This window comes from Poromitra crassiceps (assembly GCF_964638095.1).
Source record: "Poromitra crassiceps genome assembly, chromosome: 17".
Lineage (NCBI taxonomy): Eukaryota > Metazoa > Chordata > Actinopteri > Beryciformes > Melamphaidae > Poromitra > Poromitra crassiceps.
Genome location: NC_139635.1, coordinates 1,618,615 through 1,762,793, shown reverse-complemented (window position 1 = coordinate 1,762,793; position 144,179 = coordinate 1,618,615). Strand labels below are relative to the sequence as shown.

Sequence of the window (144,179 nt, the reverse complement as noted above, 5' to 3'; positions counted from 1 at the left end):
TGATGGTCAAATGCATTATTTTTAGTAAAATAACATGTCAAATTTTTCGGGCGGCCGGCCTTTGGCCGGCCACCCGAGTGGGACCGGCCTGCGGCCGGGCATCTGCACCCCCTCCTATCTGGGATGCACCCCTAGTCATCTTGTTCTGGAACCGGCCCTGGGTACAGTAAGAACATGGCAATACCATGGAAACAAACAATGCTTCCCTTTACAGTTTAAGCTTACTTACTGGGTAACTTGTGAGATTTTACTTGATAACTTTTTGGAATGTACATGGTACAAGTGTATAATTACTGGGTAAATACTAGGTAATTACCAAGTAAATACCTGGTAGTTATCGGGTTAATACCTGGTAAATACCGGGTAATTACCTGGCCATTGTCGAGTAAATACCTGGTAATTACCTGGTAAATATCTGAGTTATTATCACCGTAACACGGTCACATTTACACAAATTGATGGGTAATAGTGGCACTTATAATCTATAATCTATAGATCTATAATCTATAATTACTAGGTAAATACTAGGTCATTACCGGGTAAATACCAGGTCATTACCGGGTAAATACCTGGTAGTTGTCAGGAAAATATCTTGTAAATACCGGGTAACTACCTGGTATTTACTACCCGGTAAATACCCAGTAAATACTGTTATGCCTCGGGCACAAGGGAAGCCAAGACATGACATGAGGTGCCCCGACTCTTCCCAATCCCAAAGACAAGACAGCTGGACCAGGATCTGCAGTTCTCAGTGTAGCAGTTTTTATTTTTTTAACTTCAGAGTAGAGCAATACCCGCAATACCCGAAACAATAAACAAAACCATACTAAACCCACCCCTCACTTCCCTAACCAAACAAAAGGGGATAAATAAAATACAATAATCTTACCTACCTCCTACAACAAAAACAGGAAATAAAGTATAAAGAAAAGGGGTTTCTCCCTCCTACGGGACTGCTACATGAGGTAAAGATTTGTATACAAATGGTAACAGAAGGGCTACAATTTTACCCATAATAATTTAACAACACGGCCCCTATCGTTGCACGGCGCTATCGTTTGCGCTGCGTTTGCGCGCCTCTTATTGCTATCTTCCCAGATATCTGCCTCCACCGTCCAGTTTTGCGCTGGGATGACACAGGTGTAGGCGTGGCCCAGGCGTGATGGTGGGCCTCTAGCCTATCATGTGTCTTGCGCAAGTGTTATTTAGCGCTGTGGGGAAGATACCGTCGGTATGTGGCGAGCGCAAAGAGAGGTTTGGGAGTTGCCCGTTCCACAATAGGCGTTCCAGCGCAAAGTGTTAGAAAAAATCGCCTTGGGTGCTCTAAATTTTAACGCCAGCAATTAGCTGGTCTTAGCGCAAACAACCCACTACGCCAGGCCTGAGCGCAGACAGTATTCTCCGGTGCAGTGCAGGAAATCCTCGCTTGGATAGGTCCATTACGCACGGCTCGTGCTCGGACACACAATTCCCTCCTCAGAATGCCACGTTGATTTTCAACTAACCTACACTGCAGAAAAAAACACACCTTGATTTAACAATGAGAATTTGTTTGTCATGGCTTCAAACAGCCCAAATTGGGCTTCAAACGGCCCAAATTGGGCTTCAAATCGGCCCAAATCGGGCTTCAAACGACCCAAATCGGGCTTCAAACGGCCCAAATTGGGCTTCAAACAGCCCAAATCTGGCTTCAAACGGCCCAAATTGGGCTTCAAACGGCCCAGATTTTTCGCTCCCGCCCGCATCAGCCCGTATCGGCCTGGCCTGCTTGGTATCTAATGCCCGGCCTGAATTATGATCCCAGTCCGCCCCTGTCCGAAGAGTTTCCACATGTTCAGGCCAAGTGGATGAATATGCCACTATATCATCCAGATAAACCGCACAGTTTGGTACCCCACACAACACCTTATTCATTAGCCGCTGAAAGGTTGCGGGCGCATTTCTCAAACCAAACGGCATAACAGTGTACTGCAAAAAACACTCCGGGGTCACGAAAGCACTGATCTCGGACGCACGGGGTGTTATCGGAACTTGCCAATAACCTTTAAGGTCTAGCTTTGTGACAAATTTGGCTGAACCACCACAATCCACCAAATCATCCATGAGTGGGAGTGGGAACGAATCTGGTTTTGTGACTCCATTCACCTTCCGAAAATCACTACAAAAACGTGCCGTCTGGTCAGGTTTTGGCACCAGTATAGAAGGTGAACTCCAGGGGCTGCAACTTGGAATTGCAAAACCATGTTCAAGTAGATAATTTACCTCCTTCTGCATCACAACACGTTTTGCTGGATGGACGCGATAAGCCTGCTGCTTTATGGGTTTGTGATCTCCCACATCAATATCATGACACAATACATTCGTTTGGGAAGGTATATCACCGAACAGTGTTGGATGGTCTTTTATAAGTCCGCTAATCTCCCGCCTTTCACACTCAGACAAATGTGCCAAATGTGCCTCCAAATTTGACAATATCTCAGAATTCCGGAGGCGAGCGCACAAAACAGCCTCCCCCCTATCCTCCAACCCGTCCTCCTTGGGACTGTAAGCAGGGTTGGCAACCACCACAGAGGCAACCGGCACCAATACAGGAGGACTACACCCATCCCTCTCCATGTACCGTTTAATCATATTAATATGACACACACAACTTTTCTTTCTACGATCGGGAGTTTTTATCACATAATTTGTTTCACTTAACTTGCGATCCACAACGTAAGGCCCAGAAAACTTGGCATGCAGTGCATCCCCCAGAGGCAACACCAATACATGCTCCCCTTGTCGAAATGTGCATGCCACAGATTTCTCATCATACTGTTTCTTCATTTTGGACTGTGTCACACTGAGAGACTCACGGGCCAAATCACAGGCACGGTGTAGTCTCTCCCAAAATGAACTTACATAGTCCAAAACGTTCTCCTTCACATCGGATTTCACAGAGAGCCATTTTTCCCTTAACAAGCGCAGGGGACCGCGCACGGTGTGACCGAAAACCAAATCGGCTGGACAAAACCCCACTGACTCCTGTACAGTTTCCCTCGCCGCAAACAGCACCAGGGGCAACCCTCCATCCCATTCATGATTTGACTCTGTACAGAACTTGCGAAGCATGGCTTTCAAAGTTTGGTGAAATCTCTCCAACGCACCCTGGCTCTCTGGATGATAAGTGCTGGACGTATGGTGTGTAGTGGCTTCTTGTCCTTGATTCAAAAGTTCCTTAGCCACAGTGGGCAGTGACTGGCAATAATCCAAACGCACACAAAAGATCAATGTCCAAAAGATTGTTTTCTTGTCAAAATGAATGGGTATTTATTTTTCCTTTTACAGCTCCATTCTTCTGTCATCAATACAAAACTTAGATACTTTAAATAAACTTTAAACAAACTAAGAAAGATGATAAACCTTAATTGGCATGAACAAAGGGAAAACCATGATCTTCAGCATGGTCAAAGACTGTTTGCCCTGCCGGCCACTCCCCTCACCTGCCAGGCTTACCTGAGGCCTTTATGTTTTTCCTCCTGCCAGCAGGTGGGGTAATTCACAGTAACATTAACAAATTATAAATTGTCCTCAGTTTTTGGCTCATACATACCGGCCCCTAATTGTAAGGGCAGGCAACAATACAATTAATCAACTTAAGAAATGAGCCAACACTAAATTCATTAATCAATGCATTCATTCATTATAATGCAAAAGTACTTTATGGTTATGTCCTAATCAGAGGCGTCTAGAAGCAGGCATAACTTTGTGATAGGTCTCTCTAGAATACTGGTCTTAGTCTTGAGCTTGACAGACCGGAGACCGCACATGTCCTTTTGAGTCTGCTGTAGTCTCAAGTACTTTGCCAAGAATCCATGCTCCTCTTGGGGCTGTGGAATCCACCACCATTACAACATCTCCCACATGGCCACACCGCCACTGTTGTCAAAAAGGCCCAACAGCGACTACACGGACTCAGCGGTGCATGACTCCATTGGCCAGTGGCGCTGCTCTTGAGGCAAGAGGAGGGCATCTGCATAGGCTAGGAGATAGGAGATCCCCCCCCCATGGGGGATCAGGAGTCAAGACTCGTTGGTGGCGGACTGGGGAGGTGGGTGGGGCAAAACAACGCTTCGGAGGACGGCTTCAGGGGAGATGGACTGCCGTAAAGCTAGCTGCAGCTATGATCGGCCAGAGAGAGAGAGGTGATGTAGAACCCTTGCTATATATATGAGAATGAACTGACGTCATATCTGACATCATTGCAGACATCATACTTGGACTTTGACTGACCACAACATAGCTGACATCATACTAGAACTTGACTGATGTCACGGGGTGATCAGGTTATGCATGTGTGGCCTTCTGCTTGAAATTTGGTCTGGAGACCTCACTTCAATCATGAGAGGCCAGTTGGTAGGATTTAACAAACTTTATTTAGCAATCGGCATACATGGCAAATACTTTGGCACATGACTCAATTGGCCAGTGGCGCTCCTCTTGAGGCGAGAGGAGGGCATCTGCATAGGCTAGGATAGGGGATCCCCCAAAAGGGCCGATTAGGAATCCCTTAGATAATTATTTGGCGAGAAGTTGGGAGACTACTTTGGGTTCCTTGAGGGCGGATTGGAATTTTTTTGATATGTGGGGGGCCAGGGGGGGGGGGACTACACCTACCCTGAACCCCTGGGAGAGGCCGGACAATAAGTAGTCGACGAATGGGCGGTTGGGGTGACGGGACAGCTCCTGTGTTAGAGCTGGGACGTCGATGGGGGTGGAAGGGTGGAGTTTTATTATCCTCGAAAGCCCATTCTCTCCTTCTTGGGGGGCAGCTTTGGGGGGCGGGTCCTTCGCGGACAGACGGAGCGGGGGTGGGCGTCCCCGCAGGTGCTACATGCGTGCAGGAAAATACAGTTAGGGTACGTGCACACGTTCTTATTAAAATATTTGCAGATCGTGTTGGGGCCATAGCTACTCACCTGGTTGCCTGCCTGGGAGGACCCGCTGGGGCCGGGCGCCCAGGAGGGGGCGGGGGTGGGGGCGGCGCTGGACTGAAAGGCCGCCTTTGGGTAGAATTGTGCCGAGTGCCCCGGTTCACCACACAAGTAGCAGGTGTTCGCCGGCCGCCCGCTAACCAGCGACGTGAAAATCTGCATGTCCATGATGGACCAGTTTAGCCGCGTATTAGCCTGAGTGATCATCAGGGCGGCTTTAGTGGAAAATGCTTTATGATATTGGTAGAACAATTTGCCGTGGTTGGTGTGGAGGTCACCTATTAGCGCCAGATACCTGTCTAGCTCAGGGCGGTGCTCTGGGTACACGTCGCAAATCACGTCGCAATAGATGCCAAACGTGTTCAGGAAGTCGCCTAAGGAAAGGTCTTTGGGCCAGGCCCGGTTCTACGGGGGTGCAAAAGCATGCATTGCACCCTTATTTTAATTGTCTGCATGCTCAGTTGAAAAGTAAAAAAAAAAAAAAAAAAAAAAAAAAAATTTTTTTAATAAATGCTACAGCTGCACACTTACTGTTTAAACTTGAATTATAGTTGTTGTTTTTCTTTGTTCTTTGATGTGATTTTATGGCTTTTTGGCACCTATATGTAACCTTTTAAGGTTGCGATAATTGTATTATCATTATATGGTCCAAATATTTCAGTAAAACACTTGAAACACTTGAAATATTCTTGCTTGGGTGGTATCATTCTACTTGAAATGATGGTCAAATGCATTATTTTTAGTAAAATAACATGTCAAATTTTTCCCGGCCTTAGGCCGGGCATCTGCACCCCTTCCTAGCTAGGATGCACCCCTAGTCATCTTGTTCTGGAACCGGCCCTGCTTTGGGCAGGCGGCGGTCGGATGACTTTAAATAGACGGGGGCGTCTGGGTCACCCGTAACCTTCCTTTTACACTCGGGGGATGGCAGGAGTATGCTAACTAAATTAATGTCTCTGCCCTGCAAAATCCCAGCCTGGGAGAAACATTGGCACAAGGAGAAACAAAAGGCATACCAAATGGGATGGCGGGTGTGGCAGACGCCACGGTATTCATCTGGGCGGGTTGGGTGGTGGTGGGGAACACGTCAGCTTGCTGCGTGGGCGGGGGCGGGTGAGGGATCGGCTGCTGAGCCAGCTGGGCTGAGGCGAAGGTGGGGGAAATGGGGGGGGGGGGGGGTGTTTCCAGAGCCCTCAGACGAGCCTCTACTGATCTGCTAGCATCTAGCAGGGACAGCAGAATGGCTCTTGACGATCCCTGTCGGCTCGGCGGAGCTGCGAAGGGGGCCGTTTCCGCTTCCGGGGTGGCAGCCTGGAGGTCAGTGCGACCAGGGAGATTATGGCGTCTCACAGCGGCCCCGCGGCCTGCTTTTCCTCTGCGCCTCCCGGCTCTCGGGGCAGCTTCCTCTTCTAGTCTTCGTCCGCGGCCTCTCCCTCCAGGCTCGCTCGCACGCGTTCTTGGGCGTCCACGAGCGCACGGCCCTTTCTCTTCTGCTCTCCTCCCACGGGCCATCGCAGTGGCGCGCACCGTGCTACAGGAGCGCGCACCGGGCCTTCTCATCGTGGCTTCGTTGGACTGGCCGGCCTGTGGCACGGCCGCTCCGCCAGTGTCGTCAGACGTCTCTGAAGGCAAATAGGCTCCGTGGCCGATCCGGAACAGGGTATCGTCATTTAAGCTCTCGTCACTGTCCATGGACTGCTCTGGCTCGGAATCTGACATACCGGGAGTGGAGTGGGGAGCGTTGAGAGATCCACGGGGATTATCCACGGGTAAAGAGGACTTGGGGATGCTGATTCGGTCTGCAGATATGGTGCAAAACAACGCTTCGGAGGACGGCTTCAGGGGAGATGGACTGCCGTGAAGCTAGCTGCTGCTATGATCGGCCAGAGAGAGAGAGGTGACGTAGAACCCTTGCTATATATATGAGAATGAACTGACGTCATATCTGACGTCATTGCAGACGTCATACTTGGACTTTGACTGACCACGCCATACTAGAACTTGACTGACGTCAGGGGGTGATCAGGTTATGCATGTGTGGCCTTCTGCTTGAAATTTGGTCTGGAGACCTTCTCTTGTTTTCCTGCACCTATATGTCCTGTTATTTTGCACTATGTTGTAACGGAGTCTACAGCACAAGAATTTCACACGTGATACTTGTACTACGGAGTGACAATAAAAATCTTGAATCTTGAATCTTGAACATCCAAGTTTCCCCTTTCTTTGAACCATTTTAAACCACTATAGTCGGACATTTTAGAGAGGTGATCTTGCAAGAATATGTGCTGGCACAACAACATTGTCCATCTTGCTTCTTCGGTCGCTATTCTCTCTCATGAAGATTTGTTTGCAGACAGGGAGAAAGCCCCACGTGATAGCCACCCGTCAATCTCTCTCTCTCTCTCTCTCTCTCTCTTGCTCAACACTGTTGTAGTAACTCCATTTTATTTTGAAATTCAGTTGACTTTGCCATTTCCCACGGATATTGTCGCGTTTTTCTTTCATGGCTTGACAGAAGAAGCCTGCCTGCACGCGCCTAGTCGGCTTGGCTTCCGATTGTTAATTGTTAATCCGAACAGTATAATTACAATATTGATGCATCACATCTTACCTAATAGTAGCTGAGACCAAAGCTGTGTGAATCGGAGATTGCTCTGTTGATGATTATAGAGTATGTATCTGTCTAACCTCGCGTCACCAGGGGGCTCTCTCTATCTGTCTACCGGCGGCCGGATAAACCCGGAAGTGAAACGAAACGGTTCACGGCAGCTCCCTGCCTTCCGCCGTTTCGCTCTGCCTAGCAACAGACCATAAACAAGGAACATGCCATGCAGGGGCTCGCTACTCTCGCGAACATCTCTCGTTATATTCTAACAGGTTTTTTGGAAGTTATTTTGTGGCTGCTGCAAACCGTTTCATTTCCCTTCCTGATCTGCCCTGGCCGATTCACTCGGGGTTCAAGCGAGACTACTCTGCGTTGGTCTCGTCTACTATTAGAGGTAAGATGTGATGCATTGATATTAAATTTAGACTGTTTAATAACAATCGAAAATCTTGCTCGTAGCTGCTTTAAAACTAAACTCCTCACCACACTGTGTCCTGGAAAATCACCCCTTGAAAAAAAGCTAAGGATCGCCTCACCTATCTTGGCCTAACCATACCCAGGGATCCTGAACTAATATTTAAGTTGATTTTCTGTGATTTTGTTTCGAGACTTAAAGAATGAAAGCTGGAAATAAAGCTTTGAAATGTCTCTGCGACATTTGTAAGATGAGCGTATCGACATTTTCCACTGCTTGGCAGTTGTCTTAGCGCATCTCGTAACGTTTGTATAAGGGACTGTGGAGGAGAAGTCGATACAGTTCTGAAAGGGGCTAACAACAAGCTGAAGTATTTCATTTGATTTTCCCTTCATGTAGTGTATTGTCAGAAGCCATTGTATCACCTCAGAGTCAAAAGAAGATATTTTTGCTAACATGTTTTCAACTGCCTCCAAAAGGCCCTAACCCTAACCCTAACCCGTCCTAAAACCAGACAAACATCCAATTAGGAAAAACATCAGTTTTAACTATTAAAATCAAAAGCAGTTGATCATATCTGCTTTACAAATGATTCCTGAAATGTGTTTTCTGTTCTAGAAGAACCAAATCTGACCTACGCCCAGGTGCACCTCCCAACCAAAGCGTAACAAAGGTAAGCAGTGCTTAAAATTCACTTTGCAAACTGGGGGGCGGGAATTCCCCCCTTATGTTCTTCAGATAGGGGGGATTTATAGATTTTGGGGGGGATCTATAGACTTTGGGGGGTATTTTTTCAGCCGATACTATAACCGACAAATATCTGCTTCTCATGTCCGATAAGCGATAATTTCACATTTTTGTATTTAAAAAAGGAAGTTCTTAACCTGTAGTTTAAGCACACCCGAGTCTAAATTACTATGGCTTTTGTCAATGTGTTTTATCTGCAGACTAGGAGCCATAGGCTTTTGGTTCTATCAAAGCCTTTATTTTTTGTATTGAGTGATACACTTTAATAAAACACTCATCATATTATATCAGAAGTTGTTTGTTTTGTGTTCACAATAGTGATGTCAGTTAGATTTGGTTAGGTCTGAGCTCTGGAATATTAGTTAAATCATCCATCTTTGCTCACTATATCTGCCTTTCTTATTGTCATGTTACTGGCAAAGCTGTAACAAATTTAGCATTGGGGAGAGTTCTATTGAAGTGAATGGGCAGGCATGGGAAGTCTGTCCCACTATAAACCATTAGGCTATCTGTCTGTGTGTTTCCACCTGATTAAAGAAAATACATTATGTGTTGTTGACTGATGTTTTATGTATTACATAAAATATTACGTTTTCTTTAAACAGGTGGAAGCATTTCAATCAAAGGTGAAATGACACAGATATTATGGTTTATAGAGGGACTTATCCCACACGCAATTTAACGTTAGCTCCGCAATTCTCGCAATCCCGCGCCAAGTTTTAAGCTCTGGTAAGCAAAGCCTATATCCACCTGCAGGCAGCAAGCTACCGTACAGTACAAGTTGGGTAAGAGATGGAGATAGACTATATATATATATACATACTACATACTATATACATATTATATGCCTGGTGCCCCATATCTATTCACTGAATGGATAGCTCACTTGGTAGATCGTGGTGGCCTGAATGTGGGAGATTGGTGGTTTGAATCCCATGTGAGGTGGTACATTTTCAAATTAAGATCCTTGTTCAATCATTAGTGGGTGAAAAAATGTTCACTTTTGAACCTGTCTTGATCACTTTTTTCAACGGTGACCCTAACCATTTTTTAAATGTCTTTTCAATGGAAAAATGCTAGCTGGGCTTGAGCTGCCCATCTCACCTTGGAACCGGGATATCTTTTTAATTTGTAAGACGACGCAAACAGAATTGATTCGGTTTTACCAAGGTGGAGGGAAAAACTGTCATCGGAAAGCCAGTGACTGACCTTTAGTAACTCTGTGCTTAGAGTCCTTTCTATCACTGATTTGTCTTTGTGAGAGACCATCAATGCGGAGTCATCAGCATAGAGAAAGAGATCACAAGAGCATGCAGACAGTGATGGGCTAGTGATGGGCAATAAAACCATAATAAATAAAAGACAGTGATGGAAACAATAAAAATAAAATAAACACCAAAATATATACTATATATTGGAGACTTTTCAGTACAGGATAAACTGCTGTTAAACTTTTAATTCAACTCAAACCACAGTAGCAAAATGACAATGACCTGGGGCCAAAGAAAAAGTGCAATGATAGTGGTCATCAATAAAATCCTTCCCAGTATGGTGACGGCATGACCCGCCCTATTCTGCCTCTGATTGGCCTACTGGTGATGTTTTGCCCTAATCTTACCCAATCGTCAGTCTTCATGCCTAAACCAACCAATCATCACTCCTCATTCCTAAACCCAACCCAATCAGAGGCAGAGTAGTGTGGGTCTTGCTGCAAAGATAATAACAAAAAGGATGAGACAACACTTCACTTGTTGTCCATAGTCCTTTATCGGCTACACAGGCACACTTGATAATATGACATTGTCTTCTCCTGTTTTATTCTGAACCGCACCAGAAATCTCCAGTCCTCTCCTGTGTGATTTTCTCATGGATTTTCTCTGGGGAGTAGCGTGTTTGTTGGATGCTACGTTGCTACTTGGTCTATAAATAGCTTAATTACTGAAAATAAATGAGAAATGTAGGTAAGCTATATAGCTTCACTACTTGTAGCAAGCTGCCCAACGCTGCATGCAGATTGCACATTGTTAATGTAGAGCAGGAATAAAAGGGGGCCAAGCACACTCCCCTGGGCAACCCCACATTCCATGACCTTGTGTTGGGATGCTGTCCCCCCACTACCACCAGTTGTTTCCTTCCCCTCAAGTAGTAGCCGACCCAGCTAGCCGACCCAGCTAATGGCCATATCATTGAAGCCTATTGCTTTCAACTTCATTAGAAGAATGGAATGGTCCACGGTGTCAAACGCCTTCTGGAAATCTAGCAATACCATGCCACATAATTTGCCACAATCTATCTATTTTTTTTAATGTGATCAATTAAAAACAGTAGGCAAGTAGAATCGGTGGAATGTGATTTTCTAAAACCAGATTGAAATGCATATATCAAATCATATGCGTTGTTTGTTGTTTATTGCTACTGTGTTGATGCTGACTGTCAGTTAAGGTCAGTTATGTCAGATGTTATTGACAAGTTGTGAATGTCTCAGCTGTTGTGTGCCAATCACTTGTGTTTGTGTGTTTAGACCTCCTGTAGTTGGTTGAGGGGACCGAGGAGGCGTGTCAAGGAAGGAGGAAGTCTGGCCTGTTGTTGCCGAGAGACTGAGCGAGAGCTAGGAGCTAAGAGCTATAGGGTGCAGTGGTGAATGGTGTGGTTACAGCTGACAGTAGCCGATGTTCAGTAATAAATGCACTGAATGGCAAGACAACTTCTCTCTCTTGTTATTTCCTCACCCCGGGCCTGGAGGGGATGAACAGTATCAGGTCTTAGAATTCGGCACAGGATTGCGGGAATCCCGCACATTTTCACGAATTCCCGCATATTTTCAATTTATAAAGGGAGAGTAATCCCGCAATGGTTTGCGCAGATCGATCTATGTTTGTGCGGAACGGTGCTTAATGCATTCAAATCACTGGCTGGACAGGTTACACGGGCGGACCAAAATTTCACTTCCATGGCCAGTTAACAACAAACATTAGCATGCTCGCTCTGTCCCACAGTCCTCTCGACATCAACGCTCCTCTGCTGATTTCTCGGTGGATACAGACAGCTGCTTGCAAACATGATAGATCAAAGATCAAGTCGAACAACAAGGCACTTCTAGCTGTAACATCAACGTAACACCGAGTAACGTCAGTGTCAGTGATGTTTAGCGTTACGTTATTGACGATGAAGAATCTGATATCGATAATGACGTTAACACATTCACTGCCAGCTGTTTTTTTTTTACTGTAGGTAGCTTCTGCCAGAGGGGTTTTTTGAGGATTCTGGCTCATCTTTCAAGACCTGAGGATTCTTTTCTGCTAAGATTTTGTGAACACAAAATATCTAAAAATAACTAATAGAATGTGTGCTTTCTCTGTCTAAAAGAGTTAGTTTGTAGAGTTAGTAGTTATGTAGGCATTAGCACTTGAATACAGCATGGTTTCAGCGTCTGAAAATTTAAGCTGAGATAAATAGCTTTTTGTGAAATTCGATAGAACAGTCACTTTAACCATTCATTTTTGGCATCAGTAAGACGTCAGACATCTAAACAATAGTTTTGAACAGTAATTTCCTCCATAACAGCAGGAAACACCCCTCTCCTTCAAACTCCTCCCTCCGTGTGTGTTCTTCTTGGCTGCAGCGGGCGTGTCACAAGCTCGTTTCTGCTGCTGCTGTAACCTCGCGTCACCAGGCTCACTGCTTTGTTGCTGCTGTGCCTGTCTGCTGGCGGCCGCTGGGCAAGTCTGGATGGGCTCGCTCGTTTCTTGGAGTTTCGGTTGAGAGCTTTGATGAAGCTTTTGCGATTCTGGTCTTATTTATGCTGCGTGTTTCAAAGTGTGTTCCACCCGTAATCTATTATGCAAATTTGCAATCCCTCACCGCCAGCAATCAGCGCGAAAGCGAAAGCGTTTTCGCCAATCCATTCTACAGTATGAGAATGGTTTCATCGCGCATTCCCCTGCAGTTTTGGCTCTGCTTTTTCTAGTGTGGGAGAGCACTGTCGCCACTTAGTGGGTCGGTGGAATGGGTTGTACACGTTCGGTGGCTCCAATATTTATATAAGAGATGTAAAAGGGTTAGATGCACATCCCACGGTCAAAAAAAAAATCATTTTTTTGACGTATTAACACGTTGAGTGCCAATGACGAGATATCTCGGCTTACAGGATCCAACCGTTGAGTGCCAAAGACGAGATATCTCGGCTTACATTAAAAAAAAAAAAAATTGACGGTGGGACATCGATCAACCCCTTTTACGTCTCCTATACCAATATTGGAGGAAGAGAATGTGTATAATCTATTTTACCGACCAGCTAAGTGGCGACAGTGCTCTCCAGACAGAGAGAAAGCAGAGCAAAAACAGCCGCGGGTCCGCGGGAGAAAGCCATTCTCAAGGAAATAGCTGGGCGAAAACGCTTTCGATTTCACACACACACACACACACACACACACACACACACACACACACACACACGCGCGCGCACACACACACACTCGAGTACCTTTGAGCATAAATAAGACCAGAATCGCAAAAGCTTCTTCAAAGCTCTCAGCCGACACCTCAAGAAACGAACAAGCCCGTTTTACAGTAATCCAGACTGCCCGAGAGCGGCCGCGGAGCCAGCAGCAGCAGCACAGACGGAGGGAGGAGTTTGGAGACACACACACACACACACACACACACACACACACACACACACACACACACACACACACACACACACACACACACAATACAGTATACAGATTTGCCCAAGGGCACCCATAATCACAGGCACGTGAGGTGGTTCTAAAAATCCATTTATCTCAAAACTCTCTGAAAATCTCTGAAACCATGCTGTACTCAACGGCTAATATCTACATAACTACTAACTCTACAAACTAACTCTTTTAGACAGAGAAAGCACACATTCTATTAGTTCTTTTTAGATGATTGGTGTTCACGAAGTCTTAACAGAAAAGAATCCTCGGCTCTTGTAAAATGAGCCAGAATCCTAAAAAAAAAACCTGGCAGAACCTACCTACAGCATTGAAAAAAGGGCTGGCAGTCAATGTGTTAACACGTCATTGGCAGTCAACCGTTGGAATTTTTTTTTACGTATTAACACGTCATTGGCAGTGAGCGTGTTAATAATAACGTTAATCCTCCTTATGCCGAGTGCCAGTGATGTCAACGTTGTTGTCGCCACTCAAATGGCGTTTCTCATAAAGCAGCCGTGAAAATCTGGTGGAAGCATTTTCAATAAAAAGTGAAACGACACACAGATGGTTTATAGTCACTTCAATAGAACTCTCCCCAATGCAAAATTCTAACAGGTTTAGTTGCCAGTAATTACAGTAAGAAATGCAGATATGCACGCGTTGTGGGTTTATGCGCATCAATTTAAAATATTGAATTAATGTTTTGCGTCCACAGAATTATCAACTCCTGCTGAAATTGAGGTCAAAGCAGGAACAACACTTGATAATATAAAAACATTTACTGGATCATACTCATAGTTAATGCTACCATATCATACATATTTTGCCTTTTTTATGCTACATTATACAGATAATTAAATTGATTACAATTGAATGTAAAATGTCAGACAGTACCCATACAGCTTCAATAACAGTAGGCTATTGCTCTGTGGTTGGGTTTTTAAGTTTTGGTTGGTGTGTTTTTGTTCCAGATCCATAAAGAGAAGTGCGTCACGCAACCAGAGAGAGAGACAGCAAAAGAGAGAGAGAGAGAGAGAAAGAGAGAGAGAGAGACATGGTACGACAAAGAAAATCTGCAAAGAAAAATACATTCTTACTTACCTGACAGTGTATCATTTATACAACCACAGAGAGGTAACTGCAGATTCACACATCCAAATTCAAGAGCAAACCTGAATCACCTTTCTGAGCATAAATAATATTTGTGATCTGTCGAAGCATTCTATGTATCACATGTATGCGGACGATAATTTTTTATGCCTCCGTCGGCGATAGCCAGCCCGGAGGCATTATGGATCCGGGTTGTCTGTCTGTACGTACGTACGTACGTACGTATGTCCATACGTATGTCCGTCCGTACGTCCGTCCGATGTTCGTTAACACGATATCTGAGGAACGCCTTGATGGAATTTCATCAAATTTGCCTTAAACATCCACTTAGACTCAAGGATGATCTGATTAGATTTTGGTGGTCAAAGGTCAAGGTCACTGTGACCTCTCGAATGCCATTTTCAAGCTTGTTAACGCGATATTTCAGGAATGCCTTGACGGAATTTCATCAAATTTGCCTCAAACATCGACTTGGACTCAAGGATGAAGTGATTAGATTTTTGGTGGTTAAAAGTCAAAGTTCAAGGTCACTGTGACCTCACACACCCAATTTCCAAGCTCTGTAACCCAACATCTCAGGAGTGCCTTGACGGAATTTCTTCCAATTTGCCTCAAATGGTGATTTGGACTCAAGAATGAACTAATGGCGGAGGCATAAATCCACGGTGCGGTTGTGTATTCCTGTGCACCTTCTGTTGATGCTGCAGCTACAAATCTACAGTCTGATTTTATCTCTCTGCAGCATGTTCTTATTGACTCAAAATTGCTGCTCAATGCTAAAAAGGCTCAAGCAATGCTGTTTGCCCCTAACAAGTCTGTGGTCTCTTCCCGGCTCTTGATGGTACTTTAATTGAATTTGTTGTTACTTATAAATACCTTGGCATCTGGCTGGACAAAAATCTAAATTTTAAGCATCATATTGAACTGCTTGCCAAGAAACTCAAGTATACGGTGAGTTTCTTTTATAGACTAAAAACTTGTTTCTCTCCTTCTCGTAAACGCCTGGTGACAAGTATTTTCTTGTCACAGCTCGATTATGGTGATACTGTGTAGAGATTTGCTTGTCCCACAGCCTTGGTTAGACTTGACCCGCTTTATCATGCTGCACTGAGATATGTCACAAAGTCAGTTTTTAGGACCCATCACTGCACACTGTACACATTAGTTGTCCTCACTTGTGGTCCTCACTTGCTACGCGCAGGTTGCAGCATTGGTATGTCTTAATTTACAAGGCTATGCTTGGCAGGTTTCCTTTGTACATTTGTTCTAAGTTGGAATTGATTGAAAACACTCTCAATCTCAGATCCAACACGTGGTTGTGTCTTAAAGTACCTCAGGTGCGGACTGAGACAGGTAAAATGAATCTATCTTAATTTAGCCCTTGGTCTTCAGTCCAGTCTTAAACTGGCCTCTTTGATTTCTGTTCCGGTTTTCAAACAAAAAGTAGCCACATTCCTTATAACTACCTGCTCTTGCTTTGATGTTTAATAATTTAACTTTAGTATTATTGTCCTTTTCTGATTACATATTGTTTTGATTTAGCTGATTTAGTCATGTTCTATAGCATGTCCTCTGTAATCTGAGGAACTTGTATTTTGATCTGTAAGCTTTTTATTGTATTTCATATGGTGTGGTGCTGCACACGTTTTGTACTCTCCTATTGTGAGTAGTTGGTAGTCTGTTTTTGTTTTTTACATGCAACCATGTACTATTGACATGTAACTTCTCCGCATTCTTGGCCAGTTCTCTTGTAAAAGAGTCTCCGGTCTTAATGGGATTTCTAACTGGTTAAATAAAGGTTAAATAAAAAATAAATGAATAAAACCTTTCTGAGCATCTACAAGTTTACACCATCTCCACCCTTGTATAGTTTGTATGGGGCATGCTTTGATTGTACGCAATTCAGATATCACACATGTACACTATGTTGTACAGATTATTTTGATAGCATTTCATTATTACAGAAAGCTGATGTAGTTGAATGAAGTTTGTTGTTCCCAGCATAAACTGCAGACCCACTGAGATATTTTGTCATTTGAAGAGTTTGCGCACATCTTTTACAAGCGGACAATGAAAGGGGTTCTTACTGTAGCCTTTTCTGAAGGTACTGATGTTGTAAAAAAGGTTTCAGTGGTTCTTAGGATACGATCCAAATATACCCCTTGATCAGTGTTGGGCAAGTTACTCAGGAAGTGTTACTTATTACTGATTACTCATTTAAAAAGCAATACAATTACTTTACTTATTACTTGGTTTCAAATGTAATTTGTTACATTTCTCGTTACTTTACTATATTACTTTCGCTACGCCAGTTCCGAAAAGGTGACATACTTAACACATTGACTGCCAGCCGTTTTTTTCTTGCTGTAGGTAGCTTCTGCCAAGCCGTTTTTTGAGGATTGTGGCTCATTTTACAAGAGCCGAGGATTATTTTCTGCTTGGAGTTTGTGAACATACAATATCTCAAAAGTACTAATAGAATGTGTACTTTCTCTGTCTAAAAGAGTTAGTTTGTAGAGTTAGTAGTTATGTAAGCATTAGCAGTTGAATACAGCATGGTTTTAGCGTCAGAAAAAATATTCAGAGATAAACGGCTTTTTGTGAAATTCGATAGAACTGTCACTTTAACCATTCATTTTTGGCTCTCTCTCTCTCTCCCTCCCCCTCTCGCTCTCTCTCTCTCTCTCTCTCTCCCTTCCCCTCGCTCTCCCTCCCTCTCTCTCTCTCTCTCTCTCTCTCTCCCTCCCTCTCGCTCTCCCTCCCTCTCTCTCTCTCTCCCTCCCTCTCGGGAGGGAGACGCACTAGGTTTAATCCTAGTGAGAGGGGGAGAGGGAGAGAGAGAGAGAGAGAGAGAGAGGGAGGGAGGGAGAGAGAGAGAGCGAGAGAGAGAGAGAGAGAGAGAGAGATAGAGAGTTGCTTCAACTCCTCCCTCTTCTTGGCTGCAGCGGCCGTCACAGTCTCAGTGCTTTTGCTGCTGTCCTGTGCCTGTCTGCACGGCCGCTGTTTGAGGAAGTCGGCATGGACTCGCTCGCTTCTTGGAGTTTTGGTTGAGAGAAGCTTTTGCGATTCTGGTCATATTTATGCTGCGTGTTTCAAAGTGTGTTCCACCTATAATGTATTATGTAAATTTGCAATCCCGCATCGCCAGCAATCAGCGCGAAAACGAGAGCGTTTTCCCCCATCCATTTTCATGAGAATGTAATACTGTAAAATCGCCTCGCCATTTCCTTGAATGGCTTGCTCCCTTTTTCTTTGATTTCGCTCGTCTGGGGGAGCACTGTCAACACTTAGTGGGTCGGTAAAATAGATTATACACATTCAATACCTCCAATAATTGTATAGGAGACGTAAAAGGGATTGATCAACGCCCCACCGTCAAAAAAAAAAAAACGATTTTTTTGACGTATCAATACGTCGCTGGCAGTCAACGGTTGGATTCTGCTTGACGTATCAATACGTCGTTGGCAATGAACGTGTTAAAGGGGGAGTGACCCACCCAGATTTCTTGCAAAACGGTATTCTACTTGATTTGAAAACTCTGCAGGCAAGATGGCCGCCTATACTCCCTTCTGTAACCTGGTAGAATTCCTATCCCATAAACTAACATAACTTGGCCAATAAGTATGTAACATACAAAATAAAACAAATAGTAATGTCTTTATTTGTTGTAGAATACAGAGAACATGTAACTGTTTAGTTAAACTTGCATTCCAGGAATATTGTATTTACTGCACTGCTCCAAAGATAACGTAGTTGGCTCGAGCCTGTTTCGTCCTGGAGCCCACTCGCTTTGCGCCAGAACACAAGCGATTTGGGGGTGGACCACGCCAGGATTGGCCAACGCTAACGCCAGTGCCCAGAACTGTCAAAACAAATCATTGATAGAGACGCTATGGCCCGCCCCCCAGTATTTTCAGTGTATCAGAGATAGATAGATAGAGAACGTGATAAATATAGCCATGTTATAAACAACAAACTAACGCTGGTGATCCGTATGGAAACAGTGTTATTCGAAATGGTTAACAGTTATATCAATTTTGTCATTCAGTTGCGTTTTACTGCCATGTAACATAACTAGCTAGCCGCTAACATTAGCCACAGTAGGCGATTACACATGATGCACTGCTCTTAAAGGGCTCGCGCGGCGTGAACTGCAGTAATAATGACATGGGGGAAAAAAAAAAATCACATTAGTGGGGCACGCGCAAATACCACCGTGACGTAACGATGTACCAAATCGGCCATTCATTTGAGGGCACAAAAAAAGCAGGTTTGAACCCATAGAGGGCACTTATGCTGCTGAAATGATAGGGGGTTGTAAAATTGTAACAGTTTGGTCTCAAATCCTTCACATACCACCCCAAAAGCCATATATATTGGTTAAAAGCTGAAAAAAAGTGTTTTGGGGTAAGTTACACTTTAACCTGTTTAACCAGCTCCTTTTACAACTGAATCCACTTTATTGGAACAGTAATTAACTTTACAGCAGGAGTCAACATTCAGCTAAACTGCATACTTAATTATTAATTTGCCTAGTACAAAAAAATTAATTGCCTTCTGGCAACGCTGCAGAAGCCTCACATAGCCAGACCACTGCGTTTTAGCACTGTGCCAATGCTGGAGAATGTAATGCAGTAACTTGGATTAGTAACTGTAATATAATTACTTTTTGAAAATTGTAGTCCCTTACATTATTAGTTACTGGTAAAAGTAATAAATTACAGTAACTAAGTTACATCTGCTAAGTGTCACGATCATTGAAAAAAGAAATGGGTGTACTGAGTGGAATTGTTCATGGTATTGGAGAAGTTTGGGTTTGGGTCAAACTTTCTTGATTGGATTAAGATACTGTACCAGAATCCCACAGCCTCAGTACATGCCGATGGTCTCATATCTGACTCCTTCACCCTTCATAGAGGGACCCGGCAAGGTTGTTGTCTCTTGCCATATTTGTTCGATATCGCTATCGCCATCCGGTCTCATCAAGGGATTGAAAGGGTTGAACACATTCATAAATAGCTGTTGTATGCGGATGACTTGCTCCTCTTTATTGCAGATCCAGTTAACGGTATACCACACCTCCTGGATTTATTACAGGTTTTTGGAACACACAAGTCTCCACAAGCCAAGTTGACTTGAAAATATATCATTTACACCCTGTTTTTAGCTGAAATCTTAACTGTAGCAAGGTTGTACCCTAGTTGTTGTACTTTCAGCCGCTAACTCCAGTGCAGATTTCAGCTAAAAACAGGGTGTAAATGACATATTTTCAAGTCAACTTGGCATCTCAAGGCGTGTGGAGACTTTGATTACGCCAGGTGAGCAGTATCGAAGCATTTTATGAATTTTCTCTGTTGTCACACTCAAACACACACACACACACACACACACACACACACACACACACACACACACACACACACACACACACACATTTAAATTATTTATTTATGTCCACATAGATACAGAGTACAAAGGACATACACACTAGTAATGCAATCAGATGTTGGGAGTTGGTCAGATACAAGAGTGCCTAATTGGCGACCACAATAATGCATACAAAGAAGATATAATACCGCACAGGGTGATGACAAAGGCAGTTATACTGTAATACAAGATAAGGGACAGTATCCAATTTCATGGGTACAAAAAGCAGCGCCTTCTCCATATTGAGCGACTGCCAATAATAGCAGATACTGAACAATACCTTGCTAACTGTTTGGCCCTTCTCTTAGGTAGACCAGCCATCTGAAGGCCTCTCACAACCAGCTTATGGACATGACCCAGGCTACCAAATATGAAAACTATAAGTTTACACCTGTAGCCCAGCTGTGAAATGGTCTGCTCCAGCTGTTGATATTTTAACATCTTGGTTATAAAGGCCTCCTCTAGGCTGTGGTCAAAGGTACAGCCAACCTCAAGAACAAACACCTCTCTGAGATTTTCATTCACGACAACAACATCAGGAGTGTTAGCTGGAATATTAGAGAACACATCAGAGTCGTCACTACACAGACTGAACATGCTCGGCTTCACGGTGGAATGCTTATAGAGTGAAATAGAAGATCTAAAAATAGAGGAGATATCTTTTGATATCAAATCCACACACACACACACACACACACACAGAGAGAGAGGGTAGCCATCCATTAACGAGTTGTCGGTCATTTCAGAATGCCACAATGCTGCAATGATCTTCAAATAGCCTGACATTGCAGACCAAAAATGAGAATTTGTTTGTTCTGATTGTATTCCATATATAGTGTGACAGATCTGGTTCTCAAAATAGGATCAAGCTCGTGTCTAGTCAATCCAAACCTCGCCACAACACCGACAGAACCAGCCAAACAAATAGGTTGTCATTTAGGAAGGTATCAAAAGGGTAAGTGGACTCACCCAGCGCCGCTCGGCCACAAACAGCAGGTCGAGCTGTGCAGATCAACGTCACTTGGCCAGCTCAGGCTGAGGTCTAGAGGCGAGTCAGGGTTCGCCTCCATCTATTGGTTTTGATGCTTAACCAAAAATATCTCCAAAAACAAGGGGATTAAGAGAAAGGGGGAAAACAAGTCCGACAGAGAGAATATGGCTTCCGTGATCACACTGGTAGTCGAAAAATGGCAGAGGGATCCACTACTTCCTGCCACGTCATATCCTGCTCGAACCCACTCCCACTTCCTAAATGACAACCCTACGTCATACCAATCAATCAGGGATCCACATTAAATGACCTGTAACAATAGCCTTTATTCCCACTTATGTGGATATGTGGATATATTAACAGTAGATTACTTTGAGAAAGTTGTGTCGGCTGGTGATCATTGAATTGGGAATTGCAGGGGATCTAATGAGGGAGCTACTTAACACAGCCTCCGCTGTGTTAAGTAGTGCCGTCTGTCTATTTTCCTTCAAAGACACCGCTACGTGCATTTTGGATTGATATTTCATCGTGAGGTGACTCCCCGAAGCACAACATGTATTTTAACGCCGTGAGATGTGTGTTTTAGCGGATTTTTAACAGCGATACCATTGGCCTCCATTCTATGACGAAAATTACTAACTTGTAGATGTAGCTCACTGTATAGTGCATGGACAATGCCGGTAAAGGCAGGGGGTTTCTTGGCTATGTGGGGGGATGTGGGAAATGAGCTAAACTTCAAAAAAAGTGGTGTATCCCTTTAAGGGTTTGGATAACCTGTGATGGAACAACGTTAGTTAAGTATGTAGGCTATAATATTCTTACATGTTTTATTGATACTGGATTGATGCTATTGCCGTTGTTCCTTAAACAACATTTTCAAAAATCTGCAGTTTGATTATCTGTGCGGATATGTCAGTGCCTTTGAAATGTTTATTTCTTTCAGACATGAGGGCATGGCAATGGGCCAAGCGAGCTGGAGAGACCTTGGGGACCTACCTCAGCCAGACATTTGCGTGAGCTGGTTTGGCAAAGGTGGACTGCGGTGGGATGCCCTTCTCCCCCTCTTTAATTATGCCTTTGAAGGAAGAGCAGCAGCACCACCACCGGATCTCCTCATCATCCACTGTGGCGGCAACGACATCGGGCGGTGATGTCGAGATAGAGATATGGATTTTTGGTAGATCTCACCCGGCCCTAGCTGTGGTGTTCAGTAACCTCCAAAATAGTCTTCAACCATTTCTAACCACTATTACATTTTGTAGGGTTGCACAATATATCGGCATCAGTCTGATGTTGCAATGTTCATATCGGTTATAGGGATGTTGTGCTCGTTATTTGGGTGAATTTAGTTAGGTAAAATAAAATATTAATAATCCGAAAATTATTAATGTTTCATAAAATTATTAAAATCAAATATGTAATCCTTGATAAGGATTAACCTAGGGGCACCACTGGCTTAATCACCGGACCTAATCTGAATCACCTTCAGTCTAATCTGAAAGGGGAGAGTTCTTACACCTTAGACAATAGTTTACCACAATTCCACAAAATCACTCTGAAACAGTTGAATTCTAATAAAAGTTGACAATATTTATTATATATAAAATAAAAGAGAGGGATTGGCAATACAGTCAGTGAATTCAAGTTGTAACTGAGTTACATTCTAAACATTTCAATGCATGGTCGATAAATGTGAGGTAGGGGTATTTATCTGCATCAAAAGTGTAAAGCACCGGATGAACACTAGAGGGAGGCAGAGTGTGTGTGTGTGTGGGTGTGTGTGTGTGAGTGAGGGGTCTCTCCTCAAAATGGCCGACCCGGAAGGACCGACTAGACACAAAATGGAGGATACGGGGGTGTGCTTTCGGGCCAAAATGGCGATCGGCCCAAGATGGAGACTAAGGGAATGTGTTCTCGGCACAAAATGGCGGTTAGCCGACTAGTAGCTATGTGTGTGAGTATTTAGCGAGGAAGGGTCCGGTCACGCGCTTGCGCACGTGCCCGTGAGTGAGAAATAACACCGTCTAGATGAAAACAGGGCCGCGAGGCTCTTACTTCGCCACGATTAGTTAATCGACTTTGAATTGGCGAAACAAGTTACTCTCGGCTCGTTGGCTATATTAGATCCACTCCGTGGATCGGTGAAGAAGTAACTGGCTAGCGTCTAAACACTCGGATTCAGTAATGCATGTATAACCCACAGTCACAGTCAGACATAAACAGTCACAGATTCATTCACAGTATCATATCAGTCAATCATGTATATCTAAAGATATATATATCATCTAACTCTAACAATTCTAAGCCCGGACTTGAGTGATCAATTCAGTCTGCTTACTTGGCTTGTTCGTTCAGCTCTGCAAACGCGGATGCAGGTTTGTTGCGGTCGGACTCGCAAGGTTCCTCCAGCGGGGAGGAGGGGTGCTCGTGGAGCGGGCGGCCGCTTGTCCCGAAGAGGAAGAAGTGGAGGAAGGAGCGGGGGTTTGAGAATAGGCAGTCGATCTCAGCTGGCCACGCTGGGTTCTTGCATCTGCTGTCGTCTCAGTGGAGGAAAGGGGGAACCTCACAGCTCGCTTCTTCGGGTTGAGGGCACTCAGGCGATGCGGGTCGGTTTCAGGATATCAGAGCTGGCTTAGCCCTGATGTGGAGGTCGTCGGCCTGGTTGCGGCCTTGGCTGCTCGGGTTCGGGCAGGGGGGAAGGGCGGTTTGTCTCGGGATACAAACGCACGTCCTGTCGCGACGATTAGTCACTTAGAACTTCTCAGAGGAGGACCTGTCTGCAGCTAGGCTGCTTAGGAACTGAAGTTTTCAGGCTTCAAACCTGTATATGTTTTGGGGTGCAGGGCGTGTCTTTGCTGTGGTTTGACACTCTGATTGGCTCACCTTATCTCACTTACAGACCGCAGAGTTGGCTCTCCCTTTGTCAGTCTTCGATAACAAAGGAATGGCTCGCTTCCCTGTGGTTTTTATCACGGGTGTGGTATTCAAATTGGCCCAAATGGCCAGGTATGTGGGGGTTGTGTGCTCCCACTGTTTCCACAAGGACCAGCCAGTATTCAAACAACATGTCTCTCATTCAATGTCAGTGTTCGTTCAACATGTCTTTCATTCAATATCACTGTTAATTCAATATCAATGTTAATTCAATATCAATACTCCTTCAATATGTCTGGCCCAACATCCCCCCGATGGTTGAAAGAGTGTGTTCTGGCACAGTCTTTAAAGCATCTCCAGGGCCATGCGGCCTGCGGGTGGCAACCCATTGGTTGCCTAGTCCGTGAGGCTGAAAGGAGCAAGTTCGTTAGGTCCTACGCTATGTGGTCCTATGTGGGCTCAAGTCCGGGCAGATCACCTGTGTCCGGGCAGGACTTTTCTCAAGCTATTCTATCATTCTATATCACACAAACAATACATTCAGATTGTCATCCTATACTATATCACACAAACAATACATTCCGATTGTCATACTAGTCTACATCACACGAAGCAATACATTCAGATTGTCATACTTCAAGTTTCTTAGGCAGGGCCTGGGCCCGGTTCTCTGTCTTGGTCACTTAGCTCTTCGTTTTTACACGATTTGCATGAGGGGAAGGGAGAGAAGGAGTGTGAGGTAGTGTGATGACCTGGTTACATGTTTGGTGAATGGGGCTCCAGTTGCCTTGGGGCTGAACTAGACTAGTTTGGTCCCTCGGGGGACCGTGTAGAACACGGTCTGATTCATAGGCTCAGTTTAGTGACCATGTCATAGCGGTTGTGTGACAGTGTTTTAGCCTACATGTTCTGCGGTTCAATGATTAGTAGGTTGACAAGGAATCCTATTTCTAGATGCGGTGGATCTATGAAAATTGGGATTGCACTGCCAAGACTATATGCCAAGTGTACCTGAGAGGGCTAGGCCACGGTGGTCGTGGCGGATTTTAAGATTTGTTCAACCAGAGATAGGGAGACTAGGTAGGGGGGTATGTTACCCCCACTCAGACTGGTGACTGAGGAGGATATCTCCCTGTAGGGTCTTGTGTCAAGTCTCTGGTCGCGTGCACATAGGTCTTGTCCTCTCATACTATGCTGGTTAGAGTCGGTAAGGCATGGAGGTTGAGTCTGAGTTACTGGCAGTAGGGCTCTATGTAGCCTAGGTTGGTGGTTAGTGCATACTGGCGGAGTGAGTGGACATGCACCTATCCTGGCTACCCTACTAAGTCTCGTTCACTACCTCTGTGGTGGGGCTTGCCCCCCCCCCCCCTTTGGAGGTGTGTACGAGCTGTTAACTGACACTCCCAGTGGCTGCCGCATCAGCGCTGGGTCAGGTGCATGCGTCGGGTTCTGCACCAGAGTGTTGGTTGAACGATTGTCCAACTTAAAGAAAGGAGTGCCGCGCATCGTCATGTTTTGTTCTCTGTGCCGGGGCAACGGCTGGGAGCATGCCTGCCTGCCAGGCAGTTTCTGTCCTGGGCTGATGGCCAGGCGTATGGGAACATTCGCGGTTCGAGCGGGAACTGACGTGCGGGTTTCGTTTGCGGAGAATGCGGGGAGCAGCCGCTCCTGTTTGCACAGGCGGCGGTGCAGCTCGGGGCTAGCGGTGGAAACGTTGCGTGCCGGCAGCGATGTGCCAGCTTCCTTGATGACAGCGACTTGTCTGTCTGTGCTAGGCTGGCGGCCAGGTGACGCCCATGGCTTTGGCGTTTGAACCTGAGCCCAAATGCGATTGCTGGAGCAGTCGATGATTGGGACTAGCCGGTCCAGGAGATCCTGGCCAATGAGAAGCGGTTCGGTATCGAGAGGGCTGAAGTGAATGGGGTGGCGTATAGTCATCCCCTGGAAGGTGATGTCCAGCAGAGCACGCTCAGCAATGGGGGTTCGGTCTTGCGTGTAGCTGGTGATGCTAACATCACAAGGCTCGATCCGAAGTGGCCTATTGGTGGTGTGCATGGCTTTGCAGACCTTCTCGAAGGTGTTGGCACTCATCAAGCTGATGGAGGCTCCTGTGTCCACTAAGGCGAGGGTGCGAGTGCACCCCCCTACCACCACTGGGGTGTAGATGTGATGGGCGTTGCCCTTGCGGACAAGGTTGCCCATGAAAGTTAGAGTAGGACGGTTTGGTGAAGCCTGAGAAGGAGACTTAGGAAGGGATCTGGTTCTTCGGGGTCCCCTCCGCCTGTTGACAAAGCGAACTTTGGCAGGTGGCGGAGGTTCCCCCCCGAGTCATGCGACCGGGGTTTTGTCTGGCTCCGGCGGGGAGCCAGCTGGTTTGTCTTTATCAAAGAGCATTTTTACTGTGTCAGCTAAAGCGTTCAGCGCGTCTCGGGTCGACTGGTCTTCCGCGGTTGTTCGCCTGTCCCTACCGTCTGTGCCACTCCCTGACTTCTTCTTCTTCTTGGGTTTACGTGGTTTCTTCCATGGCTTTTCCTGGGTTTGGCCTTGGAAGTTACCTGACGGGCGTGGGTCCTGGTCTTGGCTCTGCCAGGACCGTCCCTGACTTGGATGGTAGCAGCTACCATGAGGATTTCGGGCCGGCTCCTGGTTCTGCCAGGGCCGTCCCTGGGGGTTTTCTCCCCCTTTGCCCCCGCCCCTGGAGCTTACCGGCCTGTCGGGCTGGTGGCTGGGTGCGTGGGGCCACGGTGGCCGGGGAACAGCTGGTGCTCTGACTTGGGGCACTTTGTCGCCCTCTAGGGCTAGACTGTCAGCTACTGGGTTCTCTACTCGGTAGACTTCCCTCCCCTGGGCCTCCTCCTCATCCGAGTCGGGCTCTACCCCGTAAACTTGGGAGCCCTCTGTGTGTTTCTTGGCTACCCGGGGGCGTGCTTCCCATGCCAGCTGTGCATACTGTCGCGTATAGCTCAGCGTGGCTTGGTGGTGCCTACAGTGTGTCTCCACATTGGATCTTATGCTCTCGTGCAGGTTAGACATGTACGTGCGGATGAACTCCTCATCTCCCTCCCCACCGCCGGTGGGGGGGCCTCTACCCTGAAAGTAGGCTGCTGACAGGCGCCTGTGGTACTCTCTGGGGTCCTCGTCTACTCTCTGCTTGATAGCTTCAGCGGCCCGTCTCGCGAGCATCGGGCAGGAATACTGACGGTACTCCTGTCGGAGGGCCTGGCAGACGAGTCGGTAGCTCTTTTGAGTCCGACTGGGAAGTATGTCTATGAAATCGCGGGCTGTGCTCGTGGTGGTCTTCCAGACCAGCCAGAGCTTCTCGCGTGTAGTGGGTCGCTCCAGATTGGTGAGAGAGCGATTGACCTCCCGTATGTAACGGTCGACGTTAGAGGCACGGTTAGTCGGGTCAAAGCGTTCTATGTCCTTAGCGAAGGACTCGATCCGTCGGTCGCGGACGTCCCTTTCCCGCGTGGTGAGCAGATCCTCAGAGTCGGATGACGGTGAGTCACTGAGGTCGTCCTGCTCCGGGCCGCGCCCCCCCCAATCCAGAAAGGGGTGGGCGTCGCCTCGACCATGGCAACGTCCTTCCTCCCATCCCGGGGGAGGGAAGGAGTCGATGTAGCGATCATCGCGGTGCTGCCCCCCATCGCGCTCGAGCGCCGATGAGGGGTCGCGGTGATGGCGGTCATCATGGCGTGGCGGCGGCGTGTTGTCACGATTGTGATCATCGCGGCGGCGCCCCCCCTCGCGCGTGCGTGGTGGGGAGTCGTCGCGGTAGTCACGCTCGCTTCTCCTAGTCTCCTGGTGATCGTCCCAGCGGTCGTCTCCCCCCCACCCCAAAGGTGGGGGGCAGTCGTCGCGGCGACGGTCATCTTGGCGACATGGCGGAGAGTAGGCACGACGGCGGTCAACATAGCGATGTCCCCCCTCGCTCTTGCGTTGCGGGGGGTCATCTTGGCGACATGGCGGAGAGTAGGCACGACGGCGGTCAACATAGCGATGTCCCCCCTCGCTCTTGCGTTGCGGGGGGTCATCTTGGCGACATGGCGGAGAGTAGGCACGACGGCGGTCAACATAGCGATGTCCCCCCTCGCTCTTGCGTTGTGGGGGGTCATAGCGGTCGTCGTAGCGTCGTGGCGGAGAATAGTCACGATGGCGTTCACCATAGTGGGGCTCCTCCCTGCGCCTTGATGGCGGGGAAAAGTCGTCACGACGGCGACCGCCATGGTGTTGTGGCGGGGAATAGTCGCGGTGGCGTTCACCATAGTGAGGCTCCTCCCTGCGCCTTGACGGCGGGGGAAAATCGTCACGGCGGTGGCCGCCATGGCGTTGTGGCGGAGAATAGTCGCGATGGCGTTCCGTGTGGCGTTCGTTGCCCCAGCGGTCGTCTGCCCGCCGCCCTGTGGGCGGGGGGCAGTCGTCCGGGCGTGGGGGCGGGGAATAGTCGCGATGGCGGTGTGGGGAAGCATGGTCGCGGCGGTGGCCTTCGCGGCGAGGCTCCTCCCCCCGCCGTGGCGGCGGGGAGAGGTCCTCACAGCGGCGGCTCTCCCAGCGGCGGCCATCGCCTCTCAGCCACGGGGGAGCGCGGTCGCTCCTGTGTCTATTCCCCCCCTCCTCTTGTGGAGGGGAGACTTCGGTCCTACTGTACTCGAACCATGGTTGTTCAAAGGTGGCCTTTTTGTGGCCCCTCTCACGGGTTAGCGAGCCCCCTCGCTCGTCCCTATGCGATTGCCTTAAGGACGTGGACTCGAACGGGGGATTGGGTCCCCTGGCCTCACTGGGCTGGGACCCGAGTACGACGGGCGTGTCGATGTCGTATGGCGAGGGTTCGGCTCCACTACCGAGCCCGTTACGCAGTGCAGCCGGCGTCTGGACGCCGTGCGATGAGGACGCTTGTGGAGGCAGACTTACCTGCCTCTCTTCTCCTGGGACCTGGTGGGGGGTGGACGAGAACGGAGGCTTGTCGGTTTCACGCTTACCGTCATTGCCTCCCTCTCCATCACCCTCTTCCTCAGAATCTGCTTGGGCTGCTCGCAGTTTCCTTTCCAAGTCATGGATTGTCCTCTCTTGGTCTTCGTTTGAGACCTCCAGGCACGCATTTTGCCTGTCCAACTCAGTTGCTCGGTTATGCAGCTGTGTGTTGGTTTTTCTGTGAAAGGTTTCTCTGTGGAGAACGAGATAAAGCAGCTCTGACAGCATGGTGCAGTTTACCGTATCTGCACTTTTCATGGCGGCTGCTTTTCCTTCCAACATTTTCTCACATTCTTCTTCTGTGAGCTTCCGCAGATGTTCGATCTGTCCTCTCTCAGGAGCAACCGCGTTCATGAGCGCTTCATGTAACAGCTGGTCGGGCGAGGCCGAGTGCTCTGCAGCAGCACTCTGGCCGTTGTGCTGTGACATCTTACCTGCTAGTCAGTGCACTTCTTAAGCTTAGGTGGAGCTCGTACCTGTAGCTTGAATGTCAAATAGCTTGTATTTGAGAGGCAAACGTAAAATAGGCTTGTAGTCAAACTGTGTTTGCGAAAGTCCTATGGTTGAATTTTAAATATAAGCAGGTTTTAATTCAACTGTCGTTGCCTAATGTTAGGAGTTAGTCGCTATGCAAGCTTGAAATAAGGGGTTCTTAAATCAAAACGATTGAACTGTGTTAGATTGTCTGTGTCAGTCTGAATCTGTGTCAGTCTGAGCGGTGGTAGCTCTGTCTGCCTCCGCTCGTTCTGGCTGGAAGCTGTTTGGGAGGTTATTAGCATTCAGTGCTTGGCATGCGCTTCAGTGGTTACACAATGCAATTTAGGTAATTCAGTGTTTCAGTCAAAATTGTGATATTTGTGGTAAACTCTGCCTGAAAGATGCCTCAGGCGGGGCTCCAAATGTTGTGCTCGTTATTTGGGTGAATTTAGTTAGGTAAAATAAAATATTAATAATCCGAAAATTATTAATGTTTCATAAAATTATTAAAATCAAATATGTAATCCTTGATAAGGATTAACCTAGGGGCACCACCGGCTTAATCACCGGACCTAATCTGAATCACCTTCAGTCTAATCTGAAAGGGGAGAGTTCTTACACCTTAGACAATAGTTTACCACAATTCCACAAAATCACTCTGAAACAGTTGAATTCTAATAAAAGTTGACAATATTTATTATATATAAAATAAAAGAGAGGGATTGGCAATACAGTCAGTGAATTCAAGTTGTAACTGAGTTACATTCTAAACATTTCAATGCATGGTCGATAAATGTGAGGTAGGGGTATTTATCTGCATCAAAAGTGTAAAGCACCGGATGAACACTAGAGGGAGGCAGAGTGTGTGTGTGTGTGGGTGTGTGTGTGTGAGTGAGGGGTCTCTCCTCAAAATGGCCGACCCGGAAGGACCGACTAGACACAAAATGGAGGATACGGGGGTGTGCTTTCGGGCCAAAATGGCGATCGGCCCAAGATGGAGACTAAGGGAATGTGTTCTCGGCACAAAATGGCGGTTAGCCGACTAGTAGCTATGTGTGTGAGTATTTAGCGAGGAAGGGTCCGGTCACGCGCTTGCGCACGTGCCCGTGAGTGAGAAATAACACCGTCTAGATGAAAACAGGGCCGCGAGGCTCTTACTTCGCCACGATTAGTTAATCGACTTTGAATTGGCGAAACAAGTTACTCTCGGCTCGTTGGCTATATTAGATCCACTCCGTGGATCGGTGAAGAAGTAACTGGCTAGCGTCTAAACACTCGGATTCAGTAATGCATGTATAACCCACAGTCACAGTCAGACATAAACAGTCACAGATTCATTCACAGTATCATATCAGTCAATCATGTATATCTAAAGATATATATATCATCTAACTCTAACAATTCTAAGCCCGGACTTGAGTGATCAATTCAGTCTGCTTACTTGGCTTGTTCGTTCAGCTCTGCAAACGCGGATGCAGGTTTGTTGCGGTCGGACTTGCAAGGTTCCTCCAGCGGGGAGGAGGGGTGCTCGTGGAGCGGGCGGCCGCTTGTCCCGAAGAGGAAGAAGTGGAGGAAGGAGCGGGGGTTTGAGAATAGGCAGTCGATCTCAGCTGGCCACGCTGGGTTCTTGCATCTGCTGTCGTCTCAGTGGAGGAAAGGGGGAACCTCACAGCTCGCTTCTTCGGGTTGAGGGCACTCAGGCGATGCGGGTCGGTTTCAGGATATCAGAGCTGGCTTAGCCCTGATGTGGAGGTCGTCGGCCTGGTTGCGGCCTTGGCTGCTCGGGTTCGGGCAGGGGGGAAGGGCGGTTTGTCTCGGGATACAAACGCACGTCCTGTCGCGACGATTAGTCACTTAGAACTTCTCAGAGGAGGACCTGTCTGCAGCTAGGCTGCTTAGGAACTGAAGTTTTCAGGCTTCAAACCTGTATATGTTTTGGGGTGCAGGGCGTGTCTTTGCTGTGGTTTGACACTCTGATTGGCTCACCTTATCTCACTTACAGACCGCAGAGTTGGCTCTCCCTTTGTCAGTCTTCGATAACAAAGGAATGGCTCGCTTCCCTGTGGTTTTTATCACGGGTGTGGTATTCAAATTGGCCCAAATGGCCAGGTATGTGGGGGTTGTGTGCTCCCACTGTTTCCACAAGGACCAGCCAGTATTCAAACAACATGTCTCTCATTCAATGTCAGTGTTCGTTCAACATGTCTTTCATTCAATATCACTGTTAATTCAATATCAATGTTAATTCAATATCAATACTCCTTCAATATGTCTGGCCCAACATCCCCCCGATGGTTGAAAGAGTGTGTTCTGGCACAGTCTTTAAAGCATCTCCAGGGCCATGCGGCCTGCGGGTGGCAACCCATTGGTTGCCTAGTCCGTGAGGCTGAAAGGAGCAAGTTCGTTAGGTCCTACGCTATGTGGTCCTATGTGGGCTCAAGTCCGGGCAGATCACCTGTGTCCGGGCAGGACTTTTCTCAAGCTATTCTATCATTCTATATCACACAAACAATACATTCAGATTGTCATCCTATACTATATCACACAAACAATACATTCCGATTGTCATACTAGTCTACATCACACGAAGCAATACATTCAGATTGTCATACTTCAAGTTTCTTAGGCAGGGCCTGGGCCCGGTTCTCTGTCTTGGTCACTTAGCTCTTCGTTTTTACACGATTTGCATGAGGGGAAGGGAGAGAAGGAGTGTGAGGTAGTGTGATGACCTGGTTACATGTTTGGTGAATGGGGCTCCAGTTGCCTTGGGGCTGAACTAGACTAGTTTGGTCCCTCGGGGGACCGTGTAGAACACGGTCTGATTCATAGGCTCAGTTTAGTGACCATGTCATAGCGGTTGTGTGACAGTGTTTTAGCCTACATGTTCTGCGGTTCAATGATTAGTAGGTTGACAAGGAATCCTATTTCTAGATGCGGTGGATCTATGAAAATTGGGATTGCACTGCCAAGACTATATGCCAAGTGTACCTGAGAGGGCTAGGCCACGGTGGTCGTGGCGGATTTTAAGATTTGTTCAACCAGAGATAGGGAGACTAGGTAGGGGGGTATGTTACCCCCACTCAGACTGGTGACTGAGGAGGATATCTCCCTGTAGGGTCTTGTGTCAAGTCTCTGGTCGCGTGCACATAGGTCTTGTCCTCTCATACTATGCTGGTTAGAGTCGGTAAGGCATGGAGGTTGAGTCTGAGTTACTGGCAGTAGGGCTCTATGTAGCCTAGGTTGGTGGTTAGTGCATACTGGCGGAGTGAGTGGACATGCACCTATCCTGGCTACCCTACTAAGTCTCGTTCACTACCTCTGTGGTGGGGCTTGCCCCCCCCCCCCCTTTGGAGGTGTGTACGAGCTGTTAACTGACACTCCCAGTGGCTGCCGCATCAGCGCTGGGTCAGGTGCATGCGTCGGGTTCTGCACCAGAGTGTTGGTTGAACGATTGTCCAACTTAAAGAAAGGAGTGCCGCGCATCGTCATGTTTTGTTCTCTGTGCCGGGGCAACGGCTGGGAGCATGCCTGCCTGCCAGGCAGTTTCTGTCCTGGGCTGATGGCCAGGCGTATGGGAACATTCGCGGTTCGAGCGGGAACTGACGTGCGGGTTTCGTTTGCGGAGAATGCGGGGAGCAGCCGCTCCTGTTTGCACAGGCGGCGGTGCAGCTCGGGGCTAGCGGTGGAAACGTTGCGTGCCGGCAGCGATGTGCCAGCTTCCTTGATGACAGCGACTTGTCTGTCTGTGCTAGGCTGGCGGCCAGGTGACGCCCATGGCTTTGGCGTTTGAACCTGAGCCCAAATGCGATTGCTGGAGCAGTCGATGATTGGGACTAGCCGGTCCAGGAGATCCTGGCCAATGAGAAGCGGTTCGGTATCGAGAGGGCTGAAGTGAATGGGGTGGCGTATAGTCATCCCCTGGAAGGTGATGTCCAGCAGAGCACGCTCAGCAATGGGGGTTCGGTCTTGCGTGTAGCTGGTGATGCTAACATCACAAGGCTCGATCCGAAGTGGCCTATTGGTGGTGTGCATGGCTTTGCAGACCTTCTCGAAGGTGTTGGCACTCATCAAGCTGATGGAGGCTCCTGTGTCCACTAAGGCGAGGGTGCGAGTGCACCCCCCTACCACCACTGGGGTGTAGATGTGATGGGCGTTGCCCTTGCGGACAAGGTTGCCCATGAAAGTTAGAGTAGGACGGTTTGGTGAAGCCTGAGAAGGAGACTTAGGAAGGGATCTGGTTCTTCGGGGTCCCCTCCGCCTGTTGACAAAGCGAACTTTGGCAGGTGGCGGAGGTTCCCCCCCGAGTCATGCGACCGGGGTTTTGTCTGGCTCCGGCGGGGAGCCAGCTGGTTTGTCTTTATCAAAGAGCATTTTTACTGTGTCAGCTAAAGCGTTCAGCGCGTCTCGGGTCGACTGGTCTTCCGCGGTTGTTCGCCTGTCCCTACCGTCTGTGCCACTCCCTGACTTCTTCTTCTTCTTGGGTTTACGTGGTTTCTTCCATGGCTTTTCCTGGGTTTGGCCTTGGAAGTTACCTGACGGGCGTGGGTCCTGGTCTTGGCTCTGCCAGGACCGTCCCTGACTTGGATGGTAGCAGCTACCATGAGGATTTCGGGCCGGCTCCTGGTTCTGCCAGGGCCGTCCCTGGGGGTTTTCTCCCCCTTTGCCCCCGCCCCTGGAGCTTACCGGCCTGTCGGGCTGGTGGCTGGGTGCGTGGGGCCACGGTGGCCGGGGAACAGCTGGTGCTCTGACTTGGGGCACTTTGTCGCCCTCTAGGGCTAGACTGTCAGCTACTGGGTTCTCTACTCGGTAGACTTCCCTCCCCTGGGCCTCCTCCTCATCCGAGTCGGGCTCTACCCCGTAAACTTGGGAGCCCTCTGTGTGTTTCTTGGCTACCCGGGGGCGTGCTTCCCATGCCAGCTGTGCATACTGTCGCGTATAGCTCAGCGTGGCTTGGTGGTGCCTACAGTGTGTCTCCACATTGGATCTTATGCTCTCGTGCAGGTTAGACATGTACGTGCGGATGAACTCCTCATCTCCCTCCCCACCGCCGGTGGGGGGGCCTCTACCCTGAAAGTAGGCTGCTGACAGGCGCCTGTGGTACTCTCTGGGGTCCTCGTCTACTCTCTGCTTGATAGCTTCAGCGGCCCGTCTCGCGAGCATCGGGCAGGAATACTGACGGTACTCCTGTCGGAGGGCCTGGCAGACGAGTCGGTAGCTCTTTTGAGTCCGACTGGGAAGTATGTCTATGAAATCGCGGGCTGTGCTCGTGGTGGTCTTCCAGACCAGCCAGAGCTTCTCGCGTGTAGTGGGTCGCTCCAGATTGGTGAGAGAGCGATTGACCTCCCGTATGTAACGGTCGACGTTAGAGGCACGGTTAGTCGGGTCAAAGCGTTCTATGTCCTTAGCGAAGGACTCGATCCGTCGGTCGCGGACGTCCCTTTCCCGCGTGGTGAGCAGATCCTCAGAGTCGGATGACGGTGAGTCACTGAGGTCGTCCTGCTCCGGGCCGCGCCCCCCCCAATCCAGAAAGGGGTGGGCGTCGCCTCGACCATGGCAACGTCCTTCCTCCCATCCCGGGGGAGGGAAGGAGTCGATGTAGCGATCATCGCGGTGCTGCCCCCCATCGCGCTCGAGCGCCGATGAGGGGTCGCGGTGATGGCGGTCATCATGGCGTGGCGGCGGCGTGTTGTCACGATTGTGATCATCGCGGCGGCGCCCCCCCTCGCGCGTGCGTGGTGGGGAGTCGTCGCGGTAGTCACGCTCGCTTCTCCTAGTCTCCTGGTGATCGTCCCAGCGGTCGTCTCCCCCCCACCCCAAAGGCGGCGACGGTCATCTTGGCGACATGGCGGAGAGTAGGCACGACGGCGGTCAACATAGCGATGTCCCCCCTCGCTCTTGCGTTGCGGGGGGTCATCTTGGCGACATGGCGGAGAGTAGGCACGACGGCGGTCAACATAGCGATGTCCCCCCTCGCTCTTGCGTTGCGGGGGGTCATCTTGGCGACATGGCGGAGAGTAGGCACGACGGCGGTCAACATAGCGATGTCCCCCCTCGCTCTTGCGTTGTGGGGGGTCATAGCGGTCGTCGTAGCGTCGTGGCGGAGAATAGTCACGATGGCGTTCACCATAGTGGGGCTCCTCCCTGCGCCTTGATGGCGGGGAAAAGTCGTCACGACGGCGACCGCCATGGTGTTGTGGCGGGGAATAGTCGCGGTGGCGTTCACCATAGTGAGGCTCCTCCCTGCGCCTTGACGGCGGGGGAAAATCGTCACGGCGGTGGCCGCCATGGCGTTGTGGCGGAGAATAGTCGCGATGGCGTTCCGTGTGGCGTTCGTTGCCCCAGCGGTCGTCTGCCCGCCGCCCTGTGGGCGGGGGGCAGTCGTCCGGGCGTGGGGGCGGGGAATAGTCGCGATGGCGGTGTGGGGAAGCATGGTCGCGGCGGTGGCCTTCGCGGCGAGGCTCCTCCCCCCGCCGTGGCGGCGGGGAGAGGTCCTCACAGCGGCGGCTCTCCCAGCGGCGGCCATCGCCTCTCAGCCACGGGGGAGCGCGGTCGCTCCTGTGTCTATTCCCCCCCTCCTCTTGTGGAGGGGAGACTTCGGTCCTACTGTACTCGAACCATGGTTGTTCAAAGGTGGCCTTTTTGTGGCCCCTCTCACGGGTTAGCGAGCCCCCTCGCTCGTCCCTATGCGATTGCCTTAAGGACGTGGACTCGAACGGGGGATTGGGTCCCCTGGCCTCACTGGGCTGGGACCCGAGTACGACGGGCGTGTCGATGTCGTATGGCGAGGGTTCGGCTCCACTACCGAGCCCGTTACGCAGTGCAGCCGGCGTCTGGACGCCGTGCGATGAGGACGCTTGTGGAGGCAGACTTACCTGCCTCTCTTCTCCTGGGACCTGGTGGGGGGTGGACGAGAACGGAGGCTTGTCGGTTTCACGCTTACCGTCATTGCCTCCCTCTCCATCACCCTCTTCCTCAGAATCTGCTTGGGCTGCTCGCAGTTTCCTTTCCAAGTCATGGATTGTCCTCTCTTGGTCTTCGTTTGAGACCTCCAGGCACGCATTTTGCCTGTCCAACTCAGTTGCTCGGTTATGCAGCTGTGTGTTGGTTTTTCTGTGAAAGGTTTCTCTGTGGAGAACGAGATAAAGCAGCTCTGACAGCATGGTGCAGTTTACCGTATCTGCACTTTTCATGGCGGCTGCTTTTCCTTCCAACATTTTCTCACATTCTTCTTCTGTGAGCTTCCGCAGATGTTCGATCTGTCCTCTCTCAGGAGCAACCGCGTTCATGAGCGCTTCATGTAACAGCTGGTCGGGCGAGGCCGAGTGCTCTGCAGCAGCACTCTGGCCGTTGTGCTGTGACATCTTACCTGCTAGTCAGTGCACTTCTTAAGCTTAGGTGGAGCTCGTACCTGTAGCTTGAATGTCAAATAGCTTGTATTTGAGAGGCAAACGTAAAATAGGCTTGTAGTCAAACTGTGTTTGCGAAAGTCCTATGGTTGAATTTTAAATATAAGCAGGTTTTAATTCAACTGTCGTTGCCTAATGTTAGGAGTTAGTCGCTATGCAAGCTTGAAATAAGGGGTTCTTAAATCAAAACGATTGAACTGTGTTAGATTGTCTGTGTCAGTCTGAATCTGTGTCAGTCTGAGCGGTGGTAGCTCTGTCTGCCTCCGCTCGTTCTGGCTGGAAGCTGTTTGGGAGGTTATTAGCATTCAGTGCTTGGCATGCGCTTCAGTGGTTACACAATGCAATTTAGGTAATTCAGTGTTTCAGTCAAAATTGTGATATTTGTGGTAAACTCTGCCTGAAAGATGCCTCAGGCGGGGCTCCAAATGTTGTGCTCGTTATTTGGGTGAATTTAGTTAGGTAAAATAAAATATTAATAATCCGAAAATTATTAATGTTTCATAAAATTATTAAAATCAAATATGTAATCCTTGATAAGGATTAACCTAGGGGCACCACCGGCTTAATCACCGGACCTAATCTGAATCACCTTCAGTCTAATCTGAAAGGGGAGAGTTCTTACACCTTAGACAATAGTTTACCACAATTCCACAAAATCACTCTGAAACAGTTGAATTCTAATAAAAGTTGACAATATTTATTATATATAAAATAAAAGAGAGGGATTGGCAATACAGTCAGTGAATTCAAGTTGTAACTGAGTTACATTCTAAACATTTCAATGCATGGTCGATAAATGTGAGGTAGGGGTATTTATCTGCATCAAAAGTGTAAAGCACCGGATGAACACTAGAGGGAGGCAGAGTGTGTGTGTGTGTGGGTGTGTGTGTGTGAGTGAGGGGTCTCTCCTCAAAATGGCCGACCCGGAAGGACCGACTAGACACAAAATGGAGGATACGGGGGTGTGCTTTCGGGCCAAAATGGCGATCGGCCCAAGATGGAGACTAAGGGAATGTGTTCTCGGCACAAAATGGCGGTTAGCCGACTAGTAGCTATGTGTGTGAGTATTTAGCGAGGAAGGGTCCGGTCACGCGCTTGCGCACGTGCCCGTGAGTGAGAAATAACACCGTCTAGATGAAAACAGGGCCGCGAGGCTCTTACTTCGCCACGATTAGTTAATCGACTTTGAATTGGCGAAACAAGTTACTCTCGGCTCGTTGGCTATATTAGATCCACTCCGTGGATCGGTGAAGAAGTAACTGGCTAGCGTCTAAACACTCGGATTCAGTAATGCATGTATAACCCACAGTCACAGTCAGACATAAACAGTCACAGATTCATTCACAGTATCATATCAGTCAATCATGTATATCTAAAGATATATATATCATCTAACTCTAACAATTCTAAGCCCGGACTTGAGTGATCAATTCAGTCTGCTTACTTGGCTTGTTCGTTCAGCTCTGCAAACGCGGATGCAGGTTTGTTGCGGTCGGACTCGCAAGGTTCCTCCAGCGGGGAGGAGGGGTGCTCGTGGAGCGGGCGGCCGCTTGTCCCGAAGAGGAAGAAGTGGAGGAAGGAGCGGGGGTTTGAGAATAGGCAGTCGATCTCAGCTGGCCACGCTGGGTTCTTGCATCTGCTGTCGTCTCAGTGGAGGAAAGGGGGAACCTCACAGCTCGCTTCTTCGGGTTGAGGGCACTCAGGCGATGCGGGTCGGTTTCAGGATATCAGAGCTGGCTTAGCCCTGATGTGGAGGTCGTCGGCCTGGTTGCGGCCTTGGCTGCTCGGGTTCGGGCAGGGGGGAAGGGCGGTTTGTCTCGGGATACAAACGCACGTCCTGTCGCGACGATTAGTCACTTAGAACTTCTCAGAGGAGGACCTGTCTGCAGCTAGGCTGCTTAGGAACTGAAGTTTTCAGGCTTCAAACCTGTATATGTTTTGGGGTGCAGGGCGTGTCTTTGCTGTGGTTTGACACTCTGATTGGCTCACCTTATCTCACTTACAGACCGCAGAGTTGGCTCTCCCTTTGTCAGTCTTCGATAACAAAGGAATGGCTCGCTTCCCTGTGGTTTTTATCACGGGTGTGGTATTCAAATTGGCCCAAATGGCCAGGTATGTGGGGGTTGTGTGCTCCCACTGTTTCCACAAGGACCAGCCAGTATTCAAACAACATGTCTCTCATTCAATGTCAGTGTTCGTTCAACATGTCTTTCATTCAATATCACTGTTAATTCAATATCAATGTTAATTCAATATCAATACTGCTTCAATATGTCTGGCCCAACAGGGATCACCAAAAAATTTCACATTGAGAGTAAATGTATGATTTATGGGCTTTTAAAAAAGATTCTAGGAAATAAAAAAATTCATTACTTTCTCCAAATTCAGTGTTTACATGTGTTTTCAGTATAGATTACCATAGAAATGTGATGTTTTATACAGAATATATGAACCGGTAAATACCAGTTATCGGCCATAACACCAATGTTAATATCGGTTATCGGCATCCCTAATATTTTGTCAAAAGTTTAGATCACCACTATTTCCAATTAACATGGTAAACTGATGAATGACAGCTTTTAAGAATGTACTTTTACTGTAAATGTTACGATTATTTTCATGGACCCAAATGCAAACCCAGCAATGATGGATGCAGACGGAAAAGCTGTTATTGTAAGGCAAATGGTAGATTTGGGAATGGAACAGAGAGATGGGTTGAGTCAGAAGGAAGAGCGGTGTGACCAATCCGAGTAAAGCTGGCACTGAGGAGCGGGCACCAGGAATCCTGAACACAGGAGGAACATCATTAGCAGACAGGCACGGCACAAAGAAACATAGGAATTAACTCAGGTAGACTTGATACTGAGGGAGATATGCTGGTAGTTGGGTCCATATATATTTGGACATAATCTTCATCAGTTTGGCTCTGTACACCAACACAATGGATTTGAAAACAATCCAGATGTGCTTCCATTGCAGAATTCCATCTTTATTTTGAGGGTATTAACATCTAAATCTGGTGAACAGTGTACGAATTACATTACATGTTAAGGCACCAACATTACATTTTAAGGGACCATAAGTAATTGGACAAAGTAACAATCATCCAATGAGTTCTGAAGCATTTGAAGTTGAATATGAGCAGATAATATTGCCAGAAACACATCAGAATTCATCCTGCTGCTGCTGTCAGTAGTCACATCATCAATAAATGCAAGGGAATCAGTTCTATGAACAGTCATACATGCCCACGTGTGGACATGTATGACTGTCAGTTCCATTTCCATTGACAGCTATACATGCCCACGGAACTGGTTCCATTGTATTTATTGATGATGCAACTGCTGACAACAGCAGCAGAGTGTTTCGGACATTATTATCTGCTCATATTCAGTCAAGTGCTTCAGAACCCATTGGACGATTGCATGATGATAAAACATAAAACACTGTCGTTGTAATTGGCATACCACGAAATGTGGTTTCGTACTTTAGTTCCATAGCCTCGAGGCTGGTACTTTCCTATTATTTACAGTCAATGGTACTTTCAGTGCACCTAAGAGTAAAACCTGTAGCTAGCTGTAACGTTAATGTGTACGTTAACGTTACTTCTGGAACCATGCTGCAATTTGAGAGTTTGAGACTTATTGCTAACGTTAGTTAGCAATAAGCTAACGTTAAGGTCTATGGTCAAATTGCATTGTCGAACGTATGATGTAATGCAATAAAAAATAAAAAAATATTTTACGTTTTATCATCGGTGTATGTCGGTTTAACGTAAGCTCTGAAAAGGGAAAGGCTTAGCGTTACCATTGTTAGCACAGCTGGGTATGCACTAGGCAATGACGTTAATTAAAATCACGTTAAAATCATTAGAATACGCTTCTAGCACACACTCACCGAAAAAAGTTTAGACCAGAATCCTTGCATGGCCTGTTAGTACAATCAATTGCTGAGCAAGAAGGCATATTTGTCCGATATTAGCTTTAGATGATCAAAAAGACCGCAACACTAAACTAACGAGACCGGGAGCTCAACTCGAATTAGGCTAAGGATTAGCTTAGCCGAGCGGAGCGGCTAGGTAGCCATCATTCATACAGTCATGACCGGGACACGCCTTAATTATGCATAACTTTAAACCCTTATCAAATGTAAACGGGCGAGTTATACAATATATTCCCCACAGATGTTATGAAAAGGTGAAATTAGCTATATAGACCAAACCCGTGTTGCGGGCCAGGCTGTAAATATGTTTAATTACACTTAGAAAGTTGGGCATTTTAACAGGAACAACGGGACTCCTGAATCCTGCCTCAAGTGACCAATTGAGGAATTACAGCTTAAACAAACACTTCCGCAGCTTCAGGGGAAAGTGGGAGGGGTTGGGGCTTGATTTTATAGTGGCCATTTTGAAAATCCAAAATGGCGGCCATGCAGGTAGGTGTCTATGCAAATGCCAACATTAGTTTTCGGGCTCTCCATGCTCTGACGATTCTGAAAATGTATAGTTTTGCAAATCTAAAAAAAAAAAAAAAAAAACATTGAACCTGACTAAAATGCAGAAATGATACATCGTTTAATTTTTCAGATGGTTTGGTTTCACACCAGGTAAAAAGCGAGCAGACCAGATAGCCCTGTGCCAACCCTCCCGCATATATATTTTTTTGACTGCTGAAATTATAAGCCTACTCTGTTTGTTTGTTTGTTTGTTTGTTTGTTTATTTATTTATTTATTTATTTATTTATTTATTTATTTATTTATTGTAATGGCGTATTATTTATTTGCATTGCGTAATGGTGACTGTGTGTGTGTGTGTGTGTGTGTGTGTGTGTGTGTGAGAGAGAGAGAGAGCGAGCGTGTGCTGTGCCACAGCAGTGAACCTCTCCATTATTACCTGCTCTTGAATCCACAAATCTGAACTGATTTCTGTCCTTCAACTTGCTCTGTATTCACAAAGTCCCCAATGACATTTCCCTGTGCCAATGTTTCTATTTCCTGCCAATCAAAGACCGCAACCAAGATGCAAGTGTCGGCTGATATGTGTCATTAACGAGCAGTAATTTGGCTCCGGTAATTTCATTTGGTAAAATAAAACGAAACCGTTGCAACTTCTGCCTATTATGCTATCATGGAGACTATGACCACTGCTGATGACTGCAGTCATGCAAAAAAATCCTTCCTGGCATCGTACATTTGGTTCGGATCGAGCTCGGATCACGTTCTCACCACAAACGAATCGTACCAGAGTTCTTCTGGAACCACACTGTGCGCTTGTTTGGTCCGCTTTAGGTGCGCACCAGAGTTCGATTGCTGCGTTCACACCGGCCCAAACGAATCACACCAAGGGGAAAACAAACTAGTGTGATTCAACCGAACCAAACGAGGTAGGTCTAAGTGTGAATACACCCAAAAAAGTAGCCAGGTTGGCAACACTGACTGTTGTGTTGTCCAGGGTGGTAGTGGTGGCTAAACGCACGTAAATGCCGTTTAGGTACCTTTTTCAATGCTCTGCAGCATTTAGGCACCTTTTAAGATAGTTTACTAACATTTTTTAATCGTTTATGCACTTATTATTGCACAAGTTTTAAAAAGTTCGACTAAACTGTTGATGCAGAGATCACGCCAAGCACGTCACACACCAAAAGAAAAGAAACTAGAACGACCGCAATGCTGACTTATGCCTCCGCCATTAGTTCATTCTACAGTCCAAATTGCCATTTGAGGCAAATTGGAAGAAATTCCATCAAGGCGCTCGTGAGATGTTGCGTTACTGAGCTTGAAAATTGGGTGTGCGAGGTCACAGTGACCTTGAACTTTGACCACCAAAATGTCCTTGAGTCCAAGTGGACGTTTGAGGCAAATTCGAAGAAATTCAATCAATACATTCCTGAGATATCGCGTTAACAAGCTTGAAAATGGCATTCGAGAGGTCACAGTGACCTTGACCTTTGACCTTTGATAACCAAAATAGAATCAGTTTGTCCTTGCGTCCAAGTCGATGTTTGAGCCAAATCAGAAGAAATTATATCAAGCCGTTCTTGAGATATTACGTTAACGAACTTGGGAATGGCGTTCATGAGGTCATAGTGACCTTGAAGTTTGACCACCAAAATGTAATCAGTTCATCCTTGAGTCCAAGTCGATGTTTGAGACAAATTTGATGAAATTCCGTCAAGGCATTCCTGAGATATCGCTTTAACAAGCTTGAAAATGGCGTTCGAGAGGTCACAGTGACCTTGACCTTTGACCACCAAAATCTAATCAGTTCATGCCGGAAGACAACAGGCCGTTGTAGCCAGCGACATCAAATCTAGCTCCCTGTGTATTGACAAGGGCGTGCCACAAAGATCCATTTTTGGTCCAGTATTATTTACTATTTATATTAATAACATTTTCTTTCCCTCCGGGCTTAACAAAGTCCATTATTATGCCGACGACACGGTCCTATACTGCTTTGGCTCCACTCCGGCTCAGGCAGTTGGGGGTCTTCAGACAGCTTTCAACTCCTTCCAACAGTCCCTGACTGAGCTCAAATTAGTCCTGAATCCGAAGAAAACCAAATGGATGCTGTTTTCTAGAACACTTAGTGTCACCAACAATTTTAGCATTTGCACTTTTCAAGGAGAAAATATTGAATCGGTAATGTCCTATAAATATCTTGGTATCTGGCTGGACACCAAACTCTCCTTTCAATCACACATTGACCACCTCACAAAGAAATTGAGAAGAATTATCGGGTTCCTATACAGGAATAAAGCTTGTTTTTAATTTCATTCGAGGAAAGCTATTGTTCAATCATTGATACTGTCTGTTCTCGATTATGGTGACATTGTTTAACAGGTGATGGTTTTCTCACGCATCACTGTACTTTGTATGAAAAGGTAGGCTGGCCCTCCCTGACAACACGCAGAGAACTACATTGTCTGACTTTCATTTATAAAGCACTACTCAGGGAGCTCCCATCATATCTATCTTCACTCATTTCTCTCAATAACATAAATTACCAAACACGTTCACAGTCCCACATCCAAGGAAACACTGCATTTTCTTTCTATGCCCCCAGTAAATGGAATATGCTCCAGAACAATCTGAAACTGGATCATCTAATCTCTCTCGAGTCATTTAACTCATTGAGTGCCAGCCACTTTTGGAAAACGGATGCTCCCAGTGCCAGCCCTTTCAGAGCGTTTTCAGTGATAACTCAAGACCCACAGAATATTGTGTGATATTACTATGTAAACACCGAACACGCCCAAAGAACGATGAGACTCTCTTGTATCATCAGCAAAAAAAAGTTTATTGATATCATTTTCCGTTCTTTAGTTATCAGCCGGAGAAGATAGGTTGATTTCACCAAAAACAGACGTTTCAAACTAGAAGCTGAGATAATGAGCCTTTTGTGAAATGAAGCATTTCAAGCAAATCACTGACTCTGAAGCTAATATTTTCTGACCTGAAACATCTGAACAGTAATTTCCTTCAATAAAACAGCACCCCCACCCCCCTCAACTGCAAACTCCTCCTCCGTGGGAGTGTCTCTGGTGGCTCTGCTCGCTCTGCTGCGTGTGTCAGGCGAGTCTCTGCTGCCTGCGGATCCACGTTCGGATGGCGGCCGCTCGTCGGGGGAGTCTGGATCGGGCTCGCTGAGTTCGTCTGCGTTTCTGGGGTTTCAGTTGTGAGCTGGGATGAAGCTGCGTCCGATTCTGGGCTTTCTGCTGCGCCTTTCAAAGTGCCCTGCACCCAGTCTATTTTCGGAGCGCTCCGCCTTGTGCGCCGGCTCCCAGCGCGACACCGAAAAGCCAAACCATTCTCATGAGAATGGTTTGGCTTTGGTTTTCTTTTCTGGCGGCTAATCGTGTGGAGAAACTATCGCAGCAGAGACAGAGGGGCTCAGTTGTGGGAGCGGATTGGCTGCTGTTTGCAGCTAACGTTAGCTCCAGCCAGAGCAATCTGTGCCACTCTGGCTCCAGCATGCATCGGTTTCTCTTTCATCACGGCTTTTTCTGCTGTTTTTCCTCACCTTTCTCAAATCTGGAGAGCACTGTCGCCACCTAATGGGTCCGTAAAATAGCTTATACACCTTCAAAATCACCCATACTTTCACAGGAGATGCATCAGGCTTTGATCCACGTCCCACCGTCAAAAAACGCAATTGACGTCTTTAGACGTCATTGGCACTCAATGAGTTAAACAACTCTTAAAGGGTACTCTACAGGAGAAATGCTCTTGTTTTATTTAAAATGTGTTTTACTATTTTCTTTTCATCTTTATTCTTATTGCTGCTCCATCTTGTCTGTCTGCAACTGAAACTTCTTGTATGTGTTCTATGTAATCAGGGCACTCTTGAAAATGAGAGCTTGCTCTCAAGAGATTTCCCTGTGTAAATAAATGCAAAATAATAATAAAAAAAAATGCTTGAGTCCAAGTCGATGTTTGAGACAAATTTGATGAAATTCCGTCAAGGCATTCCTGAGATATCGCGTTAACAAGCTTGAAAATGGCGTTTGAGAGGTCACAGTGACCTTGACCTTTGACCACCAACATCTAATCAGTTCATCCTTGAGTCCAAGTCGATGTTTGAGGAAAATTTGATGAAATTCCGTCAAGGCATTCCTCAGATATCGCGTTAACAAGCTTTAAAATGGCGTTCGAGAAGTCACAGTGACCTTGACCTTTGACCTTTGACCACCAAAATCTAATTAGATCATCCTTGAGTCTAAGTGGATGTTTAAGGCAAATTTGATGAAATTCTGTCAAGGCGTTCCTCAGATATCGCGTTAATGAACCTCGTACGGACGGACGGACGGACGGACAACCCGGATCCATAATGCCTCCGGCCTGGCTATCGCCGGCGGAGGCATAAAAAGATGACACATGGCACTGACCAGGAGCTCCGGGAACCGTAGCCTATTGTGGTGCGCTCCGTGGGAAAGTACACGGCCCCGCGGTCACGTTGGTGCCTTTCTCGAGCTGCGCTTTGTTACGGCCCTAGGCCGTATGTGTATTGTATTCTGTTTCTCTAGCCTGGCCAGACAGCGCTCCCCTCAAACAACTTGACGGTGCCATTGTGCCAGCGATGCGCAATGCGCATTTGGAGACCAGCTCATGGTGAGCTGAACGTAGGTTGGTTAAAAATGTGTGTCAGAGTGGGGAAAATCATATAGGCCTACCGTTTTACAACTGAAGAGTGAATAACTGGTGTAAGAGACATGATTGATTTCCCTCTGATCAAGTAAAGTTTGTAACATTAGGTGCGACTTGAATAGTCCAGGTGCTACTGTATAAATGTTGAAAACTATCTAGAAACATACTGGTGTTTGTTATCTGTACCCCTGGCCTTGCTGCTGGCAAATTTACAAAATGTTTTATTATTCGTGAAATGCCAGAGGGCAAACTACGGCATGCAGGTGATTTTCTTATTCACGCAATTAAGACAATTTGACAATTTCTCAGCAGAAGCAGAATGGACATTCGTCAGTTTTTCACAAATAACCCGAAAAAACGAAGAATAGAGGTTGCAAATGGTAAATTGCTTGTTAAATCAGTTAGTCAGATTATGCCTGACATTGTTGTCGAGTAGCAATGATTGAAGCTTGATGTGCTGAGCTGAATCAAGCGTTATTAATTTGCACTGCTCTGGCTAACGTCATTAGGGATTGATTAACTGAATGCTATAATGCTAACTGTTACTTTGAACATCCATTTGCAATGATTCTGGCTGGATATTACAGTAACTATTGTAAATTTGTCACAATGAATGCACTTTGTGTACAATGTGTAAATACATTTTATATTGATTGTTTAGGCCTAATTATTTGTAAAGTCACAACACACTACAGATGTGTGTAGTTCTTCATAGATTTAGCCTCTTCATTTTGCTCTCAAATGCACCAGGTTGATGAATTTTACTTTAAAATGTACAAAATCTTCTTCCGGGGGAGAATCCCCCCGGACCCCCCTTGAGGGTCCAAGGCCCATCCCATAGCCAGCTACTTTTCCTATCTGGCTGGCTACTCAGAAATGTGGGGAACCTCCCGATATACCTTATAGGGCTATATGATTCAGATTAAGTTGTTCTACTCTCATATTTTGTCTTGTATATCGGTCATGCCGGTGCCGCGTGAGGAAGCTGCCTCAAAAGTATAGTTTTCCCACTTTTTTTTTACCACTACAGCACTGCTTCATGTGTTCATATGAAATGCAGTGACTGGCGCTCAGTAATGTGAAAGTAACTGTTGGTGTTGTCACTGGTTCATGTGTTCAAACAAGTCTGAAATGCAGTGACTTATAGGGATCAGTAATGTGAAAGTTACTGTTGGTGATGTCACTGGTTCATGTGTTCATATGAAATGCAGTGACTTTAGGGATCAGTAATGTGAAAGTTACTGTTGGTGATGTCACTGGTTCATGTGTTCATATGAAATGCAGTGACTTATAGGGATCAGTAATGTGAAAGTTACTGTTGGTGATGTCACTGGTTCATGTGTTCATATGAAATGCAGTGACTTTAGGGATCAGTAATGTGAAAGTAACTGTTGGTGATGTCACTGGTTCATGTGTTCATATGAAAAGCAGTGACTTTAGGGATCAGTAATGTGAAAGTAACTGTTGGTGATGTCACTGGTTCATGTGTTCATATGAAAAGCAGTGACTTTAGGGATCAGTAATGTGAAAGTTACTGTTGGTGATGTCACTGGTTCATGTGTTCATATGAAAAGCAGTGACTTTAGGGATCAGTAATGTGAAAGTAACTGTTGGTGATGTCACTGGTTCGTGTGTTCATATGAAATGCAGTGACTTTAGGGATGAGTAATGTGAAAGTAACTGTTGGTGATGTCACTGGTTCGTGTGTTCATATGAAATGCAGTGACTTTAGAGATCTGGGCCCGTATTTATCAAGCATCTCAGAGTGCCATTTTAGTCCTAAGTGCTGAGAATTTTTGAAATTTAGTCCTACTCTCACACTTAAGAATAAAAGCTTTTTATCAACCTTCTTAAGACTAGGAAACACTCCTACTCCCCCAGCTATTTAGGAGTCCTCAGGAGGTGTCCTAAGTGGTTAGGAGTTGCCAGCAGGGCAATGTTGACCAGTGGTGTAGTCTACCTTTTTTCAGAGGGTATACTGACTCTGACTGACATAATTTCCCACGGATATTGTCGCGTTTTTCTTTCATGGCTTGACAGAAAAAGTATGCCTTCATGCGCCTAGTTGGCTTGAAAATAGAACTCACGTAAAAATCGGCCCAGCTCAGGCGAGGCGTGGGTACACGGAAGGTTCACGTTGAGGCGCCCTGTGTACACAGCCTCATTGACTAAAAAGGACGCCTATTTAAAAGCGTGGGTAAAGGCAAGGCTTGGGTGCTGTGTGTGAACGTAGGGTAACACACAGAGCGCACAGGGTGAATTTTATGAATGGAAATTGAAAACGATACATATCATAGCGCATTTCCCAGTGCGCATATGCAAATCTGAGTCATTTCGCAGTGTGTATACGGCGTATACCTGCATATCACGTAGACGACACCACTGATGTTGACATCATGGCATTCAGGAGACAGAGACGTGCGCGAATCTTCTCCACTAAGCACAGCGTGTCATCCTCCCTCCAATTCGGCTTTCTTTTGGATTCCATGTTTGCTCATCATACAGCCTATAGAACCTGGCTATATAGGGTAGTCAATTGACAGCACACCAGTTTCGAGTCAGTTGTGGGATTAGGTAAATTGGGTGGATTAGGAAAGATTTAGCCCATTCTTGAGTGATTTTCAATGTAGGCTATGTTGTATTATTTTGTTGATAATTTCTTCTGAAATTATTGGTGAATATATGCTACACTCCCATTGTGCATTTCACTGTTGAATCATCTCTATTTATGATATTTCGTGCATAAGGGATTCCATTCAGCGATTGGCCATTCCTGTGTACTTGGAATTGCGTCATCAACATTTCCCTTTACGGCACACACACCTGTCGTAAATCAGCTCTGAGATTGACACTTAGGATTCAGTCCTACACCTCGCTGAAAGAGGGAGTGAGATGCATAATAACTGACTTTTTTAAGTGCAGCTTTTAGCTGGGAATTTTTTTGCTCATAAGTGTACTCTTAGCAGTGTTCTTAGGAGTAATTCTAGGAAGCTTGATAAATACGGGCCCAGGGCCCGTATTTATCAAGCGTCTCAGAGTGCCATTTTAGTCCTAAGTGCTGAGAATTTGTGAAATTTAGTCCTACTCTCACACTTAAGAATAAAAGCTTTTTATCAACCTTCTTAAGACTAGGAAACACTCCTACTCCCCCAGCTATTTAGGAGTCCTCAGGAGGTGTCCGAAGTGGTTAGGAGTTGCCAGCAGGGCAATGTTGACCAGTGGTGTAGTCTACCTTTTTTCAGAGGGTATACTGACTCTGACTGACATTTCCCACGGATATTGTCGCGTTTTTCTTTCATGGCTTGACAGAAAAAGTATGCCTTCACGCGCCTAGTTGGCTTGAAAATAGAACTCACGTAAAAATCGGCGCAGCTCAGGCGAGGCGTGGGTACACGGAAGGTTCACGTTGAGGCGCCCTGTGTACACAGCCTCATTGACTAAAAAGGACGCCTATTTAAAACCGTGGGTAAAGGCAAGGCTTGGGTGCTGTGTGTGAACGTAGGGTAACACACAGAGCGCACAGGGTGAATTTTATAAATGGAAATTGAAAACGATACATATCATAGCGCATTTCCCAGTGCGCATATGCAAATCTGAGTCATTTCGCAGTGTGTATACGGCGTATACCTGCGTATCACGTAGACGACACCACTGATGTTGACATCATGGCATTCAGGAGACAGAGACGTGCGCGAATCTTCTCCACTAAGCACAGCGTGTCATCCTCCCTCCAATTCGGCTTTCTTTTGGATTCCATGTTTGCTCATCATACAGCCTATAGAACCTGGCTATATAGGGTAGTCAATTGACAGCACACCAGATTCGAGTCAGTTGTGGGATTAGGTAAATTGGGTGGATTAGGAAACATTTAGCCTATTCTTGAGTCATTTTCAATGTAGGCTATCTTGTATTATTTTGTTGATAATTTCTTCTGAAATTATTGGTGAATATATGCTACACTCCCATTGTGCATTTCACTGTTGAATCATCTCTATTTAGGATATTCGTGCATAAGGGATTCCATTCAGCGATTGGCCATTCCTGTGTACTTGGAATTGCGTCATCAACATTTCCCTTTACGGCACACACACCTGTCGTAAATCAGCTCTGAGATTGACACTTAGGATTCAGTCCTACACCTCGCTGAAAGAGGGAGTGAGATGCATAATAACTGACTTTTAAGTGCAGCTTTTAGCTGGGAATTTTTTTGCTCATAAGTGTACTCTTAGCAGTGTTTTTAGGAGTAATTCTAGGAAGCTTGATAAATACGGGCCCAGTAATGTGAAAGTAACTGTTGGTGATGTCAGTGGTTCGTGTGTTCATATGAAAAGCAGTGACTTTAGAGATCAGTAATGTGAAAGTAACTGTTGGTGATGTCACTGGTTCGTGTGTTCATATGAAAAGCAGTGACTTTAGAGATCAGTAATGTGAAAGTAACTGTTGGTGATGTCACTGGTTTGTGTGTTCATATGAAATGCAGTGACTTTAGGGATCAGTAATGTGAAAGTTAATGTTGGTGATGTCACTGGTTCATGTGTTCATATGAAATGCAGTGACTTGGATCAGTAATGTGAAAGTTAATGTTGGTGATGTCACTGGTTCATGTGTTCATATGAAAAGCAGTGACTTTAGAGATCAGTAATGTGAAAGTTACTGTTGGTGATGTCACTGATTCATGTGTTCATATGAAAAGCAGTGACTTTAGAGATCAGTAATGTGAAAGTTACTGTTGGTGATGTCACTGGTTCATGTGTTCATATGAAAAGCAGTGACTTTAGGGATCAGTAATGTGAAAGTAACTCTTGGTGATGTCACTGGTTCATGTGTTCATATGAAAAGCAGTGACTTTAGGGATCAGTAATGTGAAAGTTACTGTTGGTGACATCACTGGTTCATGTCTTCATATGAAAAGCAGTGACTTTAGGGATCAGTAATGTGAAGGACTGTATGAAGGACTGTGTGAAGGATGAGGTAGATGGCTGAATCAGATAGTTTGACTATCTACTTTGGACTGATACCTAACGTATTGTAAACTATGGTGAAAGAAATGAAAGGAAGTGAACTACCATTTAGACCAAATACCATATTTAGGGCCTAAATATCACAGAAAATATTAACAGAGCATCACAGGAATACTATAGAAATACTAGGCATATTACCGAAACATCACAGAAATAACATAAATATAGTAGACACTTGCCAGCATACAGGTCTATGCATGTAACACACAGCCAACCCATCACCAGAGTCTAATAAATGCAAATCTTCGATGTTAGGCTAACTTAGCTCGTAATGCTAAGCTAACATGCTAATGAAAATAGGAAATGACAAAATCCGACAAGTGTAGCTTATTAGTGGCCGGGCCAGCGAAGCGGCAGGGCCACTTATTGTATTTTAGTGGCCGGGCCAGCGAAGCGGCAGGGCCACTTATTGTATTTGCCTTTATTATTAGTGGCCGGGCCAGCGAAGCGGCCAGGCCACTTCTTGTATTTGCCTTTATTATTATTTTTCTTCCTCCCGGGAAGTTCGACTTCCCATGGATGAAAACTAACCAAACTTTGAACAAAGGTCCAGTCCCATGCCAAACGTCTTTGACACAAATTTGGGGCCAATAGTCCTAACGGTGGCACTACAGCGACCGTCTAAAGTTTAAAACTTTAAAAATTCATAAAAAATCAGGCATACGTGCTACGGCTTTGCAACTTTCACCGAAATGTGCGCCTAAATGAGGGGAAACTTTTGTACAATGCAACCTATGGCCAATTTTCAAGTCTAAAGACCGCAAAACTGCAAAAACTGCAAAAACGAATTAAACCCTACTCCTCCCACATTTTTTCTTCAAACGACACCAAACTTCAGCATCTGCATCGTTAGACTGTCCTACACAAAAGTATCAAAAATTGAGCCCACAGTGCATCAAAACGTTGAATTCTGGCCCCGTGTATAGCCTAATTACCTTAATTACCTATGGCAATTAGGTTGTATTTGTGATGTCATCAGTCAGTCAAGCAATTGTGATGCCATCACTGATGTCACTCGAGCAATTGTGATGTCATAATAGCTCAAAGCCTTGAGACTTGCCCAGCCACGACCCATTGCTGCGCAGCAGCCACTTTTTTGGCGCGTAATAACTCCCACAATTTCTGCGCCACATAGACATGCCCGAACTCAAAACATGCGGCTTATTGAGGACAGGTGTGCTATGACTTTTCTAAGGGTTTGGTCAAGCGGTTTGGCACTTCTTTTGAATGGACCCAGGCCCGGCCCGGGTCCGGGTCGGAACCTCGGGTATTCGGGGGGTCGGGCATACCCGAAGACCTCTAGCTCAAAGCCTTGAGACTTGCCCGGCCACGCAGCAGCTATAATTTCCCATTGTATTCCAAGTAAATTAAGCTGCTAGCCAAAATCAGCTAACATGCTAACCTGCTAATATGCTAATTAGCATGCAAGGTTAATTGACAAACTAAAGGCGAATAAATCTTATTCTCGGTCAAAAACCCAATAACTAAGGTGACACTCGATAGAACTTCGACAAACATAATTCACAACATGACAATATACAAATCATCCATCAAATGATGAAGAACGTCAACTTACATTCTCCATGAACGCATACAGGCTGTTACTCTGTCAGGTGAAAAGGCAAACTGACTTCTACAGAGCACATGTGGGATCAGGCCCCTCTATAGGCAACCGAACTATGCCTGAGTAAAATAAACAATAACCAATTAAAGAGACAGTACCACTGGCGGCCTCCAGAGGGCACTGAAAGGATACTTTGTAGTGACCTAGTCACACTTTCTTACAGCCGCCCCCAAATTTAGGATAAAGTGACTAATCAGGGGGGTTACTTGTAGTTTCCGGTAGGGGAGGGATTCAACAAGACGTGTGACAGGCCGAGTGTATGTTCTGTCTTTCGTCCTCACATCTGCCACTCGAATCTGTCCATCGCTGCCAGGGTAGACTTGATCCACCTTACCAACCGGCCACAGAGCCCTGGGCAGTTGGGGGTCCACAATCATCACAGTGCTGTCAACCGCTAGGTTTGGAGTGTCCCTCTGCCAGTTCTGCCTGGATTGTAAGGATGGCAGGTAGTCCTTCGTGAACCGGGTCCAGAATTGGTCAGCGAGGACCTGACTGTGTCGCCATTGACGGCGACCAAGTAGCTCTGTATCTGCATACACCACTTGGGGTAAGGAAGGGTCCGGCCGCCGCATTAGGAGAATGTTCGGAGTGATGGGGTCTGGGTCAGAGATGTCAGCAGAGGTGTACCCGAGTGGCATCGAATTCAGGATACCCTCAATTTCCACCAGTACTGTCCTTAGTACCTCCTCAGTTACTGACTGGGCACCCAGGGTCACATGTAGGGCATTCTTGAGGGTCCGGATTTCTCTCTCCCAAACACCACCGAAGTGGGGCGCGTTTGGCGGATTAAATCCGAAATGGATCTGCTGCTTTGCAAGTTCGGCTTGTAGGTCAGGGGCCAGGTTGGAAAAGGCTTCCCGTAACTCCCTTTCACCTCCTTTAAAATTTGTGCCTTGGGTCAGAGATGATCTCGAACGGCTTTCCTCTTCTGGCAATGAATCGCCGTAGCAACATCAGGAAGGCATCTGTATCCATGTGGCCAAGGAGATCCAGATACACTGCTTTGGTGGTGAGGCATTTGAAAATAATACCCCACCTCTTCTCTGTTCTGCGGCCGAGTTTCACTGCGTAGGGGCCAAAACAATCTACTCCTGACGAATAGAATGCTGGCTTGTGAAGGCGAAGTCGAGCAGAAGGCAAGTCTGCCATTTTAGGTGTCTTGACCTTGGCCCGCCATAGCTGGCATTCAAAGCATCCATGTTGGTATTGACGAACAGCTTGCCTTCCCCTTAGCACCCAGTACTTCCTCCGCAATTCAGAGAAGACCATCTCGGAGCCTGGGTGACGCAACTTCTCATCAACATCCTGAATGAGGAGCTTTGTAACTGGATGTTTGGGGTCCAAAACTATGGGATGTAGGGAGTCCTCCTACTCTGATCAGCTGAGAAGCGCTGTCCAGTTCAGGGGCAAGACAAATAAGCCTGCTGTTAGGGGGCACGGGCTTGCCTGCCTTTAAGCAGGTAATCTCCTCCTTGAAGCTGTGCACCTGCGCTTTCTGCAGAATGATCCTCTCGGCTTCCCGAAAATCCTCTGCAGTAGGAGAACTAGGTGGATCTGCCGCCCCGTGAATGACCCGCGCCGTGGCTTCTAGCAAGATTTGGAAGGAAGTGAACTGGCTGGCTTCTGGATACGCTGGAGTCGTAGTGGTCTGGGTCAGTCCACAAAAGACTGATTTACGTAGTTCCTCCTTGGTATCCGTTTCTTCCCCGGTAGGTTTCTGGGGCCACTGAGCAAGGGGCTGTTGCAGGAATGGTGGTCCATCATGCCACCTGTTCGGGGGACTCAAGTCTAGGAGAGATTTGCCTCTGGTTAGGTCATCTGCCGGGTTGGTAGCTGAATCGACGTAACCCCAGGTGCACTGCGAGGTGAGCTCCTGGATCTCTGCTATTCTGGTTCCTACAAATACCTTATACCTGCAGGAGTCAGAGTTGATCCATAGCAAGACAGCGGTGGAGTCTGACCAGAGAAAGGTGTTCTCTATCGGCAAGGTAAGTTCTCCGTGCAGCATGTGAGCCAACTGAGCTCCACTAAGGGCTGCACTGAGCTCTAGCCTGGGCATGGATAGTTGGCGTTTTGGAGCCACTTTGGAACGTGCCATCAGGAATGAGACTGAAACCTTTCCACTCGCATCTTGGCAGCGGAGGTAAGCGACAGAACCGTAGGCACATTCCGAAGCATCACAGAAAACATGGAGTTGTCGACTGCTTTCCTCCAATCCATGATGTGGAGCCAGAGTGATCTTCGCTAGATCCTGCAGTTCTGCTTCCCAGCGGTTCCATTCTTGCAACAAGGTGTCGGGAAGAAGGGGGTCGTCCTATCCCTGGTCTTTGTCCCATAAGCGCTGGACCAGTATTTTAGCCCGGGTGGTATAGGGGGTAATATAACCCAGTGGGTCATACTGGCTAGCTAGCACCCGGTAAATGTTGCGCATGGTGGGTTGGTCATAGCTGACAGGACGATGGCGGTAGGTCAGGGTGTCCGATTCACAGTGCCAGCAGAGACCAAGAGTCAGCTCTTGTGGATCGGTCTTGTTCTGCGAGAGCCACAGTTCACTACTGTCAGACCTTGCTTCCTTTGGGAGGTGGCTGGTCACTGTGGGTAGGTTGCTGGCCCATTGTCGAAGGTTGAAACCTCCTGTAGCAAGTAGCGCCCTCAGCTTGTCAAGGAGGTGGCGTGCGGCATTGGCAGTCGGGAAGCTCTGTAAGCAATTATTGATGTAAAAACACTTCTCTACGGAGAAGCGGACGTCCTCGTCTGGTCGACTGTTATCTAAGACATGTTTCTGTACCGCATAGGTAGCACAACATGGGCTGCAAGTTGTTCCGAAAGGGACTACCCGCCACTCATATGTGCTTGGGGGCTGTTCTTTCTTGAGGTCTCGCCAGAGGAAACGCAGGAACAGGCGGCAACAGGCGGCAACAGGCGGACCTGGTGAAACATCCCCTTGATGTCACCACTGATGCCAACGGGATGCTCACGGAACCGTAACAGAACCCCTAGGAGAGAGGAGCTTAAGGTAGGTCCGGGTAGCAATAGTGCATTCAAACACTGGCCCTTCCACTGGAACGAACAGTCGAATACCACACGGTTCTTGCCATTGTGCTGTACCATGTGATGTGGTATATACCATGTCTCTTTGGTATCTTCTTCAGCCCCTGGTGGTAACTTGCAGGCATAACCGGAGGTTTCTAGCTTCTGAATCTTGGCGATGTAAGCAGCAGCCTGCTCAGGGTTCTTGGCTAGTTTAGCTTCGGTGCTGCGGAGCCTTGCCATTACTGCTTCTTTAGGGGCCTTCAGGGGGGGACAATGTTTTACGCGAAGCAGAGGGGTAGCGTAGCGTGCTACTCCATCCACTGTCACCCTGCAGGTCTTGGCATCAAGGAGGTAAATGGCCTCATGATCCTGCTTGGACCTGGTGATGGTCTTCTCATGGCGATGTGGAAGTTCATCAAGCTGCCACAACCTCTCTACGTTGCGCAGCAACTCAGTGGAGGCAGAACTGAAACTTAGGTGGTAGCAGTGCGTTGTTGCTTGGTTGTCTCCTATATCACTAGCTGGGCCTTGCAGAGTCCATCCCAGTCTTGTCTTAATCGCTGCAGGACCGCCCGGAGGCCCTCTGCGAATGGGCTCAACAGGAGTGATAAGGTGAGTATTGTCAGCCCCAATAAGGAGAAGAGGCTGAGCGCTCTCGAGGTGTCGGAGGGGAAGATCTCGGAGGTGTCTATATCTCTTCTGAAGAGCAGCTATTGGGTGAGAATGATGAGACAAAGTCAATCCATCTGCAGTGAAGGCATTGTTTATCTTATACTTCTGGCGGGGTTTCTCAGCAGAAGAGATCTGGAAGGACACTGAGGATCCAAGTAGGACAGACACATCCTGCCGGACGGTTCTTAGCTTCAGCTCCTCATGCTTACCCTGGAGGTCGAGCTCATTAGGAGCTGCTGGGAGGAGGATTGTCCTCTCCGATCCGTCATCCAAGACCGCATATGTCTTAAGCGAGTGATCTCCATTGTGCAGTATGACCTTACTGACCTTTAGGAGGACTCGACCACCAGTGGTTGCTTTATCTAAGTAGTACAGTCTAGTAGCGGCTTCATCTTGTGGAGGGGTCATAGCTGAGGACTGAGCTAGCTCTGAGGTAGATGTTGCCTTGGACGCCGGTGAGGTGGTCCCGGTTTGGCGTTGGTTGAGCTCATGTAGGGCTCTGAGGTGCTTACCATTGCAGAGTGAACAGGTCTTCTTCAGGTCACATTGCGCTGCTAGATGAGATCTGCAGCACCTCCAGCAACGGTTGTTGGCCTTAATCCACTGCACCACTTGCTCCTTGGTGAGTTTCTGAAACTCACTGCACTGAGTTAGGAAGTGATCTGTCTTCTGACAGTAAGGGCAGTAACTTTTACGAGGTGGCTTGGGATCTGACTTGGAGTCAGCACTAAACTCGAGCTTGGCCTGGGTAGGTTTATCCTCCCTACCATGTAACACAGTAGTAGTACTACCTGTGTGCCTGGGGTTTCTGGGTTTATCTCTCTGGCTGGGCAATGGGCGCTCTCTCCTTGGCTCACATCGGACCTCCTGTTGCAGCCAGGTGGAGAAGTCAAGGAGGTTATAGGACAAGGCTCACGGCTTTAACATCATTATATACCTCTTGAATTGGCGGTAGTGTGTAGTGCAGGGAGCTTCTCGAGCAGGCGTTCAACATGGGACCCACAAGCGAGCTCAGCGGCACCTTCCTGGCCGAGTGTTTGCAGCAGTCCAACTAGGGAGTGAACCCGGAGAGCGAAATTATCAAAAGCGACACCATCTCCATGGCGAACGTTGGGTAGATCTATGATATCCTTAATCTCTTTCTGGGCTAGCTGACGAGGCTGTCCATATCTCTCATCGAGTGCTTGGATTGCGCAGGTGAAAGGATTAAGGGCATTGGAGTATGCTAGACCCAGGCGTCGAGCAGCATCTACTTTAAGATGATCTAGCAGCAGGTGGTACTTGTAGTGCTCTGATTCATCTGGGTGTATCAAATTTGCCAAGGCCATCTTCAGCATCATGTACTGTGTCTCATCTTCCTTTGTCAGGTTAGGGAAGGAGGGACCCTCTACCTTCCCATGTCGGTAAGGTCTGGCTGGTGGATATGAATAGACGGCTGGAGGGGGACCGATATTAGACAGTTGTGGCTGGCTATACTGCTGTTGAGCTGCCCCATAAGGAAGGGAGGGTGGAGGAGGCCACTCTGGAGATAGAGACGCATAGTGGGAGCTACACCCAGGGGATATGGATCGTTGAACTGGAGGCGGGGAGCTGAAACTGAGGAGGCGTTCAAATCGGTGATTCAAATCATCTACAGGCGGACTGTTATAGGAAGGTTCAGGAGGTGGAAACTGCAGTGGAGCATTCAAGGCTGTGCGGCTAGGATATACAGGGGGAACACCAATGACTGATGGTTTACGCTGTTCTTGTACTTGACGCTGTGTGGCAACGTTAGGAGCTGCCGGTAGGTAAGGTTGTAGTCCATCATTCTGAGGTGCTGGTGTACTCGCTGAAATCCTAGGTCCAAGGTGAAGGGGGGTAGCTGAACTCATCAGCGCTTTCTGTTGCTCTGTTTTCTTGCCGTTTCGGCCAGCATCTGATTCGTATCACTCTGCCGTTTCACAGTCTCTAGTAGAGATTGAATCATGTCATCCCTACTATCTCCCCTGGAGAAGCTTGTATGAGCAGGATTAGTAGGTGAGGAGGCATGCATGATTGAACAGGTAGAATACATGATGTCTTCCTCCCGTGAGTCTGGCCTGAGTTGCCTAATAGGGAGATTGGTCAAGTAGTCATCCAAATAAACTGGCCGAGTAGTCGGACGCTGGGAACGTCTGGGGGATGCTGGAGCTGCTACTGAAGTCATGATCCACAGGAAATAGTCACCATCCGGCTCGAAGGACCATGTGAAGGACTGTATGAAGGACTGTGTGAAGGATGAGGTAGATGGCTGAATCAGATAGTTTGACTATCTACTGTGGAGTGTCGATAAGGACACGGTAGGCAGGTATACGTTTAATAACGTTTATTCAGGTTCCAGGTAGGCACAGAGTATGTACATTGTACATTGTATGGTTGCTGAAATAAAATAACAACAGAATAGAATATCAGTACTTTGTAACAAAACTGATACCTAACGTATTGTAAACTATGGTGAAAGAAATTAAAGGAAGTGAACTACCATTTAGACCAAATACCCTAAATATCCCAGAAAATATTAACAGAGCATCACAGGAATACTATAGAAATACTAGGCATATTACGAAACATCACAGAAATAACATAAATATAGTAGACACTTGCCAGCATACAGGTCTATGCATGTAACACACAGCCAACCCATCACCAGAGTCTAATAAATGCAAATCTTCGATGTTAGGCTAACTTAGCTCGTAATGCTAGGCTAACATGCTAATGAAAATAGGAAATGACAAAATCCGACAAGTGTAGCTTATTTCCCATTGTATTCCAAGTAAATTAAGCTGCGAGCCAAAATCAGCTAACATGCTAACCTGCTAATATGCTAATTAGCATGCAAGGTTAATTGACAAACTAAAGGCGAATAAATCTTACGGCACGTTCACACACACGCCTAGAGCGACGCTTTAAGCAACGCCTAAAATTTAGGCGTCCTTGTTAACTCATTCATGGCCAGTTTAGGACCGCCAATATTTAGCTCAGGCCAAAGATTTTCATAATTGTTGGTCATCATTCAAGACCCACAGTAAATTATCTATTAGCACCAAAGTGATTTGCAATACCTCAAAATGAAGATGTCTGTCTCTGGGTTCACCAGAAAAAAAAAGTGAGCTTTTAGCATGTTCTGTACTCTACTTATAGCCATTTATATACACCCTGTTTTCACCAAAAAGGTCTCTCTGAGAAGAGAAATGGGAGAAAATGGCATTTTTGTAAAGGACACAATCTCAGGCAGAACTCGCTCTCAATTCTTTTATTTTGAACTGTATTGACATCAGACATGTAAATATTATTCGTTATGACACAAATGGCAAAAAAAATATATATATATATATATATATATATATACATGAAGTGCTTTTTTTACATTCAACAATACAGTTTACTCAGTGTGAATGTGTGTGTCTGCGCGGGGCCCATGTGTGTCTCTTTACATTACATTACATTTCTCATTTAGCAGACACAGCAGTAGAGTAACAACACACACACACACACACACACACACACACACACAGAGAGAGAGAGAGTTCTGTCGACAGCTGCTGCTGGATCGCACCTCCTTCCCAGGGAACACTATTGATCTTCCCGCAAATTAGCATAGGAGGAGAACACCAAACTGGTATGAGATCAGCGTCTAGCCTCCTCTGCCTCTGCATCGTAACAAAATGTGTGGCGAGGCTGCCAAGCTTTACGGGCTAACCGAACTACAATTTTGCGTGATCTGTGTTTGAAAGAGCCTATAGTAACTTTCAATGTAATCCCGGCGGGTCTTTGATGCACGGCGCAAATGCGCTGTGAAATTTGGCTCCTGTCTTTTGCTGTGGTTTCCTCTTCTCCTCCTCCTCCCCTCGTTCCGCCTGGGACACAGGAACCGGGTCCGGCTTGGGTTTGGGAACAGGCGCTGGAACCGGATCGATCATGTTGGTCACGGGTTTGACTACCGCGAACAACTCATCCAGGTTCGCTGCCCTGCAGCAAGGCGACCAGCGCAGCACGCCGAGGGGCGTTTCAATGGCGTTTCTCCTCTCTGCAACAGGCAGCGTTTCTCCGTTTTCTGTTCTTCCTCCTCCCCCATTTCAAAACAACAGCTGCGTAGTTGTTTGTTCACGTGTTGTCGGCTTGACTTTGAGGCCAGGGACCTGATACCATGTCACAGGCTGGGGAAGTCTTTGAACTACGCTAAACACGAATAAAAACAAAAACACGTCAAACACGTCTTTGGCGGGGAGGCACATTCCTGATAAGACGTTAAAGACGTATTTGGCCATGAATGAGTTAACAGATGAGAGCGTTCACACATACCGCTGCCACGCTGCGCTGAAGCCACGCTCGCGCTGCGCCTACGCTGTGCTGCATTTATCGTTTAGGCATCTGTTCTATTTTTCAGCGTCTAGGCGCGCTGAACTGTCAAGCTGGCTGTTGTTTCTGACGGACTTGGGCCATATTTTCTACCGAGTTTGCCCAAAAGGGAGGGTGGAGCGCGAATTAACGAGTGCAAAGTAGGAGAGCTGTCCTTCATGTGTTCCTCTATTAACGTCTTTTCTGTCAGATGTATATACCCCCCCTGTCTCAATGCATGTATCACTCATGGTGTTGATGACTCATAGTCACATGATTACCCGAGGGAAAATAACAATTACAGCCGGCCAGGAAATAGACAGACATCGTCACTTGCACATTACAATAAAAAAGAGGTTTATATTACTACTCACCCATGCTATAAATCAGATCTGAAAAGTGTAAAAAACCACTGCTCATGTGATCAGCATAGCGCAGAGCGGGGCTTCAGTGTGGCGTCCTGTGTGAACGCAAATAGGCGCCTAGCATGCATGAAGCAATACCTATATGCCTAGGCGTAGCTTAAAGCGTTGCTTAAAGCGTCGCTCTAGGCGTGTGTGTGAACCCGCCGTTATTCTTGGTCAAAAACCCAATAACTAAGGTGACACTCGATAGAACTTCGACAACTATAATTCACAACATGACAAATATACAAATCATCCATCAAATGATGAAGAACTTCAACTTACATTCTCCATGAATGCATACAGGCTGTTACTCTGTCAGGTGAAAAGGCAAACTGACTTCTACAGAGCACATGTGGGATCAGGCCCCTCTATAGACAAGTTTCCTGGGCACTTCCGGTTTGCTTCCGGACTCGGCCGCGATCGTGTCTGTCGGTTCCGGTGTTTGTGAATACGGAGAAGCGTAACGTACTACCGTAGTAGCCATAGCGACCGCCGAAAAAATGCAAACTTGGGATCATTCTGCGAGTCTCCTATCTAATGAAAGAGTGTCTATCCCACACCCGTTGACAGTGGACACATGGGAAGATAATATGTGTAAATGGCCAAACGTAACTACAGGCAGGATTATAGCGTATTTTGAGGAATCAATGGCGGTGGACGGCAACGCAATGAACTATCTCAAAAGCTCCGAAGCGTCAGCCAGACTAACGTAACGTAGGTTACAGTCCTCTCCTCTGTCACAGTCAGTCAGACTAATGTTAGGTTACAGTGACAGTACTCTCCTCTCTCACAGTCAGACTAACGTTAGGTTACAGTCCTCTCCTCTCTCACAGTCAGTCAGACTTAGGTTACTGTCCTCTCCTCTGTCACAGTCAGCCAGACTAACGTTAGGTGTCTCTCCATTCAAAAACAACCCAGTTTGCCTTGATCACTGCAAAACATGACATGCCGTGTGTAGCCTCCACACAATAGGGCTACACACGGTAAATCATGGTAAATACGCAGCACAATACCCGCCGTGGTAAACAGAAGAAGACTGGGATATTAACTTATAGGGACTCACTTCTAGACTTGAATGAAATTGTATTCACCTACTATCTGCTCCGTGGATTACCATTTTACAATTTCGGAGACGAAATTGTAACATAGCAACGTTGGTCCACCAACGTTGCTATTTTAAAAAAAAATTGGGAGATCGGGTTGGGATTATAACGTTAGTTTGCCGAGTCGCACCTGGTAATCCAGAAATAGCGTTATGGTAGGCTACCTTTGTCTACTTGTAGATCATCAAGAAACTTTAAATTAATAACGTTAGATGTGTTTAACAGAGCTGTATATCGGGTCTAGCAGCTGATCAGCAGCTCAGACAGCCTCAAACACGAGGTGATTGTCAGCTCTATAATTCGCAAAATAGCAGTGGATGGAAACGCGCACTGTGTTTTGTGACAGCCATGCACTGCACAATGTGTTCCAGAATAACCCATTGTTAACTCATTGAGTGCCAATGACGACTTTAGTCGTCAATTCGGATAGTAACGTTGAGTGCCAATGACGACTAAAGTCGTCAATTGCGTTTTTTGACGGTGGGACGTGGATCAAAGCCAGATCCATCTCCTGTAAAATTTTGGGGCATGTTGAATGTGTATAACCTATTTTACCGACCCATTAGGTGGCGACAGTGCTCTCCAGATTAGAGAAAGGCGAGGAAAAAAGAGAGAAGAAGTCATGGGGAAACGGAAATCGCATCGATATGCATGAAGCATAACGTTAGCTGTGCCTGTGAACAGCAGTCAATCTGCTGCCACAATTGAGCCCCTCCGTCTCCGCTGCGATAGCCCCTCCATATGATTTAGTTGCCGACACCAGCGTCTTTCTGAAAAGTTACATTATTCTCAGCTGGGAGCCGGCGACATGCAGCGCACTTTTCAGTGCAGTGCAAACGCAGAGCAAACGCAGCAGAGCCCCAGAGACACTCCCACGGAGGAGGAGGAGGGGGGTGGGGCACGCAGGGCAGCATAGGCTACAACCATTGACAGTAAACACAGACCCAGACAGCAGGCTCGATACACAGAGACAGGCAAACAGGCTAGAATATCTGATGCCCACCAGCAGTAAATCAAGACCAGCAAGAACGTGTAGGGTCTGCGCACGCAGGGGCCAGTGCTGCTGGTTGCAGCTAAAAAATATTATTTGGCCAAACAAAATTCCTTTGTTTTCACTGTTTTATTGAAGGAAATTATTTTTGAGGTGTCATTACATCAGAAAATATTACCTTCAGAGTCAGTGATGTGCTTGAAATGCTTAATTTCACAAAAGGCTGAATATCTCAGCTTCTAAATTGAAACGCGTTTTTCTGCTGAAATCAACCTATCTTCTCCGGCTGATAACTAAAGAACGGAAAATGATATCAATAAACTTTTTTTTGCAGATGATAGAAGAGAGTCTCATCGTTCTTTGTGCGTGTTCGGTGTTTACATAGTAATATCACACAATATTCTGTGGGCCTCGAGAAATCACTGAAAACGCTCTGAAACTCTGGCACTGGGAGCGTCCGTTCTTCAAAAGTGGCTGGCACTCAATGAGTTAATAACGTCTGCTAACGTTAGTGTAGCTGATGTTATCGATCGTTGTAAAAAAGTTTGGATATTTCGGCTGCTGCCTTCTGATGTGCTCGCTGCTGTGGACGTAATGTGGACTTAAACGGAAGCCGGCGACACGAAAGGCTGCTATGGCGGCGCCCTAGGAACGGCCCAGGAAACTTGTCTATAGGCAACCGAACTATGCCTGAGTAAAATAAACAATAACCAATTAAAGAGACAGTACCACTGGCGGCCTCCAGAGGGCACTGAAAGGATACTTTGTAGTGACCTAGTCACAGTTTCTTACAAGTAATGTGAAAGTAACTGTTGGTGATGTCACTGGTGCATGTGTTCATATGAAAAGCAGTGACTTTAGAGATCAGTAATGTGAAAGTTACTGTTGGTGATGTCACTGGTTCATGTGTTCATATGAAAAGCAGTGACTTTAGGGATCAGTAATGTGAAAGTTACTGTTGGTGATGTCACAGGTTAATGTGTTCATATGAAAAGCAGTGACTTTAGGGATGAGTAATGTGAAAGTTAATGTTGGTGATGTCACTGGTTCATGTGTTCATATGAAAAGCAATGACTTTAGGGATCAGTAATGTGAAAGTTACTGTTGGTGATGTCACTGGTTCATGTGTTCATATGAAAAGCAGTGACTTTAGAGATCAGTAATGTGAAAGTTACTGTTGGTGATGTCACTGGTTCATGTGTTCATATGAAAAGCAGTGACTTTAGGGATCAGTAATGTGAAAGTAACTGTTGGTGATGTCACTGGTTCATGTGTTCATATGAAAAGCAGTGACTTTAGGGATCAGTAATGTGAAAGTAACTGTTGGTGATGTCACTGGTTCATGTGTTCATATGAAAAGCAGTGACTTTAGGGATCAGTAATGTGAAAGTTACTGTTGGTGATGTCACTGGTTCATGTGTTCATATGAAAAGCAGTGACTTTAGGGATCAGTAATGTGAAAGTAACTGTTGGTGATGTCACTGGTTCATGTGTTCATATGAAAAGCAGTGACTTTAGAGATCAGTAATGTGAAAGTTACTGTTGGTGATGTCACTGATTCATGTGTTCATATGAAAAGCAGTGACTTTAGAGATCAGTAATGTGTCTTAACAGCAGACATGACAAACTTCCCTGTTCTGTATGTGGAATGTGTTGCTGCATCAGATCATGTGGCAGAAGTGGAAAATCCATTTAGGCAGTTTCACATCTGTTTGATATGAACTCATTCTCCGCCATAGACGCATATTTGCGTTATTTCAGAATCAACGCTTCCCGTCATTCACGAAAATGAGCGTCAATGGGTCTTTTCACTGCCATACGACCTTTGAAGTGGTTACCATACTCGTGTATCCTCTGCTAGCTAGAGTTCCCCTCCCCCCAAAACTTGATCTTCCCCCGTGGAGAAAGCCCAAAACACATCCAGCCTGGACTGGTGCCTCAAAGCACGGTACAAGGAGTTGTTTCCCCCGGGCTGGACGCGTTGTCACACGGGCTCTTGACAGACTCAACACGGAAGGATTTATTTTACAATAAACTGGTAAACGCACACCAATCACAGCTCCTGTCAGTTAGATCAGTCATCCGCTTTGTAAACCGTCACATAGTGTAAATTTCAGCCGTCAAATATGCTCCCAGACATTAACACATTGAAGCACCAGCTTCTGAGTGTGACCCGCCCCGGTGCGCTCTCCGTGCGGAGGGGAATTTCTCACTCCCTTCGGTGCACACAAATGCACGTAGTGGTCAGAGACACGCGTTTTCAGTGAAAACAACCTACATTCATGTGTCGATAACTAAAGAATGGTAGCCGCAAAACGCGACTATTTCACTCGAGTACCTCTCCCATCATAGTCGCGCTCGCCCGACCCCTTTATCGAGGGAAAGTTGCACATTTAGCGATCTACAAGCTTCAAACATGCACCAATCACTAATATAAACTACGCACCTTGTTGCCACGGATGTTGTCGAGCAGGCCGCGCTGAGGCCACGCTTTGTTAACTCGTATTTTAAGAAAGTTTGGGTTATTTGTGTGTCCGGAAACATTATTTTCCCTTCTCCAACGACTCTTCTTCTTTTTTGCTGCTCACCGGTTCAACTGCTCAACTGCGCCCCTCCCATCAGAAACCTGTGACTGACAGAACGACACAGGGCAAACCCCATACTTGACACATGATGTAATACCCCATGATGCGGTGGCGCAGTTGAGCAGTTGAACCGGTGAGCAGCAAAAAAGAAGAAGAGTCGTTGGAGAAGGGAAAATAATGTTTCCGGACACACAAATAACCCAAACTTTCTTAAAATACGAGTTAACAAAGCGCGGCCTCAGCGCGGCCTGCTCGACAACATCCGTGGCAACAAGGTGCGTAGTTTATATTAGTGATTGGTGCATGTTTGAAGCTTGTAGATCGCTAAATGTGCAACTTTCCCTCGATAAAGGGGTCGGGCGAGCGCGACTATGATGGGAGAGGTACTCGAGTGAAATAGTCGCGTTTTGCGGCTAAAAGAATGGAAGAAGGGAGAAACACACTTTCTTTCCATGAAAGTAGAAGTTTCTGTCTTTTGGGATATTCGGTGTTTAAATAGTCATAGAAGAAAATATTCTGTGGGTTTTGGGAGATTAGTCAAAATGATCAAAAACCCTGGCGGTGGCTGGTGACCGTTGCTGTGAAACTGTCGCAGGAAATGAGTTAAAGAAAATCTTTCACAATCTGGCTCACAGGCAGCCTACATGTTGCTGCATACTAACTCTCTCTCTCTCTCTCTCTCTCTCTCTCTCTCTCTCTCTCTCTCTCTCTCTCTCTCTCTCTCTCTCTCTCTCTCTCTCTCTCTCTCTCTCTCTCTCTCTCTCTCTCTCTCTCTCTCTCTCTCTGTGTCCCTTCCTGCCCCTCCCCTTCCTTCTCTCTCTTCCTGTTTTGAACAGACGTTGATATTTCCTGGTTCAAACCAGTCCACCTCCCTCCCTCTCTCTCTCTCTGTCCCTCTCTGCCTCCCTTTCTCTGTCTCTGCTCTTAGCATATTTAGACTGTGACCCAGCAGTTCAAGGTGTGGCTGTGTGATACAGTAAGTTCAAAACTCAACTTCCTTCTAAGAGTTTTCCAACATGTTATGTGTTCATGTTCAAATGCAAATCTGCTAAAAGTAAAAGTAGTAATTAGTTGTGTTGCTTTCTGCCTCCAGGTTTGAGGGGGAAGTTTTCAGTTCCATTTGACTCTCACTATAGCTGCCAGCGATGCTAACAGGACAATATATACAGTATTTATATTTCCTGGTTAAAACCAGTCCACACCCGCTCTCTCTCTCTCTCTGCCCCTCCCCCCTCTCTGTCTGTTTGTCTGCCTCTCTCTGCCCCCTCTCTTTTTTCCAACATGTTAGTGTGTTCATGCTCAAATGCAAATCTGCTAAAAGTACAAGTAATTAGTTGTGTCACTGTGTTACTCTTGCAAGACCGCTGTCCAGCTCACTGAATCCTTAAACTCTATCACAATTACTTGAAACATCAGCTAGGCTGGTCCTGGGAAGCCCCATAACGTGACCCTGCTACTGTGCTCCGTATTATAATAATATACTCGTACAGCAGTCAGCGTCACACAGCCTTCCCATAGGCAATAAGGGGGAAAGGCTATTCAAAACGCTCTCCTACCCCTCTCCAACGTCCGATTGCAGATCCGAAGATATGATAGTCCTCCTACGGAAGCAGTAAGTAGCCGGTGCTGTTAAAATGATACTGCTGCGTGAAACAACCATTTAAAAGCAGTCTTGTGCACAGTCTTGTGCACAGTTTTACTGCCATGTAACATAACTAACATTAGCCGCTAGCATTAGCCACCGTACCTGATTACCCACAATGCCTTGCGTTGTCCCAGCACCCAGGAAGGGCTTGCGCTACATTTAATGCATAAAATATAGCTGATAATTAGGGATGGGCGGGAGTACTCGGGTACTCGAGTACTCGTTCATAACGTCAGTACTCGATTAACATTTCCGCTGTTCGGGTACTCGCCCCACTCCCCACCCCTTATAAATGGTCTAAATCTACGCATGCATCGTTATGTGGATCTGGCAGCATGAACTGCACGGGCATCAAGTCAGCCAGAATGTACAAGTACGTCATCCGCTTTGTTGCTTTCAAAATAAAAGGCTTATTGTAACGTAAGTTGTAACCTTATTTATTTTGAGTAATGCGTTACAGCCATAGTTTCACGCCATATAACATCACGACGACTATTTTCATAGAAGGTTTGCTGCTTCGTTCATTGAAATACCCTTTTCTCCTCCAACGTGCATAAATATGCTATTTACTTTTGTTTACGTAACATTATTTTGAAAGTTTTAACCGGAAGTTTTCCAGCTCATCCCGAAAATGGTGGCTGAAGATATGCTCCCGAAGGAGACAGATGCACGCTTCTTCATAGCGCACGCCCGATAAAACTAATTAAAAACTTTGCAGTAGTTTACTGACTACACTGTCGTTTCCCATAACGTTAGTCACAAGAAATGTGGAGAAAGAATCGTTTTTTGGGAGACAAACGCTAATCACAGTGGTCAGTTTTCACTTTTTGGCAGAACACCGGACCTTGTAATCCGTGGATTTACATTAGTGTATTATGTGATCATAAAGTAAAATGGATGATACTGGACAATGGACATGTATTGGAATTGAGCCTTTGCTTGTTTCACAACATTGTCTGTTCCGAAGCGCAAATGCCATCCATCCAACCATCGGAGATGCTGTCTGAGGTAGGCTTTAGAGTCGTTAGCTTAGCGTCACCTCACCTAATATCACAGTCAGTCAGTCAGTCCCTCTCCTCACATGCTCCAGGTAACGCTTTCTCCATTCAAAAATGCAAACATTATGTGTGAACAGCCCCACACACAGCAGATTACGCCTGCTCCGTCATTACCATAGTAATCACACAGACCCCCCCCCCCCACCGCGCGAGTACTCGAGTACTCGTTCATAATAGAAGGAGAGTACTCGAGTATTTCAATTGCTTAAAATGCCCATCCCTACTGATAATATACAATTTGATTATTTAAACGTCTGACCCTTTCAAAAGTACATCACAAACGGACAGCCCTGCTTAATCCTAGCTAAAAACCTAAATGGAGATGTTGCAACTCTTCTATTATGGCTCTGGCGTTAGCTAATGATCACATGAAGAAAAAAATTCACATGAGTGAGAAAGGGAGGAGTTGGCTGTGATGTAACAGACAACCACATTTTGGGCATTTTGGAGGGCAAAAGGGGGGACTTTCATATGAAATGAGTAGTCAAATTCTGAGGCTGCCTACCTGCAGTTTGAGGGAAATACCTTCAGTTTCCTTTGACTCTCAATATTAGCCAGTGATGCTAACATTTTTTTTTTTTTTTTTTTACCTTTATTTATACTCATTGAGAGCAATGCTCTCTTTTTCAGGAGTGCCCTGTTCCCATTCACGCACACATTCACACCTGGAAGCTGACCAGTACAACCACAGTCTGATCTGCTGGCCACTGACCAGCTCCACTGGAGCGGTTGGGGATAAGGGCCTTGCTCAAGGGCACTTCAGTGGTGGTAATGAGGGAGGCGCAAGCGCTTGCCTTTTCACTTTCCCCACCCAGATTTATTTAACATGAGGCTAGCAATGCCAACAGGAGGCTTTGTGACCATTTCTTAACAAAAACAGCAGACTGTAAAATAGTGTGCTTTTTCACACTAGTTAAACAAGATGTTTTCATGTGTCTGTGGTTTCTCTGCCTCAGAGCTGAGTTCTGTGTTAGGCTGGTTTGGTGACAGACTAGACTTGTTTAATGTCAGCATTTCCTCTCCAGATGAAGGCAGAATGTCTCTGTGAGAATGTCACAACTTGATCACACAACAGATCTACACGATTCAGATTTGAATTCTGATGACACCTTTTGTGTCTCAAGCTCATCTTAGTCCAAGATCATTTACTGCTGCTGAATGACAAATCACTCCATGTTTATAATGGGCCTGTTCCTATAGGGACAACATGCTTCTGTGTTCCTAACAGTGAGTTTATAGTGAGCTGATTCAACTTGATGCTATTTTTCACTATGGGTGTGGAGACACACCCTTACACACTTTCAGTTTTGGGATTAGCCTCTAGCCTGTCCAGCCTGTTTCTCTCTATTTTTTGTTTTCAAGATTCAAGATTCATTGAATAGCCACAGTAAGTAATCAGATTACTTAGTGCAATGCAGTGTAGCGGTCACATCAATAGGAGAAGACAAAGCTATATAGAAAACAAAATTTTAAGTGCAGTATTTTAAAGTAACATAATGAAGAAGCTGTCCTTGTGACGAGAGGTTCTGGCCTACCACCAGACCTCAGGCTCCTGCCAAGGGGGAGGGCCTCAAAGAGTTTATGTCCTGGGTGGGAGGAGTCAGCCATGATTTTCCAAGATCGCTTCAACATCCTGGTGTGCTGTGCAGGTCCTGAAGGGATAATCCTTAAACTTTTAAATACTTCACGTGTTTCCTCCATTTCTGTCATATATACTGTTACTGACATACTGTAATATACTGTTACAGTATATACAGTACTGATATACTGTAATATATACTGTTACAGTATATACAGTACTGATATACTGTAATATACTGTAATAAATACTGTTATATACAGTACTGATATACTGTAATACATACTGTTATATACAGTACTGATATACTGTAATAAATACTGTTATATACAGTACTGATACCGGTATATACAGTACTGATATACTGTAATAAATACTGTTATATACAGTACTGATATACTGTAATAAATACTGTTATATACAGTACTGATATACTGTAATACATACTGTTACGGTATATACAGTACTGATATACTGTTATTATATACTGTTATATACCATACTTTATTGATATACTGTAATATACTGTAATATATACTTGTTACAGTATATACAGGACTGATATACTGCAATATATACTGTAATATACAGTGCTGATATACTGTAATATATACTGTTATATACAGTACTAATATATACTGTAATATATACTGTTATATACAGTACTAATATACTGTAATATATACTGTTATATACAGTACTAATATACTGTAATATATGCTGTTATAAACAGTACTGATACTGTAATATACTTTAAGTTACAGAGAAGAGGATGTCGCCTTCTGTCATTCTGTTTTGGTTGATGTGGGCCTGCCTGCTGGCTGCAGGGAGCGCAAAGTCCCGTGAGTTTGGATTGCTTTTACAGGATTATATTTATAATATTTATTTATTTTACATAAAGGGTATGAACTAAACAGAAGCGTATTGAATTCACTGGGTAATAAATCTGCCGTTTTCAAGCAATTTTTCCCATTAATGACTCCTGCGAATAGATCTCATGATTCTAAAAATATTATTTCAGAATTATGACAATAATATCTCATAATTCCGCAAATGAATTATAATTCTGAAATAATTATCTCATAATTCTGACGTAATGATCTTGGTAATCTTGGTGGTGGGGATGATTTCAGTCAAGACCAACATGACAGGCTATTTAATTTGATCAAGTTTTATTTCTGTTTTGGTTTGAGACATTTGCAGATACTAGAGACTTGAGTCATAATGTCATAGTTTATAGACGTTGTGCTGCCATCTCAGGACTTCAGGGTTGAGGCCTTGACATTGTGTTATTTCTCCAGGATCAGTTGAGCCAATATGTGTGGTGACCTGCAAAAACCCTTCACATGGTGGGAATTTGACATTTTCATCTTTTGACATTTCCATAAATCAGGAACTCTCCCCTATATATATATATAACTTTTGGAATGACCGTGATAGATCTCAGATCAAAAGTTATGAGCATTTTAACCTGGTGTCCACCCGCTATGCCCACCACCCGCAGTGCCGACAGCCTGCAATGCCGACGTTAGGTTTAGGCGTGGGGGTGGGAGAGGTTAGGGTCTGGGGGAGGTTAGGTTTAGGCGTGAGAGGTTAGGTTTAGGCGTGGGGGGGGGGAGAGGTTAGGTTTAGGTTTAGAAAAATGGCTTTAAACATTCCACAACATTGTATTTTCTAGTGGCATTCCACCAAAACCATAAAAATAAATACTTTCCCTTTTGTTTTATGAAAATAATTATTCACCATGATGTACTACGCAGATGAAAGTAACCAAATCACTCAAAATCTCAAAATACCTGCAAAACTCATTTTCAATGTTTTTTTTTTTTGGTTCATTACTATGTGTAGCAGCGACATGTGAAGGGTTTCTGCAGCAGGCCACCACACATATACAGTAGTGCCTGGTCTCTACTGCACTACAATCTCTCTAAATACATGTATGGATGTAGTTTAACAGGTACCAAGTTGTTACTGAAGAGAAGAGCTGTTTGTCAAGAGACAAACTGGAAGTTTATCAACCTGTTTTGTAACTTGCTCTCAGTATAAACAAGGAGCACCGCCGCCACCCAGTGACTTAATCTGTTACTGCAACCAAATAATGTTCCAAAAGGATAGTCATATTTGAGGCTGTTCCAGGTTCTGCATATGAAATGTGTTCAAGCTGGGTCCATGTGACTCAAGACACAGTCAGGCACTTTTCACACAGTTGAACTAAAATCATGCATGTTGTTGAAGTGACACTCACACACTCATAGACCATCAGTGTGCACATGAAATGGTACCTCGACAGGCACACATCCTCATTATTTAGTATGATTATTATCTCAGAATTATGAGAGAGGAAGTCATTAGTTTAACAAAGAATGCTGCCTCCCCTGTGAATGCAATAGTGTGGCAGTGTAGCCTAATAATTGACCATTTCCCTGTTGCTGCTGCAGCCAGACTGAAGTCATATGGCAGTAAAGCAGCAGGAGGAGGGCTCAGACCAGATATTTTATTTTTTATTTTTTTATTTAACCTTTATGAGTTTAGATGAGTTCACTTTTCCAATGCAAGTCACCCTGTTTAATGTCACTAGGTAAAAATAAGGTTTTAACCCTGAATAAGGGTAATGATACAGTGTTTCAGTATCAAGGAGGAACAATGGTCATGCTACAGTAACAAGCCATTTTTAGGATCACTAAAGGACAACTCATGGAAGTGTTCCTCCGTTTATGTCACAACAGGCTGACGAAGACAAATATCAGAATACAGTCAAAACCTCAAGGCATGCCTTTAAGTCTCAAAGCAGGTTGGATGTTTAGCTGAAGCGTTGCTGCTCCGCCCCCTCTGACACTGCCAAAACACACGCTCACATTTAAAATGTCACAGCTTCCATTGTTTTTATCTTTGCAGAAAAAACACTCTATGGGAAACTAGGGGGCAGTGTTGTCCTCAAGCCAGACTTGTCCTCTGTGATTGGCTCCATTACTGCTATAGAGTGGGAGCATGGACCTGACATCGCCATGCTGTGGAATGCGCCGAATCAGATGATATCTTCCTACCGTCAATTCAAAGGTAAACTGAGACACAGGGTGATTTAAGCTCAGATTTAACAGGGGGAGGGAGGGCCAAGTTGTTCTCTCAGATGTATGCTGAATGGTGCTGTGGTTTTTATGCCTGCGCCGGTGATGGCCGGATGCATTATATTTTCAGGTTGTCCGTACGTCCGTCTGGACGTACGTACGTATGTCCCTTGCTCATTAATGTGATATCTCAGGAACGCCTTGACGGAATTTCTTCAAATTTGGCTCAAACATTCTCTTGGATCACTCAAGGAGGAACTGAGTGGATTTTGGTGGTCAAAGTTCAAGGTCACTGTCACCTTACATCCATCTGTTCCATCAAGGAAGGGGCGGGGACAGATAAAAGGGGCCATAGCTAGGGATAGGAAAGTTGTAGAGAGCCTTGATTCGAGGGGTGGGTAGGAGGAGTGACTAGGCCCTAGCCTAGCCAATCCTCCTCCCACCACCACCCACACCCCACCCACAGTGGTGGGAGGAGGAGTGGTGACGGAAGGGGTGGGGGGCTAGGGAAAAGGGGCCATAGAGTACTGACGATGTATTTTTGTAGACTTGCCCAGAAGTCACTGCACTTCCTGGTTCGTAGGTGTAAAAGGCAATGAGATTTTTGCATGGGGATTTCGGTTGAATGCATGAAAAAAGTTCAATCATGAGAGACTAGTAAGAAGGTTCAAATACACTTTAATGAAACAATAAACATTTTAAGGTTTGCCATATGACTCCCTGACTCCGCCCCTCCTGCGATGGCGAGAGGAGGGCATCAGCAGTGCATAAATTAGAAAATTCCCCCATAGGGAATTCTTTAGGAGTCATGACGTTGGTGGTGGCAGGGGAGGAGGTGGGGCGAAACAAGTGCTTCAAGGCAATCACAGCCAACTGTGGTGACAACACAAATGTGAGTAGCCTAACAGAGTAAAAACAATCACTTTAAATACACTCAACCGTGATTGGCTCAGCAGAAAAGCGAGGGAAAGGGATTGGCTTGAGCTGATTGGCTATTACTAGAGGGGGGAAGCGTGGGTGACTGAATGGATGGGAAAAGTAGGCTATGAATGAAAGGGGGCATGAATAACAAAGTATGGTGTGATGTGGATGAGCAGGGCATTGGCTGCAGAGGTAACCTTCATGATTGAAATTAGTGTAAACCTTTGTTGATGCTTGACTCACGCTGAACGTGAGCTCACGCCTCCGTTCACACCAGACACTCTCCGTTCCTCAGTGCCGGGCTCGGAGCTGCTCCCCCGGCCTCCTCCATTTACTTCATGCATGGCAGCTTCAAGCTTCACGCATTAGTGTCCGTTCACACTATACGCCGAAGCAACACTCAACCTAAGCTCAACCTATTCTGAACCCACAAGTTTCATTTGTTAACAGGCGAAGCCGTTCACACCAGCCACACGCATGTCACACTTATGGCATGCTCAAGTCTTGCTCACGCCTTGCTCACGCGATCGTTCAGGATTCAGTCCTATTTTCCAAGCGTGGCGCGTGCGTGGGTGGTGTGAACAGCTTCGCCTGTTAACAAGGATGCCTAAATGAAACTTGTGGGTTCAACGTAGGTTGAGCTCAGGTTGAGTGTTGCTTCGGCGTATAGTGTGAACGGCCAATTACACTTGGAAAATAGGACTGAATTCTAAACAATTGCTTGAGCAAGGCTTGAGCAAGGCACGCACGCGGCTGATGTGAACAGCTTCGCCTGTTCTTCTAAATTAAACTTGTGGGTTCAGTGTAGGTTGAGCGTTGATCGTATGGTGTGAACTTCACATCTGTGGTTAAGAAAAGTCTATGAAACAGTGAAGTTTGTGTTCAGCAAGATAATCTTTACAAATAAGGACCACTTTTATGACCTTTGATGCATAAATGCATTTTTTAAGAAAATACTTCAAAAGTCAGGAAAGTACTACTAATTTTTTGTGAACATTATCTTGTGGGAAAAGCGATCTAGGTCAATACTGCACCAATTTCAAAAACTTCTGCTCACATGACTTAGTTATACATAAACAAATATGAAAATATGGATGTATGATGCAGGTTGAAAAATACAGAATTTCTCCTTTAAGAACTCTGGTGAGAAGCTACCCCTAACTATGTTATTGCATATTTGAAGATCGTGGTGACCTGAACACTTCAACTGGAGAGATGATGATCAGAGGATTGACCAGAGGAGACAGTGGATTCTACACAGCACAGATCAACAACATCAACGTGCACAGACAGATTGAACTCAAAGTCATCTGTAAGTGTTTTATTTTGGCAGTTTGACCATTTTAAGTGGGTGATGTGGACTGGTGTCTTGTTTTCCCCTGAATTCACCACTGGGTTTTAACCAAGAGCAAAGGTGAAATTTCCATAGGAACAACAATTTTAACAGCAAAAATCGTGGATGTCAGCCGACATTACTGTCTTTCAGAGGGTGTAGCAGGTTCACTTTTAAAGATAGTGTAGAAAACTGGTATCATATGAAACTAAAAGACCTAAGGCAGGGATTCTCCAACTTAAGAATGCCATGGCCCAATTTGAAATCTGAAAATCTTCCGTGGCCCACCCGACCGTTTAATCACAACTCTGATCAGCACACACGACTAAGATGATGTATTTCATTAACAGAGCATGTGAACTTGGTCATAAGGGAAATTGAGGCAAAATACCCAAAAGCCAGATTTCCAAACATTTTGTCTCCCTTACTCATCAAAAATATTTGCATGCATAACACATTTGTTGAAACAAAATGTGTTGAGCAACAACAGAAGAAATCAATCCACAAGCTATTAATGCTATTGTAACGATCCCACAAAGCAGTCGAAGAGTCAGGATCTTGTCACCGCACTTTATTGTGGTCGCTATTCCGGGGACTACTGTCAGCCGTAGTCCACGCCACCAAACCCCACAACCACACACCCAAACCCTCCTAGCTTCTCCTGGCTTCTCACACACACAGCCATCTCCTTCAGGCTCCACACATCAACAAACTCGAGCTGTTCCCCTCTCGTTCACATCTCCCCTCCCCCAGCCAATCACAGGTGAACCCCTCTCTCCCACCACACCCACTGGCTGGTATGCTGCCTTTACGTAACCCCGTAAATCCCCACAGACATGTCAACCCCAGACTAACGTGACAACCAGACAAACCCATGTTTACTTACAAAACCCACATCGCTACACAGCCCCCCCTTTTAACACATTCACTGCCAACAGTGTTTTTTTTACTGTAGGTAGCTTCTGCCAAGGTTTTTTTTTAGTATTCTGGCTCATCTTTCAAGAGCCGAGGATTATTTTCTGCTCGGACTTTGTGAACACAAAATATCTCAAAAGAACTAATAGAATGTGTGCTTTCTCTGTCTAAAAGAGTTAGTTTGTAGAGTTAGTAGTTATGTAGGCATTAGCAGTTGAATACAGCATGGTTTCAGCGTCTGAGAAGGAAAACTGAGATAATTGCATTTTTGTGAAATTCGATAGAACAGGCAGAACAGTCACTTTAACCATTTATTTTTGGCATCAGTAAGACATCAGACATCTAAACAATTAGTTCTGAACAGTCATTTCCTCCATAACAGCACCCCCACCCCCCTCTCCTTCAAACTCCTCCCTCTGTGGGTGTTCTCCTCCTCCCTCCGTGGCTCCGTGTGTCACAAGCGAGTCTCTGCTGCCTGTCTGTGCTGCCTGGCGGCTGCTCGTCGGGCAAGTCTGGATCGGGAACAGTAATTTCCTCCATAACAGCACCCCCACCCCCCTCCCGTGCGATTCTGGGCTTTTGAGCTTTCTGCTGCGTGTGTTGCACCCAGAGTGTATTTTAGGAATCCCCCATGTTGTGCGCCAGCTCCAGCGCGAAAGCGAAAGCGTTTTCGCCGCGTTTTCCTCCTCCTTCCTCCGTTTTCCTCACGCTTTTTTCTGCTGTTTTTGCTCTGCTTTTTCTAGTCTGGAGAGCACTGTCGCCACTTAGTGGGTCGGTGGAATGGGTTGTACACGTTCGGTGGCTCCCATATTTTTATAGGAGACGTAGGGGGCTTGGATCCACGTCCCACCGTCAAAATTTTTTTTTTTTTTCTTTTTGACGAGTTAACTCGTCCACGGCAGTCAACCGTTGGTTTCTGCTTGATACACAGTACTCCTCTTCCTCCGCCTCTTGCACTCGCTCGACCTTCCGTCCCCCTCCCCCAGGGGGCGGCGTGTTCAGGACAGCAGGGAGAACACCACCGGCAGCAATCTCCACCTCGGCTTTCTGCACAGCAACCGTGGGGGGTGTAGAGCAGCTAGGCTGGGCCGGCTCCTCCGGCATTAACCCCTCCCGTTCCCCTGGAGACACGAGCACCGCTCCCCTGACCGTAACAACGTTCTCTTCCCCCCGGCTGCTCACCTTCTCCTCAGCCTGTGTCCCTCCTCTCCTCCACAGTCTCAGTGCAGTTCCTGGCCAAATGCACAGGGCTCTTACACGACCAGCAGAGTCTCACCTGCCAGCCGCCTGCACGTCTCTCCTCCCGCGCTGTCCTCTGTTCCTCGACAGCCTCCCGACACTCCCTGGCCAGATGCCCAAATGATCCACACGACCAGCAGACACCCGGGCGCCCCCAGAAACGTTGCTCTGCGTCCCTGGTCTGCCCCGAAGGAATGCTGTGACACCACCTCGCTAGGTGACCATGTGCTCCACAAGTCCAACACAGCCTTTGCGGCTCCTCCGTCCGCCGTTCTCCACGCTGCGTGGCCTCCCGCAGTAGCTTCATAAGCTCCTCTGCCCAGGCAGGCGTCGCTTCCAACAGCCGTCTGACTTCTTTCAACAAACGGGCTTCCATGCCCGCAAGCACCGAGCTGAACTCGGTCGTTCCTGCGCATCAACCCACGCAAGGCGGCCGGCCCGGACGGCATCCCCGGGCGGGTCCTCAAGGCCTGCGCCCACCAGCTGGCAGGCGTATTTACAGACATTTTCAACCAGTCTCTCTCCCTCCGACGAGTTCCCTCCTGCTACAAAGCAGCGACAATCATCCCCATTCCCAAGCAGCAGAAAGTGACCAGCCTCAATGACTGGCGCCCAATAGCCCTCACGCCAATAGCCAGCAAGTGCTTTGAAAAGCTGGTCATATCAAAGATCCGCCCCACACTCCCCCCGGACCACGACCCGCTACAATTTGCATACCGCCCCAACAGGAGCACAGCGGACGCAGTAGCACACGTGCTCCACACCGCCCTGTCCCACCTGGAGGGGAAGGACACCTATGTAAGAATGCTGTTCGTGGACTACAGCTCAGCATTCAACACCATAGTACCCTCCAGGCTGGTACGCAAGCTCAAGGATCTGGGACTAAACACGGCAATGTGCGACTGGATCCTGGATTTCCTGACAGACCGCCGCCAGGTGGTGAGGGTGGGCAACCTCACCTCCTCCCCACTGACCATCAGCATAGGAGCGCCCCAGGGGTGCGTCTCCAGCCCCTTCTGGTACGACCTCTACACCCACGACTGCATGGCGACCCAAACTTCAAACACCATCGTGAAGTTTGCAGACGACACAGCAGTCGCAGGGCTGATCTCGGGGGGCGACGAGACGGCCTACAGAGAGGAGGTGAGGGCCCTGGAGCAATGGTGCCAGGACAACCACCTCTCTCTGAACGTCTCCAAGACCAAGGAGATCATTGTGGACTACAGGAGGGGGGGGGGGGCGCACCCCCCCCCAATCACCATCAACGGCACAGTGGTGGAAAGGGTGGACAGCTTCAAGTACCTGGGAGTCAACATCCACCAGGACCTGACCTGGGCCGGTCACACTGCCACTGTTGTCAAAAAGGCCCAACAGCGAATACACGGACTCAGGCGCCTGAAGAAATTTGGGCTAAGGAAAGAAATCCTTAGGGACTTCTACAGAGGCACCATTGAAAGCCTGCTGACTGGCTGCTTCACCACCTGGTACGGGAACTGTACCACCATGGACCGCAGGGCGCTACGGAGAGTGAGGCGCGCGGCCCAGCACGTAACAGGATGTGAGTTGCCAGAACTGCATGAACTGTACAACCAGCGGTGCCTCAGGAGGTCCCTGAAGATCATCAAAGACACAAACCATCCCCACAACAGCCTGTTCTCCCTGTTACCCTCAGGGAGGAGATACAGGGTTCCAAAAGCACGCACAAATCGCTTGAGGAACAGTTTCCTCCCGCAGGCCACGAGACTCCTTAACATACACAAATAGTGTAGTAACCGTACCGTACTGCAGCTGCTACCATTACGTATGTCTAATGTTTAATTGTATGTTTAATAAGGTACATGCTATTTGCACCTGTATGTCAAATACGTCGAATTTAAAATGTTTAAGCACGTCTAATGTATGCACATGACATGTGCACCTATGTGCAGTGAATATGTCTCGGACTTGTCTTATCACTATACTGCCTTATTGCTTGTTGTGTCTCTTGCTGTTTTTGCACTCATATGCCTTGTTATATTTGTACTATGTTGTAAACGGAGTCCACAGCACAAGAATTTCACACGTGATACTTGTACCATGGAGTGACAATAAAAATCTTGAATCTTGAATCTTGAACTCCTGCTTCAGGCGGGCCTCCATGCCGGCCAGTACCGAACTGAACTCCGGAGTCGGTAGCTCCTTTTCCCCCCCGTCCACCGATGGCCGTCCTTCTTTGCGCACCATTCCACGTTGTGTTTGTAGCAGTTAGCAGACACAGCTACCCTCGTAGCAGCTAGCACACACAGCTAGCCTCGTAGCAGTTAGCACACACAGCTAACCTCGTAGCAGTTAGCACACACAGCTAACCGCCCACGCCAGTCCGAGCTCGATCCTCCAAGGCGTTAACTTTTACTTCTGACACCAATGTAATGATCCCACAAAGCAGTCGAAGAGTCAGGATCTTGTCACCGCACTTTATTGTGGTCGCTATTCCAGGGACTACTGTCAGCCGTAGTCCACGCCACCAAACCTCACAACCACACACCCAAACCCTCCTAGCTTCTCCTGGCTTCTCACACACACAGCCGTCTCCTTCAGGCTCCACACATCAACAACCTCGAGCTGTTCCCCTTTCGTTCACATCTCCCCTCCCCCAGCCAATCAGGTGAACCCCTCTCTCCCACCACACCCACTGGCTGGTATGCTGCCTTTACGTAACCCCGTAAATCCCCACAGACATGTCAACCCCAGACTAACGTGACAACCAGACAAACCCATGTTTACTTACAAAACCCACATCGCTACACTATTTAGGCTGTGAAAAATGCTCCTTATCTGTAAAGGGCAGACTTGTGGGTACCCATTGAACCAATTTTCATTCAGATAAACTGAGCTGAGAGGTCAAGTGTAACCTACCATTGGTACCAAGCATGTTATGGACCAATGGATGCCTTAGGTCTTCTAGTTTCTTCTGATAACAGGATCTTCACTGTAGCTTTAAAAATGACCCTGCTACAGCCATTTGATTGCCCGCGAAAATCTGTGTTGGCAGACCACTTGCGGCCCACCTGCAGTACCTCCACAGCCCACTAGTTTGGGAATCACTGACATAAGGCATCCATTGGTACCCTGTCATGCTAGCTTGTCGGGAAGGGGGCTAAATCGTGCCCAAAGTTTGTCAAGATTTTGGCAAGGGAAACCTCGCTTTGACCTCTCACCTCAAGATATCTGAATGAGAATGGTTCCATGGGTACCCACGAGTCTCCCATTTACACATATCCCCACTTTATGCTAATCACATGCAGCTTTTGGCAAAAAGCATGCCGTTTTTTTGCATGCAGTATAAATTATATTTTTCGCCTATTCTATTTGAATATTTCTGCATACTGGGGTCTCTAAACCGTCTTGGAATTGCATAATTTAGGTATGACTGGAAAGCGGAGACTCTTGTGTATTAAATTGTATTCATGTGTGATGATGTTAGTCTCCATAGACCTATTGTGACTTCTAGGAGAATCACAGCCTCATGAAACTATAACTAGTTTCATGAGGCTTTGTTGTCCACATGCTTTGTTGTCCACATGCCCCGCTTCTCAAACCAAAGTTACGCCCCTGTCCAAGGGGGCATCGTCGATCAGAGAAAAATTGTGCAATTGTGGAAGTGCTAATAACGCAGTTCCTTGAATGGCCACTTGAGGCTGGCTCCAAAAGCAAGTAATGCTGCATTCCAGTTGATCTAGGAATTTCTCAGTTGAATGACGTTACACCCAAAAAGCAGCCAGGGTCAGCTCTAGCTAGGCTTGTTGGCAATAACAGTTGATAACAACACATGCAATATTTTATGAATACAAACACTGTAGCAACATATGATTTCCCCAATAAAAATTCACCAAAATTATGCAAAATCATATTTTTCCAAACTTAGTGGTGTGGTATAACCAGCAGGAGGCAATTGACGTGTGACATGATTTTGGTGACACTAGTGTGCGAACTATACTGTGACTTTCGGGGGAGCCGACTTTTTCCCCGCGTGCCTTAAATAGGACTGCCTCCCTTCAACGTTCACAGTCTGATACAGGCTACAGTATCACATAAGCAGTAGCCGGGTAGCCCAATGACCAGACCACATCCTCCACGCCACATGCAGCTCTAAAAAGCAAAAACCACAGTAAGATCTCTATTCTATAGTTTATCAGCACGCTCAAAGACACGGATACAGCTCTTGTCGTGTTCCACTTTTCTCTCCAAGAGAGAAAAGCGCGCTGCGCACACAGAGAGGGAGGGAGGGTGAGAGAGCACAGAAAGGCGAAACGGGCGCACTGCTCTCCATATACACTGCATCCACAAGAACATGATATCTCTGCCCAACACTTTTATCCACTCCATAACGCACATGTCCCACTCACTGTGAAGTTCCTGACGCATTCCATCTCACAAACAGTCCTCCATATGCGGGAGGACTCGGAGGTATTCCAGCTTCACGTCGTCGTCACTTTTTCCACATCTGTGTTTGAAGTAGAAGCGACTTGTTGCTGTTCAACTGACGGCTGCTCCCATTTCTTCGTGAATGTAAAGTTTGTCAAACTGCCTTGTTTTCTTTTTGACATCTTGCTGTTGTTTTAAATCTGACCTGCCCGCGTGAGTGACGTTTGATTTGCACCTGCGCCGCCACGCTTCGATGTGGTGATGATAAGAATAACATGCATGTCGGTATAGGGGCTTACAGTGAATTTGACAGTGATTGAGCACACTCTGAATCATACGATTAAAATAGCGTAATTTTACGCATTATTCACTATGAAGGTACAGAAAAAGAAATAGAAAATACATGGGGTAATATATATTAGTCAATAATTTAGAGACCCCCCCAAATTTCACAAGTCATGTTTTCAGGGGGTCTACTATTTCTTTAAGGGGAGCCAAAGCCCCCCCAGCTCCCCCGTAGTTCGCACCCTGACTGTATGAGAGCGAAGTTATTGAATGATTTCCCCCCCAAAAAATCACCAAAATTATGCAAAATCGTATTTTTCCAAACTTAGTGGTGTAGTATAACCAGCAGGAGGTCATTGATGTGTGACATGATTTTGGTGACACTACATTGTATGAGAGTGAAGTTATTGAATGATTTCCCCAATAAAAATTCGCCAGAATTATGCAAAATCATATTTTTCCAAAATTAGTTAGTGGTGTAGTATAACCAGCAGGAGGTCATTGCTGTGTGACATGATTTTGGTGAAGCTACACTGTACAACAGTGAATTTATTGAATATTTTTGTAATCTGTGTTGCACTTTGTAGACGGTCCCTAAGCACTCGCCTCACCGCCTGCAGAACATAGAGACCAATGTTATTTGTCCAGCTCGGAGGATCGCTCATTTAAGTGAAAATGAGGTTGTAGCTCGTTGTCTATCTTACTAAGATGGGAAAGAGGCATCGTGTGTGCAGTACAAACGCTTTGTTTATGAGCTACTGATCCGGGAAGTGCGAATCCGTAAATATATTTCCAACTTTACCGAAGTAAATGAGGCTTGTAGACTGTACCCCCCTCCTCTAATGCCCGGATGTAAACAAACCAGGCATGTGTTAGTGGGAGTGGACCATTGGCTGTAACGTTAGTTGTCAAAGGAGCGGAAAGGGAGATGGCAATTAAAACCAGCGCATTTCGGCATTATTTTGATCCAGTAAATGAAAATATGGTTGTGTGTAGGCTGTGTCAGATAAAACGCATATAACGTTAACAACTCGACAGGTGTCCTGGCGTCCACAGGCATGTGGATGCCAGGATAGCAGGACCTGGTGCTATAGCATTGCAAATGTGTTTTAGCCAGACAAGCTAACATGTTAGCCACACAAGATAACGCAGCTCATATGACAATGTATGACTGTGCAAGAGGCTTCTACTCAACTTTGTTGATCGCAAAGGCTTCCTCCAGTTAAATGGATTATTTTAGCCTGAACAAGTCAAGTCAAGTCAAGTTTATTTATATAGCCCTAATTCACAAGCATGTCTCAGAGGGCTTCACAGAAAGTATGTCTAGCTAATTCTAGCTAACACACAGTAACAAGAATATACAGAATAAAGATAACATTTGAACAATTGATAATATAGAAAATATAGGAATGAGGGGAGAGCAGAGGAGAGCGCAGGAGAAGGGAGAACACACGCCACTGCGCTAGGGTGAGTTGTAGTTTTCCCGATGTGCAATGTTCATAAGTAGTGCAAGATGTTGTGAATATTGACGATTATGAAGAATGTAATTAACGTGTGTGGCTCTTAAATACACGCAATATATCCTTTGGTTAACTTAGTAGAACTTCAATCTGGAGGTGGTTTTCTCAGTCCTGTCATTTTTTTATGAATGAGCTGAGATCCCCGTCTTCCCGTGGCGTACCCATTTAAACAGCCGTCGATTCGGGGCTGATACCACCTCCATTGGAGGAACGAAAGGCGTAACAAAATGACTCACTATTCCGTCCCTGTGACTTTTACACAGGAGGCGAGGCGTAATAATCCCACAATGATCTCGGCTTTCACAGGCTGTGTAAAAGGGACTAAAGATGCACCGCGTTGGTTTGTGATCCGACAATAAACGCAAAGAAGAAGATTTAAGGTGTGGCCAAACTGATCAGTCAGAAAATGGCCAGAATTATAAAATGGATAGATCTATGTCCATTGCATGTACAAGTAACCTACTTGTACAGCAGGTGGCGGTAAGCGCCTTGAAGGTGTCAGTGACCCGCCTATAAACCAGCAGAAGAATAAATCTGGCGTTAGCTAGCTGTTAGCTCTGTGCGCTACGTTACTTATGTAGCAATAAAACACCACTGAATGACCAGATTGATGTAATGGTCAGCCAGTTTGAGTCATGCTGTTTCCATGAAGCCCACCGGCTTTGATATCTGTTGGCTAGTTGTTGATATTTATAACAGTAAAATAACATTAAGTTATAGAGCTGCCCCGCTCAGCCATTTCCACTCTGATAACGCCTCCTCGACTCTGATTGGTTAAAGGAACGGCGACTATCCGTCCAGCCGATACATCCATGCAGAAAAAGTTCAGCCCTCTTCAACTTTTCTGTCCATCAAAACGTATGCAAATTTGCTGGATACGTACGCTTCATCAGTGCTGGACAGACAGACGGACAACTGTCTTTAAAATGAATGGAAGTGAACAGAGAAATGAACGCAGACAGACAGACACCACGGATCAGTGTGGCCACCCCCTTAGGTACACTTGCCCAGTGGACGAGCTGTATACTATTAAACTATGGTTGGACTTTTGTGATGTACAAGAGGTAAATACGGGTTTGTGTAGTGTTTTCTATTCTGTGACTAACTTAACCTATAATAAGAATGCAAAGTGTGTGTGTGTGTGTGTGTGTGTGTGTGAGTGAGAGAGTGTGTGTGTGTGTGTGTGTGTGTGTGTGTGTGTGTGTGTGTGTGTGTGTGTGTGTGTGTGTGTGTGTGTGTGTGTGTGTGTGTGTGTGTGTGTGTGTGTGAGTGAGAGAGTGTGAGCAAAATAGTGTTTACCCACAGCTCTGCCATTTTACATGCGATCAGGCTGAATCTTTCAGGAAGTGTAAAGAGCACCGTTAGGGTGACCTAACAGAGACAGATTTTTGAAGTCAAACAAACTCGTATTTACTTCTTAAGGTCATAAAAGTCCAGACCATATATATAACTGCTCACACTGTAAAGAAATAGCAGTCCACTTCATGTTTTGGTACAGATGTGTTCACATGCGTTCTGTCCCCGGGCACGCCTGGACCGTTCCGCAGACCACCTTTTTCATTGGATGTGGGAACAGAACGCAATGTTCACACTAATCAAACGAACCAGAGTTTGGGGTCATACTGGGGTCAAGTGTGCTTGGAAACAGAGCCGTGCAGAGACCCTTAGAGGGGCAGGGGCTCAAAAGTTTAAAAGGGGTACAACACGGGCACGGGGCGGTTTCACTGTTGCTGACCCGCCAGTCAGTCGGAGCTCGCCAGCTACGCAGTGGGCAGGATGGCGAAGGCATGACCCGCCCATCTCTGCCTCTGATTGGCGCAGGAGACAAGGTGAGACGCAGGATCGATAGCAAAACGAATGTGATTGGATCAACAATGTTTGATGCTAGGCCAATCAGAGGCAGAGAAGGGCGGGTCATGACTTCGCCATCCTGGGAAAAACATATTGCACACGTCACAGAGACGCAGACGATTACTTAACTTCCGGTTGAAAGGTCAACATGTGTCAACTGTCCGGACATTTTATTCTCCTTCTTGCCTTCACTGTAAAAAATAAATAAAAATAAAAATAAATTCCCCTCCCAAAAAAACTGCACTTTTGGCATCAGGGGAAAACGGGCAGGTGCTGGGGCACCTCTAGCACCCCCCCTCTGCACGTGCCTGCTCGGAAACAGGCCTGGGTCCCTGATGTCAAACCACTGTATTGTTTTAACATTGGTTGTGCCCAAATCCCCCTTCATGTCACATAATGTTACAAGTTTGTTCATGTCAAGTGCACATTAGGCTTATGTGGAAAAACAGTCTGTGAGTCTCACTGTCTGTCTCTCTTTCTAGCTGTCTGCATTGAGACAGAGAAATCAAGAAAAAGAGTGCATGTGATTGATCCTGACTGCATTGGCCTTTTTCTCCTCTTCTCTCCATCAACAACAGCTCCTGTCTCTAAACCCACCATCTCTACAAGCTGTAAACCTGATTTGTCCTCCTGTATTCTCTGGTGTAACGCAATCATCACAGATGCTGAACTAGTCAGTTACACCTGGTGGAAAGACGACACGAAGAAGATTGACTCACCCAGAGAGCAAATAATTACAAAGGTACAGTAGTGACGAAGTGTTGGTCCAACTCTCTTCCTGTCCATGTGTGAGTTAGTTAATGTCCACTTGTAATATCAGGGGACTAAACAATGCATGTTTACAGGAATAAACAGAATGATTTGTTCAGCTTGCTTCACATATTCATTTTCGTGGTGATCCTATGTTAGTGATAATGGAAGTGGAAAAAGTCTGGTTGACTTTAACCACCACTCTATTTGTGAGCAATGGTACCAATTAATCAAATGTGGATTAAAACTAACAAAAAATCCAAGGCTTTCATAACAATAGGAGTTAAAGCCACAGGACGATAATCACCAGGTTCCTTAGGACACGTTTTCTTCTTTGGAAGAGGTGTTATATGTGAAGTCTTCCACTTTGTAGGAATTATATGAGTGTCCATGCAACACTGAAACATAGGCTGCCACACGGGTGCAAGCTGAGCTGCAAACGTTTTCAGAATAAAGGCACTAAGATGATCTGGTCCTGTGGCTTTCCTCTGATTCAAATGTCTAAATGTGTTCCTCACCTGCTCAACAGAAACATCAATTATATCAGACTGCACAGGTAGGACTCAGCTGATGATATTTCCAGCATGATCTGAATTGTTCCCTTCATCAAACCTAGCAAAGAAACTGTTCAACTGATTTGCAAAGTCGGCCTCAGTATCTGCCACCAATGCTTTCCGGCTGGTTGACAGTCCAGTCATGCTTTTCATGGTGTCTCATAACTGTTTGGTATTTTTGCTTTAAAAAAACGTTTGTAGTTGTAGCTTATGTGCCCTCTTTGCATCTCACAGTTTCCCCTTTAAATCTTTATCTATACACTTTAATTCTCCTATGTCCTTGTTCCTGAAGGTGCTTTTCCTCAAATGAATAATGTGTTTTACATCATTAGTTATGTACATCTTGTTATTTGGATATATTTTTATCTTCTTTGTTGGTATCACTGACTGTACACAATAGTCTGTTGTTACTGTAGATGTCTCATCCAAGGAGTCATGATGAAACTCCTCCCACATAGTACAGTCAAAGCATGCCTTCATTTCTTCTATACTGTCAGATGACCACACTCTGATAATTTTTCTCTCTGGTTTGTTGCTCTTCAGTTTAGAAGTTGGTACAAAATGGGCCACTATGAGTTAGCTATTGGTGGTCTTATCGTTGACACATATGCTCCCTCCATGTTTACAAAGCATTTATCCAAAAGTTTATTCTTCCTTGTTTCACCCTTCACATACTGCTTAAATCCTGGCATTGTTATGTCCAGTTTGCATTGGTTCATGTCTCCAATGACAATTGCTGGGGCTCTGGATGTTGTTGCTGCAGCATGTTCAACAGTAGCTGCTGCTCGCGTCACGTTGCCACTGGGAGGTGTGTAGACAACAAACAGCAGCACGCATCCAAATTCCCTCTGCAAATAGAAGGGTCTCAAAGTCAGGTACAAGATCTCAACGTCTTTATCACAAAACCTGCTGTTCACGGTGTACTGACGGCACCACCGATCGTTAATATATATACACAGATCCTGCCACCCCTGCTTTTACAGGAGCTGATTTCTCTGTCTGCTTTCACCAAAGTGAAGCCGTCTATTTTACAGGCGGAGTGCGGTATTGCAGAGTTTCCGTGTAGCATAGCAATGATGCCTCCCGTAAATCTGAACAGTACCTCGTATGAGCGCAGATCTCGTCCATTTTGTTGTTTATTGACCGCAGGTTTGTGAGGATCACAGATGGAAGTGGTGGCCTTGTGTGCCTTGCTCACAATCGTCTCCACACTCCGCCTCTCCTTCCTCGTTTCTTTCACCGGCCTGGTCTTATCGACTCTGGTGGGATGTGGATAGGAGCCCCGGTGTCAGCATGGACCACAGTCCCGTGCAGTGCCCTGAGTTGCAGAATATCTTGCTTCAAGCAAGGTTTCTCTGCTGTATACGAGCGCATGCAGGGCAAATACCCCCACTCGACAGTCTCTGTCCACACGCCAATCCATATTCCAGCGTGTCTGTTGCACTTGCAACCACAGTCCCCATAACAGAAGACAAATAATCCACCACTTATGTACATAAACATATTCCCGTGCTCACACATTAGACGACATTTAACATAAAACAAAGAGAGAAACAGAACGCCTGTACACAGTTCACAGCACACCGGAAGTCAAACCTTTACGTTTCTTGATGATTTAAGCTGCTGGAGTGTCCTTGAGCAAGGCACTGAACTCCTTCCAGCTTCAGGGAACTGCTCTGCAGCTGAGCCTCAGATCTCCTTTAACCAAAGGGTGAAGACATCAAGTAAACAGTATTCAAATTAAACTGTGATTGGTTTGTGAACTTTGAGCTAATTCTATTTCACTGATTTATAGGTGGATTTGAACTATACAGAGTTCAGCTGTAAGGTGGAGAACCCAGTCAGTGAGGAGGTCAGCCAACCCATCAGCAACCCGCTCATCCCCAGTGAGTTACCTCACTTTAACAACACATTACATGTTACATCTCTAAGATTTCACTTTTGTTCTCTTGGTGACACCTATGGCGATTATGTCATCAGAGTGTGTGTCTGTCTCTTGTGTGTGTTTGTGTGTGCATGTGTGTGTGTGCCTGTATGTCTCTTGTATGTGTGTGTGTGTGTGTGTGTGTGTGTGTGTGTGTGTGCACGCTCTCACTGATGTCATCAGTGTGTGTCTGTCTCTTGTGTTTGTGTGTGCATGTGTGTGCCTGTCTGTCTCTTGTGTGTGTGTGTGTGTGAGTGTGTGTGTGCACGCACGCACGTGTGTGTGTCTATGTGTGCATCACTGATGATGCCTCTGACATCACTGATGTCACAATTTATGACATCACTGATGACATCATCACTGGCCGACTTTGTGTGTGTGTGTGAGTGAATTTATGACATCACTGAGTACTGCAGGGATGACGTATTTTTATAGGCTTTATCCAGAAATCGGCCCCGTTTTGGTTCGTCAGTGGAAAAGTCCATGGGGTTTTAGAATGGGGGTTAAACTTAAATGCATAAAATATAATTATATAAAAAGGTCTGTCTGTGGTTAACAAAACTTTATGGGAACGCAAATTTGTGTTCAGCATGATAATCTTCACAAACGGGAATAACTTGTATGCCTTTTGAAGCGTTTTCTAAAAATCACGTTAAAAAAAGCGCATTTACGTTCCAAAAGTCATAAAAGTTATTCACGTTTGTGAACATCATCATGGTGAATCCAAATTCACATTCCCATAATCTTTTGTTCACCACAGACCTTATTTTATGCATTTAAGTGAAATCCCCATTTTAAAACCCATTCACTTTTTTGCTGACGAACCCGGACGTATACTTCCGGACTCATTCCTGTGGGTCTCTATAGAGAGACAGGCAGAGCACCGGGCGCTGTCTTTTCAGCACCGCAGCACACGGGCAGCTGAGGAACAGAGAGAGAAAGAGATCTGTCATTATATCGTAATATTGTCTTCGGGCCCTCGAAGCAGGTAGGGCCTGAATGTCACAGGCCGGGCCGGGCCGGGGTCGTAATTTCATGCGCTCGCAGGGCTCTACAGTGATGGTCACTCGAGCAATTGTGATGTCATCAGTGAGTGATGTCATCAGTGATGCGAAGTTGAGCAAATGTGCGCTGCGCATGCCAATACAGCACGCATAGCACGTGAGATTTCTAATATATATATATATATATGTACACACACACAGACAATCAAATCCCAAAAAGATTGGAATTGGGTCAAGCTTTCAACTACATAGATATAATACTGTGTCCATGTAAACAGACTTGTTGCTGTTATTTTCCTGTAGAGTCTGATGGTGAATGGAAACGGAGAACAGGGAGAATAGTCATCGTCTTCATGGTCGTGACCATGTTGCTGCTCATCATAATGCCCATTGCTAAATGCATATGCAGAACAGGTAGGAAGCCATCAGATACTACATTTATTTACAAAATGATTTACTGTGTAAATGGTGTTATTAATATGATTATGACATCAAACTGATATTTGCCTGTAATTGACAGTATTCACATTTGTGTCTGTTTATTTAGGGTTAGGGTTATAGTTGCCTTATGGCGCCATAGAGCTCAACAGTCACGTGACTGTTCTGTGACGTCACGGTTCCAGCGGGGTATTTCCCCATTCTTATTCTGCATTGAGATTTTGATTATTAGTCATATTCGCATAACCACCCAAGGTAGACTTACCACGGGCAAGCTAGTGGTGAAACAATGGTATATCTTCCTGTAGAAGCCACAAATCTATATATCGTTTTTTATTTTAAATCAGTTTTTATTCGATTTCATGGAGAGGTACTACACTACCCACAATTCTACAATGTAATATCGACGTCTTTGATTGGTGGAGCTCGCTGTATGGTCATCTGTGATTGGTGGGCTGCACTAATTCCTCTCTCTGGCTGTTATCTTTCTGGCTAGGCTACTACGAACGTAGGTCACAGCTTGCTGAATAAAAGGGCTAAAACCTCCACTGAGTGACTGAAAGTATATTATGTTAACCAGTTCAAGACACGCTCTTTCCACGCTGGCACCCGTTTTGAAATCCGTTACCCAGTTAATTCCCTAATATGCACAAAATGTATCTATCTACAATAACGTTAGCCATTGAGCTAAAAGTCTATAGAGTACCGCGGGGATGAGGTATGTTTGTAGCAGAGATGGGCACTTGAGACTTGGTGACTTGGACTCGAGTCGACTCGAGTCCCTGTTTTGATGACTTGTGACTTGACTTGACAAAAACATAAATGACTTGAGATTTACTTGGACTTGGAAGTTAAAGACTCGAGACTTGACTTGACTTGAGAGGTGATGACTTGGATGACTTGTTTGTGTTTGTTAGTTTAAAGTTAAAGTAAACAATGAAATAATAACGTAACGTTGTCAAGTGTCTCTGTCTGTCCGGTAGCGTCATGCAGAGTGCATGGCGAGTGCAGCTGGAACAGCATTAGAAAAAATTTCATTGGAGCGTGACTGACAGGCAGTCACCCAATCACGACAATGCCATAAAGAGGAGCATTACTGAGTCATCCAATGACAAATTGTCATTCAGTCATTGTTGTGATTGGATGACTGGCTGTCAATCACACTCCTCACTGATTGTCGTGCACAGCTGAGTTATTCTGCAGAGGCAGATGCAGTGTTGCCAACCTGGCTACTTTGTCGCTACATTTAGTTATTTTTCAGACCCCGCTGGCGACTTTATTTCTCAAAAGCGACGAGCGACAACTAGAATATAATAGAATAGCCTTTATTGTCATTGTACAGTTCCCTATACAACGAAATTAAGAGTGCTTCAGCTGACAGTGCATTAGAATCAGATGTAAATAATTAAAAACATTTAAGAAAAAAACAACAACATTAAGAACAGATAAGGACACATGACACCTAGACGGGGAGTCTAGGTGTCATGTCAGGTCTGGCACCGTGTTATGGCAGGCATGGCATAAAAAGCAGAAACAAAACAATAATAAAATACTAATAAAATACTGCTGAGGTAGTAAAAGAATATTGCATGTTGATGTATTGTATTGCACAAGTTCATGTATTGCACTAACAGAGAATTAACGGCTGCTGCTGTGATTGTTTAGAGTCCGAACGGCCCATGGGAAAAAGCTGTTTTTTAGTCTGTTTGTGCGACTCTTGATGCTCCTGTATCTCCTGCCCGAGGGCAGCAGGCTGAGCAGGTGATGACCAGGGTGGAGGTGGTCACGGATGATCCGCTCTGCCCTGGAGAGACAGCGGGAGCTGGCTATGTCATAGGGAGGGGAGGGACAGCCAGTTATCCTCTCGGCTGTCCTGATCACCCTCTGTAGCCTCTTCCTGTCAGCTGCGGTGGAGCCAGCGTACCACACTGTGATGGCATACGCCAGTATGCTTTCGATGGTGGATCGGTAGAAGGTTACCAGAAGCTTCTCCTCCAGATTGTTCTGTCTGAGTACTCTCAGGAAGTGGAGGCGCTGCTGGGCCTTCTTTACCACCCCTGCGGTGTTGGGGGTGGCGAGGTGGCGAGGTCCTCGGAGATGTGTGCCCCCAGGAACCTAAAATGGGGGACCCTCTCCACACAGTCCCCATTGATGTAGAGCGGGGCAGGGGCAGTCTTATTCTTCCTGTAGTCAATGACCACCTCCTTGGTTTTCTTGGTGTTGAGGGAGAGATTGTTCCTGGCACACCACTCCAACAGCAGCTGCACCTCGTCCCTGTACGCCGTCTCATCATCATTTGAAATGAGCCCCACCAGGGTGGTGTCATCCGTGAATTTGATGATGGTGTTGGTGGGGCTGGGTGGGAGTGCAGTCATGGGTGTAGATGCCATACAGAGGAGCGGGCTCAACACGCGGCCTTGTGGGGAGCCGGTGCTGAGCGTCAGGGTGGAGGAGCTGTGTGTCCCTGAGAATCTGAGTATGGGAAGCAATGTTAATGTGTTGAATCCAGGTGAATCGCAACAGATTTTGCCCATGAATTGGTGTAGGTGCGGGTTTTCTCTGTCTCTCCTTGTCTCTGCCTCTCTAACCAACACAGACACAGCGCTTCTCCCCTATCTGGCCCAGGCGGGCGGAGTCAGCACTTAATATTACAACGATATTCAATGATTATTACAACGGTTACGCTGACGCGTGTTTTTGTTTGTTTGTTTTCTAGCGACTTTCTGAGCAACCAATAGTGACTTTGCTTGGAAAAGAGTTGGCAGCACTGGGCAGACGGGACAGGGGCAGAATCTAAGAAAGTCTGATGTTGTAGTCTGGCTGTCAGTGTTTCACTGTTTAACAGTGATTGAGAGGAAATGTTTATTTAATATTTTTTACATTGTTTTGATTGTTTAAGCTATTTGTTTTTGTTTGATTACATTTTAGTCTGGCTGTCAGTATTTCACTGTTTAAAACTGACGCGGAGCATTATGATTTTGAAGCAGTTATTGAAATAAATAAGCGTTTATAAAGTTATTTGACTTTTGTATGATTACATTTATTTCACTGAATAGCAATGATTATAATACAAATTCAATTCATTTTTTAACAGGTTAGATACTGTAAATTGACCAATAATATCACTATTAGACAAGTATTAATACCATGTTTTAATACTGCATCTGTCAAGGTAAGACTGCAGTATCTTGGGCATGGGGGGAAAAAGTGACTTGACTTGGGACTTGACTTGCCTTAACTAAGGACTCGACTTGACTTGACAAAACCTGTGACTTGACTTGCCCAAAACAAAATGACTTGGGACTTGCTTGAGACTTGGACCAAATTACTTGGGACTTACTTGAGACTTGGACCGAAGTGACTTGGTCCCATGTCTGGTGTGTAGGCTTAACCAGAAATTGCCACCATGTTGGTTTTTAGCAGGGGAGGCTAATAGGAGGATAATCTTCACAAATGAGGACCACCTTATGACTTTTTAAAAGTTTTCTGAAAACCGGGTTTAAAAACACATTTACATTTTAAAAGTCATAAAAGTGGTCCACGTTTGTGAAGATTATCCTGCTGAACACCACTTACCACTTCCCTAAACTATATGACGTTTGGGTGATCCAGCTATAAGCATTTAGCAAATATGCCTTCCTTAGCTGGGAGTTCCTTCTTGTTTGTACTAACTAATTTTTTTATGTCACAGCCAAACAGTTCCAAGTATCTTCTGTCATACAGAAATGATGTAGGCAGTTGAAATATTTTGTGTGTAAAATCTTTTTCAGAAGAATTAAAATAAATCGTTGCTTTTGCAAGGTTAGCCTGATGGTGGCGCTATGTGAAAGTGAATGAATAAAATTTGTTTTAGTGAGCACTATGATCCCTCACCCTGCCAGGTGTCAGGATTTTTTAAGGCCCACACCAACCCAACCCGTTAAGAGAGCCAGTCCGTCCCGTTAAAATGTGTGTTAATGCTGAACCCAACCCAACCCGGTGGGCCTCAAATGGCCAATTTAATGTAATATGTCTCAGGACATAGGCACCGATTTATGTTCCTGCCGTGGGTGCGCATGCTTGCGCCCCCAACACAACACAATTTCTGCTCCTATAGCACACTGGCAGGCATCAGATACCAAATAGCTATAGGCTACCAATAGCACAGAACCATAAGTATTTTGGGGAAATGGTCACTTTATATGTAGGCAGGCACAATGACTGGTGAATAAAAAGTTGTTAGTAGTTTTGAGCCCCTGTCAGTCGAGGCTGTAATCGTCCTACCTGTCTGTCATGCAGAGTGGAGGGAAAAGCAGCACTGAGGGGAAGATGAGAAAATTAAACATTCCTGTCTGTCCAAAGTTTTGCTGATCTAATCTCATCATGACATGCAGGGAAATATATTTTGGTAGCCGATGTGTTTAGAAGAGCAGTCTCATTTTGTTCAGACAGTTTTGCTATAGGCTAGTGTAGCGTTATATTTGACCTGCTTGCTATTAAACAGCAGTGAGATTTGTTTGTGGAGCATGGAGACAGACACAGGGATGAAAAAAGTGGCTGGTATGGCTGAGAGAGCAGAGAGTGTCTAGTGCCTCTATAGTGTTCAGCAGTTTAAAAAAACAGGTGGACTTCAAAACGCCAGCATCAGACGCTTCCAGTGTGTTTGGCAACTGCACTGACATCTTGACAGGACCCAGCCACAGACACATGCAGCATATAAATTCTCTCTCTCTCGCTCCCCCCATTTCCCCGTGGCTGCTCGGCTCTTTCTTTCAACTCTTTCTGTGGGTGCTCGGCTCTTTCTGTGGCTGCTCGGCTCTTCTGTGGGTGCTTGGCTCTTTCTGTGGGTGCTTGGCTCTTTCTGTGGGTGCTTGGCTCTTTCTGTGGGTGCTCGGCTCTTTCTGTGGCTGCTCGGCTCTTTCTGTGGCTGATCGGCTCTTCTGTGGGTGCTCGGCTCTTTCTGTGGCTGCTCAGCTCTTTCTCTGGCTGCTCGGCTCTTTCTGTGGCTGCTCGGCTCTTTCTGTGGGTGCTTGGCTCTTTCTGTGGGTGCTTGGCTCTTCTGTGGGTGCTTGGCTCTTTCTGTGGGTGCTCTGGTGCAGATTCGGTGCCTATGACTCAGGATGAGTGCTGCAGCACTCTCCAAGGTGTCCAAACTCTGTTTCTCTCTCTCTCTCTCTCTCTCTCTCACACACACACACACACACAACAGTCTGCTCTGGATGAGCGCAGATACGCAGCTGTTCGTATATGTCATTGAATTGTCATTGTTATTTCTGCGTCGTCGTCATTACAAACTCTATCGGCCTTTTTTTTAATTACCCCAATCCAAAAGGAGAACTACAGAAACAGTCCTTATTCTTTTCAATAACTTGTACTTTCGTTCGTACGTTGATATGGTCACGTGACGTCGTCGTAAAGTTAAAAAATAGATCACGTTTAACACAAAAGTCTGTGGTGGAATTTGAACGTACCTCATTCCTGTCGGGCTTTGCCCTGTGCCCTGTGCCTAATGCTCTAAAAATCTAAAAATCCACGTCTTTATGTGTGTGAGAGAGGGAGATTCTTTAATACCCACGGGCCCAGGAGGTTTTGGGTAGCCTACGGATCACTACAAGATGCTGATTAAACAGCATTATCATTGCACAGATGTGCCTTGCGCTCTGAAACTCCTGGTTGAGTAATAAATGATTCTAACAGGTACTTTATACATTACACCCAGTCAGACCTGTTTTTCCACCCACCAGTATTGAGCTGAATAGAGTCCAGTTGGGAGTTGGGAATGTGTCAATTATCAGGAAATGTTCTTTACTCACCTCTCATTTATTTCATCTGTTGTTTGTTAATTCAGAAACTCTGTCTGCGTGTCAACATCAACACAAATCCAGTCTGAAGGAGAAGGTTCAGTGTGTGTCTGAGGGGCTTGGTGAAGCAGGAACCTCACTTCTGAATGATTTCTACACAGTGCTTTACCTCACGGTGGGAAGGACTCGACAGGTCAATTTTGAACATGAGGTCAGACAGATTGAAGCAGCATCCAGAAACCAGAGATCAGAAACAACAATCAGATGTGAAGACATCTTTAAACCTAGTGGAAATAAACCAACCAAAACATTGATTACAATGGGAGTGGCTGGCATTGGGAAAACAGTCTTAACCCATAAGTTCACTCTGGACTGGGCTGAAGACAAAGCCAACCAGGATATACAGTTCATATTTCCATTACCTTTCCGAGAGCTGAATCTGCTTAAAGAGGAATACAGCTTGGTGGGACTTCTTCATCGCTTCTTTAATAATATCAAAGAAGCAGGGATCTGCAGGTTTGACGAGTTCCAGCTTGTGTTCATCTTTGACGGTCTGGATGAGTGTCGACTTCCTCTAGACTTCCAGAACAACAAGATCCTGACTGATGTTACAGAGTCAACCTCAGTGGACATGCTGCTGACAAACCTCATCAGGGGGAATCTGCTTCCCGCTGCGCGCCGCTGGATAACCACACGACCTGCAGCAGCCAATCGGATCCCTTCTGAGTACGTTGACGTGATGACAGAGGTGAGAGGCTTCACTGACGATCAAAAGGAGGAGTATTTCAGGAAAAAAATCAGAGATGAGCAGGCCAACAACATCATCTCCCACATCAAGGCTTCACGAAGCCTCCACATCATGTGCTACATCCCAGTCTTCTGCTGGATCACTGCTATGGTTCTGGACGATCTGTTCAAAACCAGTGAGACAACAAAGATGCCCAAGACCCTGACTGAGATGTACATCCACTTCCTGTTGGTTCAGTCCAAACGGGGGAACGTCAAGTATGAGAGAACTGAGAACGAGACCAGGAAGATGATGCTCTCTCTGGCAAAACTGGCTTTTGAACAGTTGAATAAAGAAAACCTGATCTTCTATGAAGAAGACCTGACAGAGTGTGGCATTGATATCAGAGCAGCCTCAATCTACTCAGGAGTGTTCACACAGATCTTTAAAGAGGAGCGTGGGATGTACCAGGTCGAGGACAAGATGTTCTGCTTTGTCCATCTGAGCCTTCAGGAGTTTCTGGCTGCGGTCTACATGTTCCACTGTCACACAAACAGCGATGAGGAGGTACTGAAGACATTCCTGGGAAATGGTTTGGGTAGATCTGAAGACCGTGGCCAATCCCTGGATGTCTTCCTGAAGACAGCCATGGACAAATCCCTGAAGAGTACAAATGGACACCTGGACCTCTTTGTTCGCTTCCTTCATGGCCTCTCAGTCGAGTCCAGCCAGAGACTCTTACGAGGCTTGCTGGGTCAGACAGAGAGCAGACCAGACAGCATCCAGAGAGCCATCAGGAACCTGAAGGAGGTGGTCATCTCCAATACCTCTCCTGACAAAAGCACCAACATCTTCCACTGTTTGGTGGAGATGAACGACAAGTCAGTGCATCAGGAGATCTTACAGTTCCTGAAGTCCGAGAACAGATCAGTGGATAAACTCTCTGAGATCCAATGCTCAGCTCTGGCCTACATGCTAGAGATGTCAGAGGAGGTTCTGGATGTGTTGGACCTGGAGGCCTACAACATATCACAGGAGGGACAACTGAGACTGATCCCAGCTGTGAGGAACTGCAGGAAGGCTCGGTTAGTCCTGATCAGCCCACTTCTCCACTGTGCACGCCCACTTCCATGAGCGGGAATTCGCACATTTCCCGCAGCATGCTTTTGTAGCAAGCTAAGTGTTTAGCAGTGGCAGAAATTCAGGCAGAGAGATTATCTCAGTTCAAGTAACACCGTACGACTACAGGAAATGTCCTTTTACTCACTTTAGAACACACTCACTCAAAGATGGAAACTCAGAGGGGTCATTAAACTATACCCCCGTCTCACTTATGGTGTCAACATTTAACATTGTAAAGCAATATAGTTAGCATGCAAAACAACTCTACTAGTCATCACATAACATTGCAGATAACTAATAACACATATATAGAGAACAGGAAGGTTTAATTAATCTCCAAAACACATTGTTGAAACACACTACCCCAGAGCATGCTGGGAAACTCCGCCCACTTTCTTCAGCCTGCTACACTTTGTTGCTTCCAAACTTTTGATATGAAAGTAACTAACCAAATTAAATGAGTGGTGGGTGGAAATAATCATGAGCCTATTCTTAGTTAAACATGCAGTTTTGAAACATTCAATAAAGACAAATAAAATAGACTAGACTCTCCCCTAGGAGCGTTGGCTCCGCGGTAACAGGCAGGCAGTAAAGCTCTGTTTTCTTATTTTTTTTTACATCTATTTATTGGGGGGGGGACACATTTTATCAGCCCCCCTGCTTAACTCATTCATGGCCAGTTTAGGACTGCCAATATTTAGCACAGGCCAAAGATTTTCATAATTGTTGGTCATCTTTCAAGACCCACAGTAAATGATCTATTAGCACCAGAGTGATTTGCAATACCTCAAAATGAAGATGTACGTCTCTGGGTTCACCAGGAAAAAAAAAGTGAGCTTTTAGCATGTTCTGTACTCTACTTATAGCCATTTATATACACCCTGTTTTCACCAAAAAGGTCTCTCTGAGAAAAGAAATTGCAGAAAATTGCATTTTTGTACAGCACACAATCTCAGGCAGAACTCACTCTCAATTCTTTTATTTTGAACTGTATTGACATCAGACATGTAAATATTATTCGTTATGACACAAATGACAAAAAAAAAAATATATATATATATATATATATATATATATATATATACATGAAGTGCTTTACATTCAACAATACAGTTTACTCAGTGTGAGTGAGTGTGCAGACAGACACACAGACAGACAGACAGACAGACAGACAGACAGACAGACAGACACACACACACACACACACACACACACACACACACACAGAGAGAGAGAGTTCTGTCCATCGCACCTCCTTCCAAGGGAACACTATTGATCGCCCCGCAAATTAGCATAGGAGGGGAACACCCATCTGGTCTGAGATCAGCGTCTAGTAGGGCTGCTCGATTATGGCAAAAATCATAAACACGATTATTGACATCATTGACATTGAGAACATCATGCATTTATTGAACATTGACACTGGCTTTTCTTTTTAACATTGGATGTCTTTGGATTTTAGATATAATTGAAAATAAATAAATAAATAAATAAATAATAAAAGTGCAAAGATTTAGAAATAAAATAAAAACTAAAATAAATATACAGTATATGTAGGCCTACTATGTTGCAGTGAACTGACACAACCAACTGCAACTATTAATCTACATTCAATATGTTGGTAAACATCTGAACTAGTAGTCCTTAAACCTCAAATCTAACCAAATGAGAACGCTATTGAGTAACGTTCGTTTACATTAGGCTACATTAAATTACTCATTTGGCAGATGGTTTTATCCAAAGCGACTTACGTTTAGGTTCATAATAGGCTATTGTTAATGTTTATCTGTGAGATCGTTAGCTGTTGAATGCATATTCATGCATCATATCAATGCGGTCGCATTCTAAAGAGTGTCCTGAATCGATGACTGTGTTGTGGCAGGAGTAACTAGATGGGACTTTGTCTTTTTGTTCATTTAGCGTTATTTCTTGGTCATAGACCACTTTGTGAGTGGATTTCAAGAGATTAAACAGAGGGAGAGGTCATGTTGCGGGGTGCTGCCACGACCGCGCATATCTTGACAGGTGAGTCAAAACTCGCATCGCAATTCCATGCTGTATATTTGCATCGCTCATCAGTTACACATCAAGAGCGATGCGTATATACAGCACGGAATTGCGATGCGAGTTTTGACCCACCTGTCACAGCCACAGACTTGGAACAAACAGTGCAAGATATGCGCAGTGTAAGGACCTTTAAACTCGGCAAAACCATAGTGTTTCCACCCCACATACGTTGTTTCACCTCTCTTCTCGACCAGCGGCTCTCTTTCTGTGAAATAAGCGGGGAGGAGAAAGCCTGTGGCTCTTCACACGACAGTCACAACTCGAGCTGGTGTGCTTTGGGGGAGGGGCCGAGCAAAGGAAGGGGAGCGCTTGATTTACAACACAAGACAGAACGAGAGAGACAAGAGCCGCAAAATCGTTTGATGTCAATTATCTTGTTTTCATAATCGTGGACAGCCCAAATCGTAATCTAGATTAAAATTCGATTAATCGAGCAGCCCTAGCGTCTAGCCTCCTCTGCCTCGCATCGTTTTCCTCCTCTCATTCGGGCTGGGACGAATGCTGTGACACAGGAACGGGTCGGGCTTGGCTTTGGGACCAGGCGCTGGAACCGGATCGATCATGTTCGTCACGGGTTTGACTACTGCGAACAATCCAGGTTCGCCCTGCAGCAAGGCGAGCAGTGCAGCGCGCCGAGGGGCGTTTCAATGGCGTTTCTCCTCTCTACAAGGAAGCGCGTTTCTCTGTTTTTCCTCCTGCTAATTTCAAAACAACAGCTGCGGTATGTGTTTGATCGCGTGTTGTCGGCTTGCCTTTGAGGCAGGGACCTGATACTATGTCACAGGCTGGGGAAGTGTTTGAACTACGCGCTGCACTAATAAAAACAAAAACACGTCAAACACGTCATTGGCCCTCTGGGCTATTCCTGAAAACACGTCAAAGACGTCTTTGGCCCTGAATGAGTTAAGGCTCGTGCCCCCTCTGGATATCTGGTCTGGTGCTGGGACTGGTCCTGATGTAAATACCAAAAGTATAGAACCATGTAGAGTAGGGCTGTCACTTTTTCCCAAAATAAAGTTCGAACGAACTTTAACACTTTGAGTGCCACGGCCCTTGGGCAAAAGGTGCTGTACTGTGCCACATAGGCCGCAATGCATTTTAAAACAGTCATATAATTTCTTTAATAATTACTATGTAAACACTGAACACGCACAAATAACGATGAGACTCTCTTCTATCACCTGCCGTTCTTTAGTTATCAGCCGGAGAAGATAGCTTGATTTAACAAAAAAGAGCAGTTTTTTTCTATAAGCTGAGATAATGGCCCTTTTGTGAAATTAAACATTTCAAACACATCACTGACTCTGAAGCTAATTTTCTGATGTAGTCACACCTCAAAAATAATTTCCTTCAATAAAACAGTGAAGTCCAGGGAATTTTGTTTGGAAGAATAATATTTTTAGCTGTAACCAGCAGCGCTGGCCCCTGCGTGCGCTGCTGGTTGCAGCTTCTTGCTGATCTTTATTTGCTGCTGGTGGGCATCGGATATTCTGGCTTGCGTTTGCCAACCCTGTCCTGCTGTCTGGGTCTGTCTGGGTCAGTGCTGTGTGCTGCTCTGCATGCCCCACCTCCCCCCCTCCTCCTCCCCCCCCCCCGTTGTGGGAGGAGTGTCTCTCTGCTCTACTCGGCTCTGCTGTTTGCTCTGCCTGTGCTCAGCACTGAAAAAGTCCGCTAGATCCAGCTTTTTTACAGCCGCGTGTACCAGCTCCCATGCTTCCAGTTGAGAATAATAACAAATCCACGGCTGATCATGCGAATGGGCTGTTGCAGCGACACGGAGGTGCTCAATTGTGATAGCAGATTGGCTGCTGCAGGGGCACAGCTAAACGTTATGCTTCAATGAAGCAGCTGCATACGGACGGATGCGATGTGATTTCCTTTTCCCCAACGACTTCTTCTGTGTGTTTCACTCCACGTTCTCTCATCTGGAGTGCACTGTTGCCACCTAAGGGTTCTGTAAAATAGGTTAGACACATTCAATAGCTCTCATATTGTAAGAGGCGATGTAAGAAGCTGAGATGGACACCCCCCCCCCGTCAAAAAAACAATTTCGAGTTATTGACGCCATTTGGCGTCGCTGGCACTCTACGGTAAATTTCTAATGACGCCATATGGCGTCGTTGGCACTCAATGTGTTAAGGTCAGGGCCTGTGAGCAAGACATCGTTGAGTGACACTCCTCCATGTGATGCACTGCTGTCGAAGACCACACGGATCTTATTCGGCTTTCTGGGATGGTACACGCCGAACAGTGGCAGATACCAGCATTCCTGGTCTTGCTTCAGGGGCGGAGCAACCTCTGCGTGTTCTCTTCTGAGCATGTTCTCCATGAACTCCAGGAAGTGGGCTTTCATCTGCGGTCGCTTTTCCAATGTGCGTCGGAGTGACATGAGGCGATCATGTGCTTGTTTCCTATTGTTAGGCAGCCGTTGTCTGGGTGACCGGAAAGGTAAAGGTCCCACCCAGCTGTTAGAGCTGTCCTGGTGGAACTCAGCCTCCATCAACTGAAGAAACCTCATGTCCTCCATCGAAGGTGCAAGTCTGTGATCGTCTGCTGTACGAGCAAAGATGGTTTGGCCCAGGCTGTCTCCAACAAGCGTGGTTGAGTTGTATGTGGAGGTTAGTGCTCGATGGCGTTGGTGCTCAGGTACTTGACTGAACACCTCTTTCACTTTAATTTGGCTGTCGCATGGCTGTAGATGGCTTACACGACCATTCTCTAGGACAGCTGTTTTGTAGCTGCTCACCTGTAGTGGTCTGTGAGCGCCACCAAGGCATACATCTCCGATAACGACCCACCCTAGGTCCAGCCTTTGAGCGAACGGTGCATTACCTGGACCACTTATCTGATCACGGACCTTGTGTACCCTCAGGATGTCTCTACCCAGTAGGAGGAGTATGTTGGCATCCGGATCGATGGGTGGTATTTCGTCAGCGATGCGCTTCAGGTGAGTGTGATGGCGGGCTGCGTCTGGGGTAGGTATTTCCGAACGGTTATTAGGGACTTGGTTGCATTCGAGGAGTGTAGGTAGAGGAAAGCTTAGTTTCTTGTCCGCTGACTCCACAGTGTAACCACATGCTCTTCTCCCCGCTGTCTCCTTAAGTCCCGCACATGTCTTCAGTGTGTATGAGTAGGAGCACCCTGAGATATTGAAGACATTGAAGAACTCGGAACGTGCTAGAGAGTGGTTGCTTTGCTCATCTAGTATCGCGTACATTTTCTTGGACTCCCCCCTGCGTCCGGTTGGATACACACTGACGAGGCATATCTTGGCGCATGCTCTCGCGCTTAGTCCTCCACCACACACTTGTGTGCAGCTTGAGGTGACCTGGGGATCTGCTTTGTCCCCCTCCCCGCCGTAATCTGAAGCGGGAGGGGACGACTTAGACCTCCAGTTTGCTGGTCCCGGGTGGAGCGCTGTGACATGGCCGCTGCTCTCGCATTCTGTGCATTTGACCTCAGCTGAGCAGTTCCTGGCGAGATGCTCTGTGGAGGAGCAACATCGGAAGCAGATGAAGTGTTCTTTCAAGAGCTGTTTGCGTTCTTCTAAACTCTTTTCCCGAAAGCCTCTACATTTCCTTAGAGGATGAGGCTTTTTATGTATGGGGCAGTATTTGTTTGGGTCTACTGATTTTTTATCATCTCTAGTCTCAGGTGTATCTGTGGAAGAGACTTGTGTCTTGTGAACGTAGACAGGCGACTTCACAGGCCTTTCCCACTTGTTCTTTCTCTCTGCTGATGCTTGCGTGAAGATGTTGAAGCTCGGGTCTGTGCGAGCTCTTGCCTCTGTGCGAATGAAGTCTGCAAACACAGAGAAAGGGGGGTAACTGACGTAATGTTCACGTTTGTATCTTGAGCCAAAGTATATCCACTTCTCTTGAATATTGTGTGGGAGTTTCTCAATGATTGGATTAACTCCTCTGGAGGTGTCCAAGTATGACAGGCCTGTGAGGTAGCCATCTTGCTTAGCGGCCTCCAGCTCTGACAGCAGGTCTGCTAAATCCCGGAGTCTCTGTGGATCTTTCGTCGTAACCTTGGGGAAGCTTTCCAGCTTGCTGAAGAGAGCCTGCTCGACAGCCTCGGGTGCTCCATATATTTCGTCGAGCCGCTCCCATGCAATCTTCAACCCAGTGAGCGGATGTCCAATGTTGACCGATCTGATTCTTCTGACTGGTTCTGCTGACTCTTTTCCTAGATACTTGGTTAGCAGGTCGAGTTCTTCCCCAGCAGACAGGTCCAAGCCGGCGATAGCACTTAGGAATGATGTTTTCCATCCCCAGTAATTCATTGGCTGATCATCGTATGCACTGAGTCCTGAGGTGACCAGGCGGCTGCGGGCAAGATATTTAGCAAGGTCATTGGTGGTTTGAGAGTGGTCATAGCTAGCTCCGTAGGGCGTTCCATATTGGGGAGCCTGTGATGTGTAACGAGGTGCAGAGCGGACAGGCGCAGCAGCTTGGTTTTGGCTTGTAGAGTGTGGGCGGGGTGGTGTAGGCTCAACTCTCGGGTGTAGTAATGATGGGGTAACATCACCACTCTTTGTTGTGACAGGCGGATCGTAATATGATGGGTTTGACACGTAGGCAGCGGTGCGCTCGTATTTGGTCTTTTGCAGGACTTGACTGAAAGCCTCGCTGCGTACTTCCATTCCCATATGCAATAAACCAGCCTGCAATGTATTTGCTACTGCAATGGCAGCATCTTTTTCTTTTTCATCATTTAATGCATCAAGAGTGGCTTGTATGCGTGCCTGCTCAATCTTTAGTTCAATTTCCTTTTTTGAATGTGCAGCCCTAGCTTGTGCTGCTTCTGCTTTTGCCATGGCGACTGCCATGTTAACCTTCAAGCTGGATGATGCTTGTGAGGCTCGTGAGCGTACAGAGCTATTATCTTCATCCTTCAAGCTGGATGATGCCCTAGGTGTCCGTGATGAGCGAGAGGCTTGTGAGCGTACAGAGCTATTATCTTCATTTCTTTTGTTTGTCTTGTCAAACTCAACAAACGTATCCATTATGACTTAGTCTGGCTTTAATATCAGAGAGTTAAGCTGGCGTTAATGCTTTCTCGATGCGTTAGCCACTTAGCTCTTAAGGTGGGGTAGCAGTAGCTCCGTAGGCTGGCTGTCCTCGTCTCCGCTGTTGGCTGTGGTGCTGCCTTTTCACTGTATTGGGCTCACTAGCTGTGCAAGCTAGCTATCCAACCAGTTAAACAGTCCCAGAAAACCCCCAAGGCAAGGCGTTGATTTTGACGTTTTTACTGGAAATATTGTGAAACTGCAATACAAACAAAGCATTTGCATCACTGAACAGCACAAAGCAATGAGTACCTAACATGTAATTATTCTATGCAATCTTTAGCCAAACACAGAAACAGCTTAATGGCAATTAGCATTAGCACAGAGATAGAGCGTAGTTAGCTTACAACTCAACCTCCATAAACATAATTCTCAACACCCATACAGATGCAAAACGATACAACAGTCGTATTAATATGTCAAGATGAACCATACTCACAGGCATTGCTTGAACAAACAGGAAAAATAAAGGACAGCATCAAAACTGTGGAGCTGATGACTGCTGGCCATGTGCTTCTGTGAATTTACTCTTTCACTTTCACTTTCTATCACAGCCCAACTTGTGAGCCAATCACAGCAGGGGTGATATGGTCTGTTTTCTTAAAGCTACAGTGCGTGATACAAAATAAACAGTCTAAACAAACTAAACTACATTTGTAGGGCCAGGACACATATCGAACACGAACCCCTCCCCCACATTCGAAGTTGCATTCGAATTTCGAATGAAAAGTGACAGCCCTAATGTAGAGTGATCTTTATACTATGGTTGTCACAATGCTAGAATTTCTAACTTTGAGATATTCTACCAAGGTGAATACTGATGCTCTATGCTTTTTTGGGTGTGTGTGTGTGTGTGTGTGTGGCGGGGGGGGGGGTTGGACAACATATCAAGAGGCATAAAAAAATAAACATTAGATGGACAGACGCATGCTTCTCCATAATCTAGGCCAGATGAGACTCATTAAAAGCTTTGCTCTTACACAGTAGATTAGCCCTGCTCTAGTGACCTTTTTGAGCCACGACCCCCAAAAAACTTTAGGCTCAGGTTCACAACAACCCCTCCTGCCGCTACCATACCCAACGACAGTGTGCACTAGAGATGCAGTTATAACCGCGCTGACCGCAGATATCCCGCCCCGCGGGCGGGGCAGATCATAAAAATAAACATTCTGAAGAATAGCGGATGGGTTGCGGGCGGGTGAAACGATGTATCATTAATGAGGAACATTAATATTAATTACGTTATCTAGTCTATGAACGTATTTTAAGCTTAATTTTTTGTCAGGCACATGTTAGCCACCTATGTTAGCCGCCTATTGTTAGATGGCAAGGACCCAAGGCACTGGGGCAGTAGTAAACAACAAGCCACGCGATGGGATGCCTTCTTTCTTAACTCCTTATATGGTCAATGATGTCACCACAAAACAGGAGTTTCCACTGAAGACACATTGGAAGAGAAGACACAACGCTCTAGTATTATTTTCCCATACAGCTCAATCCAGTCTTGATCTAAATTTAAAGCTATAGCGTTAGCCTAGTATGCTACAGGGGCAAGTGCTGGACTAGATTATAATACAGCATGGACGTTTATTTGGAGTGGACTGCAGCGATTGCACCGACGGCAGCAGAAACAGTAAGTTAATCTACCCAAATCGCTCATTTATAGCGTTGTGAAATGTCGGGTGCACAGCAGGCACGGATCTATAAATAGTACAAAATAATTTGCGCGGATTAATGGCGGGCGGACAGTTCATGCATACACAAAAGCTCATCCGCGCATCTCTAGTGTGCATGCATTCACAAACTGATTTCACTCACTGAAATTGTTTTTATAGTTTAGATAGCGTTATAATACATTAAACCATGTATGGGAGATTTAATCATGAAAGAAAGATTTTTTCTTATTTGTTTCTTTTTTCTCTTTTGACAATTATCCAGTGACCCCCCCCAAAATAATCTCACGACCCCTGGGGGGTCCCCGACCCCCAGGTTGAGAACCACTGCTCTAGTCGTCAGCCTATCACAACACAGCAGAGTACCCCTGCTCTAGTCACCAGCATATCACAAAAAAGCAGATTACCCCTGCTCTAGTCATCAGCCTATCACAACACTTTTAGCTTGTTGAAGTAACATACTGTACCCACCAATGATATGGAGGGGACGCTGGATTACACCGTTAAGCCTTCTTGAGGTGTCGTGGGCCTAACTTAACGAAATGTCGGTGAAGGAAGGTGCCCACTTGAAAACCCCAATGACATGCTTCATACTGCTGTTGGCTAGGGTAGGTAACTGGTGATTTGTGTCTTGTTTATTAGTTTGTTAGCTTGTTAGCTTGTTTTATTCTGGATTGGGCTTCTAAATGTGTTTTTCCTCGGATTTTGGCACAAGGGATAGTAACATCTTGTCCTGTGTATTAATTAATACTAAAGCTAGCTTAGGCTAGTGACTGTTGTGAATAGTGCAGCTGACAACTAGGGAAAGACCTAGTGACAGCATGGAAAGACAGCTGACAGGAGGGATTAGACCCCATCGGGGCTGCAATGGGTTAGCTGCTCATTGTGGCAGTAGCCAAGGCCAATAGGCCATTGGTTACACCCAAACTTGCTACGAAACAGAATTATGAAAAAACACCCCTAGAGTCTGCGAGAGCGGGGGCGGAAGATGACTCACCTATGGTTGACACGGTTATTGACTCTGGAACGGACTTGACTATGAGTAGGGAAAACATGTCAGTGGAAGCCACTAGTTCAGATGTAGATGGAAAGAAGCGTCAGGTTTGCTTGTGTGGCTGGCAGAAGGTAACAACTTTGAGGGGCCTTAGAATCCATCAAGGCAGGAAGAGGTGCTTGGTAGAGGGAACACAGGGACCCCGCATTGATAATTATTTCTTAATAAGTTTATCAAGTCAGTCGGGTGAAGTCCAGCGACAGGAAGTAACCCACAGCTCGCAGGACATCAGCACCCCTGATGTTGAGGCAGGTCCTAGCACCGAGGAAAGCAGAGAGGCCAGCCAGCCAAAAAGGGAGAAGATTAGCGGTCAGAAGCCTAGAGTTAAGTGGCCAGGTGCAGCGGAAAGTAGGAAGTGGGAAGATATCAATAGTGATTTGGTTAGGATGTTAGAGAAGCTTAAAGGAACTGCTGAGAGTAAGTTGGAGAAAATGGGAGATTGTATTTATGATTATGGTAAGGAAAGGTTTGGCGTCTTTGAGAAAAGGAAGAAACTAGAGGGTGAGGTAGTTAAATCTAGGCACCAACAAGAGATATATAGACTTATCCAGGAGAGAAGACAGCTTAAGAGGCAGTGGAGGAAAGCTACAGAGGTTGAGAAGGAAGGCATTGATTGCTTGCAGTCAGATGTGAGGGATCGGTTAGCAGTTTTAAGAAGAGCAGAGAGCATTAGGAAAAATAGGAAAAAGAAAGAGAGAGCTAGAATAGCATTCTATAAGGATCCATTTAGATTTGTGAAGTCATTGTTTAGTAAGGAAAAGAATGGTAGCCTTATGGTACCTAAGCAGAAGCTTGAGGAATATTTGGAGGAGGTTCAAAAAGATAGGGAAAGGTTTAGAGAGATGACAGTCCCAGCTGATATTCCACCTATTGGTGAAATAGAGAGCCAGTGTGATGATAGCCCACCAAGGTGGAAAGAAGTTCAAGAAGTAGTGAGACGTGCAAGGGCCTCTTCAGCCCCGGGTCCTAATGGAGTCCCCTACCGGCTGTATAAGAGTGCTCCAGATGTGTTGCAGTTTCTATGGAAGCTGATGAAGGTAGTCTGGAAGAAGCAGGTTATTCCTAAGGCGTGGCGTAGAGCAGGGGGAATCTTCATTCCTAAAGAAAGGGACTCGTTAGAGATAAGTCAGTTTAGACCTATCAGTCTACTTAATGTTGAAGGGAAGGTTTTCTTTAGTGTTGTGGCACAGAGGCTGTCTAGTTATCTAGAAAAGAATAGGCTAATAGATACTTCGGTGCAAAAGGCTGGAATTCCCGGCTTCTCCGGGTGCTTAGAGCACACCAGCATGATCTGGCACCAAATCCAGTCAGCTAGGCGTGAGAAGAGAGACCTGCATGTAGTATTCTTGGACCTGGCTAATGCTTTCGGGTCAGTGCCGCATAGTCTGTTATGGGAGGCCTTTGATTTCTTTAGAGTGCCAGGTAGTATAAAGAGCTTAGTTAAAGCCTACTTCTTAGATATTCAACTCTGCTTTACCACAGCAGAGTACACTACAGCTTGGCAGCAGCTGGAGATAGGCATTATGGCAGGGTGTACAATTTCCCCATTAGCTTTTACCATGGCAATGGAGATCATTATTAGGGCTTCAAAATGGGTAGTGGGTGGAGAAAGGCTGCAGGGAGGGCTGCGGCTCCCTCCAATTAGGGCATACATGGATGACATGACGACTATGACGTCAACCGCTCCATGTACTAGCAGATTGTTGGATAAGTTAAATAGTAATCTGCAGTGGGCTAGAATGAAAGTGAAGCCAAGTAAGTCCAGGAGTATTTCAATCATTAAAGGGAGGGTAGTAGGTAAGAAGTTTGTTATAAATGATGAGGTGGTGCCTACAGTGTTAGAGAAACCAGTCAAGAGTTTGGGAAGATGGTATGATGCAAGTCTCAGTGATAAGGGACAGTTTGAGGAGGTGAGGCAGGAAATGATTCAAGGTATTTCAAGTATAGACAAGTCAGGGCTCCCAGGAAAGTTAAAGTTGTGGTGTTTGCAGTTTGGATTGTTGCCTCGGTTGATGTGGCCACTGACAGTGTATGAGGTTCCCCTTTCAAAGGTAGAAAAGCTAGAAAGGATGATTAACTCATTCATTAGAAAATGGCTCGGAGTCCCACGCTGCCTAAGCAGTGTAGCCTTATATGGGAAAGGCATATTGGAATTGCCATTATCTAGCCTGACAGAGGAGTTCAAGTGTGCTAAGGTTAGACTGGAAATGACTCTGACTCAGTCAAAGGATCCAGTGGTTAGGAGTGTAGCGCCCACAGTTAAAACAGGGAGGAAGTGGAACCCAAAGGAGGCAGTACAGCAAGCACAGTCAGCTCTTAGACACAGGGATATCATAGGTCAGGTGCAGCATGGGCGTGGAGGCTTAGGGTTGTGCATAGGGAAACCTGTGTGGAACAAGGCATCAGTAATAGAAAAGAGGAAGATGGTAGTTGAAGAAGTACATAGGCAAGAGGAGGCAGTAAGATGTACTAAGGCAGTGTCGCAGGCAAAGCAAGGACAGTGGGTGAACTGGGAGAGTGTAGAGAAGAGAAAGTTGAAGTGGAGAGAGTTGTGGAGCATGGAGGCCAGCAGAACTAGATTTATTCTAGGGGCTACTTATGATGTGCTGCCATCTCCCCAGAACTTAAATCAGTGGTTGGGCGAGGATGGTGCCTGCCCGTTGTGTTCTAGTGTATGTACATTGAGGCATATACTGTCAGGGTGTAAGGTCAGTCTCTCCCAGGGGCGATACACCTGGCGTCACAACCAGGTGTTGAAATGTTTGGCAGCTGCAGTTGAGGAAAAGCGGCTAGAAGTAAATTCTCTAGTTGCTAGCAAAGAGACTAGACAGATCAAATTTGTACGTGAGGGAGAAAAGATTAGACCAATTAAGGTCAGGCACAAGTTAGGGCAGCTAAGTGTAGGTGGAGCCTGGGAAATGAGGGTTGACTTGAATGAACAGCTAGTCATCCCAGCATATATAGTTAGCACCCGGCTACGTCCGGACTTGTTACTGTGGTCTGAGGTAGAGAAGAGAGTTTATTTTATCGAACTCACAGTCCCGTGGGAAGATCGAGTTGAGGAGGCTTATGAGCGCAAGAAAGCTAGGTATGCTGAAATGGCAGCAGAGGCAGAGCAGCGAGGTTGGAGGGCTCGAGTGCGGCATGTAGAGGTGGGCTGCCGTGGTTTTGTGGCAAAGTCCGTTATTGCCTTACTAACTGAGTTGGGCATTCGGGGACGGAGCCTGAAACTTGCGGTTAGCAACATGTCTCAGGCAGCAGAACGAGCAAGTGAATGGCTGTGGATAAGGAGGAAACATGCTAGCTGGGGAGCTCGCTAAGGTCAGATTGATTGTTTGTTGTTGGTCATGATTAACGGTCCGCATCAACAGGGCTGAATCATTGACAGTAGTGGTGTAGTTAGGGATTGTTTGTTGTTGGTCATGATTAACGGTCCGCATCAACAGGGCTGAATCATTGACGGTGGTGGTGTAGTTAGGGATTGTTTGTTGGTCATGATTAACGGTCCGCATCAACAGGGCTGAATCATTGACAGTGGTGGTGTAGTTAGGGATTGTTTGTTGTTGGTCATGATTAACGGTCCGCATCAACAGGGCTGAATCATTGACAGTGGTGGTGTAGTCAGGAATGTCATACCGAATCGACCTGGATAGCTAGGCTTAGATAGTGAGGTAATATGCAGTTGTGCGGTGGTAGCATGGAGGGGGGTGTTTCCAGGACGCTGGATTACACCGTTAAGCCTTCTTGAGGTGTCGTGGGCCTAACTTAACGAAACGTCGGTGAAGGAAGGTGCCCACTTGAAAACCCCAATGACATGCTTCATACTGCTGTTGGCTAGGGTAGGTAACTGGTGATTTGTGTCTTGTTTATTAGTTTGTTAGCTTGTTAGCTTGTTTTATTCTGGATTGGGCTTCTAAATGTGTTTTTCCTCGGATTTTGGCACAAGGGATAGTAACATCTTGTCCTGTGTATTAATTAATAACAGGTCTGTTGTTTTTTTAGTTTCATTCTTTAGTCTAGTTCAACTCTTTACTGAAGTAATAATATATATGAAAGATCCCCCTCCTCTTCTCCTGCCTTCAGCTTAGGCTATGTCAGAAATAGCAGAATACTAAACCATAAAATGAACTAAACCCAAACAAAGTCTGTGTCTAATGGTGTCAGGTTTAACCAGAATTTGAACTGAACTGCCCCAATTATTGCAGTTATCATCATCAGAAGTAGTAGTCGTCGTCGTCGTCGTCGTCGTAATTGCTTTATAAGTTGCTTGCTTGAAGTCCAACTCCTCATTTATTCTTTATTCAGATTGAGGAGCTGCAACTTGTCAGAGACTAACTGTGAATTCGTGGTCTCAGCTCTGAAGGCTAACCCCTCCCATCTGACAGAGCTGGACCTGAGTCACAGCAACCTGACTCTGGAGGAAGGTGCGCATAGAGGATGGAAGCTGCATTCAGGATTTAGGCTGATCTCTGCTGGACTGGAGAGTCCACACTGCAGACTGGAGACTCTCAGGTCAGACATCATATTTAATAATGTGCTGATATGAATATTAACTGATTGTTTTTACTCTGCTTTATTATTATTAGGGGTTCAAGCCCCGAAGGACTGTCTGTATGTATGTATGTCTGTATGTCTGTGCACAATTCCTCAAATCTGCATCACTGACATTCACTGATGACATCACAATTACCAGTATGTCAAAATATCATCATCAGTGATGTCATCGCTAATTATTCCAGGAGTGTCTGTCTGTCTGTAGCCACTTCTAAACATGAACTCTGGATTAAACCCAAAACCCGTAAATCAGGTCCGGCTATTCCCAGCAGTTCCCTTGCTAGACATGACCCAATAAACCAGTTCATATCTTTCTAAACATGAGGAGAAGCTCCGGCGCTGCAGTTGAATGATATTGCGCAGTTTGGCAGAAGGGTGGTGCACGGCCGAGCAAAGAGGGCAGGGGGGGAGGGCAGGGGGGGGGGGGGGGGGGGGGGCTGCGGGAAATGGTGCTGCGGAAAGCCTGTGGCAGTGGCAGCCATGAAGTGGAAAGATACAGCAAAGATGGCGACGTCCGTGGTTGTGTTGTTTGTTGTGCTTCTGCAATATTTCCTCACACGTACTCGGCAATGCGGAAAAACTATGAAGAAACTGGAAAGGTATATATATACGTGTAAGCAGAAGAAGATACGAAGCAGCGACACGTTGTGCACAAAGATCCCACCAGAAAAAGGTTGCTTCAGTGTTCGTGTTACCTGCCCTCCAGCGTGAGAGAGCAATGTGGAAGCGAGGGAGACCAGGCGGATAATTATTCTGGGAAGATGCACTTAAGAACTTTGATGAGGTGGAATGGAAGTGCAATTTTCAATTTTGCATGTCCCGGTCTACGTTAGAGCAGAGGTTCTCAAATGTTTTTCAGCCAAGGACCACTTACAAGATAGAAAATATACCGGGGACCCCCTCATTCTGATTTGTGATTTTGGGCTAAGCTTAATTGTTTCCACGGTAACGTGCTTGACTTTTAATTTGATAGGTTTGTTATTAGAATGTAATCCATGAACCATTTTAGATTTAAAGCATAAACTATTTTCGTTGAACTATGAAGATTTTGCAAAAAAAAAAAAATTTTTTTTTTTTATTACATTACATTTACATTACGTCATTTAGCAGACACTTTTGTTTTATCCAAAGCGACTTACAATATCACAATTTGTCAACAGTACAGAAAACCACTATGCAACACAATCAATGACAGCCAAGATATTTTGATAGACTAGCACCATGTAGGAAGTAGTTTGAGAAGGAATAAGTAACATGTAGCATTTTATTAAAAAAAAAAAAAAAAAAAAAAATTACTTGAAAACTTTTCGCGGACCCCCTGGCAAAGTGCCACGGACCCCCATTTGAGCACCACTGCGTTAGAGTATGTGCTGAGTCTGGTGGAACCTGCCCTAACACGCAAGATTACATGATGGCGAAAACCACCAGAAGCACGTTTGAGACTGGCCGTTGTGCTTTGGTGGTATGCCACACCGAGCGAGTATAGAACAATAAGCTGCGTGTTTGGTGTTGGACTGTCTACTGTGGGCTACCGTGTGCGTGAAGTCACATCTGCCCTAATGAACAATCTAGCGTTTCATGTGCCTGCCAAAGGGGGAACAGCTCCAGAAGAGCTTAGATCATGAATGTGTCCACAGTAATTTAAGACAGTAACAGTTATTTCACAGTAAGCGTAAACTAAGTGTTCAAGTGGCTGATTTAACACATTCACTGCCAGCCGTTTTTTTTTTACTGTAGGTAGGTTCTGCCAGAGGTTTTTTTTGAGGATTCTGGCTCATCTTTCAAGACCCGAGGATTCTTTTCTGCTAAGATTTTGTGAACACACAATATCTCAAAAGAACTAATAGAATGTGTGCTTTCTCTGTCTAAAAGAGTTAGTTTGTAGAGTTAGTAGTTATGTAAGCATTAGCAGTTGAATACAGCATGGTTTCAGCGTCTGAAAAATTATTCTGAGATAAACGGCTTTTTGTGAAATTCGATAGAACAGTCACTTTAACCATTCATTTTTGGCATCAGTAAGACGTCAGACATCTAAACAATAGTTTTGAACAGTAATTTCCTCCATAACAGCAGGAAACACCCCTCTCCTTCAAACTCCTCCCTCCGTGTGTGTTCTTCTTGGCTGCAGCGGGCGTGTCACAAGCTCGTTTCTGTTGCTGCTGTAACCTCGCGTCACCAGGCTCACTGCTTCTGCTGCTGCTGCCTGTCTGCTGGCGGCCGCTGTGCAAGTCTGGATGGGCTCGCTCGTTTCTTGTGGTTTCGGTTGAGAGCTTTGATGAAGCTTTTGCGATTCTGGTCTTATTTATGCTGCGTGTTTCAAAGTGTGTTCCACCCGTAATCTATTATGCAAATATGCAATCCCGCACCGCCAGCAATCAGCGCGAAAACGAAAGCGTTTTCGCCAATCCATTTTCATGAGAATGGCTTCCTCATACTGCTTTTTGCTTGCCTTCCTCTAGTCTGGGAGAGCACTGTCGCCACTTAGTGGGTCGGTGGAATGGGTTGTACATGTTCGGTGGCTCCAATATTGATATAAGAGATGTAAAAGGGTTAGATGCACATCCCACGGTCAAAAAAAAAAATCATTTTTTTGACGTATTAATACGTCATTGGCAGTCAACCGTTGGATTTTTTTTGACGGATTAATACGTCATTGGCAGTGAACGTGTTAAGTGTTAAGTGTAATGGCCTGTCGGTAGAAACTGTTTTTGTGTCTGGTAGTTTTGGCGTACAGTGCTCTGTAGCGCCTGCGAGAGGGAAGGAGTTTAGACAGATCATGGCCAAGGTGAGATGGGTCAGTGATGAGTTTAAAGCCCCCCTCCAGCGTATTTTGTCATCTTTAAGATATTTCATGTGTAGCTGTGGTTTTCCCTGCTCTCTTAATGAGCCACAGTGTTCGCAAGTCTATTTTGTTGACATATAACCTTATTCTGGGCTCAAAGTCCTAAAAATAAGCTGTTGGTAAAAACAGGTGATGACGTCAGACATTATGGTTGTTTGACGACTGACATATGATATTCAGATAATAATAACTACTGTATGAGTTACAGTGAATAGCTGGCAATTAGCCTCTGGCATTAGCTAGCTGTTAGCTTGTGAGTTATGTTAGTTACACGACAGTAATACGCCACTGAATGACCAGTTTGATATAACTGACAAGCAGTTTGAGCTTGTCACTCTTTCCATAAAGCCCACCAGCTTTGACTGGTTGTTAATATTTATAACAATATTGTGGCCTCTGGACAAACATTTTGCAGAGGTAGAGCAGGGCTCGACGTTAACTTTTAAAAGTGGTTGCCGGAGGGGCTTTTGGTTGCCCGAATAAAAATATGGTTGCCCAATTTTAGTCGCTTTATATTTTGAGTAATTAAGATACTATGCAGTCATAAGCCGGCTTAATAATGACGATGTGACAGAAAAGTAAGTATAATAATCTATAGTATAGTATAATAGGCCTATTCAGTGTGCGCACCGGGTGTAGTAGTAGTAATAATGATAATAATAATAATAATAAATTTGTGTCATTTCGTTTTCTAAACAAATCTTATTTTTTGTTTTTATAATGCATTTGCACTGAAAGGATTTAACTAATATTTGTGAACTTTCATTTTCATATATTTTTCAACAGTTATTGTTCATATTGTGCTTAATTTAATTTTCCGTGTGGACACTCGCCGATGCGGGAAGCATATGAGACCTAAGCGCTTGTTGTAGGCTACATGCTTTGCAGTATAGCATTTGTTTTCCGTCCCGTTCAAAGACGCACGGGTATTTCACCTCAATGACAATTTCCTCGTCCTTTGTTTCTGTGCGGGGCTGCGGCGGACGAGGTTCTTCTTGCGTCTTGCAGCCGCTGTGATTGTGTGCGAGCAGCCCCACCTGTCCCAGTCAGTACTCGTTAAACATACCGCACGTGCAGCATGCATCACGTAGGTTCCGACTGGTAATTAGTAACATCGTTTCGATTGTAACAGCAATAAAATGTCACATATATGTCACTCACAAGTATTAAAACATTTATTTGGTGTATATTTTGCTGTTTGCTGCTGTACATATTTTGTTGCATGTTAAATCGTGGTTGCCCCTGGGGCAACCAAAGACCGAGAAATGGTTGCCCCATGTTTTTTTTGGTTGCCCGGGGCAACCGGGCAGCCGTTAATGTCGAGCCCTGTAGAGGCAGCAATACTTTTTCTGGTCTACCGCCTGGAAGGGAGACAAAGATCGTATATTGAAGGCAGGAGTGATGCTCTTATCCGTTTTGGACAAGAGCGCCACAGCCATGATGTTGCAGTAGAACAAGGTATACGCCTTCGGTTCGGTTCTTATCAATATACGATCTTGGGCGCAAATGATGATGTCTGTTATTACAGCACGTATGTTTTCATAGAACATCAATGGTGTACAGGTATGAAAAACTCACTGTAGGATGAAGTGTTACGGTGCTAGCTAGACCCAAAATGTTAGTTTCTGTAGCTTGTTAAATAAATGTCTACCTCCAGCCTAGCAAGGTTAATTTAGGGACAGGTTGAGGTTAATTTAGGATCAAGTTATTGTTAAATCAGGATCAAGTTCTCCATCCAACTCAAATTCTGCTTTTTACCACAATTATTTCCAGAGAAACTGCCATCTGAAAATATTGTCCATATAAAATTGGATTCTGAAACTTAACTGAACCTTGTGACAGCCGGTCTGATTTCAAATGGAAAGACTCTATGATGCCGACATGCTGCTGATCCACACTGACAACATGCTGAAGTCCACTGGATTATGAAACACTGGATTGTTGAAAGCTTTCTGGGATATGTTATCTTATACCTGTAGCTAATTTGCTTTATTCTTTATTCAGATTGGGGGGCTGCAACTTGTCAGAAGCGTACTTTGAAGTCCTGGTCTCAGCTCTAAAGTCCAACCCCTCCCATCTGAGAGAGCTGGACCTGAGTGGATGCAGGCTGTCAGAGTCTGACTGTGAAGCCCTGGTCTCAGCTTTGAAGTGCACCCCATCGCATCTGAGAGAGCTGGATCTGAGTAACAACAACGTACAAGATTCGGGGGTGAAACTGCTGTCTGCTGGACTGAAGAGTCCAGACTTCAGACTGAAGATTCTCAGGTAAAATCAGTTTACAGTTATTTCTCAGCTGATTTGACACATTTCTCCAAATTATGGTCTGTTCTCTCAAATCAGCATTCCTGAATCTGCAAAGGTCGCTCTGCAGGTTTTACACAAGGATTTGAGTTTTATTGATCCAGCTTCATTATACACAGCAGTGAAGCTCAGTGACTTAGAGAAGATCATCCATGTTCTGATATGTTGTCATTAGATTACCACATCTCTCTCTCTGTTCATCTCAGCCATAATTCACTGTCACATCTCCAGCTGCTTCAGAATAGAGCAGCTAGATATTAACCAGTGGGAATGTGACATCATCATCTCCCAGTTTTAACACCTGTTCTCTGGTTACCAGTTAGATAGATAATTCACATTAAAATGTCACTGAACACATTTAAAGCAGGCTAGCTTTGGTCCTGAATTACACTGTGGAGCTCTTAGTTCCCTGTGAGCTGAGGGCCAGCTGAGATCTGCAGGTCCTCCCAACTTTCCTTCAGACTCAACACTGAACATAGTTTCACTTTAGTGAGGCTACAGATTCACTATCATCTTTAAAACTCTTTATAAAACACACTTTTATTGACTTGCTTTTGTGTCATTTTGTGTAACCTTTCTTCTCTCTCTTCTTTTCTTCATCTCCTTTCTCATGTTTATATTTTATATTACTATTTAAATTCAGTTACTTTTTAAAGTGTTTCCTAAGTTATATCCACTTTATTGATTTATTGATTGATTGATTGATTGATTGATTAATTGATTGATTGATTTATGGCCTGTTGTGCAGCGTACCAGTGCATGTGCCATTTGATGGATTTAACCATGCAAAGCACCATGCAAACACACTGGGACTTGCTCTAGACCAGGGCCTCATCGATACAGTCTGTCAGTAGAAACAATACAATAATGACATTAAATATAAGAGTCAGGTAGCCTCATCAATACAGTCTGTCAGTAGAAATAATACAATATTGACATTAAATATAAGGGTCAGTGGGTCAGTTAGCCTCATCAATACAGTCTGTCATTGGAAATAATACAATAATTAAATTAATATAAGGGTCAGTTAGCCTCATCAATACAGTCTGTCAGTAGAAGTAATACAATAATGACATTAAATATAAAGTCAGTTGGCCTCATCAATACAGTCTGTCAGTAAAAGTAATACAATAATGTCAGTAAATATAAGGGTCAGTTAGCCTAATCAATACAGTCTGTCAGTAGAAGTAATACAGTAATGACATTAAATATAAGGGTCAGTTAGCCTAATCAATACAGTCTGTCAGTAGAAATAATACAATAATGACATTGGCTGGGTTTCCCAAAATCTTCTTAGCGCTAAGAAGCTTCTTTAACCCTTCTTAAGGCCCCCTTAAGAAGCAAATGCGTTTCCCAATTGCTTCTTAGCCTAAGATGATCTTTCGTTACGAAGGCATGCATTTCCCAAAAGCTTCTTAGCGCTAAGAAGCTTCTTTGACCCTTCTTAAGGCTCCCGTAAGAAGCCAACGAAGCCAACGCGTTTCCCGATTGCTTCTTAGCCTACAATTATCTTCCGTTATGAAGGCTGCGTCTCCCAAAAGCTTCTTAGCGCTAAGATGATCTTTCATTAAGAAGGTTTTGTAAGAAGGGTCTGGGGCATTCTTAACACCTTCTTAATGACGAAACACTGGCAGATCCAACCGCGTCAGGCAAAAGGAGATACTTGTGTCCACTGTTCCTCTTGTGTTTTTCCCTTTTTCCTTTCTTTCATGCACCCTTTAGTGTTTAAAATTGGGGAACACTTGAAAATCTCCCCTGTATGTATGGTTACTTGTGTTTTAAATGTTTTACCGTACGCTATATTCCTCTAATCAGAATGGATTTCTTTTATAATAAGAATGTTGTGGATTTATATAGCACCTTTCACAGAACCCAAGGTCGCTTAAATTCTGTAGTGTGTCTCGCAATTTTGTTGTATGCTGTGTATATAAAGCAATTTGAACTGCAGTCCATGTCTGAAATAAATAATGTTTAATAGAAGAAGTTCTTGTTTAACATGACCACGATTAGGTTATTCTACAACAGTGTTTCTCAACCACTGGGTCGTGGCCCACTGGTGGGCTCAGAGTGCCATCTAGTGGGCCGCAGAGGACCTCTCACATCGAGATGGTGGACAGCTCCGGTTAAGATGCTTCTTAAGAGCCTTCTTTAGCGATGTGTTAAGCAGGCTGTTAAGAAGGCGTTTGGGAAACACTTCTTTGGAGCCTTCTTAACTCCTTAAGAAGCTTATTAACTCCTTAAGAAGCTTCTTAAGAGTTAAGAAGCTTCTTTGTTGGGAAACTCAGCCATTAAATATAAGGGTCAGTTAGCCTAATCAATACAGTCTGTCAGTAGAAGTAATACAGTAATGACATTCAATATAAGGTCAGTTAGCCTTAATGATAGAAATAATACATTAATGAGATTAAAGCCCCCCTCCAGTGTATTTTGTAATTTTTAAGATAGTTTATGTGTTGGTGAGTCATGACGATGGGCCCTATCTTCATACAGACGATATCCCCTATTTACGCTTGCGCACCTGTTTGCCCGTGCCTTAAGGCAGGGAAGATACTGGTCTGCATTGCGCATTTGTCCAGGTGTTATGCCGAGTTTTGCACCCCCGCCCAGCAGCATCCGCACCTCACAGGGGCATATTGTAATGATTTATACAGAAATGTAACTGTTTAAAAGTGATATAATTGTCTGGGTAGACGTGAGGTCCCTGATTTCTAAGTTAAAACAACCCCGAAATATGTTGGGGATGCAATTCTCGGCGGGGATGCGGAAACGTTCACGGCACGTGTCGCAGGCGCAAATTAGAGCCGTGCCAAAATCATCTGCACTCCCAAAATGCCTGCACAAACGGGATTTGGGCAGTCTTAACTACCAGAATTATTCACAGGTGTGGCCAGGCAATGCTGGGCATTACGTCAATCAAAATCAATCAGATTCCCGTCTCGCAGGGCGCACGGTGGCGCAGTGGTAAGCGCTGTCGCCTCTCAGCTAGAAGGTCCTGGGTTCGATTCCCACCTGGGATGCTGTGAGCGCTGAAGGAGTGGGTGCCCGTCCGCATGTCCTCGAGTGCCCACCGCCCGGGTGGGGTCGTCAAAATGGTCTTTCTGTGTGGAGTTTGCATGTTCTCCCCGTGCCCCCCTGGAGGTTTCCTTCATATAGTAACCCCTCACCAAAACATGCAATATCCTGGTCGCTGATGTGGTGCCTCCTCTGGTCATTAGGGGCACCTGTTTGGAGGGAGGGAAACTTGTTGGAATAGCGTGATCCTCCCACGTGCTATGTCCTACCGGTGAAGCTTCCTCTGTCAGGTAAAAAGAAGCGGCTGGCTAACTGCCCATGTCTCGGAGGAAGCATGGAGCCAGTTTCGGCTCTCCCCAGATCGGCAGAGGGTGGAGCAGCAACCAGGATAAATAAATTAAAATTAGCACTAATCAGGGATAAAAATGGGGGGGGGGGGGGGGGATCTGGGAAGATTCCCCTCTCGCGATAGCTGCAGAGATTATTATCAAGTATTTTAGCGCCTGGAGCGCAGCTAAGAGGTGCTTTTCAAAGCTCTTAGCACAAAGTAATTGCGATAGGACGATAGGATAATGCCATCTATCCCCACATTTTAGCACTGAAACGCCTGCTTTGGCATGTGGCACGCCTACGCCCAGTACAATTATAACAGGCATGCGCTTGTGCCCTCCCCCAATTTGCATTGCGCACGGTGTTAAACGAGTGCAAACGCTAAATTACCGCTTTTGGGAAGATAGGGCCCCTGGTCTGTTAATTAGCCACACTGTTAGCAAATGTATTTATTTTGAGCACAAAGTCCCAGAAATAAGCATTTGGTAAAAACAGGTGATGAGATTATTATAGCATTTCATATCATATATCATATCATGTCATCAGTTATTATATAATTCTATCATTATAGTGGTCTGACGACTGACACATGATAGACAGATAATACAGTACACTATACAGTAAATAGCTAGCATTAGCCTCTGGCGGTAGCTAGCTGTTAGCTATGTTAGTTATGTGCATATAATGCCAGTGAATGACTTGTTAACCAGTTCGGGTCACTCTCTTTCCATAAAGCCCACCATCTTTGATATCTGTTTTCTAGTTGTTGATGTTATAACAATATTGTGGCTCCAAACTAAAGTTTTTCAGAGACTGTCATAGCGGCATAACTGTTTCCGGTATTTCCATTCTGGGCGCAGACAAAGAGTTGAGCAAAGAGAGAACAGACAAAGACAGAACAGTGCTGCAGTCATTATGCTGCATTAGCATAATGAGTAGAAAAAGCTATTAACATTCGGTTCTTATCAATGTAATTTCTTTGGCGCAAATGATGACATACAGCATTTTCATAGAACACAAACAGTAATACAGGTAGGAAAAATTTTAATATAAGGGTCAGTTAACCTCATTAATTCAGTCTGCCAGTAGAAATAATACAATGCTGACATTAAATATAACAATAACATTTCCACATGTCTTCTTGTCCTGCAGGCTGAGTGTCTGCCAGCTGTCAGAGAAAAGCTGTGAAGATCTGGCCTCAGTTCTCAGCTCCCAGTCCTCTAGTCTGACAGAGCTGGACCTGAATAACAACGACTTCCAAGATGTAGGCATGAAGCTGCTCTCAGCTGGACTGCGGAGTCCTCACTGTAGACTGGAGACTCTCAGGTCAGGATCACTGTTACTGTTCAACAGACCATTTAAATTCTACTTCACATGCACATTAATGTCAGAGAAAATATTGGTTCTCGCATTTTCCTGCTGTGGTCTTTGAAACCTGCTAGAAAACCAACATTCAGCTCCACCTTCTCTCCTCTGAGATAGTTATTTATTTTTATGCTCACTGCCTCTGTTGGTGAAACCTGAAGTAAAGGACTTGTCAGATTATGTCGAACTGAGTCCAGAACTGAACTGAAAACACAAACCTGATGCTGGTATCAGCTGTTAAAGGGATACGCCAACATTTTGAGAGATTCGCCTATTTGCCATATTGCCGATAGTAAAAGTGAATGTAGATGCTTTTCTCTTCCCTGTGCGTGCATTAGAAAGTGTGTTTCACCCTCCTGCTAGTGAGTTTGCACTAAAATGGCAGTATATGGTACAGCTGCCTACCCAAATGAATGAATGAATGAATGAATGAATGAATGAAAACTTTATTTAACAGATTGCAGATTGGGTACAATACAGTACGGCTCAATACACACAATTGTCAAGGGGATGCAGACCAGAGAAAGACGTTTGTCTTGTTTACATCAGGGTCCCCCATTTTCAATTCATAGTGACATTTATGACACACACAACATACATGACATCATGACATTTACGTATGGCATAGGGCCCTAATACAATACATACATGACATACAGCATGACCTACATGACATACAGGTATATAGTTCTGTTACATTTGTGACATATACGATATGCAAATATACAGTATTGTTACCCATAGATCCTAACAGAGAATATATACATATGATGGGGAGGAGACTGTACATTAGGAGGGGATGGGTGGGTGGGAGAAAAAATATACATACGGTGGGGAGAAAATATAATACATACGGTGGGGAGGAGACTGTCTATTAGGAGAGGGTGGGGGGGGGGTTTAGGTTTGGACATTTACGGTGGCCAGTTTCGAATTGCAGCCTCCCGTATGTGCTCTTTAAGAGCGGTTTTGAATGTGGGTAGGGATGCACATCTTTTTACGGCTGTGGGTAGGGCGTTCCACATTGTTGTGGCATAATTGCGAAATGTGTTTAGTCCCTTTTTGTGCCGAATCTGGGTTGCACATGGTTTGTGGAACTCCCTCTGGTGTTGTGGGCGTGGTACTCACTGACCTTTGGGAAGTATTTCGACATGTACATGGGTACCTGTGTGGTGTAGTGTATCTTGTAGACCAGGCCCATTGCAAGTTGCTGTACTCTGTCGTCTACTCTAAGCCATCCTAGGTAGTCAAAGTGGGCAGGGGTGAGGTGGGTTCTAGGAGTAAGGTCAAGTAGTAGTCTGACCAGTTTGTTTTGTGATGTTTGTAATCTTGTTTTTAGCGCCTTTGATGTGCTTTGGTACCATGAGGTGCAAGCATAGTCGTAGTAGGGGAGGTCCGGGACGAATGAAGCACTTTTTGTTTTTTTTGTCATTGTGTAAAGATTGTTTCAGCTAGAGTTACAATATTTTTATGTAAGCAACCTACACATGTCCTCTGGCAATACCAACCGTAGTTTCGTTCCATGGGTCAATACATCAGACGTCATCAGATGGCAACCAGAAGCTGCGCAATGCTTCATTTGTCCCACAGTGAAGGGACAAATAAAGCACAGGCGGGGGACTAATGCAGCGGTTGTGAAAAAGGCACAAAAACAGCCAGGTAACAATTTTTTTCTGGCATTAATTCCTTCATCTTTTGGTCATCTAAGAAACTAAGTATTATGAAATACATTTTAGTATGTTATATGTTGCAAATTAATATAATTATAACTTCTATCTATATATTTTGCTGATGTGATGTGATCAATATTTTACCTCCCTTAAATGGCTTATCCAAAGAAATATTTGAATGTGTGCATTTTTTTGCCCTCTGTCCGTGGTCCTCTTCCTTATGCGAGGCATTGTCCTGCAAGCACAGATAAATGCATAGCCTATTCAAGGCAATTGGAGCAAAGTGCTTTATTTGTCCCCCGCGCGTCTCCCTGGATGAAAGCTAAGCTAACACAAAGGATATGCTAACATTACACACAAAACAATCATTGAGCTGTAGTCTACCAATAGGTCTAACAGATGAATAGCGTTAGCAGCATTAAATAAATAAATTCCAACACGCTAATAGAAAAATACACAGTTTGCAATATTTTACTCCCGTTTGAAAATAAGACGAAAAGGCAACGTTTTTGCGGATATCGCCGCCATCCACTGACTGGCCGAGCTGAAATTTCACAGGAAGTGAGCTACCAGGAAGTGTAACATGGGGGGAAAAAATCGTCTTCCTGAATTTCGTCAAAGATAGTATATGAGGACAAGCTTACTCCGTCCCCCTGCTTAATTCGTCCCGGACCTCCCCTACCCTTGAATGAGTGCTCCTGCCAGAGTCTTCAGGGTATTCTTGTTTACCAGAGAGGAGATCCGGTACAAGAATCTAGTTCGTTGGTTGACTTTTTTGATTACATTGGATGCCATTTTGTCACAGGAAAGATTTGCCTCTAGGATGGAACCCAGGTATGTAATTTCATCTTTCCTTGTGACAATATTGTCACCCACTGTAACTGAGAAGCCGTCGGTCTTGCTGAGTTTGTTATTTGATCCGAAGAGAATGGACTCTGTTTTACCCAGGTGTAATGATAGTTTGTTATCAGCGAGCCAGGTGCAGATTTTGCCGAGTTCTGAGCTGAGGATTTTTTCAACCTGTAACTTGTTCTTGTCAGAGACCAGCAGGGCTGAGTCGTCCGCGAACAAGAACAAGTTGCAGTCACAAGCTGACGCCATGTCATTTGCATAAATTAGGAACAGTAGCGGTCCTAGTATGCTTCCTTGTGGAACACCACAGCTCACTGTGAGGGGGGGGACAGCGTACCGTTTACCTCCACCATCTGTTCTCTCCCCTCCAGGTAGGATTGCATCCAGCTCACTGATAGACTATCAAAACCTATTGCTTTTAGCTTGTCAATCAGAATGGAGTGATTGACAGTGTCGAAGGCCTTTTGTAGGTCCAGCATGACCATGCCGCAGTATTTGCCCGCGTCCACCTCTTGTTTGATGTGGTCGTTCAAATAGAGAAGGCATGTGTCAGTGGAGTGGGATGTTCTGAAGCCGGATTGGAATTCGTAGATTAGATTTTTTTCCGCAAGGTACTTTTCGACCTGTTCGTATACTATTTTTTCCATGACTTTCGAGATGGAGGTAAGAATAGAAACAGGGCGGTAGTTGCCTGGGTCCAATTTGCTGCCCTGTTTGTGCAGGGGGGTCACTCTCGCAATTTTGAAGTCCTTGGGGACGTGTCCCTGTTTTATGGAGAGGTTTATTATGTGTGTGATGACTGGGGTGATGGCGGCTGCTGAGTCTCTGAGGAATTTGGAAGGGATGTTGTCATGGCCAGTGGCCTTGTTAGGTTGGAGGGTGCTCAGTTTTTTGAGTACCTCATCTGTTGATACCATTTCAAGTTTGAAGTCGTCTTTGTGGACCCCTAGGTTTTTGTAGTATGCTACTATGTGTTCTACCCCAAAATGCCCTGAGTGGGAGGGTAGTTTATTAACCAGTGTTGTGGCTATGTTTGTGAAGAATATGTTTAGGTATTTGGCCACATCCAGTTTGTCTGTGATGAGAGTGTTTTCTGTCTTTATGTTTATGTTTGTAAATCTGGTTTTTAGTTTTTTGCTGCAGCCTAGTTGGTTGTTGAGTCATTTCCAAAGTTCTCTGGGTTTGTTTTTGTTTTCCTCAGTTTTGTCATTGATGAATCTTTTTTTTGCGGTTTTGATCATGGTGTTTATGTCATTTCTTAGTCTGTTTCTTTGAATTTTTAGTTCAACCACGTGGGCTTGGAGTTCACTGTTTGGGCTTTTGGTAAGCTTTGTCTGACTTTTATGAAGTTCCGAGCATTTTTTGTCTCTGGTTTTCATAGCGGTCAGTATTTCAGTGTGCATCCATGGCTCAGCGCAATTTTTAACCCTGGTGGTTCTTAGGGGTGCCATGTTGTTGAGTATTGTTGTGAATTTGGTTTTGAACCCAAGCCATGTTTCTTCATCTAGTGTACCACTGAGCTCATCTGACCAGTCCATGCTCTCCAGTTCTTGGTTAAAGGCCTCTCTAGAGTAGGTTTTGAGGTCCCTAGATGAGACTGTTTTGTGACAGCCGGCCTTTTGTTTTGGCTTTTTGCGGGTACAGAAAATCATATAATGATCACTTAGCCCGCATGCTATCACCCCTTTGTTGGAGATCATGGACTTGTCAGAGGTCAGAATGAGGTCAATGGTAGTTTGTGTTGAATCCATTGGGCAACAGAATTAGGGAATGTATGAGGCCAGTCCTGGAATTCCATTAATTCGAAAAGTCCGCAGGGGGGCGCACGTCAGGTCCCCAGGAAGATTAGCGGCTGCTTTGCAGCAGCTAATGGGGATCCTAATAAAACTCTAAAACTCTAAAGTGACGACACGTACATTGGCTCCAATGTAAAAATGAGCCGACTTCTCTCTCGTTCTGTGTCTTAAATAAACATTTTCCGAATGAGCTTATGGTCTGAATAAACAATTTCAAGTCTTTTTCATACTCTCCTGGGCTCCGTTTTCTAAATTATGGTCCCATTTCGAGTAAAAGAGCCGATAAAAATTGTAACTTTGGGGGCGGGATTTTCTTTGATTGACATCAGCCACAGGAAACCAGATGATCCCAACCAGTTGCCAAGGCAGGCTAGCTAGCTAGCTAGCTAGCAACGTAGCCAGAGATTAAAAGTAAAATAACAGAAACAGCGTTACCTTTATGATATTTTAATGATGTTAGTAGACACACGTAACAGTATAGATCCCCGTTATGAGGTATGTTGATCAAAAGAACACCTAAAATGCTATATCGAAATCGGGTTTTAGTGGACGGGCAGCGACCATACAAGTTGGGGCTTCAGAGCTGATCTGCGGCTAGCTAGCTAGCAACGTAGTAACAGTATAGATCCCCATTATGAGGTCTGTTGATCAAAAGAACACCTAACGCTATATCGTTATGTAATGTGACTTGTGACATGATCACCACATTTCAATAAATATAACGTTTTTGCACATTTGAATGCTGCTGGTCGTTTGTTTAACGCTGTATATATTGGACATTTAAAGCTGATACACAATTGTGTTGAGGTAATTCCGCAAAGCTCAGTTAAAAATATAACGTGTAACACTTAAAACAATCAAATGTAAATTTTTCACAGCAATACAGTCCAGCCCATGGTGAGCTAATTGTTTGAATTATATCGAAATATATTTGTATGGTGTAGCAGACATTACAATAATATGACAATATAAGCCAGTTACCCTAGCTAGAGAGAGTAATTTCAGCCCACCAGATATCACCATATTTCGTTTCAATAAATATTAAGCATTCATTGATTAAAGCAGACTGCTGGTTTCTCCGTCGTCATGTCCTCTGGTCCAATCTTCGGTTCGTAGTTTGTTTGTGTTCACTCGACATCAACAATCTTATACATGATAATATACAACAAGGCTATCTTTGTTGACAATGTTTATTGACAAAAGCATTAAAACAAGCAAATATAACAATATTCTCCGGTCACTGGCACTAGCTACAACTTGAACAGAATATTATAGCTTTGATCTTCACAAATCATGATCCTCTGTTGTGTAGTTTAGCGTTAATCTCAGGAGAACAGAATATTATAGCTTTGATCTTCACAAATCATGATCCTCTGTTGTGTAGTTTAGCGTTAATCTCAGGAGAACAGAATATTATAGCTTTGATCTTCACAAATCATGATCCTCTGTTGTGTAGTTTAGCGTTAATCTCAGGAGAACAGAATATTATAGCTTTGATCTTCACAAATCATGATCCTCTGTTGTGTGTGTCCCATCTGGTACTGGACGGCGGCTACCCCTGGAAGAAACGAATTAGACACTGTTAATCACTGTATAACGTTAACGTTTGCTTACCCAACACTACGTGCGATCGATTGGTAAATACTGTAAATGCAGAGGTGGATAAACTATCCAGAGGAGTTGAACCCCCTTGTTCCCCCTCATTGATTGATAGTTAGCTAACGTTAGCTAGATATATAACGCTATAGCTGGTAGATCATATGAGTATGCTTTGAATCTGCCTCATCTCAAAGAGGTAACCTAGGTAAACAGAACTGCGTTTGTTTTCTGTCTACGTCCGAATCTGTGCAGCATGCAATACTGTTTAACGTTGTATAACGTTAACTTATGCTACTCTAGTCTAACGTCCTCCTGTAATGACAAATGGACATGTAGCTAGCGTTAATGTCATGCTATGCAATTAGCGTTACGTTAGAAAATAAGATTACCTAGATTTTGTGGAAGATGCAAGCGGCAGGCTGGTGACGCCGCGCGAGGTCTGGAGGAAATAATACTCTGGTTTTTCTTCGGGCTACTGTATTCACTGTGAGAGCAATGGAACAAGGCTAGCAATAGCAACTAACGTTAGCAACATTTGTTAGCCAAGCTAACGGCTAGCAGGGAAAATAACATGAACAAGATGGATGCCGTGGCGGAGGAAACCCTCCCCCGAGTCCCCTCCACGCTCACGCCCTTTCCTGTTTTCCCGGCTCCAGGTTTGAACAGATTTCCCACAATGCAACAGGAAAATCCATTCATCCAATCAAACGAAATCAAACAATATCGGGAAATGAGCTTCATTTTGCCGTGTCAAAAACATATAGCTAAGGTGGTCCATTATATTTACTGTCAATGGTTGAATCACATACCCTTGTTGGTTGGGTGATTAGCTGGCCGAAACTGTGCAGATCACAAAACCTACTGAAGGCCTTGAAGACGGGTGTTACTTTACGTAGCATATCCGTGTTCCAGTCCCTAATAAGAATCCTTTCTACACCCTCCACCCCAGCTAAACACCCATCAAGTGTGTCATAGAAGCCACTCTGTTCTGGCGGTCTATAGATTGTGCCTACTAGTACGGATTTAGCCCTTTCGAACAAGATTTCAATCCAAACAGTTTCAATTTCATCATGGTTAAGGTCAGTACGGTTGATGAATTTGGTATCTTTATGAATATACACACAGACACCACCTCCATACTGATTCCTATCCCTCCTGACTATTGAATAGTTTTCGATTTCTATCTCTGGATCCTGTACAGATGCATCTAGTTTAGTTTCTGTGAAGCACAATATGTTTGCCTTACCGTTCATAAACAATTGTCTGATTTCAGCCAGGTTAGGTCTCAGGCTGTTTGTGTTTAGGTGGAATATGTGTAGTCCATTTGCGTTCGTTATCTGGTTTATGTCGTCGAGTTCAAGGTGTTGATTGTCTGTGATCCGTTCTGTGGTGTCTGGTTGACCGGGTGGCGGTAGGTGGGGAGGGGGGGATGGGGTCCTATGTCCATTGTTGATAGCCACGTTAGCTTCCTGGGTCCTATGACCATTGTTGTTAGCCACGTTAGCTTCCTGGGTCCTATGCCCATTGTTGTTAGCCACGTTAGCTCGCCTGCCATCGGGCGATGCCTCGCTGTTTAAGTCCCGCGACGTGCTGGGCGCCACGATTGTGAACTCCGGTTCATTCCTTCTCACTGTGGCCTCTCGTGGGTTCTTTTGTAGAGGTGATAGTGGAGGAATGTTGCCGTTGATCGTGTCGTTAGCCGCCGCTGTCTGTGTTGGCAGCAGTTGTCCTGTATTGCTAGCTATGCTAGCCGCCGCTTCCTGGGTCAACAGTCCTAACTGTCGTGCCTGTCTCCGTGTCATGACTGGACCCGGGTTCTGGTGTATGTCTCCCGACAGGAGCAAATATAATAGAATCATTGATTTTCTATCAAACTTGCCTGTCGGGGGTAATTTCTTGCGGTCCGGATTCGCCGTGAGTGCTGCGTGAATCGCCGCGGTTCCAAAGGCTGGATGTTTCCTCTCCGAGCCCGTTAACAAATAGAAGTCACAATGGGACTGTTTTTTTGCGTTTTCGCTACTTTCCACTTCTGTCTGGAGTTGTTTAAGTGGTGAGTTCACGTACAAGTCCATAATCCACAGGAGGGAAAGTAGAAAATGCGCAAAAAACCTTGTTGTTATTCTGTTGCGTTGGTTTAGCCGGGAGCTGCGTAAAATGCGACCACCCATGTCGAAGCCGGATGTGAGCCCCCATTCAGTCACCAAAAATACACATTCGAACAGCACCAGAAACACTCACATGTACATGTTATGACTCGTGTACTCACCCGGCAATGAAATAAATCCAACATTACCTGAAATGGGCATTTTAGAAGTAAATACATACCAGCAAGTGATGACGGCATGCACCTCAGGCAAAGACAGAAGTAACTTTGGTTCTGCCATAATAGTTCTGGCTAAGGATTTACTTAAATCAGGACTAAACCCCCCAAATGTCTGGCAAAACGGTATTCTACTTGATTTGAAAACTCTGCAGGCAAGATGGCCGCCTATACTCCCTTGTACCCTGGCAGACTTCCTAGCCCATAAACTAACATAACTTGGCCAATAAGTATGTAACATACAAAATAAAACAAACAGTAATGTCTTAATCTGATGTAGAATGCAGAGGACATGTAACTGGTTTGTTAAACTCACATTCCAGGAATATTGTATTTACTGGGATGCTCTAAAGATAACGTAACTGGCGCGTGCCTCGTCCTGGAACCAGGGGTGCGGTAATAGAGAGGAAAACGTGAGGGCCCTTGACTGACAGGGTACCTAAAAGAATTACCACTAGGGAATTTTTTACAGTACGAAATGATTAAACCTATCATCATTAATATAATATTTTATTCAGTCACATTTTTTGGTTCTGCCCAGTATTACAACCGTTTTGGAACAATATGCAGAAGGAAATTAACACCATCTTAAAGACTGCCATCTGAATACAGACTTTGTGCTGCTGGGCAGAACGGTGGAAAAAATACAAAATAAAAATGACAAATATTTATTAAGGATACTGCGCATAACAGCTCTGAAACAAATAACAAGAAGGTGCCTTCAAAAAACAAGCCCTCTGATAGACAAATGGAGAGAAACGGTTCAACAAATATATCAGATGGAGTACTTCATTTATAAGATTCAGGGGAATCTGAAACTATTTGAAGATAGATGGTCTAACTGGTTAAACCACTATCAGGTGGTGAAGTAATCCTCAGTGCAACCAGATAAAATAATAACAATAATGACCTGAAGCTACTGAATTGATGTTCCCTATATTAATGCGGACAGTCACGTAGGGGAGCACTACCTTACTTTGAGTAAGGCTCTGTACTTTTTGTCTTTTTTCTTTTTCTTTTTTTTTTCTCTCTCACAGGTATTTTGTATCTGTATTTGTAGGGTGCGTTGAGTATCACTGGGTGAAGCACACACCCATGTCATCTAATCTGTATGTATGTTATGTATGTATGTTTATACGTATCTGTCATGTCTCTATTATAATATACAAAAAAGAAGAATTGCCATCACCACAAGATAATATGGGCAAAGATGTACGAAAATACAGGATGACAATAAAAAGTATTATAAAAAAAGTTGATTTATTTAGCCCTAATTCACAAGCATGTCTCAGAGGGCTTTACAGAGAATGTGTCTAACTGAAAGCCTAGCTAAGCACTATCAATGAACAGGATTGAACAATCTTATATTAGAGAGGGAGAGAGGGGGAGAAGGGCGAGAACAGGGGGAGGGAGGGGGAGAAGAGAGAGCAGAACAAACGGGGTATACTGTGGCTGGGCAATACGGTTTAAATCAATATCACGATAGGCACAGGGGTCAGTTTCGATACCAATGTATATCACAATATGGTTCATGTACAAAAAATCCTGTTAAGTAATCCAATTATCTTATCATATATATGTAATTACTGTGTGTGTGTGTGTGTGTCTGTCTGTCTGTCTGTCTGTCTGTCTGTGCAGGCTCTCAGGTTGTCTACTCACAGAGGAAGGATGTGCTTCTCTGGCCTCAGCTCTGAGCTCCAATCCCTCCCATCTGAGAGAGCTGGACCTGAGCTACAATAGTCCAGGAGCCTCAGGAGTGACGCTGCTGTCTGCTGGACTGGAGGATCAACACTGGAGACTGGAGTCTCTCAGGTATGGAGAGCTATCTTTGCAAAAGCGGTAATTTAGCATTTGCGCTCGTTTAACGCCGTGCACAATGCAAATTATGGACGTGCACAAGTGCATGCCTCCAATTGTACTGGACATAGGCATGCCCAACACGTTCTCACTCCGAGCACGTAGCATATTGACGCTTTGTCCCATCCCTTGTGCGTCGCTTGTTACTAACATGGTACCCTTGAGCGACCCATGAAACGACTTGGGCTTTCCGACTAAAGTCAATGCAAACCCATGGAAGTAATCTTTGACGCTTATGGCAACTGCTCCCCCATTAGCCTAACTGCTCCCCCATTAGTCAACTGCTCCCCCCACTGCACGAAAAGCCGGGTTTCCGTCCCCTTAAATGGCCACATACGGCCACATACCTCTCTAATTCCTGGCAGTTCACGGCAGTACAAAACCTGTGGTGTTGCGTTTGTTTTGTCCGCTGATCGCCGAAAACGCATCCTCGGGTGTCGGCACGGGGGGCGGGGGCGGGGGGGGACTTTCAGCCGCGACAATAGATCGTTTCACACCTTGCAGTGCGCCTAATTAGAATGTGAATAGCAGCGAGCTCAGCCCTCTAGCAAAAAACGAATTAATTCATTGGATGAGAGCAGCTCACTCTCACAATACAAGATGGCTTGTGACTGGTGGATAGAGCTGTCACTAACCGCTAGCTTGTCCATTCATTGGATGGAGCCACAGAGAAATATCACTTGCTATTGGTCAAACCCCTGGTCATGCTTGGTTAAACCCCTCCCTAATAATAATAATAATAATAATAATAATAATAATAATAGTGGTGCTGGTAGTAATTAATGACAATAATAATAATAATAATAAATCAATGCTGTGTGCTTAAATTCACGTTATTGTTACACTTCAATGAATGCCATCAATATTTATTTATTGAATGGGGAAGAACATTTGCGAGGAACATCGTGAATAGTAAAGTTTTATTAAATCAAATGCAAATCAAAATACACATGTACATGTCATAAACAATTAAGATCTAAGATAAAAAGCATCAAAGGAGAGGAGACTGAAATATTACAAGAAAAAAAGATTTAGGTATCGGCATGTAAAGGCAGCATTAACTAATGTTAATTACAGTTATTGCAACAAAAAAGATTCATAAAAAAAAACACTTCAAAATGTCAACATGTAAACTGCAAATTGAAACAACTCCACTCAACTGCAAACTCTGAAACAAATTATTCAGCCTGTGCACATGCTGCTCACACATATTGCAACAACAAAAAAAGATCCATTAAAACGCTCTTCAAATATAAACTGCAAATGTAAACAACTCCACTCAACTGCAAACTCTGAAATAAATTCAGTGGCCAATGCTAGCCAATGGGCATCAAGTGAGGCCTGAAATATATTTTTGCCGCTTCTGAGTCTATATGATCTAGGGGGCATTCTGTCAGAATCTGTGCCGGTGCGCAAGCGTCTGTGGTGTGTCGCAGTGTATTTCTGATCAGAGTCCAGCTTTGCTTGGAGTGTAGCACACAGGTTTGCGAGCTCCTGGCTGCGAAAGGAAGGTGGTCGCACAACCCAACCAGGCAGTCCATCAACTATGCCATCTTCTTCATCGGACATCATGTCTGTTGTGACGCCTTTCCACAAGTCCATGTCATTTGCCGTTAGTACACTCCGCCTTGCTTCCAGCAACTGTGAACATCAGTACAGACAATCAGTACAACTCAACTCAAAGTGACAGAAAAATAATGCAAATGAAAATATGCATTTTGTGGTCAGTGCTTACCCTCTTCCTTCTCTGTCGACTCTTGGCCGATGTCTTCATCGCTTCGGCCTGCCCCTCAAGGTCTGGTTGGCTGTAACGGTAACTACGACGTAGTGTTTCATAGTACGTCTTACAGGCAGCTGGAACACAATTAAATGAAAACTATTACATTAGGAGGTGTGTGTGTGTGTGTGTGTTTCAAGGACCCTTTTCCCCAAATTCAAGGACCCAACACAGCATTGATCAAGGTTAATTACTGTTACATAGAATTGAGGTAAAGTGCACAACTCCTTGTATGAACAACAGACCGGGTGCCTGGATAATAGATAACAATAAAAGAGGAGAGCCCGCACGTACGGTAGGCTAATTTGAACAAAGCCTTTTATTGGGCAGAGAAAAATAGGACGTTTCGGCATAAAGCCTTTGTCAACAATGAGAAAGAGACACATTCAGAAATATACAAACACACATCAAAAGGCTTTGTTCAAATTAGCCTACCGTGAGTGCCGGCTAATTATTATTTTTATTATTATTATTATTATTATTATTGTTGTTGTTATTGTAAGTTGTTATTATTATTACTACTATTATTGTTTATTATTATTATTATTATTAATATTATTATTATTATTATTATTATTATTATTATTATTATTATTATAATATTATTGGTAGTGTTATTGTTGTTACTATTATTATTATTATTACTATTATTATTATTATGATGATTATTTGGTTGTTACAAGGTGTCAGAGATCTATAGTTTTGAACCTCATAGGCCTATGTGGACAGCCTGGTAAACCAGCCCGTCACTCACATTTCATTTGGTTCCCCGTGAAATGTGAGAAATTCTTCTCTCCAGCGCAGTGTTAATTTCGTCAACGATGACGATGACGAAATGATTTCGTTAACGCCCCTTTTTTTCATGACGAAGATGAGGCGTTGACGAGCTAAACATAGCTCTTTGATGACAAAAATATAACGAGACCTATGTGTTGTTTTCGTTGACGGGACGAGACGAGACGAAAATGTAAGTGGGTTGGCGACATTCAAAATGCATGGCATTTACCCCAATTGTGCGTGCAGTCTGACAAAAGCTCAAAACATGAGGAATGCATCCTGTCCTCGTATATACTCTTTGCAGCCACCACGCCCACCACCAGGACCAGGCAAGCACACCGTGGTGGTTACAACACAACACACACACAGGTGAAGAACCATGGCCCGCAGCGAACATGGCGGCAGCGTCAAGTACGTCAACAACAAAGGGGCTTGGTGGTCGGAACAGAAGAAACGATTTATGGAGATACTTTACATATAATGAAACTGAACGGAAAACACATTGCACTGTAACGGGAGAGGGGGATACGACATGTGGTTACAAGATAGGTGGCAAGAATACCACAAATCTCAAGAGGCACCTGAAGGCTCACCACGCTGCTATATTTGCAACGGTAAGCTGCTAACTGCAACAAGTCCTGTTAACAAATCATATAACGTTACATTTGCTAATGCTAACATAAGTTAATGTTACCTGACAATCGGCCTGTGGTAAATTTCCTACGAAGTCACGTTGGTTTAGCCTGGAAGCTAGTCCTAGAAGCTAGCAAAAAAAGTTAAAAGTTTTCCACAAGGCGCAAATGAATGGGGCTCCTACTCCTAGCGATAGCTTCTTCTGGCTTGCTAACGTCAATTCACTAGCTAGCTTGTTATGAGTAAAACTTTTGGTCAGGCAGCAAGTGAAATGCCATATATTGTCCCATGTTTGAGTTAAACATATGGGGGGAAATGTAGCTTTTCAGACCTGTTGCTGTTTCCCAATGTGTCTAAATGAACAGCACAACTGCTAACGTTTCATGTTTAGTCAGGATGTTTATGGACAAGCAACTTATGCTTGACTCGTTTTCACTTGTCCAGAAAGAGAAAAAATATATATTTAATGCAATTCCTGATCATGCATTGCATTTGGATTTAGCCTACTAAAGCCTCATTTATACTCTATTTTCATACGAAAATAACGTCTTTAACGTAGAGTATGATTGGGCCTTAACTAGTCAAACTGCAATTTGTTAAACAGCAATTTATATTTGCAAGATATTTGTGTATGCTTTCTTAGCTCTTAAGGCCAGGTAGGCATATATAATAGGCTAGTATTGTGTTTATCCCATCATTTGAATCTTCAAAATGTTATATAATTTATGATAATACTGTTAGCACAGTAATATCTTAAATCAATTAGCCTACATTTGATTGTTTTGTATTCATCTGTAGGCCTTTATAGGTCTACTTTGTGTATGGAGTAATTGTATCCCCTCTTTGTTTTTTTCCTCACCCAGATCCCAGAGACCACAACTCCAAAAGCCAAACCTGGTGGTCCAAAGAATGACGGGGCACAGTCATCTATCCCAGCAGCCTTCGCCGCAGGATCCAAATACAAGTCAGACTCGCTGGAACAAGGTGCTAAAGAACAGGCGATGGCCCTTTGGATTGGACGCACCGGTCTACCTGCTCGCACAGTTGAGGATGAAGATTTCATCCTCATGATGGAGACCTTTGATAAGAGGCTGACCATACCCAAAAAAACTAAAATAAACAACTTAGTTGACAAGCTTTATAATGACGAAAAACAAAAATTCAAAGAGAGACTCGCCACAGCACGCAAAGTAACAATTGGGCTGGACATATGGACCAAAAAAGGACTTACAGCGTCTTTTCTGGCAATTAGTGCATGCTATTTTTGCACTGTGGAGAACAAAGCAAAGCACATACTTTTGAGACTTGACCAGATCGCCCACCCACACTCTGCAGAGTCTATAAAAGCTTGTGTTGACCGATGCACAGAGGACTGGGGAATACCACAACACAAAATCCTGACTGTCATAACTGATAACGAAAGCAACATGGTTGCAGCGTTCAAAACTAATGAACAGGATGAGCCCAGCAGCTCCGAGGATGAATCCATGGAGAGTGACGACGAAGACTCTGAGGTGGTTGGAGAAGACCAAAGGTAAATTATTTCAGTTTACTGTTAATAAACATTTTCAGTAGCAGATTAGATTATGTCTGTCACATTGAGCTATGCTTGGTTATATTCTCTTAGCAATAAATATGTGCGCGCATACATTGTTTATTGTATTGCATGGTGTTGTTCCTGGTAATTGAATTTCCTATAGAAGATTAATAAAGTCTTTCTTTTTCTCTGTGTTTTTGTCTTATCTATCTAGGTATGGAGCCATAGATAGGACCCCCTGCGTTGTACATACACTACAACTCGTGGTGAACATGATCCAGAAAGAAGTAAGTATCAAACGACTACTGGACAAAGTTAGAGTGCTTGTCAGGCTCTTCCGCAAGTCGTCGGTGGCAACTGAGCGACTGCTGCAGCTGTGTAAACTAACTCTGGTCAAAGACTGACCCACTAGATGGTCCAGCACATACCTGATGATATCACGGCTTCTCAAAGTCAAGGACTCAGTAGTTCAGGTCGCTGATGGGATGAGCTGGGACTATCTACTGCCAAGTGAGTGGCAGAGGCTGACTGCTCTAAGAGATTTGCTCCTCCCCTTCGCTGAGCACACCCAGATGCTCCAGAGCGACACACTGTCTTTATCCCTGGTGGTGCCTGCCCTGCTGGACCTGCATGCTCACCTGTCTGACTTCCCCCATGCCCAGGGTTCTAGCTTCAAGGACCTAGCTTCCCTGGCAAAGAAGATGAAGGCAAACATGGACCAGCGGTTCGGCTGCTTTCTTGATCACACTGTCTCCAAGTTCTCACCCCTCACTGCTGCTGCATGCTTCCTCGACCCGACAGTCGCACCTGAAGCACTCCTTGAAAATGACGATGAACAAATTCAGGAGCTTCTGACCAAAGCAGAAGATTACATTGCTCGATTGGTGCCACCAGTAGTACGGGAGGAGGAGGCTGAAGATGAGGAGCCAGAGGAGCGAGAAGAAGAAACAAGAGAGGGACCACAGAGAAAGCGGCCCAGATTCAAATTCTTGTCAAAAGCAAGCCGGCCATCCAGGCCTAGCCTCTCAAAGCCGTGTGTCAGGCAGGAAATGAAGAAATTCAAGGAGCAGCTGTCACAGCCCATAAACGAAGAGACTGCCCTTGACTTTTGGGCTGCACAGGGAGATTCTGTTTATCCGAGCCTAAAACCTATCGCCTTAGATCTTCTGGCCATGCCAGCATCTCAAGCATTTGCTGAGCGAGTCTTTAGCGTTACAGGTGACCTCAGTCGTGGCCGTCGAAATAGAGCAAGAGTCATTTTAGAGAGAGGCGCTTTCCTCAAACTGAATCGAGTTCGGTAGGCTAATTCTGCTGACAGCATTGCAAGTTGCTGCTACTATTACTATTAGTACCAATATCCTTCTGTGTCTGTTTGTACTTGCTGTGAGACTGCACTAGGGCCCCCCTCTGATTGTTTTATGTGGTTCTCAAACCTTTTTGGCTTCAGTACCCTCTTTCCCTGATTTCTGAATCCCTTTAGCCGACTACAACATTTTGCTTAGGAAACGGCAAGAGAAAACTATAGCATGATGCAATGAATGAACCCCTTCCACCTTTCCACCTTTTGTGGAATATAATATCACAAAATAAGAAATGGAGTGAAAGAGTTGCAATTGGTGCCTCCTGAGCAAATTTATTTTAATGTTGTATTTATTTTCATGACTTGTACTTACATTTTGCATTTCCCCGCTTTCTCCCAAGTAGCGACCCCCTGTAGTACCCCAGTTTGGGAACCACTGGTTTACAGTATTCAAGGGTTGTCTTATTCTAGACATTTGATGCACTTTCAACATTTTGTTTTGGTAACTATGGAAACAGTTCAGATAAGGGATAGTTAGGTTGCAACTATCAAATTCAAGTCAAGTGTAAGTTTATGTTCCAAGACTTGGAAGAAGTGTTATGTTTTTTTCATACCATTCAAGTATGTATAACCTTACAACCTCACTGTTAATGTCAAATGAAAGACTGGAATTGGCAGGAATTTGTATTTATTTATTTTATTACTTTAAAAAATGTTTGCAGCTTGCACGAGTCATCTAATTTACCCAACCCAAAGTAAACAGGTAAATATAGACTGGGGTTGTAGTATGCAAAGTTGATGTCTGTGTTTGTACATCATAATAGTCATAAATAATATGCATCTTCTCCATTGCACTGTGGCAGACAAGGTCAAGTTGAGCATAATGTGTTCCTCATCCCATGCTTATATTGTGGGCATATGTGTGTTCATTGCACTTTAATAAGTTCTCAGAAATAAAGCCACAATCGCCCAAGAAAGAATGTTTTGTTTCTTGAATGTCTTGGAGTAATGAACATTGATTCCACTGTTACCACTTTTATCTGTGTGTAATGCACAATCCTTAGTACATCAGCAAGTACAGCAAAGCAGGCAGCATTGCATCTCCATTCTGCATCGATGGGAGTCTAGGCTAGAGCTATCAAACTGGTAAGGAATCTGGATATTATTCAAGTAAAAGTGTTAAGAGAGTTAACTGTTGCTTTATGAATTGCAACACATACAACCTGTCAACCTTGATTCCAATACCTGTATTGGCCTAATTCAATTTGTTTAAACACACACACACATACATATATACTGTATATATATTTATTTATTTATTTTTGACTAAAACTGGACTAAAACCTTTTGAGTTTTCGTCGACTAAAACTGGACTAAAACCTTTTGAGTTTTCGTCGACTAAAAGTAGACTAAAACTATCAAGGATAGAAATGACTAAAATGTGACTAAAACTAATAAGCATTTTCGTCCAAAAGACTAGACTAAGACTAAATCTAAAATAGCTGCCAAAATTAACACTGCTCCAGCGATGCTGCCACTGTCTTCTTGAAGTCCACCACCTTGCTGGGGTCCCCTGCTGAGTTGAGATGCCTATAGTGGAGATAATTAAATGGATGGAAATTATTAAAACATAATATAACTTCTTTGTGTCTCTGCTGCCCCAAACACCCCCCCCCTCCACACACACACACACACACACACACACACACACAATGTGTGCAACTGTAAATCATTAAAGTTAAAACCGACATCTAGGCTACTTCTATCTAAATTATTTAATATTTATTTATTTACCTGTTCAGCAAACTCTGATGAGAACAAAACACAGCGGCAGCATATCCCGGGCAGTCATTTCAGAAATCAGTTGAGTAATCTTTCCTGCGTGGTAAGCATCACAGCGTCTGTGGGTTGGAACAAAGGCTCTCATGCTCGTCTGCCTGGCGCCGCCGGGCCCAGCCTCGCCATCTTCTCCTCCGCCCTGCAGGTTTACATCGAGGTGTCTCATATGGATGTGGTTTCTCATCGCTCCGGTAGAGTGGTTATATGCGAGTTTCTGCTTACACAGCCAACACACGACCTTGTTGTCATCGTCATCTGCTGCATCAAAATACTGCCAAACGGTGCTGACTTTCTTGCGCGGCAGCGTCGCCATCTTCCCACTTTCCAAACTTTCTTGCTTTCTTCCCCAAACTTTCTGGCCCTGCCCCCTGGTAGGTGTGCGTGTGGGGGGAGGGGAGGAGGAGCATCTCTGCCTGGCTGCTCAGCCTGACAAAGAAGCCGAGGCAGATGCGTGAAGCCAAAATCCATTAAAGAAAAGCAGAGCTGAACTGCATTGAGAACATAAATGTTCAGCTCCTAATTTTATACACTTGGAGACATTCAATTCAGTTCAAATTTGACTGGGTGGTTAATAACTCAATTTCCTGGGCTGTGACACACTTAAACACATTTTTTGGTTTCAAATGACTTTAAGATGTCCAGTGTAGTGTAATGTGTAATGTGTTGCAGACCTCAAACCAAAGGGCAAAGGAAAAGCAGTTACAGCCCAGAATATATTATAATATTTTGTTTTTTTTGTGTACATTAGCAAAAATATGTTTTTGATATGTTTAGTTTGTATTTTGATTATATTTTGTAAAAACAAATGGCCTTATCTGCAGATTTCTGTTTACCCTGACAAATAAAACAAAACAAAACGTGGAATTTTTCAAATGTAATATTCTTCAGAGATAATCAGATTTTTTTGTGCATTTTGGTCATTTTTGTTAGAGATATTGCTGTGAACTTTGTAAAGTTTGATTTAAAGGCTGTGATTTAAAGGCTGTCTGTAAACAATAGCCCTCCCACACTCACGAGCATCATGCCCTGCCCTGGCCCTGATTTGCATATCTGTAGCTCACCTCATTATGTTTTACATGTGAAAGGCCCCAAGCCAGGGGAAGGCTGCGGGGGCTGTGTAAAACAGCCATCCCCATCAATCCTTCAGAGTTTCCTGTGCTCTCAGGAGTTCCCCACAAATAGTTGTTAACCTGAACTTCCACAGCCATTCACAATGGCGCTTACTGACGAAAATGCCACTTTTCATCTAGTGCCCATTAGGGTCTGGGGGGAGGTTAGGTTTAGGGGTGGGGGATGGGAGAGGTTAGGTTTAGGGTTAGGGTCTGGGGGAGGTTAGGGTTAGGCATGGGGGGTGGGAGAGGTTAGGGTTAGGGTCTGGGGGAGGTTAGGTTTAGGCATGGGGGGTGGGAGAGGTTAGGGTTAGGGTCTGGGAGAGGTTAGCTCATCCAGACCCTAATGGAGGAGCAGTTGACTAATGGGGGAGCAGTTAGGCTAATGGGGGAGCAGTTGCCATAAGCGTCAAAGATTACTTCCATGGGTTTACATTGAGTTTAGTCGGAAAGCCCAAGTCGTTTCATGGGTCGCTCAAGGGTACCATGTTAGTAAGAAGCGACGCACAAGGGACGGGACAAAGCGTCAATATGCTACGCGCTCGGAGTGAGAACAGGTTGGCATGCCACATGCCAAACCAGGCGTTTCAATGTGGGGATAGATCGCATTATCCTATCGTCAGCAGCGCGCAATTACTTTGCGCTAAGAGCTTTAAAGCACCTCTTACGCACCATAATCTCTGTGCTGCGCAGCGCAGTGCAGAGTAAAATTTATTTTGGATATGTCATTACACACAGCCTTGCCATGCCAGGACATCAAATTCTGCTGCTAAAATTGGGTATTAGCAGATAATTCAGTGAGGCAATCAACTATAACTCACTGAGAAACTTTTATCACATCGCAAAGAGGGAAATGAATTGAGAAAACTTGTTGGACAATGGACATATAGGTTATTCACCTTCACCTATCCCATAACCTAGAGGGTCGTTGGCACCACAGACGATCTATCAATAAGCTCTCTCCATCTCTCTCTGTCCTCAGCACGAGTGAGTCCACTCTATTACGCATGGAGAGAATTACAGCATATTGTATGCCTCATGCACACACAGCGATTGCGAGACGGGAATCTGATTTGTTTGTTTGATGTAACGCCCAGGCATTGCCTGGCCACACCTGTGAATAATTCTGGTGCTTAAGGCTACGTTCACACAGGGCACCCAAGCCTTGCCTACGCCTTGCCTTTACCCACGCTTTAAAATAGGCATCCTTTTTAGTCAATGAGGCTGTGTACACAGGGCACCTCAGCGTGAACCTTGCGTGTACCCACGCCTTGCCTGAGCTGCGCCGATTTTATCGTTTAGGCGTGAGTTCTATTTTCAAGCCGACTAGGCGCGTGAAGGCAGACTTCTTCTGTCAAGCCATGAAGGAAAAACGCGACAATATCCGTGGGAAAAAACAGCAAAGTCAACTGAATTTCAAAATAAAATGGTGTTACTACAACAATGTTGAGCAGAGAGAGAGAGAGAGAGAGAGAGAGAGAGTGATTGACAGGTGGCTATAACGTGGGGCTTTCTCCCCGTCGGTAAACAAATCTTCAGGAGAGAGAATAGCGACCAAAGAAGCAAGATGGACAATGAAAAGTTAATCCACTTAGTACAACATCATCCAGTTCTCTATGACAACAGTGACCCAAGAAGGAGACCTGGTTATACATATCCAGCATCAATAGCACATTAAATATATCAGATTTATTTTACCTACCCATGCTAATTCAGGACCACACGTGACAACAACAAAAAACACTCGGGAGAGAGAAGAGGCACTTGTGACTCGGCTCATGTTCAGCGTGGAATAGGCGTCCAGTGTGATCGCAAAAGCGTGTGATAGGTTCACGCCCAGCTCAAGGTATGTAGGCGTAGGCGTGGGTTGAGGCAAGGCAAGGCAAGGCAAGGCGTAGGTGCCCTGTGTGAACGTAGCGTAAGACCGCCCAAATCCCGTTTGCGCAGGCATTTTGGGGGCGCAGATGATTTGGCATGGCTCTAATTTGCGCCTGCGGGCATGTGCTGTGAACGTTTCCGCATCCCCACTGAGAATTACATCCCCACCATATTTCGGGGCTGTTTTAACTTAGAAAACAGGGAGGTCACAACTACCCAGACAATTACATCACAAGCTTTTAAACAGTTACATTTCTGTATAAATCATAACAATATGCTCCGCTGAGGTGGGGACAGCGTTTAGCTGCTGCCGGGCAGGCGGGGGTGCAAAACTCGGCATAACACCTGGACACTTGCGCATGGTGGTCTGCTATCGTTAAGGCACGCAAACGGGTGCACAAGCGCAAATAGGGGATATCGCCTGTACCAAGATAGGGCCCAACATCTGCTAGAAGGCTGAGAGTGACACACATTTTCTCTGTCACACTGAGAAGAGGAGGAATATTAAAGAGGACCTAAAACAATGAAAATAGAGACCTACACAGATCTTTGCGTATTTCATTAGAAAGATGTACTACAATAAAAAATAACATCATAAAAGTAAGCCATTGTTGGAAAAAAAGAATCATTTTTGAAAAGCCTTTGTGCTATATTTGTAGCCTAGTGCACCACCATCTTTATTTGCATCAGCGCATGACGTCACGGGGATGGCCGTAGCCTACTGTACAGTACAATGCAGTGCAGTACTGTACAGTAGAGTACAGTAGAGTACAGTGCAGTACAGTACAGTGCAGTACAGTGGAGTACATTACAGTGCAGTACAGTAGAGTACAGTGCAGTACAGTATAGTACAGTGCAGTGCAGTACAGTCCAGTAGTACAGTAGAGTACAGTGCAGTACAGTAGAGTGCAGTGCAGTAGTACAGTACAGTAGAGTTCAGTAGTACAGTAGAGTATACTACAGTAGAGTAGAGTACAGTAGAGTACAGTTCAGTAGTGGAATACAGGCTAGTCAAGTGTTGATACTAAGGCTTTTGAATGTTTTGATTAATCAAAACAACCACAAACCAAGTCAGAAAGCCAACAGCTTGTGCTGTGAGGCTGTTAGAAACACTGCAGTGATCAAACCAACTACATGTATATGGAGGAGGAGAAAGTCAGCGGCAGGGTGCCTGAAACTGGGGGGGAAATCGATGCATTGGAAACAATAGGCGATGCATGCGGGGCTTTTAGCCTGATGT

The 144,179-nt window shown here is 45.2% G+C and overlaps 1 protein-coding gene across 1 annotated transcript; it reads left to right on the top strand.

Moving 5' to 3' along the window:
* Nucleotides 1-69,921: 69,921 nt before the first annotated feature.
* Nucleotides 69,922-137,217, top strand: LOC310792000 (NACHT, LRR and PYD domains-containing protein 3-like; the record flags this gene model as incomplete). The annotated part of the gene is made up of 13 exons (XM_083653682.1): nucleotides 69,922-69,964; nucleotides 72,790-72,951; nucleotides 75,064-75,192; nucleotides 86,006-86,169; nucleotides 88,527-88,617; nucleotides 89,963-90,073; nucleotides 95,925-97,689; nucleotides 111,900-112,106; nucleotides 116,995-117,255; nucleotides 133,526-133,661; nucleotides 136,140-136,260; nucleotides 136,645-136,810; nucleotides 137,028-137,217. The coding sequence occupies 13 exons, from the start codon at nucleotides 69,922-69,924 to the stop codon at nucleotides 137,215-137,217; spliced, it is 3,546 nt and encodes a 1,181-aa protein (XP_083509808.1).
* Nucleotides 137,218-144,179: the final 6,962 nt, after the last annotated feature.